General features: G+C 62.9%; 10 protein-coding genes across 16 annotated transcripts; 9 read left to right on the top strand and 1 right to left on the bottom strand.

The window, feature by feature from the left end:
- Positions 1 to 3,513: 3,513 nt before the first annotated feature.
- LOC104639762 (signal transducer and activator of transcription 5B) lies at positions 3,514 to 22,607 on the top strand. Of its 5 annotated transcripts, none has more exons than XM_075774908.1 (19): positions 3,514 to 3,656; positions 16,136 to 16,273; positions 16,424 to 16,580; positions 16,666 to 16,755; positions 16,963 to 17,137; positions 17,214 to 17,344; positions 17,420 to 17,571; positions 17,654 to 17,809; positions 17,914 to 18,093; positions 18,242 to 18,329; positions 18,505 to 18,627; positions 18,817 to 18,909; positions 19,045 to 19,251; positions 19,688 to 19,782; positions 19,852 to 19,982; positions 20,694 to 20,864; positions 21,070 to 21,121; positions 21,522 to 21,629; positions 21,700 to 22,607. In XM_075774908.1, the coding sequence occupies exons 2-19, from the start codon at positions 16,146 to 16,148 to the stop codon at positions 21,824 to 21,826; spliced, it is 2,364 nt and encodes a 787-aa protein (XP_075631023.1). In that variant the 5' UTR covers positions 3,514 to 3,656; positions 16,136 to 16,145; the 3' UTR covers positions 21,827 to 22,607. The 5 variants fall into 5 exon arrangements, with proteins under 5 accessions (XP_075631023.1, XP_075631026.1, XP_075631025.1 ...); XM_075774911.1 differs by having other exon boundaries at positions 20,694 to 20,849; XM_075774910.1 differs by lacking the exon at positions 3,514 to 3,656 and adding an exon at positions 3,973 to 3,992.
- A 602-nt stretch (positions 22,608 to 23,209) lies between these two features.
- GHDC (GH3 domain containing) lies at positions 23,210 to 26,992 on the top strand. Its single transcript, XM_075775139.1, has 8 exons — positions 23,210 to 23,524; positions 23,649 to 23,779; positions 23,884 to 24,460; positions 24,688 to 24,871; positions 24,967 to 25,038; positions 25,166 to 25,299; positions 25,461 to 25,549; positions 25,892 to 26,992. Exons 1-8 carry the CDS (start codon positions 23,302 to 23,304, stop codon positions 26,090 to 26,092), a joined length of 1,611 nt encoding a protein of 536 aa, XP_075631254.1. The 5' UTR covers positions 23,210 to 23,301; the 3' UTR covers positions 26,093 to 26,992.
- A 1,633-nt stretch (positions 26,993 to 28,625) lies between these two features.
- On the top strand, positions 28,626 to 42,419 carry LOC142605034 (inactive phospholipase C-like protein 2). The gene is made up of 6 exons (XM_075775067.1): positions 28,626 to 28,919; positions 35,163 to 37,652; positions 37,860 to 38,063; positions 38,620 to 38,695; positions 40,517 to 40,626; positions 40,830 to 42,419. The coding sequence occupies exons 1-6, from the start codon at positions 28,728 to 28,730 to the stop codon at positions 41,013 to 41,015; spliced, it is 3,258 nt and encodes a 1,085-aa protein (XP_075631182.1). The 5' UTR covers positions 28,626 to 28,727; the 3' UTR covers positions 41,016 to 42,419.
- Positions 42,336 to 43,625, top strand: HCRT (hypocretin neuropeptide precursor). Its single transcript, XM_075774869.1, has 2 exons — positions 42,336 to 42,411; positions 42,998 to 43,625. Exons 1-2 carry the CDS (start codon positions 42,336 to 42,338, stop codon positions 43,462 to 43,464), a joined length of 543 nt encoding a protein of 180 aa, XP_075630984.1. The 3' UTR covers positions 43,465 to 43,625.
- Positions 43,626 to 44,410: 785 nt separating this feature from the next.
- Positions 44,411 to 56,709, top strand: KCNH4 (potassium voltage-gated channel subfamily H member 4). The gene is made up of 16 exons (XM_075774934.1): positions 44,411 to 44,584; positions 47,797 to 48,030; positions 48,156 to 48,287; positions 48,490 to 48,617; positions 49,659 to 49,902; positions 50,107 to 50,264; positions 51,751 to 51,958; positions 52,177 to 52,371; positions 52,660 to 52,859; positions 53,265 to 53,514; positions 53,605 to 53,819; positions 54,871 to 54,918; positions 55,015 to 55,382; positions 55,528 to 55,634; positions 55,731 to 55,807; positions 55,910 to 56,709. Exons 1-16 carry the CDS (start codon positions 44,509 to 44,511, stop codon positions 56,363 to 56,365), a joined length of 3,096 nt encoding a protein of 1,031 aa, XP_075631049.1. The 5' UTR covers positions 44,411 to 44,508; the 3' UTR covers positions 56,366 to 56,709.
- A 577-nt stretch (positions 56,710 to 57,286) lies between these two features.
- On the top strand, positions 57,287 to 71,296 carry RAB5C (RAB5C, member RAS oncogene family). Of its 3 annotated transcripts, none has more exons than XM_075774949.1 (6): positions 57,287 to 57,391; positions 67,104 to 67,348; positions 68,403 to 68,554; positions 68,879 to 69,001; positions 69,738 to 69,831; positions 70,250 to 71,296. In XM_075774949.1, exons 2-6 carry the CDS (start codon positions 67,183 to 67,185, stop codon positions 70,363 to 70,365), a joined length of 651 nt encoding a protein of 216 aa, XP_075631064.1. In that variant the 5' UTR covers positions 57,287 to 57,391; positions 67,104 to 67,182; the 3' UTR covers positions 70,366 to 71,296. The 3 variants fall into 3 exon arrangements, with proteins under 3 accessions (XP_075631064.1, XP_075631066.1, XP_075631065.1); XM_075774951.1 differs by lacking the exon at positions 57,287 to 57,391 and adding an exon at positions 59,149 to 59,269; XM_075774950.1 differs by lacking the exon at positions 57,287 to 57,391 and adding an exon at positions 60,664 to 60,757.
- Positions 71,297 to 73,350: 2,054 nt separating this feature from the next.
- LOC104641626 (heat shock protein beta-11-like) lies at positions 73,351 to 74,187 on the bottom strand. Its single transcript, XM_075775168.1, has one exon. It carries the CDS (start codon positions 74,081 to 74,083, stop codon positions 73,499 to 73,501), a length of 585 nt encoding a protein of 194 aa, XP_075631283.1. The 5' UTR covers positions 74,084 to 74,187; the 3' UTR covers positions 73,351 to 73,498.
- Positions 74,188 to 74,769: 582 nt separating this feature from the next.
- On the top strand, positions 74,770 to 75,968 carry LOC142605080 (heat shock protein 30C-like). The gene has a single exon (XM_075775205.1). It carries the CDS (start codon positions 75,202 to 75,204, stop codon positions 75,808 to 75,810), a length of 609 nt encoding a protein of 202 aa, XP_075631320.1. The 5' UTR covers positions 74,770 to 75,201; the 3' UTR covers positions 75,811 to 75,968.
- Positions 75,969 to 76,927: 959 nt separating this feature from the next.
- KAT2A (lysine acetyltransferase 2A) lies at positions 76,928 to 84,272 on the top strand. Its single transcript, XM_075775007.1, has 18 exons — positions 76,928 to 77,212; positions 78,070 to 78,193; positions 78,285 to 78,430; positions 78,793 to 78,882; positions 79,030 to 79,211; positions 79,499 to 79,690; positions 79,856 to 79,962; positions 80,096 to 80,203; positions 80,294 to 80,430; positions 80,570 to 80,778; positions 80,855 to 80,981; positions 81,256 to 81,366; positions 81,445 to 81,588; positions 81,896 to 82,010; positions 82,120 to 82,156; positions 82,317 to 82,380; positions 82,583 to 82,667; positions 82,890 to 84,272. The coding sequence occupies exons 1-18, from the start codon at positions 76,952 to 76,954 to the stop codon at positions 83,081 to 83,083; spliced, it is 2,433 nt and encodes an 810-aa protein (XP_075631122.1). The 5' UTR covers positions 76,928 to 76,951; the 3' UTR covers positions 83,084 to 84,272.
- A 247-nt stretch (positions 84,273 to 84,519) lies between these two features.
- Positions 84,520 to 89,316, top strand: DHX58 (DExH-box helicase 58). Its single transcript, XM_075775008.1, has 12 exons — positions 84,520 to 84,862; positions 84,978 to 85,179; positions 85,309 to 85,499; positions 85,735 to 85,851; positions 86,137 to 86,263; positions 86,352 to 86,534; positions 86,616 to 86,872; positions 86,986 to 87,135; positions 87,382 to 87,543; positions 87,885 to 88,075; positions 88,329 to 88,422; positions 88,682 to 89,316. Exons 1-12 carry the CDS (start codon positions 84,689 to 84,691, stop codon positions 88,859 to 88,861), a joined length of 2,028 nt encoding a protein of 675 aa, XP_075631123.1. The 5' UTR covers positions 84,520 to 84,688; the 3' UTR covers positions 88,862 to 89,316.
- The last annotated feature ends 37,744 nt before the right edge of the window (positions 89,317 to 127,060 follow it).

Genomic DNA, 127,060 nt, shown 5'->3' on the forward strand with positions numbered 1-127,060 from the left:
ATCTTTCTGAAACAAAATTTTGATTTGATTCCATTTGCCCTCTCAGCACGGACCACTCTCCGCTTTCTCTCCCATCACTAATTTATTCCCCCCCTTTTTTTTTTCCCCCCCTGCCTACCAAAAAGGGGAGGGACAAGTCGGAGGGAAGTGGAGAGGGAACGGAGGATGGTTTGTCTATGTTTTCCAGCCCTCCCGAGCACATGTGGCCATCCGGGTCTTTGGCACGGGGAGGGCTGCATCCCTGGGACCCTCTGCAGCTGCCTGGACCCGCTGTGCCCAGCTGGAGGCTTGACAGCCACAGACATGGCGTGTGACCTTGATTTTCTCGGCAGGAGCAGCCAGTGCCTGGATGACTGCGCCGATGGGTTATGTGGGCCGGGGATTGTGAAAGCCGTTTGTCCGCGTGATGCAACTTGCTGGAGCGTAAGCATCCCCAGCCAAAGCAGGGAGGGCAGGGAGTGCAGTCCTTTCGCCGATTTCCCCATTCCTTTCCTTTGTCTTAGTGGAAAAAGTCTGCGTGGGAAATGCTGGCCCCACGCTGGGCACCCGTCCCCGTCTCACCAGGGTCCCAGCTCACCTCCTCGCGAGGTCTGGAGCTCCGCGGGAGCGCTGGGAACGGCAGCCAGGACTCTGCTGGAAGCGGCTCAGCAGTGATGTGTCAGCTCCGTGTGCGCAAGATGCCTCCTGAGCGTACAAGCACATGCAACAAAACGTTTGGTGGGAGCTGCTCGAGCTGGAGCCACTCGTCCCCCCCGGGCCGTCCCGTTCATCCCTGGCTGCTCTGGACACATAGTGAGTGCTGGCGGGGAGGAGGTGAGCCGAAAAGCACCGTTTTGTGGCTGGCATTTGCATGGGAGCAGGTGCTGGGGTGGTGCTTGCCCAGCCCACAGATATTTATCTCTGGGACACGTGGGGCCGGACTAGGCGGTGAGGAGCTGGAGCTGGAGAAGGGCTGTTTGGAGACGTCAGTCTGGGCAGCAGAGCCGCGAAGGCGGTGGCACCCCGGGCAGGCTGTGGCTTTGCCGGCTGGACAAGGGTCCCTGGGCATCCTGCCGTGTTCCTGCCATGGCCCCGGCTTTCAGGGCTCACAGCGCAGTCCCCTGGGCTCGCTTCCCTGCCAGCCAGCTCCCATGGCTGCACGCTCCCGAAGGAAAGAAGACGACTTACAAAAGCCATAGATTAAAAAAAATGGAGAGGTGAGAACTCGGGACCATGCTCTTACATAATTGCCGAGTGATTTGCAGTTGCCGGCGCATTAACTGTCCCGAGAACGATCCTGTCCCAGCACTGGCACTCGAGCAAGGAGAGCCAAGCCCGTCTCTCCCGGCTTCCCAGGGCTGGCACTGGGTCGTCACCAGCCCCGGGCAGGGTTCAGCCACGCTTCTCCCAGGCCAGAGCGGGACAGTGCCATGCGCCCGCTGAATTTCCCTCCAGAGTTTTTTGAGGCCACAGAAGATTAACTGGTAACGAAAGTGAAAGCCCAGGAGATCCCATGCGGCTGGCGAGAGCACTCAAGCAGAAACAAGCACACCCAGTATTGCTTCCTGCCCAGCCGCCTCTCCCTGCCGCTATACGGCAACCGCCCGCTGCCCGGGGTGCCCTGTCACCCGGGGTGCCCCATCGCCTTGGGGTGCCAGCGCTGCCTGGGAGGTGTCGGGTGTGGGTTGGCAGCTGTGCAAGAGCCTCTCGGGCTGGTGTTCTCAGGGCCGCTGCCACCTTTCCCTGTTTGGGGGACGCCAGAGGTCCAGGTAGTGCCTTGGTTCTCCTTACAGCTTGCAGGAGACGTGGCGGCTCGGGAGAGGGAGATGCATTGGTGCCCGTTACCCTGCCTTCGCTCCCAGTATCCTCACCCCGTTGTGCACAAGGCTGTGGCAGCGCTGGGGGCCCGGCTGCGGTGCAGACCCTGACCATGCACGTGGCCTCACGGCCTCAGCCCGGGGCCTGCAGCGGGAGAGGGCATCCGGATCCAAATGGGAGTTCTGAGCTCATTTCACACGGAGAGCCCGGTGCAGTCGCTGGCCAGAGTGAGCACGAGTGTGTGCGACCACCCGGTACCACAGTGGCGAGGGAACAGGACACCAGGGTCTGGGGGACCCCCATCAGGCGGATGTGGGGGGCCCGGGTCTGGCACAGCAGGCACAGCAGTTGATAAACCCCACGGACCCTGCGATGCCGGGCAGGCGCTCCCGTCCTGCAGTGGTCTCCGTCCTCGGCTGTGGCACCACCCGAATCCTGCCAGGGCCAGCAGCCGGTGCGGCACCCCAGCGTGGATGTACCTGCTCGAGCGGCTGCTGCGCCGTGTGGCACGTGCAGGGACCGAGGAAACCTGACGGGACTCTGTCATGGGGAGGTGGCTCATGGCTGCTACGCTCATCCCCGCTGGTCTCACCTTTTGGATAACTCCTGTCCCCAGAGGCTCCCTGGGCTGGTGGAGTCCCACTTTCCCTGACCTTGGATGGTGGCCTCCCCCTGCACCCCTGGGCTGGCCGGCACCGCCGGCCCTGCAGCGCGGGAGCTTTTCCCCGCGAGCCCAACCTGAGCCGCTGGAGCAGCCCCGGCCCCGCGCTCCTCGTGCCGGGTGTCCCCTGTGTGCCTGTCCCCTGTGTTCTGAGTTACCAGAAGGGAGGAAGCTTGCGGAGCCGGAGGGAGCCGGGGCGGTGGCGTTACTCATCCTGCACTCCACGGGGTGGGATTTCCTTTCTCTCCTGGTACTCACACGCGAACCCCGGCAGGGCCCACATGATTCCCGTGGGAAACCCATTCTCCCCAGACGTGGGAGCCCGCGCAGCCTCTGCTCCGAGAGGTTCAGGGCGAGCGGGAGGCAGCCGAGGCCTGCAGGCAGCACAGCACAAAGAAACCATTAAGAAATATTAATAGGTGCAGCGGGCAGCGCTCGCACCTTCGCTGCAGCCCAGCGGCTGTCCGGGTTGTGCCAAGAGGGGCCGGCCGGCAGCGGGGTGGGTGGGCGGCTGGGGTGGCCACGGGGGAAGAGCCCATCCCGTGGGCAGGGATGGTGGCGAGGAGGAAATGGTCAGAGGCTTGGGGAACCAGGGAGGACGTGGGAGAAAGGAGAGGTGCAGACGGGGGTCTGGGTGCCCATGGGGGCTCCCGGCCGTGCCTGGTGTCGGGGACTTGATCCCGGTGCCGGTGCCCGGTGCTGCAATGGGCTCCCCCAGTGCCCGTGACTGGTGTTGGAGTGGGATCCCCCAAGTGCGAGGATCCCGTGCCCGGTGCCCGGTGGCGGTGCAGGCTCCTGCCGCTGCCCGGTACCGGTTTGGGCGCCCCGGTGCCCAGCACCAACGCCTGTTGCTGCTTTGGACCTCCCCGCTCACCGGTGCCAAACTCCGCTGACAGTTTGTGCCCCGCCACAGCGGGTGCCGAAGCCTGCAAGTGCTTCGGGCTCTGCCCGTGCGCGGTGCCCGGTGCCGTTACCCCGGTGCCCGGTACCGGTGGCGCGGCGGGGGGCGGGCGGGGGGGGCGGTGCCGCGGGGGGGGGGGGGGGGCGGTGCCGCGCGGGCCGGGCCGGGCCGGGCGGCGGCGGCGGGGGGCGGTGCAGGCGGCGGCGGCGGCGGCGGCCGGAGGGGGCAGAGCGGCGGCGGAACCGAGCGCCGAGAGCCGCCGGAGCAGCGGAGCCGCAGCCGCCGCCGCGGCCGCAGGTAGGAGCGGGGCGGAGGCGGGGGACACACACGCACCCACACACACACACCCGCCATCGCCGCCGGGGTTGGGACCGGGCCGGGCCGGGCCGGGGCCGCTTTCGCTTTTGCGTGGCCGCACCGGGGGGGGGGGCGGCGGGGCTCGGGGGCACCTGCGGCGGGGGGACGGCCGGGGCTCGGGGCGCGTCTCCCCTCCCCTCCCGCCGCCCGTCGGTAAATATTTTGGGTGTTTCGTAACTCCCGTCCGGGCGCTGCTCGTCGGCGGGGCCGGGCGCGGGGCGCTGCGGTGGCGCCGGCCGGGCCCGCGGCCTCGCTGCGGGTAGAGGGGCCGCGCAGGTGCGGGCAGGGCCGGGCAGGGGCGCGGGCAGCGAGCGGGGCCGCTCCGGGCGCGGCGCACCCGGGGGTTCGGGCGGGCGGACGGACTTTGCGCGGCCGCTGCGCGGGCCGGGGCGGGCGGCGGGGCCGTCCCGGTGCCGCGGCGCATCCCGGGGCGGGGGCGCTCGTCGCCCGGCGGAGCGGGGCCGGTTCCCGCCGCCGTCGGCCCGGGACGGGCCCTGCCTGAGCGGTGGCCGCGGGGGGGAAGCGCAGAAACCGGCGCTGCGCGTCCCGGCGGGCGGGGGGGGGGGGGGGCAGCCCCGAGCCCCAGCCCCGAGCCCCAGCCCCGAGCCCCAGCCCCGGGGAGGCGGGGGGGGGGGGGTCGTCCGGGCAGGCGGGGGTCCCGCAGCAGCAGCAACACATCGGACCGGGGCAGAACGATGGGAACGGGGTCCGGCTCACCGGCGGTGGGACGCACGGCTCTGCGCTGCCAGGCAGAGTTGAAGGAAAAAGTTCCCCCGTGCGAAGCGGGAGCGGGGACACCCTGGGGGACTGCAGCGCCCGGTGGCCTTTCACCCAGCTCGTGTGCCGGCCGGGGCAGGCGGCCCGGTGACTGCGAGCCCAGGGGAGCAGCGGCCACCTGTCCGGCGGGATACGGGAGCTGTCAGGGCTCAGCGCCCAGCCGGCCGACAGCCGGGCTCACGCCAGGCCGGGCTCCCGGCAGCTCCTTGCCGTGACACCGAGCGACTCTGGGGCTCCAACGCCCAGCTCGCATCGGCACTGGGGTGCAGGCACTGGTGCTGCCGAGGACTCCCCAACTGTGCCTCCACCTGAACTGCTGACGGTAGTAACACCTCTGATGTCAGCTGCAGCGCGGTGCTGGGGCCTTCGACTCGTGTGAACTTGTGGTGAGGCTTGGCAGGAGCCCGCGTGCTCTGCCGCGCGCAGGGGAGCCCCGTGGCAGAGGATGGGGACGGGCAATGACGGCAAGTGGTTGGGGTGCATTGCCGAGGGGTGCAGGGCATGACGCTGCTGTGGCGGGACCGCGGTGCAGGGCTGCGCGGCTCACCTGTGGCAGGGACGTGGCGCACAAAGTCTCCGCAACACGGGTCGCAGGATGTTCCTGGCCCTGGGCTGGCTCACCCCAACATCTGCCTGCGGCCAGGCCTGCGTCCCGGCAGTACTCACGGCCACGGCAGGAGCGGCGTGAGCCACAGCAGCCAGCATCCACAGAGGCGGTTGGCACGTGCGCTGTGGGGTGGTCTGGAGACCAGGGCACCAGGGAACCAGCCCTGCGCTGCGGGAGCTTTACAGGAGTTTTTTCCCCCCTTCATCTCTGTGCCCCGACTTCGGGAGGAAGGCCCTGTGCCTGTCGTGGGGAGCGCAGCCCTGCGCTGGCACGGGAGGGCTGGCTGCTGTTACGGTGCTCTCTCAGTGGCAATTTCCAGCCGAGGTTTGCCGTCATGCTTCAACGTGTGTGCACCAGCACCACGATCCTGTGCAGGAGGGAGGTTTGCTTGGGGCCCGGCACCGAGTGTGGCTCTGCCCTGTTTGTGTGGCTCCGGTGACGGGGAGGCGTTGGGGGTGTCGGGGTCACCTGCCTGTGGATGGCTGCAGCGAGCACTGGTGCTCCCGAAGCTGTCGGGATCGCAGCCTGACCTTACGTGGCTCCCAGGTCCCCATGGTGCCGGACGTGCGGACGGAGACCGTCTCCCTGGGTTTTATAACCGTCCCTGGAGAGCGGGGATTGTCGCTGGGGAGCGCCGTGCCGTGCTGTGCCGTGCCGCACGTGCAGCCACATGGCGGGAGGAGCGCTGGTGCAGGTTGAGAGGTGCCAACAGCCCGCGCCCGAGGACGTGGGAGAGCCGGGCTGGGAAGGGGGTGTGACAGGTGGCTCTCACCCACTCTCTGTTTCATGGCACTTTGACAGCGTCCTCCCTTGAGGGGGGGTGTTTGCCCCCTGGCAGTTGTCACTACAGCCACCTCGGCAGCTTTGGTGCGCCCGCCTTGTCCCGAGGTTGATGCTTCGGGGCAGGACGAGGGATGCTGGTGCTGGGGACAGGGAGTTGCGGCCAGGGATGCTTGACGCAAAGTTGCACGGAGCCTCTGGAGGGACCTTCCCCTCTCGCTGCAGGGGAAGTGCTGACTCCAAAGCAGCTGTGAGGTCTCTGCCGTGGGGTTTCCCAGCCCTTTCTCAAGTGATAGCAAAACCCAGATACACTGCTTGCGAAAAATCCCTGCTCCTTGTACTCCTCCACAGCGTGGGTGGTGGGGTGGCGAGTGGTGACTGTGCTGTGCTGAGTACAGTAAAGCAACCCCGTCGACTGGGAAATGACTTGATGGTTTGCAAGGAATTACTGTAAGCTGGTCTGTGCTTGACAGGCTTCGCGGCAGCCCCGGGAGCCGGCGGGAGCCCAGACACGGCAGGGCAGCGTGTGGGTTGAGCAGGACCTCCCTTGTGTCGGCAGCCCCCCAGTGCCTGCGCTGGGGGCCGCGGTCCCGCTGCCCCGTGGGGCTGCAATGGCTGCCGGCTTCCCGCCGCGCGGCCGTGGGTGCTGCCCTCGGAGCAGCCTCCGCGTTACGGGGCCAAATGTACCACGGTGGTGCCTGCCACAGGGGAGCCCGGCGCAGGGCTGCGTGTGCTGGGGGACGGACGCAGGGGCTCGCCAGTCCCCGCCTCGCTGGGATGGATCAGGACTTGGCTCTGCGGCCGCGCAGGCGGCTCTGGTCTGGGAGGCTGTGCCGGCTGGGGCTCCAGCATGCTCTGGGAGAAGTAGCCTCGACAGCTGTAATGATTCTGTGGCATGCCTTTCCTTTCATGGGGTGTCTATTTTGCAACCCCCAAGTGTTTTGATCCCGGGAGGAAGGGGGCGGGGGTGTTTACCCTGGCACCGCGTGGCCGGTGCAGGGATCCAAGCGGCGCTGGGCATGCCTGAATTTTACATGCAGCAACAGTTCTAGCAACATCTGCTGGCTGATAAAAGGTAGGCTGCTGCGAACCGCTTCTCCCGCCGCGTTGGGAAACGTCGAGGGGGAGGCACACATGTGAACACGGCTTCCTGGCCGATAGGGCTGAGCCTACTTGCTGATAAAGCAGAATCCACTGATCTAGCTGCACCAGAGGGGCCAGGAGAGCTGGCTGCTCGCGGGCGGGCACGCTCTGTGCCCTGCGTTTTCCCCTAGTGCCAGCTCCTGCTTTCTGCCAAGCCGGGGAGCGATGTGCTGCTGGGCGGCTTCTCGCCGGGCTCGGGTGGCCGCGGCGGTATAGTCGAACCGTAACATGGTCACGACTCGCTCCCTGTTCAGACAGTCACTGGTGAGTTTTGCAATCTCCATTTTCGCTGCAACTTCGTGTCTTCCTGTTGTTGTGAGATGTAAATGCTGGTTTATAGCACAGCTCTGTCGGGGAGGGAATTGGGGAAAAGGCTGGTGCTGGGGTAGAGCTCGAAGAGCCTGCGCGGCATCGGCGCAGCCCTGGCCGCCGAGCGGCTGAGTGCTGGGTGCGTGCTCTGTCTGGCTTTTTGTCCCTGTCTCTCGATGGCTGTCTGCAAAGCTTTTAGCAGAGAAAGAGGCAGCTCTCACTGGCGGTGTATCTGAGCCCTTTGCGCTGGCTACAACAGCTGTAAAATGATCTCTGTCCTATTTGGTGGTGTTAACATGCGGCCCGGCCGCTTTCGGGCTGCAGCTCTGGGTGGCACAGCTGCCCTGGCCCGGCACGCTCCGTTTATAACCCCATTAGTCACCTGAGCCCTTTGGAAACGCTGAGGTGCGGCGCTACGCGGTGCGGCGCTACGCGGTGCAGCCCAGAGGCTGGGACTCCCCTCTGCCCCCCCCCCCCCCGCCACCGGCAGCTGCTGCTGCTCCTGGGGCTGCGGAGCGTGTCCCAGGGCGAGGAAAGCCAAACCCCAGCTCTCCCACCTGGACTCGTTTGCATGCATCGGGGATGACCGCTGGGTTTAACCCCTGGCCGGGTTTGACTGTGAGGTTTACCTATTCTGAAAGATTTCTGTTGCAGAAACTATCGATGTTTTGGCTTTTTGTTCCCATTCTGACTGGTCCCCCTTCTTGCCAGCATCCCTGGGTGTCTTTGTACCTCCTTCCGAAGGCAAGGCTTTACCCTCCATCCCCCCTGCTCTGCTGAGCTGGTGCGAGAGCATCTCCCCGTGCAGGGCAGCTGCTGGGGTGCAGACCCTGGCACCCGGAGGGGCAGAGCATGGTGGAGGTGCGGGGGCTGTTTGGGGGATCTCGACTCCTCTTGGTGCCTGACAGCACAGGGTTTGTGCCCTGCCTGCCCCTGCCCGGCGTGGCAGGAGGCTGTGATGCCCGGGAGCAGTTTTCCTGTTGACAGGACACATCACTGGGCTGTCAGCCCATACCGGCGGGAGCCCGGCGCTGTGCTGCAGCGTGCTGCCTGGGCCTGCCCTCGGGCAGGGGTGACAGGGTGCTGCTGGGCTGGGACGTCTGCGGTGGCTGGTGAGGCAGAGGGCTGGCGAGCGTTTTCCCAGGCACCGCGCGGGCTCCCCGCTGGCTGTTGTTGGCGGCATCCTCGTGCGCCTGCGTTCGATGTTCGCTCCTGAAGACGAGGGTGCGAGCGTCTGCCCGCCTGACGCATACGCTGTGCCGTCTCGCAGTGTGGTTGGTGCCTCTTCTCCGGGCAGGGTGGTTGGGCAGAGCAGCGGGTCCTTGTCCCACCCCAGGTGCCCGTGGCGTGCAGGCTGGGCTGCGGGACAGCCGTGCCGGCGTTGGGGCAGGCTTCTGCACCGGCTCCCCTGCCCCATGGAGAGCACGAGCTGCAGAGGGGTGGATGTGGCCGGAGCAGTGCAGCCGGTGCCTGTGCTGCCCACATCTCCCCCGGCCCACCTGGGTCCTGCTCTGCAAATCCAGCCTGGCCGGCGACTGGATTAGTGCGATTGTGTGCACTCGCTGGAGCGTGGCAGATAAAATGAAATTGTGTCTCCAGACCCCAATCGGGACTAATTCGACACTGAAATGAGCTTAATCCTCAGGTCCTTCCGACCAGCCCATCCCTCCTGGGCTGGTGCTGGTCTGAGCAGGGATTAGCAGAGAGCCTGGGGCTGTGCTGGAGGCGGCCTCGGTGCGGGGGGCTGGCGCAGGACCGTTGAGACCCCGGGGTGTCTGCAGGGTCCCTGGGAGGCGGCTGCTCGGCTTGGCTGGTTTGTTGGAAGGGGCATCACAAAGCTGAACCAGCTGGCGGGGGCGCAGGGGCTTCTCCCTTGTCCCAGATCTGCCTGGCCCGTTCCTAAGCCCAAAGCTGCCGCCCCTTGGGGCTTTGCTGGGATCCTGTCACCTCCCTGCCCTTCTCCAGGGCCATGTTTGGGGGGATGCCTCTTCCCTCCTGGGATGGAGAACGGGGATGGAGCCGGAGCCTCCCCGCTGTGCTGGAGCGGGCGCAGCACGTTAGTGCCTGGGGGCTGCACCTCCTGCGGGTGCTTCGCCCTCAGCATGGTGACACAGGGGGTTGGGCTGGGTCATTATTATTGTGGAGGAAAAATACCTTCATCAAGTGCCCTGGCACGTGGCGGCTGCACATCCCCTCCTGGGTGAGGGCGGGTGCCTGCCCAGAGCTGGGATGCTGTGGGTGGCCGGTGGCTCCATGCCCACCCCAGGATGCCCCCCCCTCCCCGAGTCCAGGGGAAGCCCCAGGACCCTGAGGCATCAGAGCTGGCAGCTCCATTCGGTCCCGGTTAATTCGTCTGCTTGGCCCCAGGGAGTCGGGAGTAATTAAAGCTCTGCCCAGGCCTCTCTAATCCTGTCAGTGGGTTTATGGCGGGGGTAGCACCGGTGCTGGCGGGGATTGGGCTCCCCGTGACGAATGTCCCACAGGATCCACGCTGGACTGGTGCCTGTGGGGGCACGCTGTGTGCCACTGTGCGGGTGGGCGTTCGGCTCTGCCGGTATGGCTGCGTGGTGTGTCATGCCCACCAGTGCCTGGCTCCTGCTCCGGCGCTGGTTGCCTGCGGCCAGCTGGGTGGGCGGGCTGCCAGCACCGCGCTGCCCTGCTCCGCTCAGCCCCCGGCCCCCCTGGTGCCCAGACAGACCCCCCCCGTTGTTCCCGAGCAGCCGCAGCCTCCAGCCCAGCCTGCGCGGGGTCCGACGAGCTCGGCCAGGGTGGTGGCAGTGTGGCCGTGGTCCCCCGCAACCCCGCTCTGCTGCGGGGACCTGGATCCTGCTGGTGCTGGTCCTGCTCTGTGCTCGGCATTTGGGGGAATCGTGCCGGCGCCGGGGCAACGCCTGTCTCTGGCCGCGGCTGCGCCAGGGCAGCTCTCAGTGCACTGGGGTGATTTTTCTCTCTAGGTCCCAGCCCTTGGATTTGAGGGATTTTGCTGGGATTTCGTTGGGTATTTTGGTGGTTTTGGTTTGACGCAGGTTTCTGAGCCTCTGTGGTTGGAAGGGAAAATCTGAAGAGGGGAGAAAAACCGTTCCCAAGGGTGGCAAACGCCAGCGGGCAGGTACAGCCCCAGGCCTGCGGTGTGAGCCGAGCTGCGGGCAGCCCCCCGGCTCTGAGCCCCCCCACCACTTGCGCAGCGGCGCCGGTCCCCGGCCGGGGCGTCTCCACCTGCCTGCGGGGCCGATTTCTCCCTGGGCAGCGTCAGGCTGCGCGTGGGGTTTCCTTGTTCCTGTAACGGTGCCAGTTCTCCATTTTTTGCCTCCCAAAGTTGCCGGGAAGCCCGGTTGGTCCCGGCGCTGCCAGTCCCAGTTCTGCCTGCAGGCTGCGGGGGCCGTTACCTCAGCCCTCGAGGGGGGGACACGTTGTGTTTCCAGAGCTGGCCGTGCCTCTTCCGTCAGCCCTGCGGCTCCCGACCCTGCTTGCCTGGCCCCGGCAGTTTCCAGCGTGGGCCGGGGGCTCTGGCGTGCCAGGGCGGTCGGCGGCCGCCGCCGGGGTGAAGTTGTCGGCTGTTGCCGCTCTTCTGCGGGAGACAAAACAAAACCCATCAAAGGACCGAGCTTCTAGAAGAAGCTTGCCTCCCGCGCCGGGCAGGCGCTGCCACCTCCCAGCCGAAAGTTGGAAACCACAGGCAAGCGTGAAACGGGCGAGCCGCCCTGTTCCCATCGCCGCGGCCCTCTGTGCCGGCTCCGCCGCATGCCCGGCGTCTGCCAGCCCCGGCCGGCAGCTCTGAGCGGGACCAGGGGGGCTGGGGGGGCTGCTCACCGGCACCCCAGCGTTCCCGGTGCGGGCTGTACCCCGGCGCTGTGTGCTGGGGGGGGGTGGGGGGTGAGCAGAGCGGGGGGGGGGTGCAGGTGAGTCAGTCCCGTCTCCCCCCACGCTGAACTCCTGCAGCGGTCCCTGGGGTCCCGTCCCCGGCTGCCCGCGGGGGCTCCGGGGGGGCTCAGCCCCACCGACGTGCTGGGGGCAGAGGCTGTGCCCAGCACCGGGGAGGAGTGCGGGGCTGAGCACGGAGGGGTTGCCGGCCCTGCTCCCTCGGCATGCACCGTGCAGGCAGCAGTGGCGGAGGAAGCTGCTGGCAGCCTGGGGCTGGCTGCCCTGCGCAGGCAGCTGACATTTTGGAAGGAAATAGCTGCTCTCTGCTCCTTCCTGTAGCACGCAGCCTGTGAAACGGCTGCCCCGGGAGCCCGGCTTTGCCGGCGGTGCCTGCCTGGAGCTGTGGCCAGGCTGCCCTGGGGCCAGGACGCCGGAGTGGTGCGTGGGGCAGAGTCGTGCACGACCCTGGGTGAGTGCGGCTGCGGAACGGGGCACCCCACGTTGCCGGGGCTGTGGTTCCTGTGCCCCGGAGGAGCCGGGAACCGCGCTGAGCCCTGGGGCTCTGCCGGACCCGCCAAGCCCGTGCCTGGGGGAGTCACCGGCCGGGATGACCCTGGGGCTGTAGGGCCCCTTGGGTGGATGCGGAGCCCTCTGTGCCCCCCAGTTGTGGGGCAGGACGTGGTGCGCAGCGGCGTTCGCTGCCTGCGGCAGGCAGGCCCACGTGCGAGGGTGAGGAGGGTGAGCTGGGGGAGCCCTGGGCAGGGTCCAGCTGAGTGGGGCTGTCGGCTGCCCAGGGGCTCCAGTGGGTCCCCTGGGGTGAGCTGGTGTGGGCAGGAGGGCGAGCCATTGTGGGCAGGAGGGGTGGGTGTCTGTGTCAGGGGAACCGGAGCCCTTCTGCGTGCCGAGCGGCTCCTTTCGGCTGCCAGCACCGCCATTCCCACGACCTGGTTGGGGGCCGGATCCTGCCCCGGAGGGAGCCTGCTTGGGGCTGCCCTTCTCGGGGGACGTAGGATTCCTTCCCACTGGGGCTGCCGCGGGGCAGGAGCGGCACTGGCTGGGGCAGGACCGGAGCCCCCCGGCAGCACCGGCTGTGAGGCATGCAGGGTCCGGCCCGGCGGCTGCGAGCGAGGCCGGCTCTGACCTGGAAGCGATCGAGGGCTCCCGGAGGTGCCGAGAAACCACGTGTCTGTCTGTTTACTGCGGCGGGAGGAGGCAGCCGTGGTGGGCGCAGGGCTGCCGCCTGTCAGAGCCCAGCACCAGGGGCAAAGCGCTGTACCCCTGCCCAGAGGAGACCCCCGGGCTGGGAGAGCGCTGGGCAAGGGGCAGTGCGGGAGCCACCGCGGTGGAGGGGCGCGTGGGTCTGGTGTGTGGGACCGGAGGGGTTAAGGCTAGAGCCCTTTGCCATGGCCCCCCCCCAGGGTTTTGCCTGACTCTTGGCCCCTGCCCGGCCCTGCAGGGCACGGAACTGGGCACAGGGCTGCCGTCGGCGGCTGTGCTAGCACCAGGGCAGGGGTGCCCTGCCCATGGGGATGTCCCCATGGTGGCTGCGTGCTGCAAGCATCCTGCGGCTGCATACAGTGAGCATCCTGTGAGCATCCTGCGGCAGTGCGTGTGCCAGCCCCTGGGCGGGCGCTGCCCATGTTTGGGTTTTGCTGTGCCCATGGCACGGGGGAAGGCACCGCCGCCGGCCTCGCCCCATGAGGCATTTCCCTCCTTTTGTCTGCCCGCAGACGTGCTCTGGCTCGCTTTGGCTTTCCTGTAGCTCGTGAGGATGGGCGGGAGGTGCCACTGCTCCTGCCACTCTGCTTCTGCCGCCAGGGCTGCCGCTGCAGCCGTGGCTCGTCCCCGGTGTGGTCACATCGGGTCCCCTGGCCATCCCTGGCCCCAGCGGTGCTGCCAGCCTCCTCCTGCCTGTCCTCTACCCTGCCGCTGCCTCTGGCTCTCTGGGCACCCCTTTTGGGTTTGTTTCACCCGTTTTTGCAGCCTGTTTGGTGGTACCTCCCCATCGCAGCGGGAAGCGGGGCTGTTGGATGCAGAAGTGATGACTGCCGGCATCTCCCTTCCCTCCGTGCTTGCCCTGCCCGTGCTGTCCCCACGGGCCTGGGGTCCCTCTCCATGGCACTTGTCCTACCTCCGGGAAGCTGCCGCGTGTGCTGCTTTGCAGGCGATAAGTCACCGGTGAGCGTGTTGCTGTGGCTTGTTGAGTTGCTGCTGGTTAACCGAGCTGTGGTAATGGGTGGGTTATAGCTCACTGCCAGCAAGCAAATGCAAAGTGTCTTAAACCACCGCAATTATCTGTCTCTCGCAGTTGTTTGAGTGTGCGCGTGGCCGGCGGCTGCAGCACGACTGACCCGTGGCAGTGTGTGACACTGCAGCAGCGCTGCCCGTCCCTGCCGGGGTACGGGACCTACGGTGAGCGCCATGGCTGGTGGGCTGCGGACGGCGCCGGGGGTGGGTAAACGCCAGCAGGCTGGAGCAGGCCCCGTCTGCCCGACCCTGGAGAGGTTTCCTGAGCCAGGCGGCTGCAGGGCTGGGGCGATGCACCGGTGGGGATAACGTGAGGAGGGATCCGGTCCCTGGGTGCAGGAACGAGACCGTCCCGAGGCTCCAAGGAGGTCCCTGCGAGCGCTCGCCGGCGGTGCTGCTGAGGAGCATGGTGCTGGGCATGGACCAAGCCGGGGCACTGGCTGCCGGGCACTGGCTGGGCACAGGAGCGCAGGGCTGCCTGGAAGGGGCACACAGCTCCAGCTGCACGGTGGGCCCGCGGTGCTGTACCTCTCGCTGAAGCAGAGCTGTTGCCCCAACCTTGCTGGGTCTCGTGGCTGGAAAACCTCGTTTGCTCATGGCAGGCAGCACTGGTGACTTGTACCAGGGCACTCGGGGGCCCTGCGGCCTTTGGGGAAGTTTGGTTTGTCAATCCATGGGTGAGACATGGGAGACAAAAATAAAGTGCTCGGAGAAACACCCACTGTTGCATTGGTGATGCCCATGGAGGTCATGCCCGAGCCTGGCACGAGTGGTTTTTTTGGGGATGTGCTTATCCACTGGGGTGGCACGGCCCCGGGGACAGCCCTGCCTTCAGTCAGGGCATGCGCCAGATGAGCCATAATGCCATCGACTGCTACACGGTCCCCTTGTAAAGGCTGACATGATGCTGGCTCACCTTCTGCTGGGCGCCCCAGCGGTGATGCTCCTGCTCTCAGGCCAGCGCCGGCCAAGCGTGGTGTCTGCTGGCTCACCGCAGCAGCAGCCTGAGACTTGTTGCTTAACAACATGCTGGAGTGGAATAGGAAGTGTTTTGTCACCGCGAGATGGGAAGAGATCACCATTTTCTCGATAGGCAGGGCAGCGTTTGTTTGCTCTGTATCCGTGCAGATGTCCCCGCCGCTCTGGGAACTTTGGCTGTTTGTGGCACGATGGTGCCGGCGCGGCCGTGGCTGCTCTCCTTGGCTCTGCCGGGGCAGCGGTTCTCACCGATGCCTCTTATCAAGCATCCGCAATTTCTAACTGCCAGCGTGCATCCTGCTGTCAGCCATCCTGCCTTCCCTTCCCCTCCTTGTCTGCATTTTTATGCCTCCCCAGTCCCCTCTTTGCCAACAGGATTTCCAACTCGGTGATTTCTGTGAATGTGGAAACGTTCCTCCCTTTTTATAGGGGAAAAATTCATTTTTAGCCAACTCTCGGTTATTGTTCCTCTTCCTGCGCAGGGGGTGGGTGCACAGGGCTCCGGGGGCTCCAGCCGTGGCTGCTCCGCCTGGACCTGCTGCCGTCGTCCCCTGCCGCGTGCTCCCCCGGTGTACGCCCCTGCCCGTGGGATGGCACTGCCTGCTTTTGGAGCCCCTCGGGCCACTGGGTATTTCTGAGGCTGAACAAAGCCTTTCGGGGAGGGAGGGAGGCACAGGCCCCGCTGGTGCGGTCCCCAGCTCCCTCTGCTTGTCACCGGCTGGTGCGGTAACCGGATCCGGTCCTGGCCACTTGGCCTTGGGACGCAGCCCGAGGCCTTGCACCCCCGCCAGCACCTCCACACGATACTAAATCCCAGGTGGTTTGGCGGTGTGTGTAAATGCTATTTATTGCCTCATTCTTGGCTCGCGTGCAAGCCCCCCAGGCCCTCCCTTGTTGCTCATCATCCTGTCACCCTCAAAGACTCGACCGCCAGGTTGTTTCTCCAGGCCCCGCCAAGCTGCACATACAACCGTGGCAGGGGATGCTCGGGCTTTTTATAGGCGCCATCCCTGCCCGTCCTTTCTCCCTGCCTGCCGCGGCTGCCCCGTGTGAGCCGGGGCACCGGAGCCGCGTGGCGGGTGGGAACTGGCAGTGCTCCTGCACGGAGCCAGAGCCGCCCCAAAACTCACTTTGGGAAGCTCCGTGCTCTGCACGGCATCTCCTCTGTGGTGTTGGCGCACGGGACGCGCGGCAGCCGTGGGACCGGGGACCCGCCGGGGGCTGCGGTGCCGCGTGGGCCCTCGGGGCCGGGGCCACTCCTGCCCGTCCGCCTGCCTGCGCTGCCAGGGTGCAGGCAGGAGCTGGGGTGAGCACAGGGGGGGCCTCCGCTCTGCGTCACCCTGGATTTCTCACCAGCCCTCCCCCCGGCCCCGTTTCCTCATTTCCGTGGCCGGCGATGGCTGTGATCCCGTGGCGCAGCAAGGGGAAATGATTACCATGTGGAGAGTCAGCGCGGAGGCGCATTCATGGCCTCAGACCCCTCCCAGGGCTCTTCTTAGAAAAGAGGGGTGACTCAGAGCCGGGGTCCCTTGTCCCTGCTTGACCGTTCCTTTGGCAGCCGGAGGTGCCTCCGGCAGCACCAGAGAACCCGGATGCTCCTGCGAAGGGCTTTGGGAACCTGGAGTCTCCCACGAAGGGCTTGCGGGGGCCAGACCCCCCACCCAGGGTGCAGCACCCGGCCTGGGTGCGGTGCCCTGATGAGCCGTGTCCCCGGCAGGTGGTGAGCCATGGCGGTGTGGATCCAGGCGCAGCAGCTCCAGGGCGAAGCCCTGCGGCAGATGCAGGCGCTCTACGGGCAGCACTTTCCCATCGAGGTGCGGCACTACCTGTCGCAGTGGATCGAGAGCCAGGCATGGTAGGTCAGCGGGGTCCCCGTCCCCTTGGGGGATGCTGGGCTTGGCAGCACCCGCCGTCGGGGTGCCGGTGGCTGCCCCCCCCCCCGCCGGGGAGCCCCCATGCAGGGCCGGGGCTGCCCTGATGCCGCTGCTCTGCTCTGCACACGTAGGGACTCCATCGACCTCGACAACCCCCAGGAGAACGTGAAGGCGACGCAGCTGCTGGAGGGGCTGATTCAGGAGCTGCAGAAGAAGGCAGACCACCAAGTGGGAGAAGATGGCTTCCTGCTGAAGATCAAGCTGGGGCATTATGCCACACAGCTACAGGCAAGTGGGGGTCCGTGGGCGGGGGCCGTGGGGCCGGGGGGGTGTCCCTGCCCCACGCCTGGCTCAGGCTGTGCTCTCCCTGCAGAACACGTACGACCGGTGCCCCATGGAGCTGGTGCGCTGCATCCGGCACATCCTCTACCACGAGCAGCGGCTGGTGCGGGAGGCAAACAACGTGAGTGGGGGACATGGGACGTCTGCAGCATGAGGAGGGCGAGTGAATGAGTCCCACAGGATGGGGGGATGCTTGGGGTCTCCAGGACTGGGATGATGGGAGCAGGCCCTGAGGCAGCGCCTGTTCCTGGTCCCCACTGTCCCCAGCGCCCAGGGGGATGGTGGGGGGTCCCCTTGCCATGCTGAGCACTCCCTGTGCCCCGTGCAGAGCCCCTCGCCGGCTGGCACCCTGGTGGACGCCATGTCGCAGAAGCACCTGCAGATCAACCAGACCTTCGAAGAGCTGCGGCTCATCACGCAGGACTCGGAGAACGAGCTGAAGAAGCTGCAGCAGACACAGGAGTACTTCATCATCCAGTACCAGGAGAACATGCGCCTCCAAGGTGAGTGGGGGGCCAGGGGAGCGCAGGGGCCGGGGCGCTGGTGGTGCCAGTTCTAACGTCACGCCCCGTCCCCCAGCCCAGTTCTCCCAGCTCTCCCAGCTGGGCCCCCAGGAGCGTCTGTCGCGGGAGACGACGCTGCAGCAGAAGAAGGCGTCGCTGGAGGCCTGGCTGCACCGGGAAGCCCAGACACTACAGCAGTACCGTGTGGTGAGTGCTGCCGTCCCGGCCCTGGGCCAGCTGTGCCACCGTCCCCGAGCCCCGTAACATCGTCCCGCCTTGCAGGACCTGGCTGAGAAGCACCAGAAGACGCTGCAGCTGCTGCGCAAGCAGCAAACGACCATCCTGGATGATGAGCTGATCCAGTGGAAGCGTCGGCAGCAGCTAGCGGGGAACGGGGGCCCCCCCGAGGGCACCCTGGATGTGCTGCAGACCTGGTGGGTGCCGGCACCGGTCATGCCCAGCGGGGCGGGATGGGGTGCTGAGCCTCGGCGTGGTGCTGAGCCCTGCTTCCCCCAGGTGTGAGAAGCTGGCAGAGATCATCTGGCAGAACCGGCAGCAGATCCGCCGGGCCGAGCACTTGTGCCAGCAGCTGCCGATCCCGGGCCCAGTGGAGGAGATGCTGTCAGAGCTGAACGGCACCATCACCGACATCATCTCCGCCCTGGTGACCAGGTAGAGGTGGGGGCCCAGCTCGGCTGAGGCACCCGGCAGGGTGGGGGGGGGCTGGGTTGGGGCTGCTCTGCCTGCCTGCCCCTGACCCTCATGTCCCCCCCCAGCACCTTCATCATCGAGAAGCAGCCCCCTCAGGTGCTGAAGACACAGACCAAGTTCGCAGCCACCGTGCGGCTCCTGGTGGGGGGGAAGCTGAACGTGCACATGAACCCCCCCCAGGTGAAGGCCACCATCATCAGCGAGCAGCAAGCCAAGGCCCTGCTGAAGAATGAGAGCACCCGCAAGTAATGCCCGGGGGGCTGAGGACATGCTGGGGGGGGGGGTGGGACGGGGCTGCATGGGGGTGCTGGGGCCACTGAGGAAGCAGGACCTGGCACGGGGGGTGCACCCCAGTCCTGCTGGTCCCCCTGACCCTGTGCCTTTCCATGGCAGCGAGAGCAGCGGGGAGATCCTCAACAACTGCTGCGTGATGGAGTATCACCAGGCCACGGGGACGCTCAGCGCCCACTTCCGCAACATGGTGAGTGCTGTCGGCTCCCCCCTCCCAACGCATGCTCCCACCTCCCGTCCCCTCGTGTCCCCCTGCGTTCACCTCTCCTGTGTCCCCATCTGTGTTGCATCCCCGCTGTGTTCACCCCGGTATCCCCCCTGTGTCCCCATCTGTCCCTCTGTGCTCACTCGTCATGTCCCTGCAGTCCCTGAAGCGGATCAAGCGCTCGGACCGCCGTGGGGCTGAGTCGGTGACGGAGGAGAAGTTTACCATCCTCTTCGAGTCGCAGTTCAGTGTTGGTGGCAATGAGCTGGTCTTCCAGGTGAAGGTAAAGCCACCAGCCACGTCCCCTCTGCAGGGCTCGGGCCAGCTGTGGGGCACAGATGTGGGGCAGGGCAGGGTGTGAGGTCACGGGGCACCCATGCAGACCGGGGTGGCCCGGGGGTGTCTGTGGGTGAAGGTGGGCAATGCTCCCTTGGTGCCCCACAGCCCATCCTGGTCTCCTTCCTCCTGGCAGACACTGTCCCTGCCCGTGGTGGTGATTGTGCACGGGAGCCAGGACAACAACGCCACGGCCACCGTGCTCTGGGACAACGCCTTCGCCGAGCCTGTGAGTGCCAGTGCCGTGGGGGGGTCAGGACAGGCCCCATCCACACTGGGGGGGGCTGTAGGAGTTGAATTCGGTCTGCAGACGGGGAGAGGCGGCAGGCAGAGCTCGGCACTGACCCTGCTCTGTGCCCCCCAGGGCCGCGTACCCTTTGCCGTGCCCGACAAGGTGCAGTGGCCGCAGCTCTGCGAGGCGCTCAACATGAAGTTCAAGGCAGAGGTGCAGAGCAGCCGTGGGCTGACCAAGGAGAACTTGGTGTTCCTGGCACAGAAGCTCTTCAACAGCACCAGCTCCCACCTGGAGGACTACAGCAGCACCACGGTGTCCTGGTCCCAGTTCAACCGGGTGAGTGGGCTGGGCTCTGTGCTGGGAGAGCCCCGGGGTCCTGCTGTGCTTTGGGACAGGGGCTTTGCTACGCCAGCAGTACCAGTGCTTGTGCCGGGGGACACGTCCCTCCCGTGGAGCCGATTTTTGCTGGAGTGGTGGAAAAAAAAGACGGCTGTCAGCTGCAGTGGGGTGGGAGGTGGTCACCTTCCTTGCGTGGAGGGACACGGGGTGCTGTAGGGCCCACAGACGGGGTCTGTGTCCTCGGGGAGGCATTGCTGGTGCTCCCCTGGGGCTGGGCTGCCTGGTCGAGCTGACCTGTGCCTGGTTTGGCAGCGCTGGCGGGTGTCCTGCAGTCCGGGTCCCCAAGTCTCTGCTGCTGCACCGAACGCTTGTGCTGCTTAACAGCAGCTAACAGGCTGGAGACAGGAGTGCTCATTTTCTGGGGATTTCACAGGAAAACCTGCCCGGGAGGAATTACACCTTCTGGCAGTGGTTTGACGGGGTTATGGAGGTGCTGAAGAAGCATCTGAAGCCGCACTGGAACGACGGGTAAGAGCCGCCCTGCCCCGTGCTGCCTGGCCCCGAGCTCCCCGGCCCTGACGGCTCCGCTCTGCCTAGGGCCATCCTGGGCTTCGTCAACAAGCAGCAGGCGCACGACCTGCTCATCAACAAGCCCGACGGGACCTTCCTCCTGCGGTTCAGCGACTCGGAGATTGGCGGCATCACCATCGCATGGAAGTTTGACTCCTGTGAGTGCCCATCGGGAGTTCCCGCACTCGCCATGGGTCCTGCTCCGGGACTGACTTGTCTTGTGCCCACGGGGCTGGTGCTGCTGCTCCGACGCCTCCTGTTTTGGCCGGGCAGGCAGGAGCCTTCCTCCGGAAAGGGGCGAGCACGGGAGCTTACGGGAATGCCTTGGCTGCCCTGTGGGGAGCGGCGCTGCCGTCGCTCGCTGCAGCCGTGGCCGCATCCAGCCCGAATGCTGGCATTGGTGGGGAGGAGGGACGGGGCCAAGCAGTCCGACCCGACCATGGGGACTTACTTGGGGCTGTATGAAACGCGGTGACTCCGTAGCGCTTCCTGGTGCGAGGGGTTTGCATGGGTTGCCTGACCTCGTGCAGCAAATCGGCTCATTATTGTTCTTTGTGAGAGCATCCTTTGGAGGGTCGCGTGGCCGAGCAGCACCACAAAGCCCCACGGAGCCCCCCGTGTTATCGGGGGGGGACGACCTGCACCCCACGTGTCCAAATGAGGCCAGACCTGCCTCAAGTTCACTGTGCCTCCTGGCTGATCCAGTCTTCTGGCAGCCTGCGTTTTGTCCTTAAGCGTTGCTGGGGGAGGGATGCAGCGTGGGAAATGCTGTCTGATGTTCAGCATGATCTTGCAGCCGATGTCCAGAGCGCGGCCAGGAGCTGCCACTGGCTCCGGGCGTCACCGTGGTCCTTGCTCTTGTTTTCCAGCTGAGAGGATGTTCTGGAACCTGATGCCTTTCACCACCAGAGACTTTTCCATCCGATCCCTTGCCGACCGCCTCGGGGACCTCAGTTACCTCATCTATGTGTTCCCCGACCGGCCCAAGGACGAGGTCTTCTCCAAGTACTACACGCCGGTTCTCTGTGAGTCCACGCCAGGTAGCGCTGCCCCTTCACCCCACACGTATCGCTCCTTCGTGCATCCCACTGGGGTGGAGCTGGGGCTGACGGCATCCCCCCGCCCTGGGGTCGCATCCAGCCCCGCAGGGGCTCTCAGCTGGCCGTACGTGAGCCCTCAGCCCCGCCGCAGGCTTGCGACATGCGCCAGCAGCTCGGGGCCTTAGTGCTGCCTTCTTTCCTCTAGCTAAAGCCGTGGATGGATACGTGAAGCCACAGATCAAGCAAGTGGTACCAGAGTAAGTGTGACCCTGAACACAGACCCTGCATTGTCCCATGGGATCATTCCCGGCGAGCTGGCTGGGGCGGCCGGCAGCACAGGGCACCTCTGCTCTCGGGCTCCGACACACCACTGGCCACGTCGGTGCTGGGGGCTGAGGAACGTGGGCCTGTGGCCGAGGCAGGGCCGCCTGTTCCCCAGGAAGGCGGACCCCCCCCCTCACCCTGCTGCCACCCAGGGGGCTGGGGAACCTGCAGGTTGTCGCTGTTTGTGGGTGTGGGGTTTGGGTCCCCTGCCCGCACCCCACCAGCCTTGGGAGATGCCGGTCGGAGGCAGTGGGAATTCCTGGAGCACAACTTCACCCTGGGGGAGCCCGTCCTGTCCCATGTCAGCACTCACGAGCCCCCCCACCCCCTCAGGTTTGCCAGCGCATCAGGTGATTCTGCCCCTGGAAGTGCCACCTACATGGACCAGGCTCCCTCGCCCGCCGTCTGCTCCCAGCCCCATTACAACATGTATGCCCAGAAGTAGGTATCACGTCCCCCGTCCCCATCCGGCCGCAGCTGGTTCCCCTCCCTCACCCCCTGCCTCCCGCAGTCCTGACGCTGTGCTGGACCCCGAGGGGGACTTTGACCTGGACGACACCATGGACGTGGCGAGGCACGTGGAGGAGCTGCTGCGGCGCCCCATGGACAGTCAGTGGATCCCCCACGCCCAGTCGTGACGGGCGAGTGCCCGGCCCCCCGGCCCCGGCACTGCGGGGTCTGTGCTGTGTTTGTGTCTCTGTGCCAGGGGGGGCAGCGGGTGGGCCCTGCCCCGGAGATTTGCTCTGTGCTGCCCCAAAACGCAGGCTGGCGTCCGGCTCTTTGGTGTTTATGCCCTTGTATAAACGGCAGCGGATTTGTCGCATGGTTTTCCTGTATGTTCCTTTTAAGAGGCCCAGCTTCGGCTTTCCGCTTCTGCAAGCACCGGCCCCGCAGCCACCCTGCTCCCCACCGAGGGGCTGCTCGGGGCGGGGGCCGGGGGTCTGGCCTCAGGTTCGCTTTCGCAGTCGTCACTAAGAATGTACGTGTCGCCTTCTTGTTCTACCCCGTGGCTCCGTTCCCAGGGGTGTGTGGGCACACCAGGCTCTGGCATGGGGCAGAGAGGGGGGGTCAGCTGGGGCTTCCCCCCCACACCCAGCCCGTGCTAGTGCTCTGCTCCACAGCGGCGGGGTCCCCTCCCGGACCTCGTCTCCTCCTCTGGCCCCCCCAAGGGTGCGGGAGCCCCTTTGGCTCCCGGCCTCGGCATCCCCCTCCGGAGCCAGTGCAGCATGAGGGAGGCAGGGCGCGAGGGCACCCAGCGAGGGCGGCTGGGCGCTGCGGGTGGTTTGGGAGGAGTGGAGCCCTCTGTCCCCCATCCCCTCTGCCTCTCCCCTCGCCGTGGCCGAGAAGCTCTGGGGTCCTGGCCATGTTATTTTTCTACCACAGAGTAAATAAAGCACGGACTATTTTTGTAACACAAAAGCTCTGGGTTTCACGTGTGTCTTGCGGAGGACTCAGGTCCCTGCCCTGGTAAGTTGGGGGGGGGCGGGGGGAGAGGAGCCTGTGGGGCAGGGGCTGAGGGGGATGCGGGTGGCCCCGTGCTCCCCCATCCCTGGCCAAGGCGCGGCAGGTGAGGGGGTGCCCCACGGCCAGGCCCAGGGTTGGGGTCTGTGTCCCCTCCCCGAGTGCAGAGGGGGGGACAGGGGGCCAAGCCTCCCCCCGCAGCCCCCCCCGGCACAGGCAGGAGTGGGGCAGCCTGGGGGGGGGGGCTGGTGCTGATACCGGGGGACCGGAGTCTGGGGACGTTTTCTGGGGGAAAAACTAGAGCAAAACAGACAAATTGCACTACTTTTTTTCAAAGAAGGAACTTTCTCTTGCCGCGGTGTGTAGAAGGGAGGGGTTTGCTCTTGGGTTTTCATTGCGATTTAATTCTCTGCGGGGCGGGGGGCCGCGGCCGCGTTGTTTTTTTTTTTGCAGAAAGTAGAAAATGAAAATAAAAATAAAGGCGGAGCTGACGGCGGGGGCGGTGCCGGTCGCGGTCATTGCTCGTCATTTCTGCCGGAGGCGGAACAGCCGGGGGGAGGCCGGGCCCGGGGCCGGTGCCCGAGGCGGGGGACAAGGGGGGGGGGTCCCGGTGTCCGGGTCTCTCCTCGGGGGCGGCGGTGCGAGCCCCGGGATGCTGCCCGCGGTGGCCGTGGCGGTGGCCGTGGCCGTGGCCGTGGTGGTGACCGTGGCCGTGGCGCTGCCCGCCGCCCCCGCGTTGCGGCACCGCCTGGTCCGGGCTGCGCTGCGCTGCGCCGCGGGCTGGTACCGGCGGCGGCTGGAGGTGCTGGGCAGCGAGGTGCGGCTCAGCCAGGAGCGGCGGCTGCGGCGGCTGCTGCCCCCCGGCACGGCCCGCGGTGAGAGGGGGCGGCGGAGCGACGGGTGGGGATGGGGGGGGTGTGTGGGGGGTGTGTGTGTGTGTGTGTGTGTGTGTGTCCCGGGGGTCGCACCCCCCCGCTCATCCCGTGCCTCTCTCGGCAGACTCGGAGGCTTTCCGGGAGCGACACCCCCTGGGGCAGAGCTGCCCCGATGGGGTGTCAGAGGGTCAGGTCACTTCGCTGCACCCCTGGGCTCTGCTCCGCAGCTGCTGGGGCACCGACCCCCCTCTGCAGGTACGGGGGCAATGGGGCAGAGAGGGGAGCGCAGGCACCCCACACGTGAGGGCCGCGCTGCCGCCCTGGTCTGCCCCGCCTGACCCCCACCTCTCCCCGCGCAGGGGTCCCTGCTCTACCTGGATGCCCTCTGCACCGCCTTCCCGCAGTCACTGGCCCCCCGGGGCACGGCTCTGCTTTCCTGGACGCCTGGCCACCCCTGCACCCCAGCGGGCTGGCCCCTGCCCACCCTATACTGCACCCCGGCTGAGGCGGGTGCCCTGCCTTCGCGCGCTGCTGCTCTGCAGGTGCAGCTGCTCTTCGCCCTGCGGGCACGTGCTCTGCGTGTGTTGGAGGTCGGGCTGGCTGCTGAGCTGCATGACGCACTGGCAGCCCTGCACACCGGCTGGCCTGCGCTGGCCCAGGACCTGGCGCTGGGCAGGCTGAGCCCCCAGCCCGGGCTGCCAGAGGATGCGCGGAGCCGACTGCAGGCACTGCTGGTCCCCGATGCCACCAGAGCGGCTGAGCTCCAGGCAGAGTGCGCCCATGGCTTCGAGGGCATCGTGCAGCGTCTGTGGCCGCAGCTGGAGGTGGTGGTGGTGGGAACGGCATATGGAACAGAGCAGCTGTACTGCGATGCCCTCCGCAAGGGCGACTGCAAGGGGCTGCCGTTCTACTGCCCATTCTACCGGACGGCGGGAGGTGAGTGTCCCCTGCATGGGGCTGTCACCAGGGCCTGCCCCGGGTGCTGCCTTATGACAACACAACCCTCCCCTGCCGACGTGGGTGCATCTCTGTGCCACATCCCTCCTTGGAGTGACCTGTCTGCTGTCCGAGAACAGCTCTGTCCCTTGGAGGGGGTTGAGGCTGTGTGGGCAGGGACGGGGGGAGTCTGGGGCTCATGCTGACATGCGCTGCCCTCTGCCCAGCCCTGCTCGGTGTGAACCTGTGGCCTGAGGAGCCAGCACCTCGATTCCTGTTGTGCCCTGACTGGGCTTTCTGCGAGTTCCTGCCCTGGCCAGCTGAGGAGGAGCCACGGACAGTGCTGCTGGGCGAGCTCTGGGAGGGACGCGAATACGGGCTGGTCCTCACAGCCCGGCCTGGAGAGTACAGGTGCCTCCTCCCGGCTGTGGTGGTCCCGGGGGGCTGCCCACCCCAGCCCCACACGCCCAGCACTGCCCACTCTCACGTTCCCCCTGCCCACGCAGGTGCCATGCCGGGGAAGTGCTGAGGGTGGCCGGCTTCCACAAGCAGTGTCCTGTGGTGGAGCCCATGCGCAGGTGAGGACACCCCTGTCCCTCACCTCGGGGGGCTGCGTGGGGGACCCTGTGCTGGGCGGGATCTGGGTGGGATGGTGTCGGCAGCACCCCCGGCACAGGACGCCCACCTTGGCCCCCCGCACCGCAGGGAGAGCCAGGCACTGAGCGTGCGGGGTGAGAGCATCTCCGAGGAACGGTTCTTCCGGAGCTTGTGCCGCACCGTGGGCATGTGGCCGGGTGCTCGCCTGGTCGACTATGTCTGTGTGGAGAGTGCCCTGCTGGGTGAGTCCCCCCCCCAGAGATGCCTGAATCCCCCCAAAAGTGCAGCTGATGGTGCCCAGGGCTCTGCCAGCCCTCCTGCGCCCTGCTCGGCCCTGGGCTGCCTGGGCCTGGCAGGGCTGGGGGCTGCGGGCAGCTTTAGCGTCATCACGGTGCTGCTGCAGGTGCCTCCTCGGGGGCCTGCGCCCCCCACTACGAGGTGTTCGTGGAGCTGCGGGGCCTGCGGGACTTGTCGGAGGGGCAGCGCTACAAGGTGAGGGAGACACGGGCTCTGCCCCGGGGCAGATCCTGCAGGCAGGCAGGCAGGCAGGTCTCCCTGCCTGCACCTTGCCAGGCGGGGAGGCGAGGCAGCGGGGTGGCCACAGCCACGCGGTGGCGGTGCTGGCCCGGCAGCCTCAGGGCCTCGGGGATGCTTCGCCGTGGGGGGGATGGCTGGGGGGATGGCTGGGGGGGTGGCTGGGGGGCACGGGCACAGCCTGGCCCTGCCCTGCCCTGCGGGGGCACCGGCGGGCCCCGGGCGCTGTGGGGGGTGATGGCTGCTCCACTGGGACAGCCAGTGTCGGACCAGCACGGACAGCCTGCCCTCTCTCTGCAGCTGGACCAGTGTCTGCAGGAGGATTTCCCCATCTATAAGTCCTTTCGCTTCAAGGGCAGCATCGGGCCCCTGCGCCTGCACCTGGTGGGGGCCGGGGCCTTTGCCCGGCTGCGGGAGGCATTGGGCTCCCCCGTCCCCATGCCCAGGGTCCTGCGGGAGGAGCGGCTGCTGCAGCTCATCCAGAACACTGTTATCTCCTAGGGCAGCCCAGGGGTCCTGCAGCCCTCCCGCCCCCAGGGTTCGCTTGGCGTGTGCCCTCAGAGGAGGGAGTGGACCCGAGTCCCTGGCAAGGGGGTGTGAGGGCGAAAGTGCCCAGCCCCGGAGGGTTTGGCTGAGTTGAGCGGATGGAGCCAGCGAGCTCAACCGTTCCCCTGCTCCATGGTGCTGGCAGATGCCGGGCACCGGTGGGCACCCCCCTTGGTGCTGCCCGCAGCAATGGAGCAGGACCTGCAGCACATGCCAGCCCTGGGCGCAGCCCCAGGCAGTCACCAGCAAACCTGGCCCTTTGCAGGGCTGTTCTGGGCGCAGGGTGGGACCGTGGGCGCTTGTGAGCATCGCGGGGCCACCGGCGGCCATGGCTTGCCCTGCTCTGCTCAGTGCCTTGGCAGTCCCCGCCGGCAGCCGCAGCGGTGTGGGTTCCCGTGCCTTTCCTGAGGGACTCCTCAGCCGTCACAGCCCGCAGCTGGTGCAGGGGAGACAGCAAAAACCTCCCCAGGAGCAGGAGGAGCAGTGGAGCCTCAGGCCTGTGCGGGAGCTGGGCTCATCCCTGCGCTGAGCTCTGAGGCCTTGAGCCATTTTGTCCCCTGGCAGGGACACTGGGGGCAGGGACACTGTGGACAGGGACACCGCAGGCAGGGCACGGGGTGGCCGGTGGTGACGGGTGCCAGCTGCTGTGGAGCAGCCCCTCTGCCAGGCTGCAGTGCATGTCTGCTGGTTTGGGAGGCAATAAGCTCCAGCAAGGGCTGCTTTTAACGTTTTAAAAAACAGAAGCAAAATAAAGGAGGATTATCTCTCAAAAATAAAGAAAGGGGAGCGCTCTGGGATTGATTTTTTTTTTGTACTATTATTTTTAATCCTCATTAAAGAGATTGCTTGATGACAGCCCTGACTCTGCTCTGGTGATTGAGAAGTTGCTGTTGTTTCCTCTGGGGTCCTGGGGAAGGGGCAGCCATGAATATTTAACCAGTTCAGCGGCTGGCTGGGGCTCTGGGAGCATCAGGCTGTTTGTGACTTTGAGGCACAAATGTACCAGGCGGGAGGGACTAGTCCTTTCCCCTCCTGCTTGTTAAGATTTATTTCAAGGGCTAGTGAGCCACGGTGCTTGGAGAACCTGCTGTGCGGGCAGCTGCTGCCGGGGTGGGGACAAGCCAGGCTGCTGGCGGAGGACAATGTCTTGAACAGGGTCCGCACAAAGCATCCCCTCGGCGCAGCCAAAACCTCCGCCAGGGTTAAAAAACAGGGCTAAGGCCCCTTCCCCCCATCCCTGCCTGTAAAAAAGCCTGGAGCAAAATTCCCACTTAGGAGGAGTAGGGGAGAAGTGGTGCCTGCACCTGGGGGGAGGCATGCCTGGGGTGGCTGTGAGCGTGGATTGCTGCCGGTGTAGCGGGGACACTGGTGCTGGGCCAGCCAGCATCAGGTGTGCCTGGCATCGGTGGGGTACGGGCTGGGGTTTAGTGGGGAGTGGGATGCGTGGTGGCTGGATAAAGGCCGGGGTGGTGAAGCCAGGCTCCGGGGGGTCCATGGGGGGGCTCACGGGCAGCCCTGCGCTGGCAGAGACCTGCACAACTGAATCCAGCCCTAAGACCCCAGAGGGGCTGCTGGTCCTGCTGCCTGTGCCACGCACGCCCTGCAGTCACCTGCACCCAGGGCAAGCACAGCCCTTCCCAGAGGCCCAGCAGTGACCCGGTCCCACAGCAAAACCCTCGAGCCCCCTGCCCGGGAGAGCTGTGCTGGCCCAGGGCTTCACGCGGCGGCAGCTGCTCAGCTCAGCGTGGCGGTGCCGGCTCTAGTTGCCCTCTGCCCCTGCCTGGGTGCTGACCCCGCTGGAGGCTGCAGGCTTGGCAAGGGGGTGCCCCGCTAGGTAGGGCTAGGCTGCAGGGTGCAGGCTCGGTTTGGGTGCCAGGCTGCAGGGTGCAAGGTAAATTTGGGTGCTAGGCTGCAGGGTGCAAGGTCGATTCGAGTGCCAGGCTGCAGGGTGCAGGGCTGTTTTGGGTGCCAGGCTGCAGGTACCAAGGTTGCAGGGCGTGGGCTGGGTTTGGGTGCCAGGGCGCAGGCTCGGTTTGGGTGCTGGGCTGCTGGGTGCAAGGTAAATTTGGGTGCCAGGCTGCAGGGTGCAAGGTCGATTAGAGTGCCAGGGTGCAGGGCTGTTTTGGGCGCCAGGCTGCAGGTACCAACGTTGCGGGGCGTGGGCTGGGTTTGGGTGCCAGGGCGCAGGGTGCAGGCTCGTTTCGGGTACGAGGCTGCAGGGCGTGGGCTGGGTGGGGGTGCCCGGCTGCAAGATGCGGGCTTGGCCGGGGTCCCACCGGGATGGGGCGGCCGCCGGGCCCGGGCGCTGCGGCGCTGGGCGGAGGCCGGGGGTGGGGGGGGGGTGTGGGGGCCCGGCGGCGGGAGGTGCCGGTACCCGGTGCCCGTCCCCGCTCCCCGCCGCTGCAGCCCGGGGCGGGGGGGCCGCGCCGTCCCCGTCCGCGTCCCCGCCCCCGGCCCGGCCCGTCCCCTCCTCCCGGCCGCGCCGCCTCCCGCCCGCTCCGCCACTGAGCCCGCAGCGGCGGCGGCGGCGGGCGCAGGCTCCGGGGGCGCCCGGGGCCCCGCGGCGGCCGCTGCCCTGAGGCCGCGGGGGATGGCGGAGGGGCCCCGGGGCGCCCCGCCGCCGGGCTCGCCCCGCCCCGCCGCGCCGCTGCCCAACGGGCCCCGCGGCGGTAGCGGCGGCGGCGGCGGCGGCAGCCCCGGCTCGGGCTCGGGCAGCAGCAGCCGCGAGGACTCGGCGGAGCGGAGCCCTGCGCCCGCCGCGCCCCGGGCCAGCATCATGAAGGTGAGAGCCCCGCACCGGCCCCGGTCCCTCCCGCCCTCCCGTCCTCCCGTCCCCGTCCCGGAGCGGGCTCCGGCGTCCCCCGGGACCGGCGCCGCCCGGCACCTGCGCAGGGCTCGGGGGGCCGAGCCGTGCCCCGCGTCCCCCGACCCCGGAGCCAACGGGCACCGGCACTACCGGCCCGCCGTGCCCGCCGCCCCCCCCCCCCCCCCCCCCCCCCCGCCCCGAGCTCCCGCCGTGCCCGGCCGGGCACTGCCCGCACCCGCGGGGCGGGTTTGTGGAGCCGCGGGGCAGCTGCAGCCCCGGATCGGTGCCCGGGGGTCACCCGCACGTCCGGCCGGGCGCCGGGGTTTGCTCCCTGCCCGCGGCACCGGGCTCACCGGGGCTGCCCTTGCCAGGGCCGGCACGGCATCCCCTCGCCCTGCCCGGTACCGCGGGTCCCCAAGGGCAAAGCCTGGCTCAGGCTTCGTGCGCTGCCGGGCCAGGCCTGTCCTCTTTGCGTGGCTGTGGATCGCCCCGTCCAGCCACCGCCATCCCCCCGCACGGCCACGCTGCCGCTGCTGCCGTGGGAGCCGCACCTCAGCATCGCCCTGTCCTGCTCAGGGCACCCATGGGTGCCGGTGAGGAGATTCCTGCTCCTAGCTCCTGAGCACCTTCTGCTTTCCCGTTGTTGCCTCCTGCGAAGGCGCTGAGCCTTGGGCCCGGCCTGGCCAGCTCCCGACACCTCCCCGGAGCCGTGCTGTGCCCGGGCGAGGGCACCGGCCAGGCCGTGGGCCAGAGAGGGGCTCTGGGGGTCTCCCACGTGGGTGGGCAGTGGGTAACACGCATGCTTTCCTAAATGAGACCCCCCTAATTGCGGTTATGCCGGCGATGCTCTCTGACACAATAGGTCGCATCCGCCCGGGAGCCGCCTCCCCACTCCTGGCAGTCTATTTTAAGCCGGGATTGCTCCGGTGCTATTAATACCCGGTGTGGGGGCTGTTCCCGTGGTGCCGGCCCAGCTCCGGTCCCTCTGCCCCCGGGACCCGGTTCCCTGGGCAGAGGTGTCAGCCCCTCCTCAGGGTGGCTGGAGGGACCCTGTGCCCCTGCCCGCGCCTGCTGCAAACTGTTGTGAGAGCGGCCGGGCTGTGCCCCACGCGGTGATGGTGAGGAGACCTCCCGGTGCTCCTGTGCAGCCAGAGGCCGGTGCCAGTGCACCGTCTGTGCCCAGTTTCCTTGGGGACCTCGCTGGGGACCTCGCTGGGGTCTCCTGCCCCCCCCGGGGCTGGACAGCACGTCTCCCCGCCCTCTGCCCGGGAACCAGCCGTGGGCGCCGTGGGCACCGTGGGCTGGAGGTGAACCCCTTGCTTCCCCCTGGGGCTGGGCACATCCCCCGTCACCGCCGTGCGTCACCGCGGGATTTGGCCTCACGTGAAGGTCGGGTGGCCCAGGGCCAGTACTGGTGGGGGAGGGCGCTGGCGCTGGAGCAGGTTGGACCTGGCTGATGTCCCCAGCCTGTGCTGGTCCATCATGCATCTCCGAGTCCATCCAGGGCCTGATCCTGCCCTGGTGCTGGAGGGTTGCAAGTCCCAAGTCTCACAGACGTGAGTTCCCCAGGCTGAGCCTGTCTGTGCCCCAGGACCCCGAGTGTGCTGAGCCCCTCCCTGGGCTGAGGCTGGTGGGCAGGGGACAGTGGGCAGACATGCTGCCTGTGGGACCGTGCAGGCACGAGCCACCCACGCTGTGCTCCTCCTGCCCTCGCCTGTTTGGAGGCAGCAGTCCCGCTGCTTCCCCAGCGCAGCTCTCCTGTCCCCGGGCAGGGATGGGGGACAGAGCACATCCTCCCCCAGCCCCTCTGCCGCCACCGGCCGAGACCCCTCTGTGCCTGGGCTCTCCCTGGCTGGAGGGGCAGCTCATACCGGCTCTGCACAGCGGCTGAGGAGAAGGTGGTGGTGGCAGGAAGGGTCCGTGGGGACCTCCAGCACCTCGGGTCCCCCACCGGCCCCAGCAGGACTTGGGGAGCAGCTGCTTGACCCCAAATCCCTGGGGAAGGCCAAGGCCGGTCCCGTGCTGTGGGGTGTGCAGCAGCTTCGCTGCTCCCACTGCACGGTGGTGGGTGGGAGCCAGGGGCTGCACCCGCAGCTCAGCCACGGTGCCGGCGCGGGGGCTGTGGGGCAGGGAGGGGGCCCAGTGCCATAAGCCCAGCTACAGCTTGGAGTGAGGGCACAAACGAGCTGCGGGCAGTGGGGCAGCAGGCTGGGCAGGGGCTGGCTGCTGAGAAAGTGCAGGCACACACAAGAAGAGGTGCAGGCACACGCAGGAAGAGCTGCAGGCTCTGTTGTTTTTTGGGATTTCCAGAAAAGGCTGGAGGAGTGAATCTGAAAGTGAGAATCAGCAGCTGTGCTGGGGCAGGGGGAGCCCGGGGCTGGCCGTGCTGGGTGGTGGCAGAGCTGGCCCCGGGCAGCGATGGGGAGGGTGGCATCCCCACGCCTTGGCTAGAGGACCTGCTGCCTGCTTTCTTCTCAGGCTGGAAGTGGAGCAGTCTGGAGGTCCAGTGAGCTGGGAGGATGCTGGAGTGGGACTGGGGGGTATACTGGATCTGTACCTCCCTGCTGCAGGAGGTGACCCTTGCCCAGCGCCCCCCTGTCCTGTCCCCTTTGTGGGTCCCCTCCCCATCCCGCGCCAGCCTCAGGAGCCGTGCGGTGCCTCTGCGTGGGGCTCCGGCTCCACGGCCCCTCACTGGGTAGCAGCAGCTGGTGCCGCGGGGAGTGGATGTGTCACTCGCTATCTTCTTGGCAGGGAACAAACGACGGTAGAAAAGCCCTGGCTGTGCCTGGCCTCCCACTGCCTCCGCTCCGGTGCTGCCGGCTGCTGCCTGCTGCCCTCATCCCTGCTCACGCTGCCCAGCCCGGCATGGGGGCAGTGGGAAGAACCGGGACCTGGGGAAACCGGCGGTGGATGAGTCACGTCACAGCCAGGCTGGGGAAGAGCCCCATTCCCTGAGCGAAACACGGCCCCACCGTGTGCTCCGTGGCTGGGAGAAGGGTCCTGCTGCCGGGGCGGCGGCAGTCCTGCTCCCTTGGCTGGGCAGCAGAGCCACGGTCAGGCTGAGACGCCTCAGCCCCAGAGGCTTTCGGTTCCTCTGTCTCCTGCTGTCACAAGCTGCTGCGTGACGGGGACCCCCCCAGCCAGGCCTCGGGGGATAACGGGAAGGGAGGGGCGGCTGACGGGCCCTTCCCCGTCCCCATGCTTGGGAGCGGGTTGCTTGGCCGGGTAATGACAGCGGTCACGTGGCAGCTGAGATTAGGGCTACCGCGCTTGCCAGGGCACGGTAGGTAATCGCAGGAGGTAATGGGCTGAAGAGGTGCTTAGCACACGCTGCAGAGCTGGGCAGGGCGCAGGCAGCTGGGTTCGGACGTGCCCGCCGTGCCCAGCCGGATGCCCGCGCTCGCCATTGACACAATGGTCAGCATCGGCATCACGGTTGGTGCGTCTTCCTTCCACAGAGCTGGGCCATGGGTGTGATGTGTGTGGCAGTGCTGGCAAGAGCCCTGCGTGCTTGCTGCCTGTTCGGTGGCACAGCGTGTGGGATGCCCAGCTCCTGCCGGATCCCTGCCCTGTGGCTGGGGATGTTCCGTGCTCCCGTGGCCATGGGTGCCACGTCCTCCTGCCTCCACTGCTGACCTACTTATGACCTGATGGAGCTCTGTGGCCCCGGCTGCCTGCGCTGCTCCTGCCTGTACCGCCTCTGCCCATGCCTCGTAGAGCACGTAGCAGGGCGTCCCCAGGGTTGAAGCCTGCCTGGAAAAGTGCCTGTGTGATGGGCTGCTGGGGAACAGCGGCTTTTCCCCACTGCTCCCCAGGCCGGGCTGTGAAGCCGGTGGGCGACTGCGGGCGGGAGGCCCCACACGGCTGGAGCCATTGGCTCACTGGGTGCAAACACTGGGAGCTCCTGGAGCGGGGTGGCAGTGGTGCCCGCTGAGGTTCACCTGTGCGGCCGGTGAGAGCAGAGCCCATCTGCCGCGGGGCACGCTTGGTCTGCGCCGTGCATCTGTACCCTACAGCACTGCAGCAGGCACCCCCTCCCCTTGCCCCATCCCCAGGGGACAGGGGGGTTGCAGGAAGGGTGTTTGATTTTTTGTACCCTGAGCTGGGGGTGGCACGGCCCAGCGGGGCTGGTGCTGGAGAGGTGGGCCTGGCAGCCTGCAGTGGGTGCAGCTGGAGGCAGGTCCCCAGGCACTGGGTGCACGCAGGCCCCCCGCCCGTGTTTCCTTTCCGGATGGATTTCCTGTTTTCGGCTGTGGGGCCCCGTGCGGAGCCGCCCGGGGTGGGGTGCGCCGGGGCGAGGAGAAGTGTGGGGGTCCTGCTTGGGGCAGGAGGGGGCTGCTCCCTGGTGCCAGCCATCACGGTGGGGGGGGGGGGGGGGGGCGGAGGGTGGGGGTGGCGAGGTCTGGGGCTCCCTATCAGTGGGGTGCTCAGATTGCTGCTTGCAGGAAGCGTCCCGGCAGCGAGTCCTTCTCCGCAGGGCTGGCTGATGGCAGGACCTGCCGCCGAGCTCCCCGCTGACCAGGGCTGGCCGGGGTCCTGCACCCTGGCACGGTGGCCCCTGGCGGGTGGCTCCCTGGTTCAGCCCTGGGGGCGATTGTCCCAGGTGGATGGTGGGGCTCTGGGGGATGCCATGCGTCACCACCCCACTGCCTGGGGAGGCTACAGAGGAGAGGGGGCAGCTGCTGCTGGCTGGGGGGCCTGGGAGCCAGCTGAGCAGGGGACCCCCCACCCCCCCCCCCCCCCGGGAGATGGCTGGCACGGAGACAGGGTCCTGGCGCTCAGCCGGCTCCCCGGAGCAATCTGGCAGTGAGAGGATGCAAACAGCTCCTGCATCCGAGCTGGGGGAAATGTGGGGCTGAGCGGGGTCGGCCTTTGCCAGCGGGCAGCGAGGCTGCAGAGAACGGTGCTGCCGCCCGCTGAGTGCCCCCTGCCCGGGATCCAGCCGGCTCTAGCGTAGCGCCAAGGGCTGGGGCTGGTTCCTCCTTTCCCAGGACGTTGTGTCCTGGGCACCCCCGGGGTGAACTGGCCGGCCGCCTGCCTGACCTGTCCCTGTTCCCCTGGGCCAGGGCTGCCTGGTGCCACGGGGGCAGATCCAGACCCTTCAGAGTGAGGCACGGGGACGTGCTGGCCCAGGCTACTGGCCCGCTCTGCGACAGCCCCGCACAGGAGGTGTGGAAGCTCTCGGGGTGCTGGAGGGGGTCACCCTCTCGTCCCCAACCCGGGCAGCTGGGCAGGACCTGCCTCTGCCAGAGACACCACTGGATTAGAGGTGACTCACCATAATCTTGAAGAAGTGGATTAAATCTCCTCCTGCTGCACTACTTAATGAAATCCATCCCATAATATGCTCCCAGCCCTGCTGTTCCCCCTCATCCCCCGCCCCCTCCAACCCCTTGGCAGCAGGGTCCCTCTTCCCTGCTGAGGAACAGGTCTGGCACAGGGGTACGGGCAGAGTGCGGGCACGGGGTGCAGGCAGCAGACAGCCCGTACCCCCTGTCACCCCGTACAGGCAGCAGCAACCGTGGGCTCTGCGGGACGGGGCCGTGGGCTGCGCTTGTCCCCAGCGTGTGGCACTTGCAGGTGGCAAGTCCTGCACCTCTCCCTGGCAGACAGAGTGGGGGGGTCTGTCTGGGGCTCTCTGGGAGCGGCTCTGCCCGTGCATCGCCTCGGGGTGCCCCAGGCATCCTCGCACCCTGCTGCCATGGTGCCTGGGATCGGTGCCTGGGGCGCAGGGGAAGGTGTGAGAGGCCGTGGCGTGTGCCCCTCTGCAGGGATGGGGCTGCTGTGGGCACAGGCTGGTCCTGCCAGGCGCCTGTTTTTCCTCCGGTGCCCCCAGACCGGGGAGATGGGGATCATGCTGGGCTGCCTGTGCATGGCCGTGCCTCCGAGGGTGAGTGAGCAGTGGGGAAGGATCCGGCTCAGGGCCGGGAGCAGGAAGGAAGGAAGGAAAGCGGAGTTAAAATAAGCCAGGCAGTGAGCTGTGGGGGAGGCCAGGGCTGGAGCCGGCTCCCGGTCTCTGGGGAGAGGGTCTGACTGGGGCGGACTGGACTTCGCATGGCACTGGGGCACCCTGGGGAACGCTGGGGCACCCTGGGGTGCTGCGCTGTGCATGGGGGCTGGGGTGGGGAGAGCGTGTGGCAGGAGGGTGCTGGGAGCTGGCGGGGTGCACGCTGCCTGCCCCGTCCCTGATGGCTCTGCCCCCTTCTCCCACCCTGGCAGGATGGCTCCCGGCAGCGGCCGCCGCAGAAAAAGAAGACGGTGTCCTTCAGCACCATGCCCAACGACCGCAAGATCAACAGCACGGCCGCCTGCATCTCCTTCATGCTGGAGGGCTGTGAGCTGAAGAAAGTGCGCTCCAACTCCCGTATGTACAGCCGCTTCTTCGTGCTGGACGCTGACATGCGCTCTGTGCGCTGGGAGCCCTCCAAGAAGGACTCGGAGAAGGCCAAGATTGAGATCAAGTCAGTCAAAGAGGTGCGTGTAGGCAAGAAGACGCCGGTCCTGCGCAGCAATGGCCTCTCCGACCAGTTCCCGGACGAGTGCGCCTTCTCCATCATCTACGGAGACAACTACGAGTCCTTGGACCTGGTGGCCAGCTCAGCTGATGTGGTGAGCGCCTGGGTGATGGGTCTCCGGTACCTGGTGTCCTATGGGAAGCATACCCCTGAGGCACCCGGGACCGGCCACCCCAGCCTCCGGACCTCCTGGATCTCCTCCGTCTTTGACCTTGCCGACCTGGAGAAGTCTGGCCGCATCCCCGTGTCCCGGGCCGTGCAGCTGATCAAAGCGCTCAACCCAGGCATGAAGACCTCCACCATCGAGCTTAAGTTCAAGGAGCTGCAGAAGGCCAGCGAGCGTCCCGGTGCGGAGGTGGCCTGTGACCTCTTCGTGGAGGCGTACTGCGAGCTCTGCACCCGCCCTGAGATCTTCTTCCTGCTCGTGCAGTTCTCCAGCAACAAGGAGTACCTGGGTCTGAAGGACCTGCTGATGTTCCTGGAGGTGGAACAGGGCATGGAGGGGGTGACGGAGGAGAAGTGCTTGGAGATCGTCGGCAAATACGAGCCCTCCAAGGAGGGCCGGGAAAAGGGCTACCTGGCCATTGACGGCTTTACGCGCTACCTGCTCTCCGCCGACTGCTCCATCTTCGACCCGCAGCACCGCAAAGTGTGCCAGGACATGGCGCAGCCCCTCTCCCACTACTACATCAGCTCCGCCCACAGCGCCTGCTTGCTGGAGGACAACTTCTGGGGCCGCTCGGACATCAGCGGCTACATCAGTGCCCTGGGCCTGGGCTGCCGCAGCATCGAGCTGGTGCTGTGGGATGGCCCCGAGGGCGAGCCCGTGGTCTACACCAGCCCTTCGGCGGCCTCCTGCGTGCCCTTCCGTGCCGTGGTGGGACTGATCGACCAGCACGCCTTCGCTGCCTCCGCCTACCCCCTCATCCTCTGCCTGGTGGTGCGCTGCTCGGCCCCCCAGCAGCGTCTTGCCGCCCAGTGCTTGCGCAAGACACTGGGAGAGAAGCTGTACCTGGAGCCCCCCAACCCCACGGCATCCTACTTGCCCTCCCCAGAGCAGCTCAAGGGCCGCATCCTCATCAAGGGCAAGAAGCTGCCGCCCGGCTGCGAGGACAGCGAGGGGGAGGTGTCGGACGAGGAGGAAGGGTGGGAGCTGGCGCGGCGGCTGGGCCAGGAGGACCAGGAGGTGCCAGAGGGAGGTGGCCCGCGGCGGGTGCGCCTGAGCCGGGAGCTCTCGGAGCTGGTGAGCCTCTGCCAGGCCGTCCCCTTCCAGGACTTCGAGAGCTCGCGGCGTGGGCAGCGCTACTGGGAGATGTGCTCCTTCAGCGAGGTGGAGGCGGGACGCTTTGCCAATGAGTGCCCAGCCGAGTTGGTGAGCTACAACAAGCGGTTCCTCTCCCGCGTCTACCCCAGCCCCATGCGCATCGACGCCAGCAACATGAACCCCCAGGACTTCTGGAAGTGTGGCTGCCAGATGGTGGCCATGAACTACCAGACACCAGGGCTCATGATGGACCTGAACGCGGGCTGGTTCCGGCAGAATGGGGCCTGCGGCTATGTCCTCCGCCCAGCCATCATGCGGGAGGAGGTCTCCTACTTCAGTGCAAACGCCAAGGACTCCTTGCCCGGGGTGCCTGCCCAGCTCCTGCACCTCAAGGTCATCAGTGGGCAGAACCTGCCCAAGCCCAAGGGCTCGGGGGCCAAGGGGGAGGTGGTGGAGCCCTACGTCTGCGCCGAGATCCACGGCATCCCCGCCGACTGCGCCGAGCACCGCACCAAGACGGCCCTGCAGAGCGGGGACAACCCTGTCTTCGACGAGAGCCTGGAGTTCCAGATCAACCTGCCGGAGTTGGCCGTCCTGCGCTTCGTCGTGCTGGACGACGACTACATCGGGGACGAGTTCATTGCCCAGTACACCATCCCCTTCGAGTGCCTGCAGCCTGGCTACCGCCACGTCCCCCTCCAGTCCCTGGCCGGGGAGCCCCTGCCCCACGCCACCCTCTTTGTGCACGTGGCCATCACCGACCGCCGCGGCGGGGGCAAGGGGCACCGCCGGGGGCTGGCGGGGCGCCGGGGCCGCCGGGTGCGGGAGTACACCTCCACCAAGACCACCGGCATCAAGGCCATTGATGAGGTCTTCCGGACAGCCACCCAGCCGCTGCGGGAGGCCACCGACCTGCGGGAGAACGTGCAGGTACAGACCCCGCGGAGGCACTGGGGGACCTGGCTTGTGCAGGGGGGATGGGGCTGAACCGTGAGCAGCGGGGAGCCCGGATGTCCCCGCTCTTCCTGGGGGATGCCTTGTCCGGAGTGGAGAGCTGGGATAAATGGGGCCGTTCCCTGCTGGGTGTTTCTTGGGGCTCTCCAGAGCTGAGCCCCTGATGCCAGTCTCTGCCCGCAGAACGCGCTGGTCTCCTTCAAGGAGCTGTGTGGGCTGACGCCCGCCGCCAACATGAAGCAGTGCATCCTGACAGTGGCCGCGTGGCTGCTGCACAGTGACAGCACACCCAGCGTCACCCTCAACCTGGCAGAGCAGTACCCCCCCATGGAGGCTCAGGGCCCCATCCCAGACCTGCTGCGCAAGGTCCTCACTGCCTACGAGACGGTAAGTGCCATCCCACTGGGGCTCGGCTCCTTGCGGGGATGCTCAGTGGAGCCGGTGGCACTGGGGCCACCACCCTGCCCAGGACGGGGGACCCCGAACTCGCTGCACCCATCCCAGTGCAGGGAAAAGCTGGTGGGGGGCTGGCAGGGGGCTGCCCAGGGAGGAGGCTCATCAAGGCGCAGGCATGCCCAGCTGGGTACGAGCCCAGGGACCCCACAGCCCCCGTCCCCCTCATCCCCCTGCCTGCGCTGCCTGCACCCTGTGCCGGGGCCGGCTGGCGGGGCGTCCTGCAGTCCTGCCTGCTGGGAGAAATCCCATTAATAGCCGCAGCCGGAGCCACTTCCTTCCTTTGTGTTGGAGGGGGACCTGGCCGCCGGCCAGGCGCTGGTCACACCGCACCTGGCTGTGCGCGGAGGGGTGAGGAGGGCCAGACCCCGGCCACCGCTCCGGGGTGAGGGGCAGTCCCTACCCGAGCCCCTTCTCCCCATCTGCTCTTCTGGGGGGAGCGCGTGGGGGCCAGGGGCTCCCCACCTCCTCACGCCGCCCCTCTCCGCAGATGATCCAGACCAGCCGGACGCTGATTGAGTCCGCCGACGCGGTGTACGGCAAGCTCATCCAGGCACAGCAGGCAGGTGGGTCCCGGGAGAGCAGGCTCAGCCCTGGGGCTGCTCCGTGCTGGGCACATCCCTGGGGGGACGGGCACGGGGGGGCCGTGCCTCTGCACTGGGCTGAGGGCACGTGTCCCCACAGGGCTCGGTTCAGGGGGTCTGGCACCAGGCTCCTGACCTGGGCATGGGCATGGCCAAGCATGCCGGCATTTTTGGCCACGCGCGTGCATGCCTGTAGGTGTGTGGCAGAGGACGAGGGGTGAGTGTCTGCACCTCGGGTAGGTGCGTGCCAGGGCCAGAGTTCAGCAGCAGAGCAGCCGGGTCAGCCAGCCATGGAAGAGTGATTTCTGGCTGGGGTGGCCCCGAGCCCGGCTCTGCGGTTTTCCCATGTCCCGGCAGCACGAGGTGGACGCGGGAGCTGCCTGGTGCCGGGTGCCGCCAGGGTGCTGGGGCGTGGGGCCACCCGCGCTTGGGGCAGGGTGCTGGGCGGATGGGCTGCGCAGAAGGGAGAGGAGCGGAGGAGGCTGATGAGGAAGCGGGGAAGAGTCATTAACTGCCAAACGCCAGAATATAATTAGCGCCAGAAATAACAGACTGGGGCTGACGGTGGAAGTGGCAACTGAATGTTACGACTTCCAAGACACATGGCTGAACCCACACAGGCAGGTGCTGCCGGCTGCCTGCCCCGGTCCTTCCCCCCAGTCCTGCGCCCACCCCGGCGGCTGCCCGGGACCCCCGGCCCCACTCCAGGCACCGGCGGCTGCATGGCCCCTCTGTGGGCCAGGGCCCGGCAGGGATAGCCCTGGCCACCCCTAGGTGCACGAGGGGCTGCCGGCCTGGGGGCTCGCGTGGGTTCCCTGTGGGGCTGGGGGAGGTGGCAGAAGCTGGAGGGGCTGGGGAGGAAGGAGGGGGCCCCGCTCCGCCACCCCCAGCCAGTCCCAGCCTTGTTGCCAGCAGCCCTGTTTGTTCCGTGCCGGCACGGCAGCCCGGAAATCTCCCCGAGCTCTTGGCTTTTGGCTCTGCCATCGCTGCCAGCCCCGGGGGGAGCTGCAGCGGGTGGGAGGCTGCAAGGCCAGGGTGCAGGGCATGGGTGGGCTCTGCACCCTCCAGCACCGCTTTGGCTGTGTGACCCACGCTGCTGCGTGCTGAGGGGGCAGGGGGGGCGTCGCGGGGCAGAGGGGTTCTGGGGGGTGCAGCCACCGCTGCTGCCTCCACCCAGCCCCTCAAGGCGGCGGCAGGCAGCAGTTTGGGGGGCTGCAACCCCCACCCCCATGCCCGGGGTGCTGGCTGTCCCCGCTTTCACCCCGGCTGTGCTGCCGACAAGCCCCTGCAACACTGGCCCGGCCCCTGCCCGGCTGGTGGGTGCTGCAGGGTCCAGGGAGGTGCTGGCTGCGGGTGGGGGTGCGGGGCTGGGGGTGTGCTGATTGACAGCACGTGGGCGAGCAGGCTTGCGTGGGAGCCCTCGTGTGGGCCTGGAGCCGGTGCTGCGTCAGGAGGGGTAAATATAGCACCCGCTCACGAGGATATCACGCGGTGCACGGCGCGGGGGCCCACGCTGCGGCGGGGGGGGGCTGGCAGCCCTGCTCTGAGCCCCCCTGGGTGGGCCGTGGTGTGCAAAGCATGGCTTGGGCCAAGTGTGGTGCCAGGGTGGCGGGGGCTCTGTCGGCCCGTCGTTCCTGGCACAGAGGAGGCTCGGGACTGCTGGGGCAGCGGGGAGCCCACCCAGCCTGCTCCCCCGTGCCGGGCGAAGGGCGTCCCCCCAGCTCTGTCCCTGTCCGTGGCGGGTGGTGGCTGTCCCCGTGCACACGGCCCCGCACCTGCTGAGCGACGCTGGGGTCTGCGCAGGCATGGACTTCCACAAGGAGCTGCACCGCATCGAGACAAAGGAGGGGCTGCGGGGCCGCAAGCTGCAGAAGGCGCTGGAGAGCTTCGCCTGGAACATCACTGTCCTGAAGGTGAGGGACGAGGGCTGTGTGGCCCCCTCCCCAACCCGCACCCGGGAGATGCTCCGTGACCGCTGGGGACGGCGTGGGCCAGTTCAGGGGTCCAGGCGGTGCCTGTGCCCAGCGAGCCCCCCGCAGCCCCTCGTGGGCCGGTGGCCAGCGGGGCAGCCCGTGCTCCGTCGGACCCCGGCCCCTGATGCCCCATCCCCACGCAGGGCCAGGCTGACCTCCTCAAACACGCCAAGGCGGAGGCTCTGGACAACCTGTGGCAGATCCACAACGCGGGGCAGTCCTGCGGCATTGGCAGGAACGGCTCGGCCTCGCCAGAACCCTCCAGGCTGCGCGCCCCGCTGGAGCCCATCCCCGAGACGGAAGGAGGTGGCGACACGGCATCCTGCTGACCCTGGCCTGGGGCTCGGGGGCCCGGACTGAGCACCCCCTGGCCCCAGAGCCAGGACCAGGGAGCCCCAGCCTGCCCACGGACGGGCAGCTGCCTGCCTGCAGGCTCAGTGCGCGTGGAGGGACGTGCGCGGGGCTGGGTGCCTGCGCTCTGTCATGCTGAGGGGCTGCGGTGGGGCCCAGCGGGGAGGGGTATCCCTGCTCCCATCAGCACCCCCGAGCTCCCGGGGCCTCATCCATGCCCTCCATCCGCTTCTGGAGTAAGCGCCCTGCTGCAGGGCTGGCGGGGATGCTGGCACCCTGGTACCTGTGTGCATGTACCCCCAGCCTGCTGTGCCCAACCCTCCTTGTAAAAGCAGCCTCGGGTCTGGGCTCCTGCCCCCATCCAGGGCCGCAGGTTTTACCTTCGCTGGCCTCGGGGAAAATCTGCCTGGCAGGAAGGGTCCTGGCTGGTCCCTGTCCCCTCTCTGCAGGGCAGCGGGTCCCTTCCCCTCCCTGGCATCCCCCACTGTGCAGAGAGGCCGGGAGGCTCTGGGGTGCAGCGGGCAGGGGGCTGGGGGGGCCACTCAGACCAGCCTGGGCAGCTGATGTGGCTTCTGGCATCAGGGAAACGGGGGGGCTCTCCTCCCAGGGTGAGGGGGCGCAGGCCATGGGTGAGAGGCGGTCTGGGGTTGGACCAGGGCCGTGGAGCGTTATAAAGAGTGTGAGACCCACCCTGGTGCCATGCTGCTCCCTCCGCACGCGTGGCGTGGGGCCAAGGCGGGATGGGGTCACCGAAGGGGACAGAGAGTGGCACTGGGGACAGGGACCCTGGTGGCACCATCCCTCCTCTGGCACCAGCTGAGCACAGGGTGACGGCTCCCCACGTCACGGAGCCGTTCAGCTGCCTGACGCCCCTTTGTTTGGGGAGGTAATTAGCCTAATGGGGCCTCCAGCACCGGACCTGCGTCGGGAGCAGTCCGGCACCTCCACAACGCGGAGACCTTCGGCCCCTTTGTGCCGGCCCGGCCGCGGGGCCCGCGGGCAATTACGTCCTCATTAGTGCCACGCACTCCGGCCACGTCCGGCCTGCCAGCACCCACACAATGAGGAGCTGCAAATGAGGGGAAAGGCCTGGCCGGTCTCCGAGCTACCGGCCACAGCGCGCCCGCGTCTCCCAGAGACCGGCCGCTCCCGCCTGGCCCCGACGGTATTTTTGGCAGCTCTATTGTGCCAGGCCCTATAAAGCAGCGGCTGCGGTGGGCAGCCCAGGGTGCTGTGCTCTCGGCTGCCCGGCAGGACATGCCCCAGCACCGCTCGGCCGCCTGAAGACCCCGGGAAGGATGGAGGTGCCCAACGCCAAGGTGGGGCTGGGTCGCTGCAGCCCGCAGGGCCAGGAGGGCAGCAATGGGGGAGGAGGTTGGGATGTGGGTTTGGGGGTGCAGGAGGGCCTGGATGGTTCCTTGGGAGGCGCCGAGTGCACGGCAACTCCCCAGGGCTCCCCGATGCCAGCCAGGAGCCGGTCGGGGGGCTCAGCCCCACATGGGCTCCTCAGAATGGAGCTGGGCATGTGGTGCCTGCGGCGTTGAGCGTGGGTGCTCCCACTGCTCATCCCGTGGCGCTCGGTGACAAGGGGAGGGTGTTGGCCATGGCTGCCCTGTGCCGGAGCATGGCAGGCGTGCCGGTGAGGGCACCTGCATCTGGCTGCTGGCCAGAGCGTGTGTGGGGGCAATGATCGCTGGGTCTTGGGGGGGTGCAGGGAGCAGCACTTCTGGCTCCCCTGGGGGTGCAGTACTGGCCGTGCCCCAGGGTGCTGAAGGGTGACACTCCGGGTGCACACCGGGTGTGGGGCTGTGCGCCCGCGGCAGCAGGGATGAGCAGGCAGCACTGCAGCAATCGGGGTGGATGGGAGACGAGACAGTTGTGTGGCATGGCAGCAGGATCGGGGGGGCAGCCCTGGGGCTCTGCAGCCCCCCCTCTCCGGCCCTGCCGGCTGCCCTGCACTAACGCTGCCTGTTGCTCCGGCAGCTCCAGCGAGCTGCCTGCCTCTTGCTCCTGCTCCTGCTCTGCTCCCTGACCGCTGCCCGGCAGAACCTGCCCGAGTGCTGCCAGCAGAAGACCTGTTCCTGCCGCATCTATGACCTCCTGCACGGCATGGGCAACCATGCCGCTGGCATCCTTACGCTGGGCAAGAGGAAAAGTGTCCTGCCGGCCTTCCAGAGTCGGCTCTACCGCCTGCTGCACAGCTCCGGCAACCATGCCGCTGGCATCCTCACCATGGGCAAGCGCGGGGAGCACCCTGGCACCACCTGCCATGACACGTCGGGTTGCCCCGCGGGTACGGACGCCCAGCCGATGCCAGCCCTGCGGGGCACTGATGCCAGCCCCGCTAGCCCCAGGGAGTGCCAGGGACACTCGGGGAAGGACCTGACCAAGAGCCAGGCCCAGGGAGCTGCAAAGAGCTTTTACTGAGAGGGGTGGGGGCAGTGGGAGCAGGGAGGGGATCCCTGGGGGGTCGGACCCTGGGGATGCGTGCCCGGAGCTCGGTGTAAATAGCACTTTTACATACCTCCTCCTGGCCCTGGCCAAGCCTGCTCAGGGCACCGCAGGCACCGCTGGCCTTTTACAATAAATGGTAGCCTGATGTTACCTGGCTCTGCCTTCTCTCTGGGGAGGGACCGGGGGGTCGCAGCTCCGCATGGGGCAGCCGGTGAGGGTGGTGCCTTTGTCTGTGATGCCTGGACATGTGCTCATCTGCGGTGCCTGCACTGGGGGCGTGCGTGGGCTCAGCTGGGTGAATGCAGGACCAGGGCTGGGGTGAACTGAGCCTTGACCAGGCTTCCCGGGAGTGGAGGGTGTTTGTGGAGCCCCCCTAAAGGGCTCAGAGCATCCCCCACCACAGCACCAGCGAGCCTCAGGTGATCCTCTTGTGGCCACACGTCCCTGACCCCACCCCGCTGCCCTCCCACTGTCCCGTCCCCACGCAGGGTCCTGGGCTGGGTCCTGTCACCCCTGGGTGCCTCTCAGGGGGTCCCGCAGGGCGCAGCGTTGCCCTGAGCCCCCGGGCTGGCTGTGCCCGGGGCAGAACCCCGAGAAGCGGGGCTGTGGTGGGGCTGGGGCTGGTGTCCCACAGCAGCCGGGTCCTGCCCCTCCCCAGCCTCCGTAGACCCCGGGAGGGCCGGTGCCTCCCGGTGCCGAGCAGGTCCCGGTGCGGCGGGTCCCGTTGCCGAGCAGGTCCCGGCGCCACCAGCCCGGTGCCCCCCCCGGGACAGAGCGACCTGCCCCCGGGCGGGTGCCGGTGCTCGCCGGTGCCCAGGCCCCTCCCGGTGCCGGCGGCGCGCAGGGCCCGGGGCGGGGCGGGGGCGGGGCGGGAGCCCCGGGCGGGCCGGGCCGGGCCGGGCCGAGCCGAGCCGGGATCAGCCCGCGGCGCCGGGGCCGCACCTGCGGAGGGGCCCGGGGCGGCGGCGGAGCCCAGCCCCGCGGCCGCAGCCCCGCGGCGGGCGGCCCGGCGGGACCATGCCGGTGATGAAGGGGCTGCTGGCGCCGCAGAACACCTTCCTGGACACCATCGCCACCCGCTTCGATGGCACACGTAGGGCCGGGGCCGGGGCCGGGGCTGGGGCCGGGCCGGCGGGGAGCGGGGAGGGTCCGCGCTGGGCACGGCGGCGCCCGGGCAGGGGGAGGCGCTGCCCCCCGGGAAGCGGCGGGGAGGGCCGGGGCTCGGTGGGACACGACCGTCCACGCGCTCTGCACGGTCCCGGCGACCCCCAGCCGTGTCCGGGCGCAGTGCTCCGGGACCCTCCGTGTCCGTGTCCGGGCTCGGTGTCCCGGGATCCCTCGTGTCCGTGTCCGGGCTCGGTGTCCCGGGACCCCCCGCGTCCCGGACAGCCCCCGGGGTGCGGCAGGGATACGCTCCCGCTGCCCGCTCCCCTCTCCCGCCGCCGGGGCCCGCGGTCGGTGCCGGCGCGGCCGCGCTCAGCACCAGGGACAGAGCCCGGGAGCGGCGGGAGGGGCCCAGCCCCGGCCGGGGAACAGGGGGGTCCCCGGGGAGGGGCCATGGCCGGGCTCAGCCCGCCCAGGCCCCCTCGGGAGCCCCCCAGGGCCCGGCTTTGCCCCGTCCCACGGCCAGAGCAGTGGCTGGTCCCGGGGGGGACGTGTGGGTTGTGCCTGACCCCCACGGTGCACGGGAGTGGGGGTGCTGGCCTGAAGAGCCCCCCCGGAGTCGGGGGGCAGCCGTGGGGTGCAGCCTGTGCCTGTCACCTGTGCACGCCCCGGTGCTGCACAGGGCCACTCCGAGCCCCCAGTTAGCAAAATGTCTGCTTGCTTGGGGCCCCATCCCTGGGACGGTACCGGTAGCGGTGTGTTTAGGCAGCAGTGGGGAGCAGGGCATGTGCTGTCCCAGTGCCACCCCTTTCAGGGCCACTTCCCATGGCTGGAGGTGCTGGCGTGTCCCCAGCAGCTGGGCTCCCCTCCGTGTCCACGTCTGTGTGCTGGGGCCAGAATGGATTAAAGCCCTGGCATGTTGGGGAGGGGACCGTGCCGAGGCACCACGTGCCAGCTCCCAGCCCTGCTGGCACCATGCAGCCACCTGGGGACGGGCTGTGTTCGGGGCTGACCCCAGGCCCCCCCAGAATCACCTGGAGTAGGGACCTCCTGGGCCAGCTGTGTGCAGGGCTGGATGTCTCTCACCTTGCTGAGAGGGACCAGCATGAAAATGGTACTGGGAGCCTGCAGCTACCTCCCATGGCACTGTTGGGGCACCAGGAGCACCCCTGGGGCATGCGTTGGCTGCGATGCCGGGCTGGCTCCTGGCCTGGTGTGATGTGGAGCATCCTGGCTGACACAGGGTGTAGTTTGCCCGTAGGAGCTCTCGTTTGGGATGTTCCCTTTGAGACTGTGATGCGTTACGAGGCAGCCAGCCCCCCCGAGCCCTCCCAGCTCAGACTGAGCTGCACCCAGAGGTGCCAGGGCACGTGCCTCATGCTAGTGATCCTATGCTGGGGCAGAGGCCAAGCATGGCACCAGGATCCACATGCCCCTGCCCCTCTGCTGAGCTGAGGGGAGTTCCCCCAGCTCTGCTGTGGCATTAGCAAAGTCCCTGGAGGCAGCAGGGATCGGTGTCCCCAGCTCTGCTGGCCCTGGGCTCCCCAGGGCTGGCTCTGGCTCTCCAAGGAGGAGGGTCCTGGTGGGAGATGCCTCAAATGACCCAACACAAAGCCCTGGGAATTTGCCCCAGGGAGAAGGGATTTGCCCCACAGCACCCTGGCAGCATCCTGCCTGCAGCTGTGCCAACCCGCCTTCCAGGCACTTTTAAACAGTGTCCGGCTTTGCGGGTTTGATGTGTCTCTTATCGGCTTTATCTGCCATGGAGAGGAGCTTTAGCTGCAGTGATACGCCGTGCGAGTTAACCCTCCCTCTCCCAGGCAGACGCTGCCCACTGGGCCCGAGGGTGCCAGTCCAGGCAAGCTGGCCACTGTGGCAGGGGGCCGCCGAGCCCCCCAGAGCTGCTTCACCCTTCTCAGCAGAGCTGCTCCCAAATGCAAGCCCTTTTTTTTCTTTTCTAATAACACATCCTGGACAACGCCGTAATCCTGGCTCCCCAGAGCCAAAATCTGGCCTTAGTCACAGCTTCAAGCTATTTTTGCTTCTCCAAACTAATCCTGGGTTGAGCTGTGCTGTGGTGGCCCCGCTACACCCCCATTGCACCAGGGCTGCCTGTGGCTGCCGTCCCCTCCTTCCCGCAACCTCCTCTGCCCTTGCCATGCCTGCGCTGCCCCGGCACGGCTCTGCTGTGGGTGCACAGGGGCTGTCAGCTGCTGCCGGCTCCTCTCCTTTGCTGTGAGAGGGAGCAGACCACGTCTCACCTGCTTTTTGGGGCCGTGGGGGTGCAGGGGTGCTGGGCTGCGGCCCCACGGACTGGAGATTCTCAGGGCTGGGGACACCCCGGTCTGCCCTCCCCGGATGCAAACACAGCCCATGCTGGCTGCGCACCTCACTTCCTTGGCACCCTTTTAGCACGAGGCCATCTGTCCCGCTGGTGCAGAGCCTGCAGCAGGAGCCGCTGCGGCCCTGCGGGTGGAATCGCTGCCCGGCCTGCGGCTGGGGAGGCTGGGGGGTGAAAGTGGCCACTCCGTGTCTGGGCAGGGCGTGGGGCTGGCAGGGGCTTTCCTCTGCCTGGTGCCATCTCCCCGCCGGAGCGGGGGTGATGCTGGGAAGGTTCCGCAGTGCTGTGACAAATTGAGGATGCTGCGTTTCCCCTTCACCTCTGGCTTGTGCCCGCTCGGCATGTGCCTCGACTCGCCCCGGGCCTGTGGCTGTTCTCCCACCCTCTCAGTGGGTGCCACCATGGTGCCGCGGTGCCACGCCTGGGGCTGTTGGTCCCAGCACCACAGCCCAGTGCCTCTGGGCTGGCAGCGTCCGGCCGGGTTTGCGGCTGCTCCTGCTAAGCTGCCTTGAGCCCCGGCGGGAGGTGGGAGCGGCAGATGGCGAGGGGGAGGCGTGAATCGCCTTGCTTGGGATCGTATCTCTGGCGATGGGAGCCTGGAGCTGGATCTCGGCTCCTTCCCCTTCCAGCATGTGGGGCTGGGCTGGACTTGGACTGTGCGGTCCTGCCTGGGACGGGGCCTCGGCGGCAGCGGGGCAGAGGATGAGCAAGCTGTGGGGGTGGCTGGAGGCAGCTGGAAGCTGGACAGAGACCCGGCTCCTCTTCCCAGAGGGATCCAAAGAGGGTCAGGAAGGCTGGGCTCCCCTTCCAGCCCCTCAGGGTGGCCCCGAGCCCTCAGGGTTGGCTGCATCTCCTTTCAGACAGCAACTTCATCCTGGCCAATGCGCAGGTCCGCTGCGGCTTCCCTATTGTCTACTGCTCCGACGGCTTCTGCGACCTCACCGGCTTCGCCCGCACCGAGGTCATGCAGAAGAACTGCAGCTGCCGCTTCCTCTACGGCGCCGAGACCAGCGAGCCCGTCCTGCAGCGCATCGAGAAGGTGCTGGATGGCAGGCAGGAGTACCAGACCGAGGTCTGCTTCTACAAGAAGGGTGGTGAGTGGCGCACGGGGCCGGGGGCCCTGCCCGCAACTCCCGCTGGCTCTTGGCCTCATGCTGGCCCCATGGTGAAGCCACCAAGGAGCGGGGGATTGCCTTCACCGCCCTTCTCCCTCCCACAGGAGCTGCGTTCTGGTGCTTGCTGGACATCATGCCCATCAAGAACGAGAAGGGAGAGGTGGTGCTCTTCCTCTTCTCGTTCAAGGACATCACAGAGAGCCGGGGCAGGAGCCACCTGGGTGACAAGAAGGACGGTGAGCTGTGGCTGTGGGATGGGGACGAGATTTGGGGAGCAGTGTGTGCAGTGGGCACATGGCAAAGGGGCTCCCAGTCCCTTGCTGGGTCCTGTCCGCCTTCGTGCACCCGTGCAAGGAGGGGTCGCTGAAGCAGCCCTGCTCTGTTGCACCCGCAGTGCCACAGTTCTCCCACTAACCCAGCGTGTCTTGTCCGCTGCAGAGAAGCAGAGGAGCAAGAAGTCTGGGAGCTCGCACCTGCGGGCGGCACGGAGGCAGGGCCGGACGGTGCTGCAACGGCTCAGCAGCCAGTTTGCCCGGAGGGACCGCGGCGAGATGAAAATCAACCGTGTAAGGACCTGGGGGAGCCCTCAGCTTCACCCGGTGCCTCCCGGGCTGGGGCTGTGGGCAGGCTGGCGGTGCTGCAGCTCTCCCAGGACCAGCCCCGCAGCAGAGCCCGGTCTCGCTGGGATGCTGTTCCCACACACGCGCCTCACTGGCCTCCCCAGGCTCCGAAATGCCCTCCATCCCCAGCAGCCGCACCACGGTCTGGGCTGCAAATGCGATTCATTGGCAGCAGGAGAGAGACCAGCGGATGCGCAGAGCTCGCCGTGAGGAGAGCAGATCTTCTGGCAGCTCTCACAGGGCTGTGTCGCTCCTCACACTTTAGCTGTCAGGAAAACCCAGCCGCTCGCTCGCGGCACGGCCGTGCCGGCCCCGGGGAGTGCCGTTACCAGGCTGCAGCAGCTGCAGACGCGCGAGCAGCGGGGCTTCCAGCAGCGGCAGGGGACTGGCATCGTCTCTGTGCCAGCCCGTTCACGTGGCTGCGGTGCCCCAGCGCAGGGTCCTCGGGCACCGCTGCAGCGACGGACACTGCCTGCAGACACCCCAGGGCGGGGGTCTGTCACCGGCCGAGAGTGGCCGGGGGGCCGAGAGCTGGCAAGCAGGCCAAGGGTTTCAGTGTGCCAGTCTTGAACCTGGGGGTTTGCAGGGGGGGTGGACCTGGCTCTCCCCTTGCCCAAGCTGGGCTCTCGCTGTCCCCCAGCAGCGGAATTGGCACCTCTGTCCCTGCAGAGGGTGGCTCTGCCCCAGCACGTGAATTGGCACCTGAGCTGGTTCTGGGCAGCAGCTGGCAGTGCCAGTGGATTACTGCTAATAGCATTAGCATAGCGTTAACGTATGTGCCGTCATCAGGCATTCTGCGCCCATCTCTGAGGGTGACCTCAGCGCAGCCCATGTGCCCCATTGGAAATGTGTGCCCATCACCCTGGCATCGGGGCTGTCAGCCAGGCTGGCGGGACTCAGGAGGAGCAGGGGCTGCGACGGCCTCCACCCCTCATGCGGGACGGCCTCTGCACCGTCCGTGTGCCACCCTGCCGTTTGCTCCCCCAGAACGTGTTTGAGAACAAGCCATCCATCCCCGAGTACAAAGTGGCCTCGGTGCAGAAGTCCCGCTTCATCCTGCTCCACTACAGCATCTTCAAGGCCCTCTGGGACTGGCTGATCCTGCTGGCCACCTTCTACGTGGCCGTCACCGTCCCCTACAATGTCTGCTTCACGGGTACGGAGGACAGCCTCTCGGCCGCCCGCAGCACCATCGTCAGTGACATTGCTGTGGAGATGCTCTTCATCCTGGGTAGGTCGGTGCCCGGGGCCGAGCATCCACGTGGGATGGGGGACATGGGTGGGTAGGGCAGGGATGCGGCCAGAGGAGCGGACCTGAGAGGTCACGGCAGCCAAGCACCCCAGGAGTGAGACTCAGGATGGCCGCAGACCCCGGTCCAGCTCCCCCCGGCCACGGCGGGGGCGGTGAGGGGTGGTCCTGCTCTCCCCACGGCAGACATCATCCTGAACTTCCGGACAACGTACGTGAGCCAGTCGGGCCAGGTGGTGTACGATCCCCGCTCCATCTGCATCCATTACATGGCCACCTGGTTCTTCGTGGATCTGATCGCTGCTCTGCCCTTCGATCTGCTCTACGTCTTCAACGTGACCGTGGTGAGTGTCGCTCACACCGCGGGCAGGGTCTACGGGGGGAGGCGGCCCCTTTCGCGGGGATCCGCTCCTCACACGCCTGTCTGGGAGTGGCGCGGGCAGCGAGGGGAAGCAGCGATGGCAGCTATAGTGGGAAGCCTCCCACGCGTCTTAATTTAACCAGAGGCTGCCACAAACGACAGTAACTGCCAAGGCACCGCTCCAGGAGCTGCAGGCAGGCGCCCGCCCTGCACCCAGCACCCAGCACCCAGCACCCAGCACCCAGCACCCAGCACGCCCGGGCTCTGCCCAGGCTGCGGAGCAACTCCACGTCCGCGTGTGCACACACACACACACACCCCCCCCATCGCAGCAAAGGGCACTTGCACGTCGCCCGCCCCGGCGGGGGGGTGACCACACGCGCAGGCACACAGGGCGCGCGCCGGTGACGGAGGCAGGTCCCACCCTGAGCCTCGCCGGGTTCTCGAGGGGCCGCGGGTGCGATGGACTGTGCGAGTGCGCTGCTGGCACCAGCCCCTTCCCGTCCTCTGCTAATTGGGGCAGGGAGGGGAGGACCGGGGCGAGTGCAGAGGCTGTAATTACACTTACTGGAGGCAGAGCAGCAAGTGGGGAGGACGAGGGCACTTGGAGCTGGAACCATCCCCTTGAGCCAAACCCGGTTCCGCTTGTGCCCCGGCGGTGCTGCCGGCGGGAAAACAACCGCGGCCGAGACAGGGGCGCGTTCCCGGGGCTGTGGCCACAGGGACCGTCGCTGCTGCTGCCTCCGCCGGGGCTGGGGGTGGCAGGATGGGCAGCCCTGGCAGAGACCCTGTGGGCAGCGGGGAGCGGAGCTGAATGGAGCTACCCAGGGAGCGGCTCTGTCCTGAAACACCTCGGTGGGGTCTGACCCAGCCTCTGCTCTGGCACAGCCCCTGCCCGGAGCCCCTGCCCAGCCCCCGGCCCTGGGCTCCTGCAAGGTGCAGCGCTGGCAGGAGGCAGAAGGATGCGACAGGAGCTTTGTGCGAGGTGGGAGGCCCTGGGGCGCTTGGCATCGCCGCATGCTCAAACCCACCTGCCTAAACCAGGGCGTCTCTGGCTCTCTTTGTCCAGGATCTCTGCCGGCAAGGCACAGCACCTTGCTGAGACTTTCCCTCGCAAATAGCTTAGATCAGCTTTCTGCCAGCACAGCTTCACCAAACGCAGCCTCTGATAGCAAAGCCACTGCTGCCTGCTCCCCCTCCTGCCAGTCACCTCCCTGCCCCTCTCCAGCACCCCAAATTTCCCTGGGTATTTCGGTGCCCCAACAAGATGTGACCCCGGCTACGGGCTGGGCGCTGGCAGAAGGCTGCTTGGGGACGAGCTCTTCCCAGCCATCCCTGGAGCCCACGACCCTCCTGGCAGCTCTGGAGAGTGGCGGAGGGTCCCTGCCCTGGGGGGAGGTGTGTGGGGGTGTCCCTTCCTGCCCCTGCCCACAGCTCCGCCGGGTTCACCCGCCTGCCCCGCTCCCCAGACCTCGCTGGTTCACCTGCTGAAGACGGTGCGGCTGCTGCGGCTGCTGCGGCTGCTGCAGAAGCTGGACCGCTACTCGCAGTACAGCGCCATGGTGCTCACCCTGCTCATGTCCATGTTCGCGCTGCTGGCCCACTGGATGGCATGCATCTGGTACGTCATCGGTCGCAAGGAGATGGAGAGCAACGACCCCCAGACCTGGGACATCGGTGAGCGGGGCTGGCCGTCTGCGGGGGCTGCGCGGGGTGGGGGCATGCTCAGGACGCCCGTTCCCCCCCCCGTGCCGCCGCGTGCCGCCGCGTGCTGCTGGCGGGAGGGAGTGGGCAGAGAGCGGTCCCGTGGGACAAAGCGAGGCCGGGACAGGGACGGGAGCTGTGCCGGGCACCGGGCCCCTCGGCGAGCGCTAACCCCTGGCTGTGCTTGGCAGGCTGGCTGCACGAGCTGGGCAAGAGGCTGGAGGCTCCCTACATCAACAACTCGGTGGGGGGCCCCTCCATCCGCAGCGCCTACATCGCCTCCCTCTACTTCACCCTCAGCAGCCTGACCAGCGTGGGCTTCGGCAACGTCTGCGCCAACACCGACGCCGAGAAGATCTTCTCCATCTGCACCATGCTCATCGGGGGTGAGGCGGGGAACGGGGCAGGGCTCGGGGGGCTTCATCTCCGGCTGCCAGAGCAGTGGGAACGGGAGGTACCTTGGCAGGACAGTGCACTGGGGGGAGGTGATGAGCACGTGTGCTTTGCGGGACAGCCCTGGGGCTGGGGTTAGGAGAGAAGCCCCCCATGCTGCACCCCTCAGCCCCACGTTGCTGGCGGGGGCAGAGTCCAGACCCTGCCTGGGCCCCCGTATGCCGCAGCCCTCCACCCAGCCGGCGCCTCGGTGGGCCTGACGCTGCCCTCCCGGCCCCCAGCGCTGATGCACGCCGTAGTCTTCGGCAACGTCACGGCCATCATCCAGCGTATGTACTCCCGCCGTTCACTCTACCACACCCGTATGAAGGACCTCAAGGACTTCATCCGCGTCCACCGCTTGCCCCAGCAGCTCAAGCAGAGGATGCTGGAGTACTTCCAGACCACTTGGTCGGTGAACAACGGCATCGATGCTAACGAGGTAGGAGGTGTTGGCCGGGCTGGACCAGCCCTCTCCATCCCCCCGTCCTTCACCCAGCGTGGGGGTGATGGGGCTGGCAGAGACAGCTCTGAGAGTGCAAGCGTGTGTGTGAGCGCGTGCAGATGCGCACATGTCCGTGCTCTGTGTCTGGAGGGACCTGAGCTGTGTGCCAGCTCTGGGGCGGATTCCTGCCAGCACGGGGAGCGGGACGGGCACGGGGAGCAGAGGCAGGCCATCACCGTGGCCAGAGCTGTCCTGCGTTTGCCAGACGGGACTGCTGGGCTCTGCTGAGGCAGCCGGGGCAGCTGAGCAGAGAGATGCTCTGCTCTGGCAGGGGATCTGTCCCCTGGGGCTGGCAGGCTGCGGGGAAGGCTGCTCCCTGCACCCCAGCCCCGCTCTCCCCAGCTGCTGCACGACTTCCCCGATGAGCTGCGTGCGGACGTGGCCATGCACCTCAACAAGGACATCCTGCAGCTGCCCGTCTTCGAGACGGCCAGCCGGGGCTGCCTGCGCTCCCTCTCGCTCCACATCAAGACGTCGTTCTGTGCCCCGGGGGAGTACCTGCTGCGCCAGGGCGATGCGCTGCAGGCCAACTACTTCGTCTGCTCGGGCTCTCTCGAAGTGCTGAAGGACAACGTGGTCCTGGCCATCCTGGGTGAGGGGTCTTCTCCAGCCCCTTGTGCTGCCTGGCCGGGCGAGGGGCCCGGGGTTCACACTGCTAGCCCACCCTGGTCCCCTCCTGCAGGCAAAGGGGATTTGATCGGGGCCGACCTGTGCAGCACGGACCAAGTGATCAAGACCAACGCGGACGTGAAGGCGCTGACCTACTGCGACCTGCAGTACATCGGGCTGCGGGGGCTCTGCGAGGTGCTGCAGCTCTACCCCGAGTACGCCAGCAAGTTCACGGCGGACATCCACCAGGACCTGACCTTCAACCTGCGGGAGGGCAGCGAGATGGAGGTGGGTGCGTGTCCTCCCCCACAGGCCCCTTCCCGTCCTCGCAGCCCCGGAGACCGGAGCGGGGCTGTGGCTCTGCACGGCCACGGAATGGGAGTTTGTCCGCTCCCTGCTCACGGTCCCCAGGCTCCAAGGCTGGGGCGGGGGGGCTGCGGCTGTGCCACCCTGGCCGTGCAGGTACGTCCCGTCCCAGCTCCTCGCAACCCGGGGAATTGGAAGCAAGAGCATTTGCAATGCAGGAAGCTGAGGTGGATGGAAGGCTTGGAAGTGGGGGTGGAGGGGACTAGGGGGGGCACCACGGGACAGGCAGCCGGGGACACAGCCCCCCCCCGTGCGCAGAAGGCAGTGCCGGGGGCTGCCAGGTTTAGTCACGCTGCCGACTCCGGCAGCCGGGGGGATGTTCTGCTGCAGAAATAGCTCTGCAGCGCTTTTCCTCCCCCGTTTCTGCTGCTGGCTCTGCGCTGGCACCGAGCGGCCGGGGGCTCCTCCAGAGCATCTCCCCCCCATCCCTGGGTACCCACTGCCCCCAGGCCCTGCAGAGGCGGTCACCCTCTTGATCCCAGGTAGCCCTACCAAAAACCCAATGCGTCCATCGCCCAGGAGAGGTGTAAATAAACCAAGGGTGGATTGACGCAAACAGAGCTTGCCAGGTCCTGCAGAAGCCCTGTGCACCCTCCCCTGGCCAGCGGCACGCTCCCGGCAAAGCTGATGCTCTGCTGGCTGAGCCAGGGCTGGGATTTGGGCGCAGCCTTGGCTCCGGCTCAGGACAGGCAGGCTGAGGTCGGGCAGCTCATCAGTGTCATGAGAGCAGCAGAGGAAGGAGAGCTGGCGAGGGGCTGCCGAGGCCAGCGCTGGGGCTGACAGGGACAGGGCTGATGCATGGGGCTGGGGGAGGTTTGGTTGTCCAGGGGGGCACCGAGAGGCCAGGAGGGCTGCGTGCCAAGGCAGGGAGTGGGTGGGCGCATGTCTGGCACCGTCTGCCTGCGGCCGGTCCCCGTGGAGCTGTGCGGGGGTCCCGCGTGCGCTGAGCTGGCACCGTCTGCTCTCCCCGCAGGGGCTCTGCCGCTACTCCCGGTCCCCGCGGCTGTCGCAGGCACGGCAGGTTTGTGCTGCGCCGGGGGCAGGCGGGGGGAGGACGAGGCAGGGGTGGCACCTGTGTGGAGACCAGCCCTGACCTCCTCCTCCTGCCCGCTCACAGCCTCGTCCGGAGAGCGGTGCTGCTCCGGAGAAGCCCCTTCCCTCCATCCTTGAGGATGAGGAGGAGCCCGACGAGGTCTTCCAGCACTCGCCTGCCACCATCACCCGCCGCAAGCTGCTGCTGCCCCAGCTGAGCAGCCCTGCGCGCCGCGGCTCCCTGAGCAGCCTCCTGGGTGATGAGCTGTGCCAGATCTCAGCCCTGCGGCGCAACTGCCGCTCCCCAGCCCGCTGCAACCGGGGCCGCAGCCCCTCTCCGCAGTGCCAGAGGGACGCCCGGCTCCTGGAGCGGGAGGGTGGTGCGAGCAGGAGGCCGGCCAAGCTCCTCATCCCCTCCCTGCACACCTACGGCCCCCCAGACCTCAGTCCCAGGTAAGGCTGGGGAACGCCGGTGGCTTGTCCCGCTGCTGCGGGTTTGTGCCTGCCGGGCTGTGTGGGACCCTGGGAGGCCACTAGGAATGGTGGCAGAGGGGTGAGGGGGTGATGACGGCCAGCCCTCACCCCCTCCCTGCCCTAGAGTTGTGGACGGGATTGAAGACAACGGGGGGACGTCAGAACCACAAACCTTCTCCTTCAACGTGGACTCCCCGCTGCAGACCGCGGCGAGGGACTCCCCCACGTCAGGTACCTCCGGCAGCCACTGGGCACAGCCGGGGGCGCAGGCCGCGGGGCTGGGGGGCTCGGGGAGCCCTCTGCCACCAGCCACGTCTTCCGTGGTAGGGACGGACACGGGTGGCCCAGCCCTGGCGATGGAAGCAGAGGAGATAACGCAGAACATCAGGAGGCTCAACCAGGAGGTGCAGTGCGGGCCGGGGCCACAGGTTCATCCCCGAAAGCACCGGGGGTGCTCAGCCGGGGGGGCGTCCGCCGGTGGTCACGGGCTCTCCCTCCCCTTCCAGATCAACCACCTCAACCAGGAGGTTTCCCACCTCAGCCGGGAGCTGCAGCGCATGATGGAACTGCTCCAGGGCCGCCTGGGCGCCCCGCAGCCCCCCGCCTGCCCCTACCGCCTGTCCCCCCAGCCCTCACCGCCCTCCACCCCGGTGCCCCCCTCGCCCCCACCCGCGCCCCCCAGCTCCCGCAGCTCCCCCTCCGCCAGCCCCCGGGCCAACCGCTGCCCCGTCCGCAGCCGCTCGGCCCACGCCACCGCCAGCCCCCCCACGCAGCCCTGGGTGGGAGCCGAGGGGCCGTGCCTGCCGCGGGGGGACACCCCCAGCCCTGACCCCCGCCAGCCCTCGGACTCGCAGCCCCTCTCGCTGCCGCGCCGCTCCGCCCGCTCCTTCCCCGGCTGCTCGGCCGGTGGGAGGCCCCGCGCCCACCCGCAGCCCCGCTCCGGCTCCAGCAGCTCCCACTGACCCCGCACCGGGGCACCGGGCTGGAGGCGGGGGGTGTGGGGGGGTGTGTGGGTGGGTGGGATGGGGGGGTTGGGGCCCTCGCCCTGGGGGACCCCCGCCCGCTCTGCCCTCCGCACTGCCAGGACACGCCAGCTCCGGCCGAGCCCCGGGCACCGGGACCGGGTCCGCCAGCCCCCCCAGCCCCCCCCCCCCCCCCCGGAGGCGGCCGCACCCCCCGCCCCGCTCCCGCAGGAGCACCCGAGGGTGCAGCGCTCGCCCCGGCCCGACACCAGCAGGGATTTTGATACCATTTTATACTCTTCGCCCACGGGGTCTTTTGTACAACCAGGCCAGGCCCGACAGCCCCTCCCGGGACACCCCCCCGTGCCCGGGGCCGTGGGACCGGGCTGGGCAGCGCTGCCCCCCGGGGACCCGCGGGGCCGGGAAGGGCTGGCGGCGGATTGTGTGCGCGGCGCCGCTTGGGAGGCTCGGCGGGGGTGTCCGGGGGGTGCCCGGGGGTGGTGGGGACACACGGACACCCCCCCCCACACACACACACGGCTGCTCCTGCCCGGTCCCGCGGCTGTCGGCTCTGCGGCGGCTGCAGTTCACGTCGGTACCCGCCGCCCAGCCCCGTGCCCCCCGCCCCAACGGGAAATAAAGGCTCTATTTTTCCAGCCCCGGCTCCGGGTGAGGCTCTGCCCGCGGCCCCCCCCCCCCCCCGCCCCCGCGCCCGGACCCCCGTTCCCGGACCCCGGCCGGGGACTCCCGGCTTCTTCCCCCGCCCCCGGACTACAACTCCCATCGCCCCCCGCGACGGACGCGCCCTGACGTCACGCCGCCCGGCTCACGTGAGGCGGTGCGTCCCAAGAGGGGGACGAAACCCCTGCGGGGCGGGGCGCAGCTGATTGGCAAATGCCGCTGCCTGTGGCCGGCGGGCTGGGAGCGGAAGGAGTGGGCGGATCCGGAAGTGGAACGGGTAAAGGCGGAAGTGAGGGCCGGGGCCTGTGAGACTCACCTGCGGCGGGGGGAGCGGCGCTCCGGGCGGTGAGTGGGGCCGGGGCTGGCGGGGCCCGCTCGTTCCGCTCCGTCGCGGCGGCGGGGCTGGCTGTGGCGCGGCCCGCGGGGGCCGTGGGCAGGCGGTGCCCCGCGTGGCTCGGTGCCGAGCCTTGCCCCGGGCGGTGCCTGGCCTGGGGGCTCGGCTCTGCCGGGCCCGTGCGCCTCAGACCCGGCTCCCCTGGAGCCCGGCCGGTGGGAAGCGGAGCGGGAGGTCGGGGGCGCCGCTCTGCCGGGCAGGGCGAGGCCGCCGCGTCCCGGTTGCGTGAGCTGGGGTCTGGGGCGACCGGGCGCCGCCGCCAACGGGGCGAGGGGCTCCGGCCTGCGAGGCTGTCCGAGCTCAACCTCCCCTCGGCGGGTTCTGGGCGAGCCGGTCCCGCTGGGTGTCCTGGCGAGGCGGGAGAGCGGCGCTGCCGTGGTGCCCCGGCCCTTGTGGAGTGCGGCGCTGGCCTCGTAGGGAGCTGTAACCCGGGAAGGGAGCTGTGCTCATCGGAAAGATCAACACGCCAAAGGTGATGGCCTCAGACTCGAGGGGAATGTCGTGTCTGCGTCGTGTGTTCTCAGGTTTGGCACTCCTTCCTGCTGGTTTTCTTCCCAAGTAGGAAAGGCTCGCTCAGCAGCGAGTCCAGGTGCCTGCTGTTGGTACGCTGGGTCTGCCTGGCTGCTGTTTCCCAACTCCTTTGTCTCTCTTGTAGTGATGACTGTGAAAGTTAAATGGAATTTGGGGAAGGTGTGGTACCCGTACGGATAGAAGTGATACAGTATTTTGTGGTAGCTAGTCAGCTGCTGAGGTGGGAACAGAAACTCTAGAAGCCTGAGAGTCTGGCCAGGTTCCTGAGTAGAGAACTACCTAAATGAAGGATGTGACTTTATCTGCTGAAAATAGGTTCTAGGGGAATGGAGACTATTCTGGATTGCTGCTGGGGACAAACACAGCCCCTGTGCCCCCCACCCAAGGGTGTTTGTGAAGCAGAATACATGGTGCTGCTGGCTCTTGAATGAGACACAAAGTCTGCAAGAAAGTTTTGTAGTTTGTCGGGAAGGAAACCCAGATGCGCTCAGATGCGAGGCCATCCTCGGATGTTCGGCGCAGCGGGAGAGACTGCCGCGTGTAAGCTGAGAGCATAGTTGGTATGTGATCCTGCGAAGGCTGTAGTGCAGCCGTAAGCGTGAGCAACAGGCTTGTAGCGCTAACTCCTGTGAAGGCCGCTCGAACTTGTATTCCTGGTAATGCTCAAGGTGCTGCTAGAACTTGTGGGAGCTGGGGGGGGCCCTGACAGTCGCAGTTGTTCTCTGCTAACTGTGACTCCTCACTGTAAACTGGTTTGCCAGTGAGACTAAACACAGTGTTGACCCGATCTCGGCTGACCTTTAGCTTGTTGCTTTTGTACGTGGCTGTCGGAGTTCTGACCTTGACTGTTTCCAAGCATGTAAGGAAATCGGAGGGAAGAGAGTGCGCTGTGGTACTATTTTAAGTCTTATGTGGAACAACTTGCATCTACTATTCTTAGCTTTTTGTGTGGTGGGTCAACACATATTTGAGCTGCCCTGCTTATAGCATGACATCAATTCTGCTCTGCACCAAGTTAGGACACCTGAGCTGACTCTGAAGCATGGTCGAGACCAAAAAAAGAAAGATACTTGTGATTCATATTGGCTTGACGTGCCACGTTGTCTGAGTGAACTTTCTTGGAATATCCTATTAATATTGACTACTGCCTTGACTCTAAAATTTTACCTTTTTTTCAGCTTAACTGGATAATAAGGTGAAAGAACTGTGACTGAAAAGGATGAATAATTCAGAATAGCGTGTGTAGGCAGCTACAGGACAATGCTGGTCTTAACACATTCTTGGAGTGAGGACAGCAGGTAAAGCACAAGTCTGTATAGACCTGTAAGGTTAAGAAAAGCAATGCTTCGTAACTGGGTCTCAGTGCTGAAATTATCTCGGACTTCTCTTGAGTCTCAACAGTACGCCCGAACAGTCTACTACTTTCATAGCAAAAAATCTACCTCTAGAGGCAATCTTTCCCTCTAAGATACTATAGGCTAATTTAGATGACATTTGTTTTAAGATAGTGCCAGGTGGTGCAGGTCCCTCGAGGCTGTTTAAGTAGGTGCTGATACCCCTTCAGGTGAGGGAGCAACAGAGGCAGGATGAAATGGGACTCCTGAAGAAGGATCTGAGTTACTAGAGAGCAGTAAGGGGAAGGCCACCTTGATGTGTGGATATGAATATAGTAGAAATAAAAATCTGTTTAGTTTTATGATGAACAGGGTTGGGTTTAGGTCCCTTCACTTTACTAGTGAAACCAATAATGGATTGGGCAGTGTCTGAAACAAAACTGGTAATGTATTCGTACTTTGTGTGCTTGGCCAAACTTAATTGTTGTGATAAGAACTGGAATTATCTCCATCACAGCAAAGCTGCTCTGCATCTGAAGAGGGACCAGGTCTAGAATTGCTCTAGTCCCTGCTACTCATCAGCTCCTGATCCTAACTTCTTAAACTGCCGCGTGTTTAGCGGATAGGTGGTAATGGCATCTCCCTGGAAAGGGAGGGGGAAAGAATGCCAAGTACTCTCAGACACAGGAAATGAAATGGGAATGCTTCTAATGAAGTGGGTGTAGCCCAAAGTATTTCGGTCAGCATACTTAAAAGCGGTAGAATGTAGAAATGGCAGTGTCAGCTGTTTTCTTCCCTTGGGGTATGAAGTTTGAAGTCCTCTTATGCAAGTTCTGTTAAGTTGTCAAAGTAACACTATGAAAACACTCCAAATGCTAGCCAGAAATAATGAACCTTCCTGGAAGTGACAGTATTGGAGAGGAAGAATATAAAGCTTCATCTGAATCCTAAAAGGAACTCTTTCCTCCCCTGCAGCATAGGAATGAGCTGCTGGAGCAGTTCTACATAAACAGATAAGAAAATGGCTGGGTTTTGTGTTTGCTTTCATTTGGTAGAGCTCCAAATAGGGAGCTGCTAGAGGCGAGAGATCTTTGTGCAGTCTGGAAAAGGTACTATGAAGGTCACTGACTCTTTTTGCAGTGAAGATGGCAATTTTCTGCTTTGCATTGTTAACGATCTTGCCTTCTTGTTCAGACTAGTAGGTGCCTTCTAAGGGCACACATTGCTGGACTCCTGGTCAGAATGAAGCTGAGCCTTTTGAAGGTGTGCTGAGTAGTGGGCAATATCAAGAACAGGAGGTAGAAGAACCTTGCCTGGAGAATTAAAAACTTGATGCTTTTGTTCAATTTGTAGTTGGTCCAGACTGCACTCATGAATTGTTCCTTCAACCTGGCTGTGCTTCATCTTCTGTGAAATAGGACTAAGTTCCTGCAGTGTCATGGATAACTAAAAGTAGGTAAGACCTCCAAGAGGGGGTTAACGTGGGAATATGGAGGCTTTGCTCACTACAAATAGTGAAACGCTTGTGTAAAATGCGGTGATGTGAAACTCTTCCACAAAAGTCTTATGCTGCGATTCCTGCCTTCTCGTGCCACTTCTCATTCCACTCTTTTTAAAGTAATCTTTGCAAGTGTATTGTCTCTATAGCTTAGCTGAGTAGAGCTTGACCAAAGCAGCGCTGGCTAGAGTGTGAGCCCTAGCATTATCCCTGTTGCTCTCCTGACACCCGAGGAGCAGGCAGAAGCACTACACCTCAGCCTGCCCTTGCTGTGTGTTTCTCTGTTCAGCTATGGTGATCTAATAGGACACTAACTGCAGTTTTAAAAGCAATTAGTCATGTTATTCTGCAGAATTAAAACCCCCACTGGATTAGGCATGAAACTTCCTTGTGCAGCCAGTGTGACCAACATGGTAATAACCGTTGTTGCTGATACGTAGTCAACTGTCTGTGAGTATTAAAAACCTGTAGCTCCAAGGTAGCGTCAGTAAGTGCAATGTCTCTCTACCTCCTGAGGCGTTTTCAAGAATTCCTGGTAACAGATAACCACTTAAGCCTAGGAAACCCTTCTGAGGGGATGTGTGTGGGGTTAAACTGGCTAGAAGAAGGCTTGAGGGAACTTGGTAACTGCCTTTGACTGAAGTACCGCACTTCTTGACTTAGTCATGTGGACTGTGATCTTTGCCTCATCTTCCAAAGAGTCAGATCAGCTTTGCAGGATGCATGGGTGTTCCTGGCTTCCTAGTTTACTAACAATTTTAGAGCTGACTTGCCTAGTTCAAGCAGATGACATCTAGCGAATGAGACTTAGTCTCAAGCTGAGCAGCAGCTTTCTGTATATGACAATGTTCTGAGTTGATCTGAACTTCAGACGATCCTGTCCAAGTGCAGCACTCGCCTGTTCAGAGCAGATCTTCAGTTTGGCCGCTTGCGCTCACCCTGAGCAGCTGCCTGTCAGTGGGGCCTCGTGCACGAGGCCCTGAAGTAACACAAACATGGCCTTCATCACGATGTCTTCTTGGGTTTGTCTTGCCTTACAGGCTTTGTTAATCTAGCTTTAGACATGACTGAAGGAAGATGGCTCCATTTCACTGTCCTTGGCGATGGTCCTTCACAAGACCAGGCTTATGGAGTGATGGAAAAGTCTCTTCTGTCGGCTTGGCCCTGGGTTGCCTAGCTGGGGGTAGCTGCATGTTGTACTGTCCTGCTAGCTCAGCTGCACATAGCATCTGTGCTGGATTGAGTGGTAACTGCAGGGTAGTGGCCTTGAAATCTCTGATAGAGTTGTTTTTGAAAAGCTGCTTTGAAAAACAGCCGGCTGCTGGGGCTGCTTTGGAGGCCACGGCTCTGCAGATGTCAGGAAACAGATGCGTGTATTAAAAGCATGAAAAGGAGCTGGTATTACAGATTCTACTATACTTGTTCAGGACTGTAGCTACCAACAAAAAGTAATTTGACTTTTTGCCGATGTAAATCCTATTAACCTCTAAATTAAACTGAGTGTGCCCAAGTCTATGGGAGACTTGGGCATGAGACTACAGAGAAGTTGTGACTTTAACTCATGATCGTGTAACAGCCATAAGAATACTTCTGAAACTGCTGCTTAGGCTGATTTAGGTCTATGGACCTACATTTTAAGGCTGTGACACGGCTCCTGACAATTGCAATGACTAGTTCCCCAATTTAGAGCTGTTACTGAAGCTCTGGATTATAGCCTTACTGATCAAGAGACTGTGTTCTTTGTTTGCGGAGGGAAGTGCATGTTGTCTGTAGAAAGATGAAGTATTAAAACTGAGACTTTATGGGGCTGAGGTCTGTTCTTCAAGTCTGTGTCCCGGTTCATCTCATCGGTAAGAGCTGGATCTGTTATTCCCTCCCCTGCAGGGTGGACCCTACAGCAGTGAGGCTTTTGAAGTTTGTACTTTCTAATCATATGAATGTGTTGGAAAATCAGGTTGGTGCTTCATGCTAAGCTAATCTGGGCTAGCGGAGCCTGTGTGGTGTTCTGGTGGGTCCCACGCTTGCTGCTGGTCCTGCTCGTGGAAGTTGCTGGTGAATCTGGGTCCTAAAGCTGACTTCCCAGTTCTGGGTGGGAGCAAGGCAGCACAAGCTTCCTGCTAGTGGTGGCTAGCTGCCCATTCAGTGTTAGGTGAAGCAAAACCGCTCAGTAACTTCAGAGGTTGCTTTGCCAAGAAATTCATGTAATGCTGTCAGCTATTTAACAAGATAAATACTTCACTGGGGCTTTTGTCTTGAGTATTTTGATTCTAAGCCAACGAATCTCCAGTGAAATGGTTTCTTGCATAGCTGAGAGCAGAAGCAGTCCTTGTGAGTAACTAGATTCTTCAGGATTGGGTTTCTAAATATTGTCAGCTTTCAGAGTAGTCCTTGCTACTGGGTGAACCCAGGGCAAAAATATCAGATTCTCTAACTTCTGACACCTTAAACTAGCAGCTTCCCTGTGGTAGGGAGCCTTGTAGAGCAATTCTCGTGCAGGGGTTAATGTGGGGATCTGATAGTAATTGCCTGGTGGAGATTGGGGTTCTCGTACTAGGCTGGTTTGTTTGAAAAGGGCTCTGGTGCTATTCTCAAGCATCTTAGCAGCTCTGCTAGGGGAACTGCCTTGCTCTTGGGTAGGCTGGGAATGCAGCAGTGCTGGCATGTGCTTTCTTGGTTTAGGGTGGTCCGATTCCTGAATTCAATATTCATGGAAGTGTACAAGCCCTACAGCAAATCCTAGGAAGCAGGTGAGGAGTTTAGAGGAGCATAAACTGTGGAAGTGATAGACCTAGAGTTCTTGGTGGTTGGAAAGCATCAGGCATTGAAACTTGGCTTTCATCTCAAAGCAAACAAGAGACTGTTCCAAGAGCTTACAACAAAAAAATGGGTACTTTCTGCCTGTGTGATGCAGAGCTCCTCCATGCGCTTCAGTAAGCAGGAGGCAGGTAGGGTAAGCAAACAAACCAGCGTGTACCTCTTTATGGATCTTGTGACATCACAAGCTGCTGAGTTTCACGAGTTGCAAGAAGCTGGTAGGAAAATTAACACTTGTTAATCTTGATTGCAAGAGTACCCTATCATACCTTTCCTTCTCATCGTCTTGACTTCTTGAATTAGTACAGCAAGGTGCAACTCCAGCCACTTTCATTTGCACAGTATTGCTGTAGTCATTTTGCTCTGACTGACCCATGGCTCAAGTGCCGGTGTTCTGGTGGGGAGGGATGCGTGCCCAATCTGCTCTGCTGGAAGAGGAGATGAACAGCCTCCCTGAGCATCAGAAATGGCTTCATTCAGCTTGGAGCACTCCCTGCTTCTCAAACCAGTATTCACTGATCGGTGTGGGCTGATCTAGCACAGATCCAGGCTGTACAGTTTAGCTGCCTGTTACTTCTGCAATCAGTGGAGTTGTGTTTCTGACAGGAATGTAGAAATCCGCGAAGATGTTGGCATTGGCAAAAAGTGCCAAAGTGATCCTCTGGCATTGGAGAGCGTCTACAGCTTTGGTAGTTGCTCGCTTCAATTATTTGGTGGTTTTGTGAACATCAGCAGAGATGCTGAGCTGGTCGCTCTGATCTTGTGTACGTGCTTAGCCCGAGACCCTTGGTGTGATGGCCGCAGTTAGGGTCACCTGAACAGTGTAAATTCCACCCAAACATCCTAAAGATCTGGCAGCTTCTCAGGTGGACGTGAAGTCATGTAATCTCGCAGCCAAACTTCAAACCATCTTTAGATGATGATCAGGTTCTCCATAATGAAAAGTGGTCACAGGCTCTGGCTGCTTGACTACTTGCTCTGATCAGTAGCTCTCCATGATGAGCTGGGCACACAGACATGCTTGCTTAATTCTGTTTGAGTTCACGTAGCACAACCAGATGGCAAAATGAATATAGATCTGTGAAATATAGGTCACACTAAGACTTGAGGATGTCAACAGGCTCATTTCCTTGTTTTGCTCTGGGAATCACCCCTATCATTTTTCAGGAGATCATAACTCAGTAGAGGCATGATTCACGTGGCATTTAATGTGCAGAATGTTAGTCTGAAACAGTAACAGAGCTTATGTATTGCTGATAGACTGCCCTGGTAAATGAATACAAGGTTAAACGAGCAAAAGCTGTTCCCTTGCAGACTCTGGTTAGAGCAGAAACTCTAAAAGGTGGAACCTTTGTCAGGCTGATAGAGATGTAGAGATGCTGATGCGCCTCTCAAACTGGGTAGTAACCAAGATGCTGTTTCCTCACTGTCCAGCAAAAAAAGTTGCTAACTTGCTTCCTGTCAAGCTTTCTTATCCTGTCGAAACAGCGTTTGTCCTTTCTCGGAAGAGGAGGTGGGGGTCCTGACAGTGTTACTAGCCTTTGCAAGGTCCCAGCTCTGAATTGCAATTTCTTCACTGACTTAATCTGAGATTGAACAGACCACTTGAAGCAATGGCTTCTTCACAGCTCAGGCTACTGAAACATCTTGCTGCACTGCAAAGTTACTCCTCATGGTTTCTTTCCTACCTGCAAGCTTCAGGGAACGGTACTGGCTTAACAACAGGTTTCTGACTTGCTTCCTGATCAGAACAATTTGAGGTTGATGTCTCTGTAGGTCAGAGTGTGCTCAAGTGTTGTTGTGTTTTGAAAGCTGAAGAGGTTCTCTGGCTGATGACACTAATGGGCTGGCCATCCGCATGAGCTTGCAGACTGAAATGGCTGTAGGTTTCCTGTCAAGCTATGGAATTGAATTGAAACTTGACATAATTAAAGCAGCCTCACAGCAGTCACAACTGAGCAGGCTTTGCTCTGGAAGGCAGGTATTTGAAACTCTTCTTTGGAGGCAGGACTAAGCCTTGTTCGCAGGACACACTGCTCCAGTTCAGACCCAGTTTAACTTGCTTTAAGCTTCCTTTGTGGGAATCTGGTATTTTCTGGGTGAATACTGGATGTACTCTGAGCACACCCAGAGTTTCATTGGGGGTACACTCAGAACAGGGAGAAATTGGCTTTTGGGGGATTTTTTTGTAGTTGTCTGTCAACAAGAAGTTTGGGTTATGAGAGTTGAAGGGAAAGTGGCGATACAGAGCAGATGCAATCAGTTGTAGCATTTCTCATTGACAGGAAGTGGGAGTTGTGATGAGAACAGGATATATGCCTAAATCTGTATAACTGTGCACTTTGAAAGTACTCCTGTTCTCTGCTGTGTGCAGTGGAGAAATGGGTTAGGAATGCACTGAGACTTGTGGTTATCTGTGGATGTAAAACAGCTTGTCTTGCTGCCCCTGCCATGGGTTTGTGCTTCTGCACAACTCTAGAGACTGGTTGCTGTTGAATTGAGTGCTGGGGAGATGGGATGGCCGTTGTGATCGTGGGTAATACTACCTGTTAGTGCTGTTCAGCATACCTGGATCTGAACAGTCTTCTCGTAAAGAATGTGGCCAGTAGCCTGATGATCTGGAATGATGTGGGATAAGAGCAATAAAGCAGCTGGAATGGGGTGTGGGAAGCATTACATGTTGCCTCTGCATTTGGATTGAGCTGTCGAGGCTCTCGTTTGGTGGTAAGTACCCGTTTGCAGCAGGGATGGGGAGCAGTTGCTTTCGGTCTCCGAATACACGGTCTGTGCCCAGAGAGTGGCTGCTTCCAAATGACTTGCCTCCCTGTGGCAGGCTGCTTGCGTAGTGATTGGAAGGCCTTCCTCAAGGCTACTCTGAGACACAGCGTGGCTCAGTGTGAGTGCCTCTAAATTGCTAGTCTGAATATAGAAACTCCCTTTGTCCAAATGCCTTGTGATCTGAAGGACTGACATACAGGACTGCTTCCTGTAACGGCTTACGTGGGGCACTTGAGCATCTCTGTGTTGCATTGAGTCTGAAGCTGCTGCCTTGTGAACTTGGGAGAGGAGGAAGGAGCTAAAGGTCAACCTCAGTTACCTCCATGAACCTACTAATTGTTGTTTTAACAGACGAAGCTCTAATAACACCAGTTGGTGTGCTGGCTGTTCTTTACTTGCCTCACCCTAGCAAGGTGTGTGTGACATCTATGCGTAGTGGAAGCATTGGAGGGCTCACTGGTGGGGAGGAGAGGTGCTGTTACCAATATCCCTTCTCCAAGGAGGCTCAGAAGACTTAAGCTCCTACTGAAGGAGCTGCTGACTGACAGAAACTGCCTGATAGTGCTGTGGTACATGCAGTTATAACTTTCCACTGTGGGAAGGAGTCACCACCTGCCTGTGCTGATGGTGGTTGCAGATCAAACCCACCTTATAGAACTGGTATGGCTGGTCCATGAGCCTGTCACTAACTCTGACCTCCTCTTCCAGTTGCAACCTGCCTCCAGGTGGATCCCAGTGCAGAACCTGCAGCATCCTTAACTCTTGGCACCCCTGCACTTAAGCTGCAATGGCAGGTCGAGGTGGAGCTGCTCGACCGAATGGACCAGCCGCTGCAAACAAAATCTGCCAGTTTAAACTTGTTCTCTTGGGAGAGTCGGCAGTGGGGAAGTCCAGCCTTGTTCTGCGCTTCGTGAAGGGGCAGTTCCACGAGTACCAGGAGAGCACAATTGGAGGTGAGTGCCCACTCTGAGTGCCTATGGCTAGAAGCTGCTGGCCTCATTCATGCAGTTTTGGAGTATCAGAAGTATTAATGGCTATTTCAGTCTGGTCTGGGGTTTTTGCTATAGGGTCAAGCAGCTAATGCTTTAACTCTTGGTTTACACCTTGTTTGTTGGTGTGAAGATCAGTGCAGCAGAGAATAATGCTATGGCAACCGTGCGCTCCGCCTCTAAGGCGTCTTTGCTTCCAGTGCTTGAATTTCTGCTTCTAATTAGAACGGAGGCTTTCAACTTGGTGTATAGCCCTTAATTATCTTTTCAGACCATGACCTGGGATTTTGGGGTTGTTTCTAGCCTGATACTGTTAACTACTTCCACAGCTCTTTCAGGTCTAGTAATTCTTTAGCTTGAAATCATTAGCACGGTGTCACCAATCAAAGGTTGGTTGGCGCCCAGGTCTCTGGGCAGTAATATTTGGAGGTGTGTACTGAGAAAAGGCTTGATTTGTCCCTATAGTTAACCATGCAGGGAGTAAGTATAGCTGTAAGTATAGCTTAATGCTCTGCTGCCGAGGTCTGTGCGGGCACTCTGCTGTTCTGCATCCATCTGTATCCAGGGCTGGTTGCCTTTATCCTAGTTGTAATGCGTGGTATTATACTCATTGGAACAAGAAAATAACCGGTTACTAAATTGGGGTGTGCAGTGTAACTGGGCTGACTTCAGTGCTTTGGCAGCGTTGTGCTCTCCAAAACTCATCCCAGCGATGCTGCAGCTGTACTGTGTGATCTGAGAGGAGGCTGGGAAGGGACCGGCAGCGCTGCTGCTCCAGTGCCCGTCTGCTGCCCAGGCTTTCAGGGCCACCTTCCTGTTGGCTGTGTGGTGGCTCTCGGGTTCCCGTGTGCAAGGAGCTTGGTGATACAGCAGAGCTGCAACTTCCACTACAAGCGGCACTGCGCTGGGCTCCGTCTGGGGCTTCTGCTCACTCCCACGCGAAAGCAGAACTGCTCCTGGCTCTTGCTGCAGGGTGTCTCCAGCTGGAGCTAAGGCAAATGTGCACCTTCTCTTTCAGCTGCATTCCTAACACAGACAGTCTGTCTGGATGACACAACGGTGAAGTTTGAAATATGGGATACAGCAGGACAAGAGCGGTATCACAGCCTGGCACCGATGTATTATCGAGGGGCCCAGGCAGCCATTGTTGTCTACGATATCACTAACACAGTGAGTACTGCATAGGGCTTTGGGGAGCTTTTGTTTGCTGGGAGGAGGAGGTGTCTGTGCTTGCAGCTGATGCTGCTCGCTTCCCTGGGAGAGTGTCTGGGTTCAGAGTCCCTGCAGATGCCTGCCTGTAGGTATGGAGTTGCTTGGAAATGCTAACGGCCTCTTCCTCAGCCTTCCAAGGCTGTCTAAGCTGATAAAGAATCCTGCTACAAAGTGCTGTAAAGGCAGAACACTTCTTACAGGAAAGACTTGTTCTAATCATATCTTCACTGTGGATTAATAAGCAGCTGCCCTTCCTGACTGCTGCCTCCTGTTTGCTTCCAGGACACATTTGTACGAGCCAAGAACTGGGTGAAAGAGCTGCAGAGGCAGGCTAGCCCCAATATTGTAATTGCACTAGCGGGAAACAAGGCAGACCTTGCTACCAAGAGAGCTGTGGACTTCCAGGTGAGTGGGAATGCAGATAGGTTGTTACCTGAACAAGTCAGGAAAGCAGCTTTTTGCTTAAGTGGGGGAGGTGGTGGCTGTGCGCAAAATGCCTCGAGGGCGAGTGGAAGTCAAGATTTATGCTGTTGAGGACCCCAGGATGCCACTCAAGGGAACTGTAGCCTGCCTTTCCCGTGCACCCCTTTCACAGCGCTTGTGGCTCTTGGTAACAATTATGATGAATATGGAGAATAAGGCCCATGGAGCACAAGCTCCTGTCCTCAGTCTCTCCTGGTGCCTTACTCATCTGGGGCTGTCTGCAGCAGTGTGTGAAACAGCGTCTTGTAGATAAAGACGTGTGAAGAATCATTCTCAGCTTGTTCTCTACTCTTCCAAGGAGAAGGTCTTATCTCAGACCTCTGTGCAGGATTGCTTGTGGTGCATTACAGTGTCTGTTTCCCAGCTAACCAAAGTACAAGGTGTTGTGCTGCTCGGGACATGCTGTTTATGCTTGGCTCACGTGGCTCACCACCAGTCTGTGCTGCTGTAGCCCAGCTCGGCTGCTGGGACACCAGCCATGTCAGCGGTGTGCGTCTCCCAGCTGTCCCAGCAGGGTCAGGGGACTGGGGGGAATGTCTGGCCTGGGATGCGACGGGGTTTTCTTGGCGTTAAGTTTGCCAGCAAGTGAAGCGTGTGAAGCCTGCTTGGGCCTCCCTTTGGCACAATGCCTTTACCACTCTAATGTGATTGTTTGTAGGATGCACAAACATATGCAGATGACAACAGCTTGCTGTTCATGGAGACGTCGGCAAAGACAGCGATGAATGTGAATGAAATCTTCATGGCAATAGGTAACAGCTTGTGTGCAGAAGGATGGCCGGAGTAGCTCTGATCGCCAGCAGCGCAGCCCGTTGGAAGCCCTGGCTGACACAGGAGCTCCCGTGGTCTGGAGGCTCTTACTGGAGGAGGGGACCAGCTTGTTAACTTTAGTGACCAGTCACTCCCCGAGTGTGCAGAGCCTTTGCCTTGCAAAGCCTGTTCCCTCTTTCCCTTTATCTGGGGTGGTGAGTAAGGAAGAAGCAGGATTGAAGGCAGCCAGAGCTAGGAGTGGGTTTCTTTGCTGTACTCATACTGCTAGCAGTGTCCAGTCCCAAACGCCTGAAGAGGTGAGGGCTTGGGCCAGAGCAGCACCGAGCCCGGCTTGTGGTCTGCAGTGGGGAGGAGGTTGGCCCCTGTAGAGGAGCCTACTAATGTCGTCTTTCTTTCTAGCCAAGAAACTGCCAAAAAATGAACCCCAGAACGCTCCTGGTGGCCCAGGTAGGAATCGGGTGGTTGACCTTCAGGAGAGCAGTCAGCCTAGCAGGAGCCAGTGCTGCAGCAATTGAGCAGCCATTCCCGCCTGACGGAGCCCTCGAATGACGTGACTGGAATCCACGCTAACAATCGCACTTACCGTAGAGCGGCTGCTGCCGGTGGCTGCTGTGATTTCTCCATCCCTTTCTGATCATAGGCTGGAGGGAGTTCTTCCACCTGCACCTTTCTGTACAAATACTAATTCAATTCTAAGTCTTAAGTCACTTTTTTAATATATGAACTTCTGCTCTTCCCTCTTCCTGGTGGTGGTGGATGCATGACCTGGTGTCTGCCCAGCCAGCTCCTCCCTTCCACGGGTGAGGGCCAGCAGCACCCAGGTCCCACAGTACTGTAGTTCACTGTTGGAAACAAAGGGATATTGAGACTAGACAACCTTGTTTAAAATTACCCGTATGTAAAAGCTAAGGCTAATACCAGTACAGTATGCCTAGAACAACCACTAAACTGTAGCATTATAGTGACAAACTCTGGCTTTTCAGCCTCTTATTGACCAAATCAATTATGAGTATTCTGGGGTGGGGCAGAGGGAAGCAAAACTGGTTTCTTCTGTATTTTGTATTGTATGTTTCTTCATGTAACCAATCAGTATCTTGTCAATATAGTACATACAACTAGCTGCCTGTTGTCTTTATTTGTGTTGGACTCTAGCATGCCAACTCTCTTTTTTTTCTATCTCCGGTTCTGTCGTAATGCACTAATCCTGTTGCAACTTTTGCAAAAAATCTTGTATAGAAAATTGTCCTTTTTTTGATGGTTGTGATGCCACTAATGTTGTTAACCCTACTCTAGTGTGAATACACATGGTTTACTGATGTACAGAGGTGGGGTGGGGGAAACCTCAGATAATTTGTCAGTGGAAACAATATGTGTTGCAAAAGCCTGTAATTCCACGCAGTATGAAGGGAGGTATTAAAATGGCTTCTGTTGCCAGACTCTAACTGATGTTGGCTGCTGCCTAGTGCCTAATGCAATGTCTTATGCATACTGGTATTTAAGAGGAACTGTCAACCTAGTCTTCATCACAAACTTCAGTTTTGTGTGATTAAAAAAAAAAATTTTTATAAACCTATCATAATCAACAATGTTCATGTTTCTTAATCAGCTCAAGCCGGAAGGGGAGTGGACCAGAACGGAACAGTTATGTCGGAGGCTGAGATGCGCCGTATTTCTGTAGGGAGAAACGGGGGCTGCTCGCCCTCTGCCCAAGTCAGGGCTGTGCCAGCTGCTCCTGAGGCAGGAACTCCTTATGATGAGGCTGCAGGTGGTTCAGAAAGCTTGTGGGGCACTGTGCAGTGGCGTGCAAGGAAGTTTGAGGGAAATGGTGGGAATGTTTCATTGCTTAAAACTTCTAGGGGAGCTACAACTCAAGTTGGGAAAGGGGGGGGGCAGTAGGCAGAGGAACTCAGCTTGACACCGAACAGGCTTAGGAATATTGTGCTGAAGTATTAATGAGCAAAATGCCTCTGTCCCTGGAGGATGGTGGCCTTGAAAGATGCTTCTCTCCTGTGTCACTGCTGTGTGAACTCAGAGATCCTTACACCTGTGGGGGAGACCCGGAGCCAACCTGGAGAACAGACCATCCTCTTGCAGCTCTGCTGCTGCCGTGTGTGTGCTGCTGGGCCAGCACCCTGTGTGCTTGGCAGAGCTTGAAGATTGTGATGTGCTGGTGCTTGAACCTGCTGCTTCTCCTCAGCTGCGTGGCGGGTGCTGAGGCTCTGAGAGGCACAGCTACTGTCAACTGTGGGACCAGCCCTGGGCTGGGCTTGCCTGTGGCTTGCAGCGTTGGGGCTCTGAAAGCCCTGCTGGGTGGCCGTGAATAAAGTTGTCTGTGTGAACAGCCTTGGCTCACGTGGGCTTCGTCCTCTAACTGAGGTCGTGGTGCTTTCTGCTCATGCTGGGTTTCTTTAAACCCCTGGGAGTGGGAAGGGTCTGGAGTGACTTGGTGACCAGGTCAGCTGCCTGGAGCAGAGACTGCCGGCAGTGTGTGGCCTCGGGTGGGCTTCGCTCACTGGGTGCTGCTGGTTTCCAGGCCCTGCTGCCAGAGGAGCTCAGGACAGCTGAGGTCTTGTTGCTTCTGGTGGAGTTTGGACTGATGCTGCACACTTCCCTGGGCAGCAAGAGAGGGACCTGTTGGAAAAGTTCTTCCCCATCCCAACTCTGAGCAATGTTATGAACGCAATGTGAGGTGCTGTTGCCATCTGCTGGTTTCTTGGACTTGGTTCCTGGTTGACAGGGCTTCATTTCTGGCTCCTTCCAGGACTCTGGGTCTCCATCTCTGTGAAGGAGCCTGTGATGCCTTAAGGGGTGTCTTGCTGCTGTCTGAGCATCTGCTGTTCAGCTGTAAGGGGCTGGGTATCGGGGCTGGGGCCCCGCTGCTGGCCGTGGAGGTGCGCAGCAGTGCTCCGCAGAGCCTCCTCGCTGCCAAGGGAAGGGCTGTCCGAGCTTGGAGCAGCTTTAGCACAAACAGGCGTGCCTGTCTGCATACCTGCTGCCTGCCCGGGCCTGAGCATGGGTGTTTATGGTGGTTACACACTGCCTGGAGATGGGCTTCACCCTCCCTGCTGCTGGGATCCCAGAGGGGTCTCTAGGAGCTGCTTGGGGGGGGGGAAAGTGTGGCTACAACAGGGGCACCCTACCCCCAGTCAGGTCCTCTTCCCAGTCAGTGGCATCGGCCAGGGGGGCAAGGGACTGTGGAGCTGATGCGGATGCTGGCAGCAGCATGAGGAGGGGGTGAAGGCAGCCTGCCTGCTCGCTGGGAGAGCTGCCTCTGCTCCGGTACAGGTGAGTGGGGCTGCCCTTCCCTGCTTCCCCCCCTCCATGAGCAGCACCGTGCTGTCAGATCCCTTCCCTCCCTCTGGGTCCGCTGTCAGCCCAGTTTTGTGCTGCCCTGAGGCACCAAGGGAGGCTCTTCCCTCTCTGTGCATCCAGCTCCTCTGGAAGACCTAAGACCAGGGCCCAGCCTCTCCATCAATCAACACCAGGAGAACACAAGCAGGTTGTATGCAAAAGTATTTTTATTGGATACAAAAACATTCCAGTATAGTGAAAAAAATGACATCATTGCTGATGGAGCTTGTCCGGGCTAAAACCCGAGACTTGCTGCTATCTCCTCCGGTCCTGCCGCGGGCCATCGGTTCCTTCCCATTACGCCTGGGCTTTGTTGGTGGCTCCATCCTCGGCGGCTGGTGCTGGCTGCGAGGCTGCGGGGCTGACCTGGATGGGCACGTTCCTCTCCGGGGCAGCGGACAGGGCCAGCCTGGGGGCCTCGATGCGGAGCTGCCCCTCCTTGGACAGGGAGCAGGTCAGCGCCTCGGCGTCCACCTCCTCGGGCACGTCCCACTCACGCTTCAGCACCTCGTACTTGTAGGAGAAGGAGCCCTTCTCGTCCGTGTTCTGCGTCTCCTTCTGCCCCACCAGAACCACCTTCCTGCCCACCACCTTCACCGACAGCTGCTCGGGAGAAAAGTTCTTCACGTCCTGGATGACGGAGAAGCCCTCCCCAGAGCCCTGGGTCAGGGCTGCGCTGGTGCTCGGGGCTCGCTCCATGGCGGTGGCTCCTTGGCTGTTCAGGAGCTGCTCGAAGCTGCTCATGAATTCCCGAGCTTTCTCCATTTCCTGCTGCAGCTCAGTGAAGATGGTCTCTGCGTGCGGCCAGAGGGTCCGCACCGTCCCCAGCCGGGTGGCCAGGGAGCTGGAAGCGAATGGTGCGAGGTGCATTCGGCAAAGCATCGCTGGTGCTGCTGGTGCTGCTGCTGCTGCTGCTGCTGCTGGTGCTGCTGGTTCTCTCTCTGTCCCCTCTCCAGCTGGCTGGGAACGCTCTGCCCTGCTGCTGCCGCCCGCGGCTTTTATTCCCCTTCCCGGGGAGGAGTGGCCTCATCCTGCACATCACGTCATCCTCGGGAGAAGAGCTCAGCTCTTTCCAGCCCGTTCCAGCTCATTCTTGTTACTCATCCGTGAGGAGAGGCACCTCTTACGTCGTGCCCAGCATACCTTCGCCCTTAGTCTGCAGCTCTGCTCTCCTGGCTTATAATTAGCAGCATCACCTCAGCCTCCGAACGGGATGCCTGAGCCGCCCCTGCCAAAAATCTGTGGCCTTTCTACTTCCCAGGCAGGGAGCGGGGCTGGGCTCCTCTCCTCCCTGCCTTCCCCCCCCTTGCCTGTGCTCCCCCCCATCTGCAGGCAGGGATGCCCCTCTGTTCCCCCCCCCCCCCATTTGCAGGACCCTCAGTTGCTGGGGGGGAACCCCCAAGTGAGACCAGAAACCAGCCCGTGGGCCCCTCCCGAGGTGGGGTGCACAGGACCGTTCTGGGGGACTGGGACAGGACAGCGGGCACTCCCCGGGGGGGGGAGGGAGGGCCTAGAAAGTGCGAGATGCCTCCGGCAGCGAGTGACGTAGGAACACGTTGCTTTAGGGGTGGGATCGTCCCCGTGCTGGCCAGAGTGACGCGCTCCTGGCACAGCGCAACCTGCACCCTGCCGAGCCCCCCGGCATGGGGGCTGCGGGAAGGGCTGCGCTCGCCCCCCCGGCCGGTGGTGACCGCAGCCGTTGCTGCATCACGGTGGCTCTGCAGAAACCCGAGCTTGTGGCGGTGACTGCAGCTCCCTATTTGCGGCGTGTGACTCGTCCCCAGAAGCAGGCGCTGCTATTTTGGCTGGCGGATAATCAGCCTCTCAAAAATAGGTGATGGCTCCAGGAGGGCGCGTGGGGAGAGAGCGTTCTGGAAGGGGCACACCCCTAGGCAGGGGAGGATAAAACCTGCCGCTCCCTGGCCCCAGCTCAGCACCGCTCCAGCCCTTGCACAGAGCAGAGCTGCCGCACGCGCTAGGAGCACGCACCGGGAGCAGAGATGCTTTGCCGCCTGCACTTCATGCCACCCGCGTCCAGCTCGCTGTTCCCGTGGCTGGGACCTGTCCGCACCCTCTGGCCGCATCCGGGCGCCCTCTTCGCCGAGCTGGAGCGAGAGCTGCGGCTTGAGATGGAGAGGGCTCGGGAGTTCATGAGCAGCTTCGAGCAGTTCCTGACCAGCGGGAGCAGCCCCAGCCGGATCGGCATTGCCGCGGAGCGAGCCCCGAGCACCAGCGCAGCCCTGACCCAGGGCTCTGGGGAGGGCTTCTCCGTCATCCAGGACGTGAAGGACTTTTCTCCCGAGCAGCTGTCGGTGAAGGTGGTGGGCAGGAAGGTGGTTCTGGTGGGGCAGAAGGAGACGCAGAGCACGGACGAGAAGGGCTCCTTCTCCTACAAGTACGAGGTGCTGAAGCGTGAGTGGGACGTGCCCGAGGAGGTGGACGCCGAGGCGCTGACCTGCTCCCTGTCCAAGGAGGGGCAGCTCCGCATCGAGGCCCCCAGGCTGGCCCTGCCGGCCGCCCCGGAGAGGAACGTGCCCATCCAGATGGGGCCGGCGGTGGCGCAGCCGACAGCCAGCACCGACGACGGAGCCGAGCGGGCCAAGGCGTGACGGGGAGCGGCGTGGGGCCGGGCTGAGCCCGGCTGCCGGGGGCAGCTGCTGGCCGCAGAGCAAGACCGTGCCGAGGACTGCACGACAGTCTGGCAGGGGGGGTTCTCTGCCCAAAACACGTAGCTTTTTTGATATGTAATAAATATTCCTGACTTTTATTTGGGCGGTTCCCGTGTTTGCTTTGCAGCGCTCCTCGCTGTGCCCACGCACAGGGCACGTCCCTGGCACCTCTCCCCAGCCCTGCCTTGGCAGAGGAGGCTGTTTGAGGGGCACGGTGCTGAGCATCCCCCGGGGTGGGGAGGGGGGAGACCTGAGCATCCCCCTGGGCAGCCTTTGGGCACCCGACCTCCATTTTCAGGACGGTGCTGGGACACTCCCGTGGGGTACCCATTCGGCTACGGGCCGTACCGAGCTATGCCAGCATCCCCCGTGCCGTGCCGTGCCGTGCCGTGCCCCCCCCTCCCCCCGACTCTCCATTGCCGGCAATTTCCAGGCGCTGCCCGTTCCGTCTTGGCCTGTCGCCAAGCCACGCCCCTCAGCGGCGAAATGGGCGGAGACTTCCATAAATAGGCAGGCGGCCGGGGGGGCGTGTCGCACTAGCGCGGGAGGCGGGCACGTGAGCGTGTTGGGGCGGGGCCATACTCCATATTAGGCGGAGGAGGCGGGGCTAGGCAGTGTGGCCCCGCCTCCTTGCTTAGAAGGGCGGGGTGCAGTGTGGTGGTGGGCGGTCCTCACACCATATTTGGCGGAGAAGGCGGGGCTTCGCTCCATATTTGGAGAAGGCTACGGGGAAACTGGAGCGCGCCGTGCAGCGCCGAACACCGCCGAACCCGGCGCGGTACCGGTTACCGGCGGGGGAGCTTTTCCCCCCCCCATCACCCGGGCTGTGATGGCTCCGAGCCGCCGGCACCTTCCTGGGAGGTGCTCTCGGGGTGGTTGGTCCCCGTCGGGCCTGGATCTCCATTCTCTCGGGTCGGTTCACGCCGCCCGCAGCCCCGGGCGGGAGCAAAGCTCCCGCCCGGGGCTGCGGGCGGCGTGAACCGACCCCGGTAACACCTCCCCCACCCGCTGCGATGGACTACCGATCCCGGCGTGCCCGGCGCGCAGGCGCAGTGAGCGCAGAGCGCACGCCGGGTCCGGCATGGCGGAGCCGGAGGCCGCACAACCGGGACGGCCCCCGCCGGGCCCGGGGTTAACAACGGGAAGTGGCGGGGCTGGGAGCGGGACGGCAGGAGGAGGAGGAGGAGGAGGAGGAGGAGGAGGAGGAGGAGGAACGGGATCTAGCGATCCGGCGAGACCCGGGTTGAGCCAGCAGCAGCGGGCGAGCCAGCGGAAGGCGCAAGTGCGGGGGTTCCCCCGTGGGAAGAAGTTGGAGAAGCTGGGGGTCTTCTCGGCCTGCAAGGTGGGTTGTACCGGTACCGGACAGAACCGGGCGGAGAAGCCTACCGGACCGTGCATGGGCGGGGAGAGCGGTGCAATGGACGTGCATAGGGAGAGGGTGCGGGAGGGGGGTTGGGGAGCTGAGCAAGGGGTGCAGGAGGGGGGGGATGCAAGGTCACGCGTGGGTGGGAGATGCAGGAGGAGGTGTGCAAGGAGGGGCGTGGGCGGGGGGGGGGTGCGGGAGGAGCGCGTAGGGGGTGCGGGAGGGGGATGCGAGGGAGTGCACGGGCAGGAGGTTGCGGGAAGGGGGTGCTGAGCCGTGCAGGGAGCGCGGAAGGGGGATGCAAGGACCTGCATGGACAGGGGGTGCAGAAAAGGGGGTGCTGAGCTGGGCAGAGGGATGCTGGAGGGGGGTGCTGAGCTGGGCAGAGGGATGCAGGAGAGGGTGCAAGGACGTGCGTGGGAAGGGGATGCAGGAGGGGGGTACCGGGCTGTGCGTGGGGTGCAGGAAGGAGGTGCTGGGCTGTGCGTGGCTGGGGTGTGCGGGAGGAGCGTGCTGGACCGTGCATGGGATGCCCGAGTGACTGGAGGGCCGTGCGTGGGCAGGGGGTGCAGGAGGAGAGTGCTGTGTTGTGTGGGGACAGCCCTGGGCAGGGCCTGCAGGGTCCTGGGGCTGCACACAGGAGAAGCCTGAGAGAGTGTTGGGGTGCTGGGTCATGCAGGGTGGGTGCTGAGGAAAGCTGGGGTGGGTAGATAGGGGTGGGTGGGACAGGTGGAGGACCTTTGCAGGGGCGGTTGTTTGGCCAGAGAAGGCGGCAGCCTTGGCACGAGGCAGTGCACGGGCCGCTGCGTGACGGCCTCTCCCGTCCCTCGTCCCAGGCCAACGACACCTGCAAGTGCAACGGCTGGAAGAACCCCAACCCTCCCACTGCCCCCCGCATGGATCTGCAGCAGCCAGTGACCAACCTGAGCGAGCCCTGCCGGAGCTGCAGCCATGCGCTGGGTAACCCCGCCGCAGGGCACCCGGGACCCCCCTGGGGAGAGGCAGCAGTGCGGACCCCCCCGGTCTCACTGCGGCTTTCTCTGTGCCACAGCGGACCACGTGTCCCACCTGGAGAACGTCTCGGAGGAGGAGATCAACCGGCTGCTGGGTATGGTGGTGGATGTGGAAAACCTCTTCATGTCGGTGCACAAGGAGGAGGACACGGACACCAAGCAGGTGTATTTCTACCTGTTCAAGGTGTGTCTGGGGCTGGGCACGTTGCACAGGGGTCCCTCAGCTTTGCCGGGGAGCTGGGGCTGCTGCCCCGCTGCCTGTCCTCTGCCTGTCCCCTGCCTGCTCTGCTGGGAGCTGTGGTCTGGGGCTGTGAGCCAGCCCACCCAGAGACCTGAAATGCCGACCCTGTCCTGGGAGCGACCGCGCTCCCGGCCTTGAATTCCCCCTGGGAGGGAGACCGCCAGGGAAGAAATGGGCGTACCCCGAAGTGGACCCTGACACCTTCCTGGCTGCGTAAATCGGTGCAGCCCCGCAGCAGCATTCTGCCGCTTCCACCGCTCGTGGCGTGCCTCGGTCCATGACCGTGTCCGACGGTGTCTTCACAGCTCCTGCGGAAGTGCATCCTGCAGATGAGCCAGCCTGTGGTCGAGGGGTCCCTGGGGAGCCCCCCCTTCGAGAAGCCAAACATAGAGCAGGTGAGGCCGCTGTCAGGCTCACGTGTTGCGCTGACGACTTGTCCTGTGTTTTGCTGCTCTTGCATGGTCCCCTCCCTCTTCGGGGGGCAGCACTGAAGGGTCTGGTGCAGCACCCGGTGCCCCTCCACCACCCCTTCCTCTCCCCAGGGAGTCCTGAACTTCGTCCAGTACAAGTTCAGCCACTTGCCACCCAAGGAGCGGCAGACCATGTACGAGCTCTCCAAGATGTTCCTGCTCTGCCTCAACTACTGGAAGCTGGAGACACCATCCCAGTTCCGGCAGCGCTCGCAGAACGACGATGTGGCCACCTACAAGGTCAACTACACGAGGTGAGGGCAGGAGGGGGTCTGAGCCAGCCAGCCTGGGGGTCTGCCCGCTCCTCCTACCCCCGCGTGGGGCTGACCCCTGGCTGCTGGGGTCTTTGCCTCTCCCCAGCTCTCCTAGGTGAGGAGAGCAGGCGTCCAGTGGGGAGACTGCTTCCAAATAACGTCAGCCATGACCCCCTGGGCGCCTGCTCTCCTCGGCCTGCTCCCAGCAGTGTTGTCCCAGGAGGGATGCGGATGCTCTGGGGTCGCTGGTCCCAGCCCCGTCACTGGAGCGTGTTCTTGTCTCCTAGGTGGCTGTGCTACTGCCACGTGCCGCAGAGCTGCGACAGCCTTCCTCGCTACGAGACCACCCACGTCTTCGGGCGCAGCCTCCTGAAGTCCATCTTCACAGTCACCCGCCGGCAGCTGCTGGAGAAGTTCCGCGTGGAGAAGGACAAGCTGGTGCCGGAGAAGCGGACGCTGATCCTCACCCACTTCCCCAAGTAGGTGCCCGACGTGGGGATGGCCGCTGCGCCGCTGGGGAGGCTCTCCTGTCTCGGGGCACTCACACACCGAGCGTGACCCCCTGCGCTCCCCGCGGCATGCGGAACCGAGGGGCTGTGTGTACCTGGCGCCTGCTCACCGGCCAACGTGCCGCTCCCTGCCAGGTTCCTGTCCATGCTGGAGGAGGAGATCTATGGCGAGAACTCTCCAATCTGGGAGGCCGATTTCACCGTGCCGGCTACGGAGGGTGCCCAGCTGGTGTCTCGCCCAGGTATCTCGGGAAGCAGCTCCTTCAGCTCAGGGGCTGTAGGATGAAGGGCTGAGGTGGCGGGTGGCGGTGGCTGGGCCGCTGCAGCGTGGCGAGCTGTTTTCTGGCAGTCACGGGCATCGTTGGTCTCTTCCAGCCGCGGTCAGCACCGTCGCTGTGCCCACCACTCCGCTCTTCAGCAAGAAGCTCAGCAACAGCAGCTCTGCCGCGAGCATGGACGCCAGCACCCCGGAGCCCCTGCCAGGTAGGGCTGGCGTGAGCCCGGCACCGGGTGAGCTGGGACCTTCCTTGGTCCCTCCCGGTGCTGGATGTGCCGCTCTGCTCCGCGCCCCAGGGGATAAGCGGAAGCTGCCCGAGAGCCTGACGCTGGAAGATGCCAAGCGGATCCGTGTCATGGGAGACATCCCCATGGAGCTGGTGAACGAGGTCATGCTGACCATCACGGACCCCGCTGCCATGCTGGGCCCCGAGGTATGGGGTCGGGGCGCTGAGGCGGCACCGGTGCTGCCAAAGCCCGCAGAGCTGCTTTCCTGGTGTGCCGGGGCCTGGCTGGGCTCCCCCCGCGGAGGGTGTGCTGGGGTCACTGAAACCGCCCCCCCCGCACCCCCAGACCAGCCTGCTGTCAGCAAACGCGGCACGGGACGAGACGGCCCGGCTGGAGGAGCGCCGCGGCATCATCGAGTTCCACGTCATCGGCAACTCGCTCTCGCAGAAATCCAACAAGAAGATCCTGATGTGGCTGGTGGGCTTGCAGAACGTCTTCTCGCACCAGCTGCCCCGCATGCCCAAGGAGTACATCACTCGCCTCGTCTTTGACCCGTGCGTGGCTCAGGGGGCGCGGGGGGGAGCCGGCACGGGTGGGCTCCTGTCTCACCCTTGGCCTCGTTGCCCACAGGAAACACAAGACCCTGGCACTGATCAAGGATGGCCGAGTGATCGGGGGGATCTGCTTCCGCATGTTCCCCACCCAGGGCTTCACGGAGATCGTCTTCTGCGCCGTCACGTCCAACGAGCAAGTGAAGGTGAGAGCGGGGAGGTGGGTGGTGGGCACGGCACAGCACGGGCGTGGGGAGGAGCAGGATGGTCCCACTGTAGCTGGAAGAACACGGGGGGTGTCCAAACCCCTGGGGTAGCCCAGACCTGCTCAGCGCTGGCCAGCCCGAGCAGCAGCGATGCTTTGGGGACGTCTGCCAGCTGCCTGTGTCCACGGGTGGGAGGGGACCGTGTGTCCCATCTGACTTGGGCTGCCTGGGGGGCAGGGGGGGGGGTGTCCCTGTCTCACGGCGGCTCCCCCAGGGCTACGGGACGCACCTGATGAACCACCTGAAGGAGTACCACATCAAGCACAACATCCTCTACTTCCTCACCTACGCGGATGAGTACGCCATCGGCTACTTCAAGAAGCAGGTGGGCTCCTTCCCCTGGGGCAGCTCCCCTCAGCCCCCCTGCCCAGCAGCCCCCTCCCACCCACCTTCTCCCTCTTAGGGCTTTTCCAAGGACATCAAGGTCCCCAAGAGCCGCTATCTGGGTTACATCAAGGACTACGAGGGGGCAACCCTGATGGAGTGTGAGCTGAACCCACGCATCCCCTACACCGAGCTCTCCCACATCATCAAGAAGCAGAAGGAGGTACATCCCGTGGGCGGGTGGGTGCTGCCAGGCTCTGCCTGCTCAGGCTCCTGCCACCAGCCTGCTGGAGGGAGGGGAGAGCGGTGGGGATGTGCCAGCCGTTGGGAACCGTCTCTGCCCTGGGAGCAGGTTCATGGGGCAGAGATGGGCCACTGTGGTGGTGTTTATGGTGGCTGGGGTTGGCTCCAGCCCTGGGCAGCCGGTGCTGGGAGCCCATGGGGGGGTACTCGGTCACGGTTTGGCTCCCTGGAGCATCCTGCAGTCCCTGCTCACCTCCCCACTTCCACCCCCCCCCTTCCTGCCGCAGATCATCAAGAAGCTGATTGAGAGGAAGCAGGCGCAGATCCGCAAGGTCTACCCTGGCCTGACCTGCTTCAAGGAGGGCGTGCGACAGATCCCCATCGAGAGCGTCCCCGGCATCCGTGAGTTCTGCCAGCTTCTGGCAGGGAAAGGCTGTCTGGCAGGAGGGCTCCGTCCTCCTTCGCCCGCGGGTGTGGAGCAGACATGGTGACGTTGATCCTTGTCTTCCAGGAGAAACGGGATGGAAGCCGCTGGGGAAGGAGAAGGGGTGAGTGCTGTGCCAAGGGGGCGGGTGTCCTGCAGCAGCTGGGCTGCGAGGACTCGGCTCCGGCTGTTCCTCGTTCCCAGTGCTGGGATGGGGAGGTGGGAGCACTGGATGGGGAGAGGCTGCCTGCCCTGGGCTGACAGCCGCTGGTTTTGTCCTGCAGAAAAGAGCTGAAGGATCCAGACCAGCTCTACAACACCCTGAAGAACCTCCTGGCCCAGATCAAGGTGCGGGCAGGAGGGGACCCTCCGCTCTGGGGTGCCCGTCCCCGTGACAGCCCTCGGAGCTGCCTCCCCTGGCACAGGCTGTCCTGGGGTCTGTCCTCGGGGGCAGATGGGGAGCAGGGCCCTTGTGTGCTGGGGCAGGCAGGGGCTGCCTGCACTCGCTGCCTGCACTTGCTGCTGTAACCTGTCCCCCTGCCCTCCCCAGACCCACCCCAGCGCGTGGCCCTTCATGGAGCCGGTGAAGAAGTCGGAGGCGCCGGACTACTATGAAATCATCCGCTTTCCCATCGGTAGGTGGTTGTCCCTGGGGCAGGGTGGTGGAGGGAGGGCTGCAGACCCCCCATTCAGGGGGTCCGTGCTGGGGAGGGGGTGTCATGGCTGGGGGTGACGGGGTGCTGGGAGTCCTGGGACAGTCCAGAAGAGACGGACGAATTGGGACCCTCGGTCGGTGTCCGGCTCTGTGGCTGGGGGGTGCAGAGGCCTGGGGGGACTTGACCCTTCCCCACCCCCAGACCTGAAGACCATGACCGAGCGCCTGAAGAACCGCTACTACGTCACCAAGAAGCTGTTCATTGCCGACCTGCAGCGCATCATCACCAACTGCCGTGAGTACAACCCGCCCGACAGCGACTACTGCAAGTGTGCCAACACCCTGGAGAAGTTCTTCTACTTCAAGCTCAAGGAGGGGGGGCTCATCGACAAGTAGGGGAGCCGGCCTGGACCCGCCTTGGCCACTGGCCCCCCCTGCCTCGGGAGGGACAGGGCTGCCCGTGGGACTTGGCCCCGCTCTGTGGGCAGGGGCCGCCGGAGGGTTTGTTGCTGCTGAGCAGCCCTGGGGAGCTGGGCCTTCCCTCGGGGGGGGGGGGGGGCAAGGGGAGCAGGGGGTGTCCGGTGCTTTTATCCCCGAGCTGCTGGTGGTGTGAGCAGTGGGGCTGGAGCCACCTCATCAGGCTCTGCCCAGGGCAGGGGCAGCACCGAGTTCCTGCCTCTCCCTGGGGGCCAGGACCCCCCCCCAGCACCAGCACTTCCCTCCTCTCCAGGGTCGTGCCTTCTGCCCCAGCTCTCCGTGACAGGGCAGGGGCACACAAGTGCTTTGGTTTTGTGCTTCCGTCCATGCACAGGCAGCCCCTGCCCCTCTTGTTGAATGTACGGCAGGGCTCAGCCCTGCCCGCCCCCGGCTGCAGGCAGAGATGCTGCTTGTGGTCCAGGGTCCTGCTGTGAGGGGGTGCACTGCCCCTGCACCCCCCAGCTCCTGCTGCCTCTATCAGCTCTTCCCTCCCTCTGGGGGCAGGTCCGCCCCCAGCCCTGCCACTGCCCTGGCCAGGAGCCCAAACACAGTCCGTACAGCCCTCCCTGCCCGTACTGCCCTCCCTGCCCGCTCCTGCTGCCAGCCAGGGCTGCCCCTTGCCTGGCACGGTGAGGGCTGGCAGCCCTGACTGCTGCTCCGGCGCCTGGGGCGGGGGGATGCGCTGGCCCCCACTCCCCCTGCTCTGTGCCAGCTGTGAGCCAGCCTCTGCCCAGGGGTGTGGGGTCGGCTCCTGCTCGCACCCCCCCCACGCCTTGCTGCCCCCTCCTTGCACCTCGCAGGCCGTGTTCCCCCCGCACCTCCTTGGGTGCTGGGGAGCGCCTGACCCCAGCGTTGACCTGTCCCCCACCCTCGCTTGGTCACCTGCTGCCTTACGCCCCGTGCTGTCATCGCTGTGTGGGTGCTGGTGATGCTCTGTGGCTCACTGGCCTTGCTGGGGTGGGACCAGCCCTTCTCCCCCACCCGTTCCACTTGACTGTTGTTTTGTTTGGGGGTTTTTTGTTGTTATTTTTTGTTTGGTTTTGGGTGTGTTGTTTTTTGGTTGTTTGTTTATTTTTTTTTTTAAAATAAATGTCCTTGTGCAGACCTACCTGCATCCTTGAGTCTGGCTTTGTAGAAGTGGGCAGCCTGGGATGCTGGGGGGGGGGGTGGTATTTGGAGGTGGGAGCGGCAGGATGCAGAGAGCCACGGGGCCGGTTGGGGTGCAGGTGGGGCTGTACCGGGGAGCTCCACCCGCTTTCGATTTCTGTTCGTGGCCGGGGTTCCCGGGGGGGGGTTCCCGGGCTGCTGCGGGCCGGGCAGGCGGGGGGCGGGGGCGGGCAGCGCGGCTCAACCCCCTTCGCTTTGTCCCAGCCCGGTTCGGCCCGGCCCGGCTCGGCTCAGCCCCTCCCGGCCCGGCCCCGCTGCCCGCCCGTTCCCGGCGGTGCGGCCGGCGGGGTTCCCCCTCGCTGGGGCTCCGGCAGGACGCGCCGCCCCGAGTTTCGTTTCCCGGCCGGCGGTAGCGGGATGGCGATGGAGCTGCGGGGGTACCAGCGGGAGGTGGTGGCCCCGGCCCTGCGCGGCAGCAACACCATCATCTGGCTGCCCACGGGTGCCGGCAAGACCCGCGCTGCCGTCTACGTCTGCCGGCAGCACCTGGAGAACCGGCGGGGCAGCAAGGTGGCCGTGCTGGTCAACAAGGTGCCCCTCGATTCCCGTCTCCTGCCCTGGGGATAACGGGGCACCAGCGCTCGCCGGCCGTGGGGTCCCGAGTGGTGGTCCCGGGCTGGAGCTGAGCGGGGTCTCATGGGCGCAGGTGCACCTGGTGGACCAGCACGCCAAGAAGGAGTTCCACGTGCTGCAGAAGGACTTCAGGGTGACGGCCATCAGCGGGGACAGCAGCCACAAGTCCTTCTTCGCCTACGTGGTGAAGCAGAGCGACGTTGTCATCTGCACGGCCCAGATCCTGCAGAATGCACTGGTCAGCGGGGAGGAGGACACGCACGTGGAGCTGACGGGTGGGTGCGGGACCCCCAGTGCTGCTCTCCCCACAGCTGGGCTGGGGTGGGACTGCCCCGGCTGAGCCTCCGCTGCTGCCCAGCGGCTCTCATGCAGCTGAGCCCACTCCCCTCCCTTGTCCGGGACAGATTTCTCACTGCTGGTGATAGACGAGTGCCACCACACGCACAAGGAAGCCGTCTACAACAAAATCATGCTGAATTACCTCCAGCGCAAGCTCAGCGGGCAGCAGGGCCTGCCACAGATCCTGGGCCTGACAGCATCCCCTGGCACTGGGGGGGCAACCTCCTTCATGGGGGCCATAGAGCACATCCTGCAGGTGGGTCCTGTGCCCCCTGTCCTGCACCGAGACAGAGTACAACGGCCCCTGGCACACCTTCTCCTGGGTTGTAGTGGGGTGTCCCTTGGGGTTGGGGGTTGATAATCTGGCGTGCAGGTGCTGGGCAGCCTGGGGGAGACGTCCCCAAACTCGCCGGGGTGCCAGAGAGCACCGTGCTTCGCATCCCCCTGGGCTGCCGGGGCTGAGTGCGGGAAGCGGGGTCTCGCCCTCTCAGATCTGTGCCAACCTGGACACCGAGAAAATCATGTCGGCGCAGGAGGAGCTGCAGCACCTGCAGAGCCACATCCCCCAGCCCGTGAAGCAGTATGACCTGTGCCAGGAGAGAGCACAGGTGAGGGGCAGCCGGTCAGAGCCACAGGGCTGCTCGCTGGGTGGAAGATGAGACCCCCCGAGCCCTGCTGAGTCAGGGGGGGGGCTGTGTCCCTCCATCCACTTAGCTCATGCCAGTGCGAAGAATCACTCGATCCAGAGCTTTGGTGCAAGGGAATCCCGCAACCGTTCGGGTCCTCTGTGCAAACAGCCCCTAACCCTGGCCAGGCGCTCCGGGCTGCACCTCTGAGGCTGCCCGGAGCAATGTCCCCGATTCCTCGGGTTCTGAGCCCCTCTCTGCTCCCAGGACCCCTTCGGTGAGCGGCTGAAGAAGGTGATGGAGCGGATCCAGCAGTACATGGAGATGCCCGACCTGCCACAGAACTTCGGCACGCAGATTTACGAGCAGCGCATCGTGGAGCTGGAGAAGAGAGGTGAGGAGGTGACAGTGCGGGTGTGGAGGGGCAGAGCCGGCAGCCACGGGGCCAGGCTGTGACCACGGTGTGCCCCATCCCTCACCAGCGGCAGAGACGTTTTGTCGCAAGACGCGGGTGTGCGCGCTGCACCTGCGCAAATACAACGACGCTTTGCTGATCAATGACACGGTGCGGATGATCGACGCCTTCCAGTGCCTCCAGCAGTTCTACGCCACTGAGAGGGACATGAAGGACCCCACCGAACGGTTCCTCACCACCACGTTTGAGGGTAATGGAGGGGCCTGGAGGGTTGGTGCCGGCTGCATTTGGGGGGCAGGGACCCCCCCTGACACCCCACTTACCTGCACAGAGAACAGGATGAGCCTGCAGGCGCTTGCTGGGGACCGGCGCTATGAGAACCCCAGGCTGGGCAAGCTGGAGGAGATCCTGCAGGAGCACTTCCAGCCCCAGGGCACTTCGCGCGGCATCATCTTCACCAAGACCCGGCAGAGCGCCCACAGCCTGCTCAGCTGGCTGCAGGACACAGCCGCGCTCCGCGGGAAGCACATCAGGCCTGCCGTCCTCACCGGCGCTGGCTACAGCAACCAAACCAGGCACATGACGCAGGTGAGCAGAGGGTGGGAAGGAGCTGGGCCTACCCCTCCCTGCACACTTTGCGGGTGCTGCCAGGGGCTCGGAGCCCCCCGCAGCTGCTGAAGCATCACCCCCTCTCCCCCCAGAACAAGCAGCAGGACGTGATCAAGCTGTTCCGCGAGGGAGTCCTCAACCTGCTCTTCTCCACCAGCGTGGCTGAGGAGGGTTTGGATATCCCCGAGTGCAACGTTGTGGTCCGCTACGGGTTAATGACCAACGAGATCGCCATGATGCAGGTACCTGCCCGGGCTCCCTCCGGCCGCTCTGTGGTGGGGGGAGCCTGCCGGGACACCCCAAAGCCACCCTCCTCACCCCGCTGGCAGCTCCCTGGGGATGAGCCCAGGCCCTGGCAGAGCATCTTCTTGGCGAGGCACAGCGCGGTGGGGAGGGTGGATCCATCCTTGTAGGGTGGCATGGGGAGGCGGGGGGGGGGGTCGGCCATGTCCCTCCTCTGCTGACCACAGGGTTTCGCCCTTCTGCAGGCCCAGGGCCGTGCCCGTGCCGAGAACAGCGTCTACTCCGTCCTCGCCAAAGCCAACAGCAAAGAGGTCTCCCGCGAGCTGCTCAACGAGGACCTTGTGAACCTCATGGAGAAGGCGATCAGAGCAGTGCAAGCCATGCCTGAGCAGGACTACCGCCACAAGGTGAGCGCAGGGTGCTGCCCCGAGCACCAGGAGGGCCAGGCAGCTCCTGCCTGCATCTACTGCTTGGGCACAGCCCTCTGTGCCCTGGTTTTGGCTGCCTGCTCTCCCCTTGGGGCAGCACCAGCTCCTGGGAGGGAGTAGCATCAGGTGCATTGGGGCAGTGCATGCCCACCCTGTCCTGCCCGTCCTGCCGTGTCCATCCTGCCGTGCAGCTCGTGCTCTCTGGCACGGTACATCTCTCCAAGGCCACGTGTCTTGCCATGCCTGCTGTCTGTTCCTGCCCGCTGCCCTGCGCTGACCCCTGTCCTCCCCGCTGTCCTGCCTCCCCCTGCCCTCTGCAGATCTTGGAGCTGCAGCGAGTTGCTGTTGTCAGCTCGCTAATGAAGGAGGCCAGGATCAGCGAGAGGCGGCGGCTGCACGACCCGGATGCTGTTTACTTGTACTGTGTCAACTGCAACGTGACGGTGTGCCACGGCAGCGACATCCGCACCGTGGAGGGCATGCACCACGTTAACATCAACCCCAACTTCAGGTAGGAGCTGGGCGCTGGCAGGGGTGAGCAGGCAGAGCCCGGCTGTCAGGCATCGCTTGTACGAGCTGCTGCACTCTCCACCCAGGATGGGCAGGGGGTGGCAGCAGCCTCCTGCCAGCTCTTTCTTGGGGACACCAGTCCAGGGAGGTCACAGGGGCTTTGTGGGATGTGTGACTATGGGAGCACATGTGCTGCCCTGTTTCTGTCCCCTGGACCATCATCCTTAGAGTGTCTTTCGGCCCCTTCCTTGCAGGTTGTATTACAGAGTTTCCGGGAAAATACAGTTCCAGCGGAGTTTCAAGGACTGGGAGCCCAGCTGCCGCATCGTGTGCAGTGGGTGCAGCCAGGTGAGTGCAGCACGTGGCACTGCCCCCGTGGCTGCAGCCCGGTCGGGGTGGGAGGGCTGTGCCTTGTGCCCCAGCTCCTGGCTAAGGAGTGGAGCTGTCAGCACGTGCCTACATGTGGGACATGGACATGGGTAGCTGTCTCCAAAGGGGGATGTACCCCGGGGAGCAAGGAGCTGCCTCCATCCCAGGAGTGTGTGGCCCTGCACCCCGAGGATGCTGCACCACGGGTTGTGTGACTGTCCCCTCCCTGCCCGCACAGGAGTGGGGAATGGAGATGATCTACCGGCAGGTGAAGCTGCCCATCCTCTGCATCAAAAACTTCATAGTGGAGACACCGGCTGAGAAGAGAAGATATAAGAAGTGGAGCACCGTGACATTCCCCATCAAGGAGTTTGACTACCTGGAGTACTGCTCCAGCATCCATGGCCAGTCCTTGTAGCGTGGACTCTGCTCAGAAGAGGACTATTCCCAGGCCACCTCCTGGGGCAGTGGGACCCTTTCCGTCGCCCTTGGCATGGGACCCTCCCTCCAGGCCCATGCAGACAAAGCCACAGCTCACTCTTCTTGTCCTTGCTGGACCGACCCACCCCCCCCCCCAGCACATCCCTTACGAAAGCCTGTGACTGCAGGAGGAGGCTTTGCTGCGCCTACGCAGAAAGGATGAGACATGGGGATAGGAAAGCACCCGAACCCTTCCCTGCCCCCTGGCAGCTGTTCCCCATGCCGCTGCCTTCCCCTCCTGCCCCCCGGTGCTGCCAGGCCCGGGGGGGGGCTGTCTCCGTGACCGTGCCAGGAGAACCAGCCATTTCACATGGGCCCAGGACACAGCCCAACGTTTCCCTGGCAGATCCGTTTTGTGAATTCGATGATCCTCCATTAAAAACGTGTGCGCGCGCTGGGAACGAGGGAAGTGTTGGCAGTTTCGCTCATCGCCAGAGCTCGCCGTGTGCAGGCAGGTTCGATGCGGGACGGCCCTTGCACCGGAGCTGGACCACCCCATCGGCTGCTGGAGAGCCAGATCCCACCGCACGCTGTTCTGGGTGTGCAGGGGTCCCCAGGGAGGCACCTGCGAGTGCCCGGAGTTGCATCGGTGGGGCTGCCCGAGTTCTACCCCTCCCTGCAGACACCGGCCTGAGCAACTCACCTCACCCACCCACCCAAGACCAAACCTTCCCACGGCCCAGAAGAAGCCTGAGCCCCTCCGGAGCTGCTCAGCCCTGCACGAATCTGGAGCTGTGGGTGGATTTAACCTGCTGGCAGAAATGAAAGGGCTGCTGAGGCTGAACCGCAGAGTCCAGCGCGGGCTGCTGGAGTCACCCTGCCTGGGTGCCCAGGCTTGGGGAAGGGGTTCTGTGCCCCGGCACCTCCGAGTGTCCCCGTGGGGCTCTGCGGGTTCAGCTGGGGCCGCCCCGGGGAAGCAGGGCTGGCCGGGCGCCTTGCTCCCGAGCCGGGGCGGGGGACGCTGAGGGACCCGCTGGGCTTGCGGCGGGACCCCGGGGAAGGGGGGGGGGGGGGGCTTCGGTGCCGGGGGCTCGGGGTCCCCGCGGCCGGGCCGGGATGCTGCGGCCCCGGATCCCGCGTTCCGCCCCCCTCCGCGGCGTGCTCTCCCGCCGACGGTCGCTAGAGGGAAGCCCCGGCCCGGCCCGGCCGTGGGATGAACGCGATGCCCGGGGAGCCGGGGGACGCCTGGGGCAGCGGGCCCGGCCCGGGGGATGCCGTCCGCCGGCGGGAGGATGCTCAGCCGGTGCCCGGCCGGTGGCGGGGAGGTTGCGGCGCTCGCACCCGCCGTTCCGTGCCAGACCCTTCCCCGCGGGATCCGGTCACGCGTGTCGGTACCGGCTCGGGGACCTCCCGCTCCGGTAAGCAACGCGGTTGCTCGGCGGGTTACGGGTCGCTCCGGGCATCACGCGTGGGCCGTGGCCGGGCGGGGAGGGACGCGGCAGCAGGGACAGGTCAGGCCCCCGGGGGGGTACGGGGGGAAGGCAGGAGCGCGGGGTCCTGCGGCCTGTCCGTGCTCCCAGCCCGGTCCTGCTGAGCACAAGAAGCTCCCACGAAGGGCGAGAGGCGGCTTTTCCACCGGGCGCTGACAGTGCAGGTGCAGGCAGGGGCACCTGGATGCCCAAAACCCAGCCCCTCTTGGGGCAGCCACCCCTGGGAGCACGGTAGCCCAAACTGCGCCCACCGGGGCTCCTTGCCGTGGGCCACTGCCGGCAGTTATCACCAGCGAGGATGTGTGCTCGGAGCAAGCGTGTCGCTCCTGCCTGACTTTGAAGGCAGCAGCTTCTGCTGTAACGAGGCATAGCCCAGTTTCAGGTGGAGTTAGCCCCAGGGGAAACATAAAACCAAACTCCTGTTCATCAGAAACTGGGTAATGAGGCCGTTTGAGTTATTTGTAGCTCTCGCTGGGCTGGGATGGCCTCTCCTACCTCTCCCCAGGCGGAGTCCCTCCTGCTGGGACCCCAGATCATTTTGCTAAGCTCAAATTGCCCTGATTTGTGCTCGGAGAATCCAGGCTGTGAGTTAACCTGATGGGTGCCTGCAGCACTGGGTGGTACCACCTCTCACCAGTCTAGATGGATCTGGTTGTCCACTTTGGTGCCCAAAACCAGAATTTCTGCAACATTGATCCAAACTTGCCCATTTTTGAGGGAGTCAACCTGACTCCATGGGACACAGGGCCAGGACGGCATCGCTCTGTGGGACCCTGTGGGTTTTGCAAGTGGGTCTGCATCCAGCCTGTTTGTTCCTCTCTGTGCTTTAACGCCAGCCCCATCTGGCTTATCCTTCCTGTGGACTCGGTCACCTTGGGCTTGGCGGCAGGGAGCAGCTGAGCTGCAGCTATCGGTGCTGCGACCTTGGCTGGCATCCTTCAGAGCCAGCATTCTTCAGAGCTGGCCTTGCGTGGCTGAGTCCCCAGGCTGCCTGTGGCTGGGCCAGCCCGCGTGACGGTGCGGGGACATGCATCCCTGAGACCCCGTTAATCTGCAAGGCTGTCGCAGGCAGCTTCCTCCAAGTGCACCGTCGCTGCATCCTTCAGCCCGGGGCAGAGGCAGTGGCTGCTCCCCTCTGATCAGCCATTCAGGTCACTCCCGCATCGATCAGGTCTGGAACGTGCTGATAAACCGGCTTTGGAGACACAGGGACTCAGGGAGGCTGAAAGTTCGTGTCTGATCAGGTCTGGGTGCTGTGGAGCTGCCCAAGCGTGTTCTCAGCCCCAGACCACTCCCGGCAGGCTGTCCCCGTGCTCCGGCACCACGTCTTCACCTTGCACCACTCATCCTCCCCCCATGGGCCAGACCCCCAGCTGGTGCGTCCCTCTGTTCCCCCCCGCCATCCTCACACAGCCCAGGGCCAGGTTCCCCCAAGGGGGCTGCGTCCTGCCCTGTGCCACCCGCTCCTGTCCCCCCCTGCAACACAAGGGTGCCGGTGTCTCCACGGAGAGCAACAGCTGTTTCCCGGGGCCCTTTGGGCAGTGCTGAGCAGGCTTGTTCTGTGATTAAACCAGCCTGAAGCCCCACTTCATCACTCCGATTGCCCTGTCAATAGCTGGGCATTTGAGAGGGCTTCCGGACCCGTTCTTGCGCACTGACACATCCCCTGTCAATAACCTCTGGATTTAAGCCTGTGGCTCCGAGCGTCTTTGCTTATCTCAGCTCCCTGAAGCACTTAACGTTCCGGCCATCATAACTCCCTGCCTGTAAGCAGAGACAGGCACCATTAGCCCCGCAGCAAACAGCTGCTGCAGCAGCAAGTTTTGCTGGCAAAAGTGCAGCGAAGGTGTTTTCCACCTGCTCTTTTGCAGGTGAGCTTCCCGCAGGTTGCCAGGCCAGGGCTTGGTGTGGGGACAGGCACAGCCCCAAACGCACCCCCATCCTCCTTCCCCAGCACCCCTCGTGCCTCTGGCAGCCGTGTGTGTGCTCACAGACCTCTCCAGAGCGAGGGCAATGCGACGATTTATTTTTATACGGCCCATTTCATTTATCATCAGTGCATCAGAAAGTGACAATTCACCTTTCAATGCACCAGCTGGAAAAAAAAAAACCAAAACAAAACCAAAAAACGGCTCCACTCTGCTTGGCAGTGCCTCAGATTGGCCCTTTCCCGAGGCTGGTGTTTAGCAGAGACTTAGAGCTCAATCTGTTTAGCTTATCGAAAAGTAGCCTGAGATGTGACTTGATTACAGTGTGCAAGTACCTTCCCAGGGAGAAAACTGCCAGATATTAAAGGGCTCTTTAACTTAGCCGAGAGAGGAATAATAAGAACTGAGGGCTTGAAGATAAAGTCAGACAAATTGAAACTCAAAATCAGGTGCGGGTCTGCAGCACGGAGGGCGCAGAGCGGCTGGAGCAGGATCCCTGGGTGCCTTTCTCAAAGCGATGCCCCGGCTGGACCGTGGGTGCCCGGGGGTCCTGACCCGGGGGCAGCTCTGTCCTGCGCCGCCGGCTCTGGCCCCACACGGATGTGGGCTTGGGCAGCAGGATGAGTCCGGTGGCATCATGGGCGAGGGGGATGGGGGACTGAATTTTGCTTCCCAGGCCCATCTGAAAATCTCACTGTCACACAGTGTCTCTCCTGGAGCCCGGGAGCATGTCAGCCCCCGAGGTGACCTTTCCCGGGACAGCTGGAGCCTCCCTTTCTGTACCAGGGGAAATTCCAGCCTGCTGAAAACCGCTCATCGTGGAGGAACTCGATCCTGAAAACCCAAAGCCCTCTTTCCACGCTGCTCCTACCTCCCCTCTCCTCCGCTGCTGGGAGTGCGTGGGAGCCCACAAAGCGACGGGGACGTCCTCGTCTTGCTCTGCTTTGCCGTCCCCGCAACCGAGGGCTGCACGTCTAATGATTCCCCACCGGGAGTTAATCTTGACTGTTAGCATGTCAGGTTGCTGGTGGATTAAACAAGGGGATTAGCATCAAGCAATTTCCCTCCTGCCCCGAGCGGGGAGGCAGGAAATATAATCACTGTGGTTTTATTCTGCTTAGGCTAAAAAAGCTCCCTGGCATGTGGCCGGGCGATGCCAGCCGTGCCGGTGGCACAGGGAGGCGCATGCCCAGGGTGCTACGGGGGCAATGCTGCCTCTGCTGCCCATGGGTCCCCTCTGCTGCCCATGGGTCCCCTCTGCTGCCCAAGGGTCCCCTCTGCTGCCCACGGGTCCCCGCTAACGCCATGATGGGGATGCCGAGACCAGAGGCTGCTCGTCGCGGGGGGCTCGGGGAGGTGTCTCTGCTGGGTGGCACTCGCTCGGGGTGCTGGGTGCAACCGCAGCTGGATCAGACCTACCCATTGCCCAGCGTCTCACGTGCGCAGGGGCTGATCTGCTGGGCTCGGGGCAGGGGCTGCAGCCATTCACCAGATGCCCCCGAGGAGGGCAAAAAAGCCGGGGCTGGAGAGGGAGGGGGGTCCCAGCCCCCAGGCAGCGACCGAGCCACCCCAGCACTTTCGTCCTTGCTGCTGCTGCTGCTGCTGGCCTGGGCTCAGCTGTGGATGGCAGAGGATGGAGCAGCCTTGCAGGTGCAAAAACAAATCTGTCTTCCCAACAGCTCCCAGGTTCCAGTGCCAGGGGATGGTGACGCAGCTCTGATCCGACGGCTGCGGTGCTGCAGACCTGCCAGCTTTCATCCCAAGCTTCCTCCCCACCTGCGATCACAGGATCCACTGTCAGCACCGAGGCACAGCACTGCCCTCTCAGACCCTATATAAAAAGTAAAATAAATCCTCTAATCCAGGGTATGTGTTTGATAAAAAGAACTCGTGCAGCTCTGGCTGGGGGCAGCCGGCCCCACGCTCGGCACAGAGACTCGACGTCTCTTCGGACCAAAGCGCCGCAGGGGAGCAGCCAGCCTCACATCCCCGTGTCCTCTTTAACCCAAATCTCCTCGGTCCCTGGAGGTTACTCGGCCGCTTTCATCCGAGAAGCGTTTCCAGGGCAGCCAAGTCCCTGGTCAGCCAAGGAGGATGGGATGGCTCGCTGAGACGAGGCAGCGGTGGGGCCATGGGCTGGCAGAGGGGCTGGTGCCCGGGGCGGGGGGCTTGGCAAGGGGCTGCCTGCAGAAGCGTGGCTCTGGGGAAGGTGGGGGGGGGCTGGCGTGGGGCTGTGAGGAGGGGGAGCGCAGTCGTTTGCTTCCTCATCAGATGGCAAAGCAACTCTGCGGAGATGTGTGCGTGTGTCCCCTGCAGCATCTGGGGTTCTGGGTCTGAGCCGGTGCGGGGGCTCCTCCTGCCTGGAGGGGAGATGGTGCTGGGAGTTATTCCTGCGGGGCATTTGCCGTGTGTCTCCTTCTCCTCCAGCAACGGGCTGCCTGCTTCTCCCCACCTCGAGAAGGGACCTGGTGAACTCAGGGGCAGCTCCTCTCCCTGCCGCTGCCTCCTCCGTGCCACAACCCTGGGGGCCAAAACACCTCGTCCCTTCACCAGAGGGAAGGCTCTCCTGCCTCTCCTGCCTGCCCTCCTTCTCCTGCCTCTCCTGCCTCTCCAGGCTCACTGCATTTAGGGAAACTCGTAGGAACCTCCTTGCCCTAAGACCAGTCGATCAGCTGAAACCAGTAGGCACCAATACATGAGCAGACACTGCCCCATGCACGAACACCTCCATTTTCTAGAAAGCTGGGCTAAAAATATTGTCCTGGGGCTGTGCAGAGAAAGACCGGGCAGCACCTCAACTACTGGAAGCCCGAGTGATTTACAGCCTGCAGCCCATGCACAATCCCAGCCCCGCTGTCCCTGGGGCTGCACAGGAGCGGGGACGATCCCGGCACGTGGCACCCGGGGCCAAGGCCAGGACTCATCTCTGTCGGGCAGAAGAGCAGGGAGGCTGCAGGTATCCCCCTTCTTCAGCGCTCCTGGGGGAGGGTTGCCTCTCTCTTGCCATTTTTTAGGTGACCTTCTGCATTTGAGCTGTGCCCTAGCAGGACACGGGGAAGGAAAGGTTGCAGCACGGTGGGGGTGAGACCCAGGGATGGTTTGGTGGGTGCCGGCACAGCCTGGGGCCCGCGGGGACCTGTGGCACGAGCTGCAATATCGGAAAATTCCCAAACAAAATTTCATGCGCTAAATCTCAAGGCTGCGATTCTGCTGAGACCCGGCTTTATAATTGGATCTGTCAGAAACCCGTCACACTTAATGTGCAGCTGCCAACACGCCGTACGGCTCCTCGCCACGCTCCGCAGCCGGCGCTGGCTCTGCCCCTCTCCCCAGCCCAGCTGCGGTGTCCGGCCGGGAAAGCCTTGTCCTGACATGTCCATCGCCCCAACCCACTGCAGAGCCGTCCCCAACCGCTGCTGCCCAGCGACGTTGGGTTCCCGGTGTTGGGAACGGCTGTGCTGGCAGTGCTGCTCATCCCACCCATCCCAGACGCTGCTCTCCTGTCCCACACCGGTGCTGCCGGCTGCAGTTGCGGGTTCCTGGTTGAAGAGGCAGGAGTTCCATCATGGAACTCCCGGTCCATCACGCTGCCCGGCTGCTTCTCCTGCAGCCGCGGTTATTTTGGCAGATGGTTTTTGTTCGTTTGTTTGTTTCCCTCCCATGGTTTCTCTGTTATTCCCCAAAACGGGGCACGGCGGGGCAGCAGCGGTGGGAGAGAGCGAGGAGCTGCTTCTCCTTCCCATCCCGTGCGGGACCACATGCCACTCTGCAATTTGAGCAAACTCTGCTGATGGTTTTTAAGTCCTTTTTGTGTTTTATGCAAGAGGGCAGCACTTGCCAGGCTTGCAGGAGAGACGGCACGGGTAACGTGGAGTCTCCCGCGCACCGGCCGTGCAGCTGGGCAGGTCTGGTTTGTACTTTCTGTCACTGAAGCCTGCGATGCTCAGCAACTTTAGGGAAAAAAAAAAAAAAATGCGTATTTTAACATGTTCCTGGAAGTTCTTCAATGTCATTTACCCTCCCCAGCGCAGTGCAGAGCCTCAGTTAGCGCCAGGCACTGGGGAAATCTGGTCGCCTGGGATTTTCCAGCTTGAGGAAAGTTCCAGCTTGCACCGAAACCTCCAGCCCCGGGAGCGGGACAGTGCGGGGCAGCCCCTGCTTTGGCTTGGTGACCACCCGAGTTTTGCCTCGAGGTGACTCGGTTTCCCTCTTTGCCGCTGGGGAAAGCGGTGGGCCGGTGCCGGTGCTGGGAAGGCTGCGGCGGTGTCCGCGAGGCGTGGGAGCCCAGCAGCCTGCGGCTGCCAAGGAGGAATGTCCCTGCGTGTTCTTCACCTGAGTAATCAAACCCTTTATCCAGTGTTTGATTAAAGGCCACAAAACATATTATCTTTGATTCTTTCTCTTTATTTTTGTTCCCTTCATTTGTCCCTTGGAGATGAGGGTTGCTCTGCTACTTATTAGTCACAAAGCCCTAACCTCGCGCTGCGTTCTTGCTATCTGAGAAATGAATTATTAATGGTGCATTAAACAGAGACTGGAAAGGGGCCCTGGGACACTGATAATCAGGAGCTAATTGAGGAAGAAATGAGATACCACTCCCATTGCAGAGCGAGGACTGTGCAGCGCTGTGATACCGAAGGTGACCCTGCTGCAACTCCTGGGCCGGCTGTGCCACAATCTGCCTGCCCAACGCTCGCTGATGGGTCATGCGTGCCCTGGCTGGGATGCTATTCCATGGCCGGGATGCTATTCCATGGCCGGGATGCTCTGCCCTGGCTGGGATGCTATTCCATGGCCGGGATGCTATTCCATGGCTGGGATGCTCTGCCCTGGCCGGGATGCTCTGCCCTGGCCAGGATGCTATTCCATACCTGGGATGCTATTCCATGGCCGGGATGCTCTGCCCTGGCCGGGGTGCTCTGTGTGGTCCCCATGTTGTGCTGTGACCTCCCTGTGTCCTGCCTGATACGGGAGACCGGAGCAGGCAGGGCACTGGCAGCGCCTGTGTCTGTGCAGGCAGGAGGGTTGCAGCAGCCGGTTTGCACGCGGCCGCTGCTGAAGGGAAGATGCAGCCGGGCACCGTCTCTCCCTGTGCTTCAGCTAATCCTGGGTGACCCGGCACGGCCGAATGGCCGTGGGGACGCAGGGGGCCCGGGAGCAGCGTCCGTGGCTGTGGCAGCGTTTGGCAGGAGGGACGAACGTGGCCGTTGGAGTCAGGGGATTAGCACAGATTTTTTTCCAGGCTGCCCATGAGCCTGCAGAGAGCTCAGCCCAGCACCGCGCTGATATGCCCATTGAGGCCCGGCAGAGCTCAGCTGCAGGGCGTGCGGGGAGGAGAGGATATTTCCCAGGAGACCCGAGGAGCCCCACGATGCTCAGCCCACGGCCCCTGCGGCACGGCAGGGATGGGAGATGAAATCCTGGGGCCTCGAGGCAGAGGCTGCCTGGGCAGAGCCATGCGGCGAGGCAGGAGGGCTCATACCCCGACGTGTTGTTTATTTATTTTCCAGTATTTTGCTCGGCATCAGCTGGGTGCCCACTCCCCTGCCTTGCTCTCAGGCTCTTGCAGGAAGCTGCCGGCACCTGGGGAGCAAACAGCAGCATCAGCAAGCAGGCAGGTGCGTTGATAAAACATGCCGGCAGCGTGGGCTGCCGTGGGGGCTGGCACACGGTGGGGGGGGGGCTCCAGGCTGGGAGCACCCGAGGCTCAGGCAAGGCAGCAAGAAGAAATCGGACAAATGCGGTCAGGCCCCTGGAAAGCTGCTGCATCCCGGATTTTTGATGGCATGAAGCAGCGCCGGGAGGCTGGCCGGGAGCGCCCGCCCGCAGGGACAAGGGTTCTTCCTCCGCTCACGGCCGGCTGCCGGCACAGGCTGCTCCCCGGGTCCCACCTCGGCAGCGGCTGCTCAGGACGCTGGATCCTGCCTGGACCTCGGCTGAACTTCTGCACAAGTGACTGGGGACTCAACAATTTCAATCACCTTTTCTTTACTCTCTTTTACTGTTTTTCTACACAGCTTTGAGCCACAGGACTGTCAAATTTCTCCTCTTCCACCCTGGCTGCATTAAAGATTAAAAAAGCATCTCCTTTTAAGTCCAAACCTGCGCAAGCCATAAAACTTTCTGCAGAGGCCGAGGAGAAGCTATGAAAAATGCTGACATGGATGATGTCCCCTTCTTGCTGCTGGGGGAACTGAAAAACTCTGAAATGGCCTCTCACTATCAGGAGCGAGGGCTTGGGGTGCAGGCAGCTGGGGGGTTGGTCCTGGGACGGGAGGGAAAGGGCATGATGGAAAATAGCATTTATTTTTCTGTTATAATCTGTCTCAGGAAAACGTATTGTCCATGTTGCTAAAGTGGTTGGGGTTAATACTAGAAGACTTTGAGCAAATCACTGCTATTCTCTGTGCCTCAGTTTACCTCCTGGGAAAGGGGCTCCTAGGAGCATCTCTGCAGTGCGGGCAGGGCAGCGGGCAGGGCAGCGGGCAGGGCAGCGGGCAGGGCAGCAGGCAGGGCAGCGGGCAGCGGGGCAGGCAGGGCAGCGGGCAGGGCAGCTGAGCCCCTGCACCCAGCTGGGGCCATTCAGCCTCCCCCACCCTGGGGCTGAGGCTTTAAAGGTGAGCGGGTGCTGTGGGTCTATGGGGCTGTCTGGGGGCAGGGGTGTGAGGGAGGCAAGTTGTGTTTGTGCGGCAGGGAAATGTTTCTGCTGCTGGGATGGAGCTCATCTTGGTGATGTTTCCTGGGGGCAGGAGAAGCGGCCCTGGCAGCAGCGAGGGGCTGGGGGAGCAGCTGTCCACCCAGCACAGACCCAGAGTTCTTCCCGTGGGCCGGCTCCTGCCCACCCACCTCCTGCAAAAGCCGCTGCGATCCACCAGCCAGAGACCTGCGGGGCTGCCGGCACTGCCAGCACGAAGCCCTCACCCGGGCTGGGACCACTGGGCTTACGGTGCCGGTTCCCTGCTGCCGTGACCCGAGGTATCGCCTGGGGCTGGTGCTGCTTCCCCCGGGGTACCGGTGTGTGTCCCTGCTCCGTGCTGTGAGGCCAAAGCTCACCCTGGCTCCAGCACCCCGTGCTTCAGTGGTCCTGCTGGGATGTGGCCACCGGCTCTCGGGGGCTGGAGAAAGATGGGGAGAAGCCGCTGCCGTCAGCCGCCCTGGCCACGCACAGGGGATGTCTCTGCTGCTCTGCACGGCACAGCCCCAATGTGTCCCGCTACCTCCCCTCTCCAAAAACTGGTGGTATTTTGGGTTTGAGACCCGGCTGTTCCGCTCCCCTCCCGGCACCAGTGGGCTGGGCTCAGCTCCGCTCCCCCCGCCGCTGAGCACCCGTGCCGGAGCTCCCTGCTTCAGCTCTGCTCCGACGTCACGCCGAAGCAGCCGCGGTTGATCCAGACTCCTCGCATAAATATTTATGCACTGATGCAGTGCTCTTCTAAATATAAAGCTTTATCTGGAATTTCATTTAAACATTAAGTGTAGATAATTTATTTATAATTAATGTAGACATCAAGTCCCATCTCTGGAATGCCTGTGAGCTTTCATTTATAATTGGGAGGTAAGTCAGAAGCTAGAGGCTGGGCCTCTTATCAGTTTCATTTTAATTTTCCTCCTACAGCAAATGAAGCTGGTGCAATTCATCTCTCATTAGGAGGAAGCACAAAACTCCCCTAAAATAACAGTTTTATAGGGAACATGTAATAAACCCATCTTTGTTCCTCTCATCGCCTTTGATAATGTTACTAGGGCTCATAGCTCCCTTCAAAGTGTTGCTCTCCCTTAAAAATAAGTCTATTAAAAATTAAAACCACTTTTCTATACAATAAAATTTACTCCCCGCAATTATGCAGAGGGACTAGTTATCTTCCTTTTGTAGATTTTAATTAAAAGTTACAACGGGAAGGAAAGAACAACTGCCATAAAATAATAGGAGTCTCCCCGCTAACGATGAGTTATTGGTGCTCTTTCACTCAGGCAGCCCTTGGGGAGCCCACGCCGAGGAAGCGATGCCCGGTGCTGGCACGGGGCCGTGAGGGTGACCGGTAACGGGGGGGGGGGTGGCTGGGGGGAGCGGGGCTGGGGCTGCGGGTGCTCTGTTATCCCTGCACCCAGTGAGGGGTTTCCTGCACCCACGGGCGCCCAAATGGGCGCTCAGCTGGGCAGAAGGCCCATCTCGCGCTGAAGCCCCATCAGCTCTGGCTCTGGCCCCTTTGTGTTCTCGCTTCCGCACCCCGGTTAGAAAACGGGACCCGTCGTGCCTGCAGCACCCATGGGTGCAGGGCGCTGCTGGCTTTTGCAGATCCTGGGGTGCAAACAGCCCAGCTCTGCCAGGGGCACGGCGGCACGGCTACCCCACGCGTGTTTAACCTCCAGAGGTAGGTGGGTCCCTGACCCCCCCCCCAGACACCGGGTTCCTCCCCGTGGCGCAGCCCCACCGGCGGCAGCCGGCATCCCCGAGCCCTTCCTTGCAAAGAGCGTTACGGCGGAGCTGCGCTGCGGAGGCTGCGTGACGTGCTCGTCTGGCCCGGATATTTTACAAAGCTAATAGAGGGACGATCAAAGGCAGCTCCGCACTCGCGCTAAAAATAGCGGGTGCCCGGGGTGGAGCGGGGGCTGCCGGCGGGAGCGCGCGGTGCCTCGGTAACCTGTAAACACCAAGCGTCGCCCACAACAGCCCTGTTGGGGCTCAATTGTCTCTGTTGCTTGTTCTTGAAGTCACGCAACAGCCCCTGCCCATCCCAGCTGCCGCAGGGTGCTGGGGATGGGTGCCGGACCGCTGGCTCCATCCTGCCGTGGGGCTGGAGCATCCCTGCCGTGGGGCTGGAGCATCCCTGCCGTGGGGCAGCCTCAGGAACGCTCTGCGGGACCAGGGTCCCTGTGCTGAGCGCAGCTGCGCCGCTGGGTCGGCCGGGGTCCCCGCAGGGACAGACCCCCGCACGCCCGGTGCAGGATCAGCAGAGCTGCGGAGCATCAGCCTGCTGCAAACGTGCAAAATTCATAAGCCAGCTCCCCAGGACCGAGGGACGGACTCCAGCTCCCCGGCATTTCTGTGATGGATTGTGCACTCTTCTTGTTGCCTGTTGGTTTCCCAGGGTTTTGCTAGCACGCGCTTCATCTCAAGTTTCGTAGGCACCTCTGGTGCCAAAGATTTTGATACGTCCCGAGATGGTTTTGAAGTTTTCATCCTCTCTTTGCTCCCAGCCAAACCACCCCAGTGTTGCAAGGGTGGCACCCACCACGTGCGCTGCGGCAGCTGTGACGATGCGGGTGTTCGGGTGGCCTCTCGCACTCGGGCTGGGTCACTGCCCTTGTCCTGCTGCCCCAGTGACGTGCTGGTGGAGCCCGAGCTCAGCGGCAGAAGTGCAGTGGCCACCCCGGAGGTGAGGAATCTGTCCGGCTTGGGGACAGACATGCAGACAGGTCACTGTCCCAGCACTCTTGCCCTGCCCCTAAAAGTGACAGGAAGGTGCTGCTGGACCACAGGTTGATCTTCAAACCGCACGCCCTGGGGGGCTGCTGGTGCTCACTGATGTGGTAACGACCTTACCTCGCAGAAGAGTGCTGAGATTTAATTAACGAGCTATTTGCAAAGTGCTGGAAAGGGCTGTAAAAATGCAAAAGCTTATGCCATTTTTACAACAACTCTCAGAGCGCAAACCTTGGCCCCTGAGGATGCCGCAGGCTCCTCTGGATCCAAATGCAGATGTTTGCCGGGGCGGTGCTCCCCCGTCTGTGCTGACTGCCGGGTCCGATCTCCGCATCTGGTCAGAGCCAGGTAATCTGCTAATTTAGCTAAGGGATGCAGAGCAGGAGTGAGAGCCGAGAGGCTGCTGTTGCTCGGGGCCGGTGCGGCTGCAGTCGCCCTGCCTTGGCTTCTCGCTCTCCTGGAGGCTGGTGATGCTGCTGTGCCGGCATCCCGGCATCCCACCGCCCGTGTCAGCAGCATGCCGTGGGAATTTAAGGCAAACAACCTGGAGCCCACCAAAGATGGGCCTTTGCACCCAGGCTATCAACTGGAGACCAATCCTGCCCCGTGCTGGGGGGCAGGCAGGGTCCCCGCACCCTCGGCACAAAGGCGAGGATGACTTCCCGTGGGCCGGTGCTGCCCATCGGTGTTATTTCTTCAACCAGTTATGGTTGTTGAGACGTTCTGCTGCCTGTCTCCCCATCTCCTGCCCCCTTCTCCTGGCTGTAAAGACGCTAACCCCCATTGATCTGGGTCTGAAACATTTATGAAATCTTTATGGACTTTTGAAAAGATTTTAATTCCCTGACAGTGCTGCTTTCACCAAAAAAAAAAAAAAGTTATGACTCAATGAGCAATTATAGGCTTAACAGCTGCTGAACGGCCGCGGCAGCTGCCGGAGCAGCTTGGCACAGCTCAGCGCGGCGGCCGAGGAGCCAGCGAGGCTTCCTGGAAAGCGATGCTGGGACTGAGCTGCCCCGTGTCGACTTTCCGGGGCTGTGGGACCCCGGCTCGGTTCCTGCAGCACGGCCCCTCCTCTGCCCACCCAACTCCCGTGGGTCTCGACACCCAGAACCCCGGGTGGGGTGCGGGTCCCCTGCCACGTGGGAGGCAGCGATGCTGGAGAAGGGGACGAACAGCTCTCAGCTGCACCCGGAGAGCCGGGCAGTGCCGCTGGGACCCTGGTGGGTGCTGCAGAAGGGGTCTTCACCCCCCTGGAGAAACCTTCAGGCCCTTGGTGGCAGCTTGCCCAGAGGAGGGTGGTGCTGGTGGGCTCTTCGCCGTGGCTGGGCTCTCTTGGGGACATTTTGGCAGCACCTGAGCTGCTGATTCACTTCTCCATGGGACGTAGCAGACCCTGCGCAGCCGTTTCGGGAGGGGATCTGTCGCTCATGAATCACGGACGCGTTGCTGTGCTGGCAGCGGCAGCTGGTGGTGGCACCGGCTTCGTGCCCCGGTGTTTGCAGACAGGATCTGCGTGGGGGTGCGCACAGGCGGGGGCAGCAGCCCCAGGGACGGCTCTTGGTGCTCAGGGCCGCTCCTCGCAGAGCTGGTTGGTGCAGGGAAGGGCTTTGCAATCATCAGCTTCGAATTGCTTTCGAAGACTCTCGCTTGCTGTCCCTCCCGGTCCATCACAGGTGCTTCCAGTGGTGCCTCGAAGCGGGTGCAGTTGAGGGTCTAGGCTGTGGGTTTGGGAGGTGGGGTCCTCCTCGTCTTCCCTTTTCCCGTCTACTGCTGATTTGGGACCTGACGCTGCGCAGGAGCCTGGGGCTCTCCAAGCAGGGCTCGTGGGCCCGTGGCTCCGTGTCTGGGTTTGGAAATGTCTCGATGGCATCGTGTCCAGGACAGCCTTTGGCTCCTCCGTCACCCCCACCCGGCTCACAGGCGAGGAACCACCGTGGTGTCCCCGGGCAGCGCCAACGCCTCCCTGCGCCGTGCGATGCTCGGAGCTGCCAGGGGCTGGTAACGCAGCTCCCTCTCTGCTGTGAGGACGTAGACCGTTGGGTTAATTGTAAAACTTCTTACGTACTGAAGGCAGAGCTGCTGAACTCTGCAAACGGGTGAGGTGAAACTTCAGCCCTGACAGGTGCCTGTTCCTTCCCAGGCTCGTTTCTTCTCTTTTGAACGCAAAAAGCTGCTGTAAAGAAATGAGCACGGGGGGAGTGGGAGAAACTTTGCGAGCAACTGCAGCGAGATGGAGGATTTGGATGTGCTGTTCCTTCTGCTAACCTGTCCCACAGCGTTTTGGTGTGGTGCAGCTGGAGACGACCTTCTCTTTGTTTAGAGATTTGTCTCCATTTTCAGAAATATCTGCAGCAAACGAAGAGGTTTTAGGGGCAACGAGTCTCCGTTGGCCTTGGCACAAACAATATCTCAGGGAGAAGCTGAACTAAACACAAAAAAAAGAGGTGTCTCCGGGAGGATTAGCCAGCATTGCTGAGATGCATATCACATTGATTGCCTTGCCCTGTCTTTGTGCCGTGTTTCTGGATGGGAAAACAAGTTTACTTGCAGCCTGTAAGAGTTTGTTTTGAGCCAGCCAAGGCTGGGTCTGTGTGGGAAGGAGACAGGAGCGAGACAGGGCTGGGCAGGGTTGTATGGGAACTAAAGAACAGATCGTGATATTAGCACTAATGAAAACATTTTCCTGAGGAATTTAATCAGTGAAGTGTGTTTGCGTAGCGGGGAGCCAGCGCTCGGCAGAGCTGGGCTCCTTCTCGGTGGGCGCAGAGCCGGGGGGTCCAGCTGAGGACGGTTTGCGTGAGCCGATCGGATCTGACCCGACCCTCTGGCTGGGAACGGCTCCCTCCTCCCTCCCACCAGTGTTCCCACTCATCTTTTTTTGACATAGCAAAGCGTCACCGCCTCGGTCCCTTCGTAGGGACTGGCTACAATGGGCATGAGAGTTTAGTTCAATCCAATAAATCCCTGCGTGCAGGTTTGCTAAATATACTGTGAAAACTTCAGGAGAGGGGAAAGATGGCAAGAGGAATGTTGCATTAGACTGTGAGTGATGTGAATGGCTGGGATTGGGAGGGGGAAGCCAGCAATTTTGGTGGAGGGGGAGCGACTCATCCGTGCTCCTGTGTCCTGGAACGCCGGGAGATGTGGGTTGGGTGAGAAGCCTCATCCCTGCGCTTCCCGGTTCCCGTGCCTGGAAGGGGGGAGTACGGCCCCCTTCCTCGTGGCGTGGTAGAGGCAGGACAAGGCTGTAAGGGTTAACGTGAATGAAAAAAGTCTGTGGAGGAGCTGCAGCCCTGTGTCTCCTCCTTGGAGAGGAAGGCTACACCGTACTCGTCAAGCTCCTGACAGCTAAGGTAATGCAAGGTTTGAGATCCATTAGAGTGCCTGTAATTATTTATAAGAAGGAAAAAAAACACCCTACATTGTGAAAATCAGATGGCACGGCAAATAAATGCACCAAGCTTTGGAGAAAGTGTTCTTAAAGCCCAAAGTAATTTGTAATGAGAGCCACGCCGAGGCTCAGTGGTGCCACGCTGCTGATCCTCGGGACCCGACCCTGGCTCCGGTGGAGCGACGAAAGGGGCTCTTGGTCTGGACAGGTATAACCCAGCGCTGCTGGGCCATCAAGGGAACCTCGACTTAGCTGCTGGAGAGGAGCTCAAAGCTCAGTCTCTCTACTCTTGGTTTCTACCTCCATGGTAGCTGGGGGACCCTCGAGCCCTCCTGCAGCCCTTTGCTCAGAGCAGCGCGTGGTCTGCCCTCACTCACTGCCTCCACCCCTCTGCCAGCGACTTCGCGGGGCTGATCGGACTTCTTCAGCTTGGCATCAATTCCACTTTTTAGTGGAGGCAAAGCAGCAGCGAGTGAGAGCTCCTGGAGACGAGAGCCCCTGAGTGCATCTCTTTTGGAGGAGAGTGCTCTTGGCCAGAGAGCCCGGGAGGGCAGAGCAATTCCCTCGCAGCCGGGCGGCAAAGCTTAATTAGCAGTTTTGAGAAGTGCTTTGAGATCCTCTACGAAATGTCCTGGAGGAGGGCAAAATGTGATTATATAATGTGTCTAGACAGTATATTCCTTGGGGCGGGGAGCAGGTCTTTTTTATATCTGCTCTTCTATGTCAACACTGTGTGGCCCCGCTTAAAGGTTCTGGGAGCTGCTAAAATATTAATAACAACGACAACGATAGGAAAACACATGCTTTTGCACTCAAAAAAATGTTGATCTTAGCACAAGCCAGCTGTATGTCAGCAAAGAAGCCTTTGCCTGGCGGGTGCCTTGTGCTCCAGCTATGATGACTTAAGAGCAAACAGCATCTCCCTGCAGGCCCCCTCCCCTCCCGTTTCATCCTCCTGGAGCAGCTGGGATCCTCCAGCTCTTTCGGAGGGGCTGGGCTGTCCAGGCAGGGTGCAAGGGGTTCTCCTGCCACGCTGCCATGTCTGTACAGGAACCGCAGCCGGTCAGACCGGGGGCTCCGTCACCAGTGGGGCCACATCCCTGGTCCCCCCCCGAGAGCTCCTGCACAGCCGGGCTGTCTGCTGCCGCTCGGGGCTGTGGGACTGGGGACCCTCATCCTGGCGGGACTCAGACCTGACCCCTCTGTGCGCTGAGGCGCTGTTGGGACCAGCCATCCCTGTGCCCTGAAATCGGGGTGCCCTCCCCACAGCCCTGCCGGGTCACCCTCCTCACGATGCCCGGCCATGCCCCTTACTGACCCCCCCCCCCCCCCGCCCCCGATCCCCTGGGAAGGGCCTGAGGAGCCACCGCACTCCCCCGGGGGTGCCCAGGCGGCTGTGGCAGCCCAGCCGGGCAGGGGAGCCCCGGGGCCACCGCCCCCCCCCCCCCCCAGGACCGCGCTCTGCAGCCCTGTCCCGGCCCGGGGCACCCCGGACCGAGGGGGGCGCGTTCCTCCCCCCCCCCCCCCTCCCGCGGGATGCAGCACCGGGATGCGCCGCCGCGGTTCCCCCCTCCCAGCCGGTACAAGGCGCCGGGGCGGGCGGGGTGGGGGGGGGGGGACCGCGGCGGCGCGCGCGCTGCCTTCATCCTCCCCCCCCCCATTCCTCCTCCTCCTCCTCCTCCTCCTCCTCCTCCTCCGGGAGCGCGCTCGCCCAGCCGGGAGCGAGCAGCCGGCGGGAGGATGCTGCAAACGGCGGCGGAGCCGGGCGGCTGGGCAGGTAGGGCGGGCGGGGGCGGCCCGGGCTCCCTCGGCACCGCCGGTCCTCGGTGCCCACTCGGTCCGCGGCAGCTGGGCTGCGGGCCCGGGAGAGTTGCGGCGAAGCAAAGTTGCCGGGGGGGGGGGGGGATGATGCGCTTGGGGGGCACCGCGGAGCCGGGAGAAGGGCTGGATGTCCGTCGGGGGGGGGGGGCGGGATGCTTCGGTCCCCGCTCTCCATCCCGGCTCTCGGCTGCGGCGCCTGGAAACGGGAAACCCGGCTGCGCAGCGCCGTGCACCGGGGCGAGGGGGGCGGCGGAGCCCCCGGTGCCCCTGGCCTCCCCCTCGAGAGGTGTCAGGTCAGGGGGGAAACTTCTTCGGAGGAACTTTGCCGAAGCCCCGGTTGCAGCCCCTTCTCCCTGCGTGGGGCTGCCTTTCCCACAGCGAGCGGGACCCGCGTGGGTGCGCGGTGGGTGGTGGTGTCCCCCCGCTTGTCTCTGCCAAGGTGTCCGTGCTTTTGGGGTGCGTGGTGTACAATCCCCATGGGTGCGTGGTGGGCTTGGGTCTGCCGGCAGCGCCTGGGCCCGGGCGGCATTCGCCAAGGTGCCTGCACGCAGCCGGGGTGTGCGGCACGACCTGGGTGGGTGGGTGCTGGGTTTGCATCTGTGGGTGGGTGGGTGGGGGGGGCCGTGACCATAGGCCCCACCTGGGCCCCGCTGTGCTGGTCAGGGTGTCGGGGTGCGCAGCCCACCCTGTGTGTCCCACGGCTCGGCTGCAGGCGCCGGCGGCTGCTCACATCCCTGCTTTGATCGAGGCACGGAGAGGTTTGTGTTGGAAATGGAGCCGAGGCTTTCTGGCTGTCTCCACAAGGGGTACTCGGCTTTTAAAGAAAAGGACTTTTACTGAAGCCTTATAAAAGCGCTTTCTGTTAGCGATTTGGGCAGCGAGCGCTGTGTCTTGGGGCGGCTGCAGCCCAGGGCAGAGCATGGTCCTCCTGACCGCGCGCAGGCTGCAGAGTAACCCACCGACCAGGAGTGAACTTGGATACAGAAGCGGCATCCTCACCCTGATGATCACCTGCTTTCTCCTTAGCTTTTATCAATAACCCATTGTTAATAGCAAAGTATATCGCTGAAGCTTTTGATGAGCTGTGCGTTGGGTTGGGTAGGGCTGGAGCTCTCCTCTGCCCGAGATCAAACCCCGCGGATCCCGGAGAGCAGGGACGTGCGGGTGGCTGCCCTTGACAGCGCAGCGGCAGGGCTGTTAGCGCCGATCACGCTCGATGTGCGTGTGGGGAAAACAAGTTCTTGCACAGAATCTGAACTCCCAGCTCTCCTCAGCAGCACGTGTGGCTGCTTTTTAAGTTTCAGAGCAAAACTCCAAAGTGTATCTTAAATACAGGAGATGATTCTGCATCAAGGTGAGGGGTCCAGGGCCCAGCTTTGGACTCCTGGAGGCTTAAGGGGCTTCTAGGTTAATTATCCGGCGCGAAGGGGATCAGCATCACCTCTGTTGCCACTTTGAGCTGCCTGCTCCTGCGAGGGCTGGACGTGTCTGTGGGTCCCGTGTAAGCTGGCAGCACCCCCTGCCCCGAGTGGAGCAAGGCAGCAATTTTCAGTGAAAACATGAGGCAGGAGCTGGCCTTGTGCCACTCAGCGCTGTGCAAAAATTGTCTTCATCTCCACACTTATCTGGGGGTGTCTGAACGGGGAGCTGAGACGTTTCGTGTAAGCTGCTGCGTCTGCATGTGGGGCACGGTGCCTGAAAATAGCATCAACGGGCAGTGCCGCTGTGTGTGACAGTCCGCAAATGAATGAGGCTCTGTCCCCGGCTGCCAGCCTGGCCAGGAGTTTCTGCAGCCAGTGCAAGTCAAATCATTGACTTTTTTTTTTTTAAGTGGCTGCAGGTGTTTTCCAATGGCGCATCCAGCCCAGTGTCGGCTTCTCTGAGTGATGTTTGTCACTTGGCTGAAACGGCTCCATGGGGATGGGAGGAACCGCGCTGGTCCCTCCGTAGCTGCCAGCATGACTCTGCTGATGAGAAACTCTCCTGCCATACGTAGAGTTCAGAGTCGGGCTGGTGGTTACGCGTGCTGCGGGGCTTCTTGCTTGTTCTGTAATCTGCCACATGCCTTAAAAAAAAAAAACAAACCAAAAACCAAACAAAACCCCCCTCATATAATCCTGAGCACAGAGCTCTGTATGTAAATGTATAGAGCTTTGCTGTGTGTTAGCAGGGTGGTGACATCACACCGAGCTGTGACTTCCCACTGTGCGTCTTGTGCACGAGCATCCCTGAGCTCTTGTACTGCGTTCTGTTTGGCACGGTCTCTGGAGCGGGCTGCTCTCGCTGCTGGCTGCTCAAGTGATGTTCTGCCTTGACAAAACAGCCAGCCTCCAGTACCGATAAATCAAGAGGTTGGTTTAATAATCCCAAGAATAAGAAATATTTGTTGGGGCTGGTAGTTCGCTGGCCTCGGGACCTCGTCGCCATCGCTGGACCGTGCAGGATGTGTCCCAGCCGTGGGCTGGGGGCCCGGCCGCTCGGCAAAACCTGACGGTGAACCCCGTGCAAGGAGACGCTGTCCCGTTCGAGCGCGCGCTGCCGGCTGGATCGGGGCTGCCTTTCCATCCCTCCTCTCCTGCCTGGCTTCCCCCGTCTCCTGCAGCACGAAGAGGCGAGACACCCAACTCAGATGTGCTGAGTCTATTTTTGCTGGCAGGCAAAGGTATAAATACCGCAGAACCTGAGGAGCAAATCTGAACCGGCTGCACAGCAGCATCGCACCCAAAACTGCGGGGTTTCCCCTCCCATTTGCAGTGCTCCCCACCGGTTTGCGTTTCGAGACTGGGTTGCTCTCTGTGCCGTTTATTTGTGGCTGGTGTTGGCTGCCCGGTGTTAATCAAGTTGCTTCACATTGTCGAATTTCCAGGATTGGAAGCAAACGTGTCCTGGAAGCACGAGGCGATCTCCAAAGTGTGCTAGACTTAAACGTCATAGGAACAGAGTCCGTCTCGGAGCTCCGCATCCCATCAAACTACTTTTCTTGTTTCTCAGCTCGATTGGGGCTGGCGTTTGAATTTTCTGAACCTAGAGCCCACAGTTCTGCAGCCCCTTAATCATTCCTAGGGAAAATAAAAATGCAAAAATGTGCACCCGGAGCGGAGTAATGAAGCCCATGAGGGTCTATTTGTCAATTTAGAAACAATATTGTGATGTACAAAGGCTGTTTCTTAGTCTGATGTTCTGAGACTGCCTCCAAAATAGTGCCATAATTTATGTGTCAGGAAGCCCCTGTCAAGAATTATATCTGTGCTCTCAAGGAAATCCAGTCTGCGGCTGCATGGTAACAAGTGCTCATTTTTTATTAGAACCACAACAATTTACTTGCAAGACATAAAAGGGAACCTGCGTATTTAAGGAGCCTTGAGCCATTCTGCAGGCGAGCTGCGGGCACGGGACGTACCCCGGGAGGGTCCTGGGATCCCGTGGGAACTTGCCGGCGGTCTCCTGGGATGCCACGGATGCGGGGTCCTGTCTTTTGGAGACATTACCACGTTCTTCCGTGGCCAAACTGCTGTTGTGGCGGTGGGGCCGGCCGGGCTCTTGCCCCACGGTGCGGGCAGGGGAGGGGGGCTGAGCACCCCGGGGCTGCGGGCAGCGGGGGGGGCTTTGTGCTGTGGGGCAGAGGGGGGGCTCCCCCAAGCAACCGTGGCTTCGCAAGGTCTGAAGGCAGGGAAGGCTCCCCCCGCTGTCAGAAGGCCATTTACCGTTGGAATTTTTTTTTTTTAAAACCCACCTTTTTTTTTTTTTCCCCCTGCAATGTAAACAGCCTTTTCCCCAGAATGAATACCCGGCCGAGCGCCAGGGAGAGGGGCTGCCGGCGGCCGGGGCTCTCGTGGGGTCCCGGATAGGTGCTGCCCACACATGTGGGCTCCCGTGCCATGAGGACAGGGGTGATGGTGGTGGAGCAGCTTGGGGACCCCCGGCTCCTGCAGGGCTGAGAAAATTGCGGGGTTTAACGTTCTTGGGGCTGCAGAGCCCAAACGGGGCGAGTCTGGGCTGAGCCCCGGCACGGACAGGGGGTGGGGGCAGCCCGGCTCCCAGCCCTCCACGCGGAACAGATCTGTGCTGCTTTGAAATGGGAACGTTCCCGAGTCGTGATTTTCCCTGGCCTAATTATGGAAATTTTTTAATTAGTTGATAAGAAAGATCACTCGGAAACTGCAAGGGAAACATTTTGAGGTTAAGTCCTAATCCGTGGCCGTATCTGCCTGAAGATGGGAGCTGCTCCGGCCGCGCAAACCTCTGCAAAGGCTGCGGCAGGCGGGGTGCCAGGGTGCTGGGTGCGAGGTGCTGGGCTCCTTCGCCCAACAGGTTTGATCCGGGAGGAATTAAACCAGTCTGGGCTTTGCCCGGTTTGGCTCTGAGGCCGGGCTGTCATTCTGTACTCCACGGGCCCTGGGCTTGGCTGCAGAGGTGGTTTTCCCCACGGAGGTGAGATTCCCGTGGGATGGGGGCTGCTGGGCTCCGCTCTGCGTGGCCGTGGGGAGCCGGAGGGTCCTTTGCCAAAGTCCTTCGTGGTTCCCGCTGCCAGCCCGTGCCCGTCTTGTTCCAGGCACTGTCTGCTCCATCCGAACAGATCCCACGCACCGGGCTGGTTTTCCTGGTGGTCCGGAGCGAGCCCGCGTGGTGCCGGCTGTGGTCCGTGTGTGTCGGCGTGGCACGCGTGCCCCACCAGCCCCCCAGACCCGCTCGGTGCAGGCTGCTTCTCCGGCTCCCAGCCCAACACGGCGCATCCCTGGGGACGTGGGAGTCGCCCAGTATCAGCGGGTCGAGGAGCCCCGGAGAGCTGGGAAGGACGGGAGACCGTGACTGTGGGGGTTATCACTTTGCCGTAGCTCAGCCCGGGCTGGCAGAGCGAGCTCTGCCGACTCTGTGTAAGTTCTGTGTAAGCGCAGAGCTGCACCCAGCGCTTTATTTCCAGTTTGGGTATTTCTGGCTCTGACGTCTGGTCGCTGGCTCTTGCTCGGCATCACCGGGGGATGAAGGAGCTGTTGAAGGTGGGTTTTGCCGGCGTAAGATCAGAGGCTGCTTCTCACCTTCCTTTCACCTCCCAGTTCTTTGAGACCTCTGCTGCCTTTGAACTGGGAAAAGTACCGCAGCCCGCTGCGGCGGGGAGCAGCAGGTCACCTCTTTCTAACGCTGCACGGCAAAGGGCCAACAGCTTTTTGGGGTTCTTGTTTTTTTTTTTTTTCTTTGTCTCTTGGACCTGGAGAGAGGTGGCACTGGCGACCTGGGCCTTGCAGGTGCCGCGGTGTGGCTGCCCTGGCCGTCCGGCTGCTCCCCGGACCCCGCCGAGCCCAGGACCGGTGTGGCAGAGGTGCCAATGGCCACCAGAATGGTTCCTGGAAACCAGACCTCGGGGCGAGACCCCGGCCTCCTGGCCAGCTGCTTTCGGTAGAGGGATGGAGCGGGACAGGTCCTGGCCTCATCCTGCCAGGGGATTCATCCTGGCTGCAGGCAGGCGAGGTACAGCACCCACAGGGATTTCTTCTCCTCCGGGCAGCAGGACAGGACCCTGCCCCGGTGCCGCAGCCTTTCGGGGTGTGGGGGGGCTGGTTTCCCAGGGTTTCTGTGTGCCTGGCCGGGAGCCCGCGGGCTGGCAGGGCTCGCAGGTGGCATGGAGGGAACATTCCTGCTGGCGAGCGGAGCAGGAGCCTCCCGTCAGCAGCCAGGTCCGTCCCCGCAGAGGAGGGATGCGTGCGGGGGAGCTGATCCCTCTTCCCTGCCGGCAGCCGGGCACCCCACCGCCATCCCGCCCTGCCCCACCGCCATCGCGCCGGCCGGCATTGCATGGCCTCCCCTTCCCAAGGGGACACGGCAGCAGGCCCGCCACCGAAGGGCACGAGGGACCTGGCTCTGCCCTGCGCATCCCCGAGGGACAACGACATCGAACAGCCCCCGTGCTCGCAGGGGCCGCTTCAGCGCCTGGGGACAGGGTCGGAGCTCTGTATGCAGACGTTTCTCGGTGCCCCCCACCCCGCAAGCAGCGTCCTGCGTGTTTTTGTGGATGTGGGTAATTTCCGGCACTTGACTGTTGTGCCGAGCTTTGGCATTTGGTTCCCCGCACGACTCTGCCTCAGTAATCCTTGGTGACCCCGGGCAGTAATTTGTGGGTACGGATCTTCAGCGAGAATTCCCGTCATGTTAGCGGAGAAATAATCGCAGGCTTTGTGCCGCTCCCTCCTCCAGCACCAACGCCATCCGCTGCACTCTCCTCGTTTAATCTGCAAGTCACAAAGATATAAAAAAGAAGAATGGCGGCTGAGCATTAATATTTTTAAAACCAAGAACCCTGCTCTGGGACAGATAGAGGCGTCAGGGCAGGCCTGGAGGACACGATGTCCCAGCCCTGCAAGCCCCTGCCTAAAGCTGTGCCGCCGGCAGGGCTGGCCCCAGCGCGGCTCATCACCGAAGCAGATCTCACCACGCGGTTGCAGCCGGTGAAGACCTCGTCCCCAGCAGGATCTAACCCACCTCTGGAGGGGAATCGGTTCTCCAGGACCTTTCCGGCTCTCCGTCCTCGTGCCAAGCCTGGCGGAGGAGATGCTAATGGGGGCCGGGATGGTCCCAAGTGGGGGGATGTGCATCTTGCGTCACATTCCTGGAGAGCGAAGCGGAGCAGCCGGGAGCCTCAAACGCGCCCCTGCGCTCCCACCCTGTGCCTCTGCACCCGCGGCCTTCGGGGGGGTCGGTTATTTAATGGGAGGAGAAACACCCGCAGCCCAGGTGGGGCTGGGCTCCTCCAGGCTGTATCTATTTATTTGCTTATTTTTAAGCATCCCTTTTCCCGTTCCCGTTTGTCATCTGCTCCCCTCGCCCTGCCCTCGTCCTGCCAGGGAACACGTGCTGCAGGGGACGCGCACGCAGCCGCTGTTTATCTTGGTCAGGATCGCCGCTGCTTTGCATTCATTTGAAGTGCTGGAGCACCTCAGCACAGAGCCCGACTGTGCGCCGGGCTTGGAGTTTCTTCTGAGGAGCCCTGAAATGTTTTTAGGAAAAATAAAAAAAAAAAATAAAAATCCCAAACAAGGGAAGCTTGTTAGTGAGGAGACGGGGGAGCGGCACGGAGCAGGGTCCTGGCAGGATTGGGGGGCGAGACCCCCCCCCACCCAGGGCAGAGCCCTCCCACCCATCGCCGGGTGTGCTTCATCGCACGCAAGGGCAGAGTCTATAAATATCCCGACTCCAAATTTTCAAGAAGTATTAGGAACTCTCCAGGCTTATTTCTGAGCGCTGTTACGAAAGGGCTTTAGAGGATTAAAGCGCACCCAGATTAATCCGTGCTCCGGGAGGTGCAGGGTGCGGGAAGGGCAGCTCTGACGCCCCGGGGCTGCGGTGTGGAGGGTTCACCGGGGCTCCTGGGGTCACGGCTCCCTGTGCCATGGTGGCATGGGGGGGCCAGCACCCCAGACCCAGCCAGCATCCCTAGGGTTGCAGATTTTTCACAGCTCAATGTCAAATTTCTGTCCTCTCTGGTTTCCAGAAGGAGGTAATTAGCAAACAGGCATAATAGCAATTTAATAAGTGTGTCAAATTAGTGAGCCAGTTGTGGCGTAGGGCACGCTGTGCCTTCAGAGGAGCCTTCCGTGGGGCAGGGATGTGGCCTTTCAGATGGGAACACAGCAACCCCCTTTGTCCAAGCTGGGGGTCAGGCGTGAGCTCACCCCCGGGTGGGAGCTGCTGCGGAGCTCGGGGAAGAGACCTGGGACGGGCACCCCCGGCGTTTCAATCCACGCCGGTATCTCACCTCCCCGGCCAGACGCGGAGGGGAGATTATTTGTGCTGCTCCGTTACAGCTGGAAGGCACGCGGCGTTGCGGGGCTGGGAGCTCGCGCGGCAGGATGAGTGCCGACTTAGGCAGCGGCTGAGTCAAAGGGATTTACAGGAACCCGGCAGCCACCTGCACCTCCGGCTGCTCGCGTGACGCCAGTGCTGCTGCGGTGCCCGAGCTGCTCGGCGCGGGCAGGGGGCTCCGGGAAGTACCGAGGTGGGCTCTGGCAGCAGGAAATCCGGCTCCAGCGCCTGCCTGGGTTTGGCCTCTGCTTAGCAGTGCGAAAGCTTTTCATTTCGTCCTTGGGAACATTTCCCCTCCGAAGGACTTGGGCAAACCCTCTCCTTGCCAAGGCAGGCAGTGGCACACGCTGGTGAGATGCTGGCAGGCGGCAGAATCCCCCCGAGTGCCCTGGGCGGGGGGCGATTCCCCACCGCCCGCCCACACCCAGCCCACGAAGGAGCTTTTTCTTCTGGTGCTGGTTGCGAGGAGCTTGACTCCTCTGCAACCCCGGCCGGAGATAACGCTGGCTGTGAAGTGACGGAGATAACAGCAGGCAGGGGAGGATGGAGGCAGCTGCCTGCGCCGAGCTCTGGGGCGTCAGGGCCGGCGTGAAGTCACAGTGCTGAGCAGGGTCCCTTGCTCCGTGTGTCACCTCCGTGGGGAAGGCGATGGGGAGAGGTGCTGGCTCCTGGCAAAGCGCCAGCTGCATCGCTCATAAAGAGCCGGCCCGTTTGAACACTAATTAGCATGCGGTGCACGAAGCTCGTTTTGGTTGCGGATGGAGCGAAGGGACGGCCGGTCCCGGGGGGGGGATGCTCGTGCGGACGGCAGGACGTGGCGGTGGGAAGGTGGTTGCCGGTCCCCGGGCGCTGCAGAGGGTCGTGTGTGGGGCCGAGGCAGGCAGGGCGGTGGGCTCTGCCCCCAGCACAGGGATGCCTTGTGCAGGCAGGGCAGGCAGGGTCACAAAGACACCTCTGTGGAGAATTTGGCCTCTCCCTGCCTGGCCCAGCCCCTGGCCGTGCTTCTGTGGGGTGTAAATCAGTAATGGAGAGCAGGAAACCCCCACAGAGCCCAGACCCTGGCAGCGTGGGGGTGTCATCCTTTCCTCGGCACCACCGAGCCCCATCCTGCTGTGGGACCGTGCACGGGCACGCCGGCACCCACGGCTGCGGTCCGGAGCCCTCTGCCCATTGCCAAGGTGCGTGCCAAAATTTCTGCCTTTCTTCACCTACTGACAAAGCGTTGGAAAAAAGGAGGATTTTTTAAAACATAAAACAAATAAAATTAGGTCTTCTGGTAAGGGATTCAATTGATGCCCTCAGCTGTATTTATAGAAGGTTCAAAAGTAAATCTGTTCCCAGACTGAATAAATATTTTGCTCAGGCAGGCGAGATCTTCAGTTCATCTGTCTTGGAAAGACTTGAGTGAGAGGAGAATTGATTTTCTTCAGCTTGAACAAGGCAAGCAACTCTCAAACCCAGATAGATAGTGAAGTCCCATTATCAGCTAAAATGGGGAAGCAGCTGGGAAATCATTAAAGAGAAAGTGAAAACGAAGCCGCTTTAGGGAAGCAGCAATTCCCAATCCCCCCCCCACGATGGCTGGGGCTGTCACCCCCCGGGAGCTGCTTTGGGGCCGTGTCGGTCCAGCCCCATGGGAGCCTTCGGCGATGCTGAGTGACCATCTGCCATCAACACCAGCAGCATCCCAGGGGAGACGGGAGCAGCTGGCACCGGTCGCACTGGTCGCACTGGTCGCACTGGTGCAGGGACCGCCCGCTAACAGCCTTGTGCTGGGGAGGTGGCAACAGGGTGGCTGAGCGGGGATGGAGGGGGATCGGTGCAGGTGGAGGTGCAGTGGTGGTGCCAAGGACGTGGACCTCAGCCTCTGCTCCTGCACCGATCACCTGGAAACGCTGGCAGCCAGGTTAGCACCGCCGGGCACGGAGCCGCACGGAGCCGCCCCGGCTCTCGCCACGTTGGGTTCAGCACTCGGATGGCTGATGTGCTCCGGCTGCCCCGTCTGTAAAGAGGAGAAGAAATTCATGACACGTCCCTGTCACCATCCCCAGCCCGCCGGGACGCGGCCGTTCACGCGGTCCTTGGGCTGCCCGTGCGGTCTGGGCAGGGCCGGTGCCCCCGCGCTGCTGCTGCTGCAGATGGCACGGGCAGAGGTTATCTCCGGCAGCGTTCGCCGCGGCGCTGGCTTGTTTCACAGCAGAATTCCAGCTCAAAGAGCTTGTTAATTCAAGCTGGCTCCTGGTGTTTTCAGACATCAGTTACCGTTAAGACAAGAGCTTAGTGCTTTGCTCTTGACAAAAGCTGCTGCCGGGTCAGCTCCAGCGCGGCGTGAACTGCGCAGCGAGCGCTGCCGGGGCTGCCCGCGCCTCCCGGCTAACCGGGGCTGTAGCACTCCCCTTTCCTTTTCTCAGGTCGCAAAGGAAAAAACAAAAAAGGGAGAATTAAGAAAGGGCCAGAGCCCTTGGCAATGCTGTCTGATTTCTTCTCCCTGTTTTCCTGAGGAGAACCGCGTCGAGCGGACCCTTGTCTGCAAAAGCTGCTCAGCCCCAGGTGGGCAGCTCGGCCCCGGGATGCCCCGGGGGGGGTGGTGGGAGCGGTGGCGGTGCCAGGCGAGGGTTTGCCGTGCGAGCTCTGTCCGCCCCGTGCTAAAAAAAGCCACGAGATGAGCAAAATTATCCGCTGAGTCACTAATCATTCACCCGCTGCTTTAGTCACCAGCTTTCCCACGCTGGGGGGACGTTTGCTGCTGAGGGGGCATAAACTGAATTGTAATCGCGTTAAATAGATGTGGCTGAAAGAAATAAAGAGCTGCTGCTGCACACGCAGCTTCTGACACCAGATGGATCCCTGGGCTCTGTGGCCACCGGAGGTGCTCGATTAATGACGAAACCGTTGATTAATAGTGCCCGGGTGCTGCGACACCGAGGTGCGCTCCCCGCGGAGGTGGTGGCAGCGGAGCAGCTGCTGCCCGTGTCCCGTGACGGCACAGGTCACTGCGTCCCGGTCCGTGCCCTCCCGGCCCCTCTCCACGGGCATCGCAGCTCCTGCTGAGGGACACGAGATGCTTTTCCATGGGGTGCTGGTGGGGCGGGAGCACCCCCTGCTCGGGTAGGGGTGCTGACGGTTGGAACTGCGGTTGCGTGACCACGGTGGAGGCATGTCCGAGATCCCGGGACTTGGGAAAACAAAGCTGCCTCCTGCCCCCATCGCCTGAGCCAGAGGCTCTTGTCCTTCAAGCAGAAAATCCTGCTGGGATTTGCCACGCTTCTTCCTCAAGTGTGTGACCTGGAAACACTGAGAAAGGACTGAGTCTGGGATGCAAACCTGCCTGCGAATGCGTATGGCCGGCAGCCAGGGCTGCGGGCTCCCCCCCGTAACACAGCTTACTCCTCTGGCCGGGGGAAGCGCCGGTCCCCTCCTGCTTGCCCTCTTCCCTGGGTGCCCTCTGCTATTTGCCCCAAAGTATCTCAGACGAGGAAAGAGAGATTATTGCTCAGGTGTCAACACATTTGCAGCTGCAAACGCAGGGGGATGGATGCCGGCAGGGCTGCCGCCCCGCGCTGCTGGGGGGGGGCCGGGTGGGTGTCACGGTGGTGGAGCCTCCAGAGAGAAATAGCTCCCTGCACAGCCCCATTTCCAGGGAGCCTGCGGGGTCGGGGAGCGGGAGGTAGCAGAGCACGGTGCCGGTACGTGGAGCCCGCGGGGAGCTTGGTGTCGGCTGCTCCGTCCGTCCCTGGAAGAGGCTCACTGTCGCGGGGGAAAAGTGATTGCTGCAGGGGAGAAAGGAGCTGGGAGCTGCGGGGTAGCCCCAAGTCTGGAAATCACGTCTGTGGGCACGAGCAGGGCCCTCTCTGGGTTTGGTGCACAACAGGGTGGGACTGGGCTGTGGATGGGCCCTTAATCTGCTGGTGCTGAGCCGCCTGGGCTAGAGGGGACCGGCTGGCACAGGGGGTGTCCTGTCCTGGAGCCCAGCCTCACCACGAGAGATGCCCTGGGGCAGGCACAGGATGCCCCTGGCCGGGCACCGTGTGACATCTCTGATGCTCATCCGGCTCTCTCGGCGCTGGACCTGGCTGTCCCCATCGCTGCTGTCCTCTGATCTCTCCCAAACCAGCTTTTTCCCCATCCTGGCTGGGTGCCGGCATGGTGGGGCTGCACCTCGGCTCTCAGTGTCCCTGGCTGCCGGTGCCTCCCTCTGCACCCAACACGAAGATCTCTTTTTAGGCGAGTAACCCCGCCTTGCCGGAGCCAAGTGAATGTGAAAGGGTCTGTCTTAGAGCAGGAAAGAGCCATAAAGAGCCTATTTATGTAGCTGGCTCCTTGCAATGTTTTCAGACACAGCCCTCGCATGTTTTCATAACAGCAACGCCTCCACCTCTCATCAGCTGCCAGCAGCGAGGAGCCTTTCGCCGCTGTCCTCCGCTCGCGTCCCCGCGCTCCTGGGGCCCTGGGTGGCTGCGGTCGGTGCCGGGGCAGCGTCAGGCTCGGTGGGGCGGGCACGGGGTGCGGGTGCTGCGGGGTTTGCTGCCCGGCGTAGGGCTGGCGTGCTGCACGCCTGCCGCTCGGCGATGCTTCAGCCGCCCTCCCCGGTTAGCGAGCGTCTGCAGCCAGCGTGGGGGCATGTGTGCTGGGGCCGAAAGGAGGAGCTCCTCTCCCGCCCGCCTGCACATCCCTGTTTGGAGCACGTGCTGCCCATCCGGCTCCCATCCGGGGAGCGGGGAGCTCTGGCGATGGGCTGGCTGCTGGGGTTCCCGTTGGGATGCCGGCCCCAGCACACACCCCCGAGGCAGCCTGCAGGACCGTGCCTTGGCTGCGTCCCCCGATCCCGTCTGTGAGGGTGGCACCGTGCCCACTGATGGACACGCTCGCACCCTTGGCGCGGACGGGCCGCGCTGTCTGGCAGCCGTGCATCCCCACGAGTCGGACTTGCCAGCACCTCTGCCTGGGCCACCTCGCCACCATGTTTCCCGTCACCTGGAATTTGCTGGCGGGCAGCGCCGAGCACAGGGGCTGCGTCTCATGCCCGGCTTGCTCACGCGGGCGGCTTCGCCCTGGGATTGTCCCTGCAGAAGAACCGGCCTCTCCTCCCACCACGGCTCCCGCGCTGCTCATCGGCCGTGTACAGGGGTTGACATGAGCTGCCCCATCTGTGCCCAGCCCTGCCAGTCCCCCCTGTCGGGCACCACGCGATGACAGCAAGGCAGCCCTGCGGTGACAGCGCTGCAGATCGCAGTGTCACGCGTGCCCGGCAGCGTGGGAGGCAGGCGAGCAGCAGAGGAGGGAGATCTTTCCCGTTCAGCGCCGATGCGCGGGAGGGAGACAGGCAGCAGGTGCCTTGGCTTGCGGAGGGCTGAGCGAGGCTCCTGCAGGCACCCCAGCACCCTGTGGGGACCCCCAGAACCGCCCCAGCTCTCTCCCAGTCACGGGGCAGTGGTGGGCTCCTTGCCCCCTTCGGCGCGGTGCTGCAGAGCGGGTGCAGGGCTGCGGCCCCGGGGCTGGAGTGGGAAAGGACATGGGCAAAATTTCACGAAGCTCTGAGTCCCGGTCCCACCACGGGTCCCTCCTCCTGCGCCAGCCGAGCCCGAGATGGGACCTGGGCGTTGCGCTGTTACAAACCCGCCTGGAGCCTCCCCCTCCCCGCGCAGCGAGCTGTCTGCCGCACGTACCGCGCGCGGCTCTGCGTGCCCGGGGTCGGCTGCTCGCGGCCTGCGTCCACGTGTTTTCCGTGGCAGGGAGACAAGTAACTTTTCATGAGTCCATTTATGAATTCCTTTCAAACAGGAAAGCTGACCCGCTAGAGCTCATTAAATAACGTTAACGGTGCTGCCCAAATAAATATTAGAGCTGCCACCTGCGCTGCCAGCCAACACTTGCTGCCTTCTGGCCTTCTCAGAGCAAAGGTTTCTCGGTTTAATTGGACACACGTGCTTCTCTCCTGACACCGGCGACCTCTGCGACAGCAAAGGACACTCCACACTGCAGCAACTGGGTTCCTGCAACTTTATCCTGGCGCTGCAAAGGCAGGAGAGTGAGTCCAGCCGGCTCGTGGGAGCCACGGGCTGCCGAGCTTGGAGATAACCAAAGAAACCAAAACAGCGTGTGGGGAGGAGGTGACTGATTCAGGCCACACTTATCGCTGAACTGATTAAACCCAAGCTCTAAAACTCTTTTCCTTTTCCTTCTGTCCTCTAGCCAACGAGTAATGTATAACTTCATTAGTCCGCATCCAGGAGACACTGAGAGACATGGACAATTAATTATCATCTGTCCCGTTTCATTTCCCTGCCTGTCAGTGATGGCTTCCCAGTGGTTCACAGACAAGTCAGCGTTCCAAGACGTGAGCTGAGGCTGAAGACCAGTGGTCCTGCAGTGCGGCTCCTGCCTCGTGTAGCTCCGTGACGGGACCCTTGCACCCCCATTGCTCTTGGGGAACCCCTCAAAGGTGTCTCCTGGTCGTCGCTGCTGCCAGGCTCGGGGGGCTCAGGTGTGTCATGCTGCCCCCAGGCTGTGGGACCTCCCTGAGCAGGCTCGAGCCTTTAGGGGCTTGATGACTGGAAGGACCCAAAGTGCTCCCACATACCAACGTGCACCCCGTCTTTCCCAGCAGCCCGGGAATGGCTCCGCATTTCTCCCCAGCCGCCCCGAGGCAGAGCCCTTCCGACACCTGAGAGATTTTGTCACGGTCTGGAGGGTTTAATAATTCTGCCAGACCCACACAAACCCGCTGATTACCCGGCTGAGGCAAATACCCTGCTCGCCGGTGCCTTTGCCATGGGGCCGGGCCAGCGCCGCAGCGGCATTTGGGTGCTCCGAGCAAGCAAGAGGTGTTGGGGTGCCCCGGCGGTGCAGGGTACATTGGGGTGGGACGACTCACCCCAAATACCTGCTGCGGTGGAACCTCCCGAGAGCGGCCGCTGCCAGCAGGGACCCGGGGTGCCCGTGGTCCGGCGCCGGGCGGCGCAGCATCGTGTGGTGGGGGGCTGTGACCCCCCCTCGGGGTGGCCAGCCCATGCACCCCAGGGCTTCGGAGCATCCAGCACAAGCTGCAAAACCCAGTGGAGAACTGGTAGCGAATAGTTAATAAAAATGAGTAAAACCAATTAAAAGGATAATGACTGAGCTCCCCCCTCCTGCGAGGCGGCTCAGATAAGGGGGGGGTGGTGATGGGAATGGCCGGGCTGTCTCAGACTGGTCCCTCAGCCACGGTGGGCTGAACAGAGTTCTGGGAGGGGTGTTGGTAAACACCTCAAAATGTCTGTGAACAAATAAAAGGTTGCAAAAATAACCTGCAGATGGAGGGATTGCCGTGGCTAATGCGAAGGCGGCAAGCGCTGGCTGCTGGTCCCTCTCTACCCCGAGACCGGGGTGGATGCAGGGGCGAGGGCTGGTTTCGGACCCTGGGTTCTGCCTCCTCTCCTCCCCACGCCTCCGGTGCCATCGCGCTTTGCCTTCCTCAGACCCGTCCTTCCCGCTGGCGCTGCCGGCTCGGCCGTGTCCCCCTCCACGCTGCCCTGACCGGGCGCCACAGGCCCGTGCGGGGGCTGATGTTCCCGCAGCCCCGAGGACGGCAGCAGCGGGTCCTGCGGGGTCCTGCCCGCACAGCGCTCGCCTCCGATCCTGGTTACTAATTGCTCTGCAGAAAGCACATCTCACAAGTTTCTTTCATAAGAAATGGGAAGCACAAGCTTTGATTTAGCTCTCCTTTTCCTTTCTTCCTTTCTTTTCTTTTTTTTTTCCTTCCTACCCCGACTCCAGAAACCCTTTTGATCATGCCGGGTTCAGACTCTGTAACAAGCATCTCTGTTTGTATTGTGGGGTTGTCAGCGTGATAACATGACAACACGTCTCCTCGTCGTCTCACACACAATGAATTATTTCTTCCACTCTTCCTTTGTACCATCTCCGGGATAAATTACTGCTTCCAGTATTAGCAGATGGGCTTGTCAACCAGTGAAGCATCCTTAAACTCTTAGATTATATGCTGCCCAGCACGGAGCACCGGCCACTGTGGTTCAACCAAGGCTGCAGTAAAGTGTTTGTGTGGGGAATTGTCAGGCTGGCTTGAAAGCAAATTGCTTTGCCAATTTATTTTCTTTCCTGTGTATGAACATATTTTTCTTAAAGGGATGCTGTCACATTAAATATGGAACTGCCAACTGCAGGCATTAAAAAATCATGGGTCGTCCCATTTTCCTTCCTCCCACTCTAAATTCTAAGAAAACAATAAATTCGGGGTTCTTTTTACTTGTCATCTGCCTTTCAGCTAGAAACGCTTCTTCAAGCTCTTCCCAGCAGTCGGGAGGTTTGGGAACTTCAGCGCCACGACAAGCGCTACAGATCTGGGGCAGATCGTGCCGGGGCGGATCAGCGGAGGGGCAGCTCCTTCTGCTGCGCTTTCAGTGAATCAGGTTTCTTCTCTCCTGGTCAGAGGGCAGACCTGAGAGCAGTCCCGGTGAGAAAGCACACGGGGAACCTTTCATTTCCCACCGAACCATGTGCTAGTAAGCAAATTTTCCCCAAATTCGTCCTTGAATGCATGTTCACCATCATCAAGCCCGATCCTGCTGCCTGGCCTCTGATGTCTCGCATCTGCTGTGACTGATGCAGAAAATCCTCCTGCAGCCTTTATCTTTCCAAGCGCTATTTTAGGGAAGTTAATGAAAGTAGTTTTGTTATATTTTGACAAACTTTCATTTTTGGAGTGTGTTTTTATGCAGCGAGCGTATTCCTTCCCTGGGGAAGGAAACCAGGCATTTGTCAGAACTGAACCACGCCGTGGTAATTCCCGTAACACCTATTGGAGAGAGGGGTTTGAAAGCTGGGTTTTGGCCGGGGGTCCGTGCTTTTTCCTTCTCCCTGCTGCAGTGAATCCGCCGTCAGCACCTGCGGGAGGTGGTTACAGCCAGCCCAGGGGCAGCCCCAGCTGGGCTCAGTTTGGGAGGGCTATAAGAGGGGGGGAGCACCCCCCTGGGGGTGGGATTTGGGATGGGGATTGAATCCTAGTCCTGCATCCCTGAACCCCAGCATCTCTGAGCAGGGATCACTTCACCCTCTGCCAGCCTGGTCCCCTGCAATGCTCCGGTAGGTCCTGATGTGCTGGTTTGGGGGGGGGGGGGGGGTCTGGCCCAGGAAGAAATTGCTTTGGCTTTGGTGGTGTTTGGTGTGGCTCCCTCTTGAGTTTAAGCTCCTCGTGGTGTGATCCTGAGGTGTGAGGAGAGCCTCTGTTGAGACAGCGGGATTTCAGTCCTGGTGGTTAAAATACATGTAACATATGGGCATGGAAGGTCTGGAAATCAGAAGTAATGAAAGCTCTCTTGCCAGGCTTAACTTTTTAATGAAAATAGCTTTCAAAGCTATGCTTTAATGGCAGGCTTGAGGGTCAGCAGGGCTTAGCTTATTTACTGTCCCCCTGAACTGCTGAGCTCCACTGCGTGGGCTCCAGAGCCTCCTCCAGGAGATCGGGTGTTTGATAACTGTTATTTTAATAAAGCACTGGGCTTGTTTTGATGGACTGATCTAAAGCACTACATGGATTTAAACAGATCCTGTTGCAAATATCTTTATTTGATACCTCTGCAATGACAGGATTTCAAATGTCACTTGCTTAGCACTATGAAATATTTAATTTAGGTTGTAATACAGTAGCCTGCAAGAGCTCCAACTTAAATTGGAGGTCTCCTGCCTTAGCCAGCAGCTATCCACAAACATGCTTAAAAGCCAGTTTCTGCCTCAAAAAAACTCCTGACCCAGATGGGGGGGGAGGGAAGACCCTGCCCGCCTTTGCTGGGGGTCTGTGCTGGGACCCCGGTTTGTCGCTGTAAGTAGTCGTGGTGGGTGTCCCCCACCCCTGCCCTCCCGGGGGGGACACACACGCGGGTGGGGGAACGGGTGGCAATGGCAGAGCTGCCTCGGGCACGGTGCGTGGGCTGGGCAGGCTGAGCCGGAGCCTGGGGCGCGCTGGGCTGCGGCCGCATCCTGCCCGGCCGGGCTGGCGGGGATGCCGGTCCTGGGGAAGGGTCTTTTCTCACCCGGGAACAAAAGGTCGGAGCGGTGCTCGCCTGGCGAGGCCTCCGAGCTTTGCTTTCTCTCCTTACGTGGCTCAAGCGCAAACCCAGCTGTAAGGAAATTTAATTTGGCTCTGCAGAGGGAGCAGCGCTGGCCGGTGCTCTCTGAATTGGGACTTTTGAGGTTTAATGCGATAATCTCATTCTGAGTCCTGCACGTGTGGTAAATCATCTTCTCCAGGAACTTGCTTCTGGCAGCTTCAGCGAGGGGCTGCCAGGGCTCAGACCCCCTCCTGGGGCATAACGTGTTTCTCTGCATTTTATTTTCCAAGAAAAAATAGTTGCAGCAAGTTTGGTGAGGAGACTGGTGAGGGTCAGGATGAGGGCAGGGGTTACCTCCAGCAGCACGGGAGGGACGGTGCATTCGGGGAACTCCAACACCAGCAAAGCCACGTGCGGCATCACCTCGCTGATTCTGGGTCCGTGCGAGTTGCCACGAGGGTCGGGGCTCCGTTGGGGTGACGGGAGCCAGCCCTGTGCCCAGAGGAGACGTGGCCATCGCACATGCGGTGTCTGGATTTGATTTCAGGGGGATTTGAAAAAAAAAAAAAAAACAAACCATAAACCAAAACAAAAAACCCCACCCTGTTTGTAGTGACTAGGAAGAGCCAGTGAGGAGCAGCTCGGCGGTGGCTGCGTCGGGTTGCACTCCTCGGGTCTATTTTAAGAGGTGAGCGGCGCGGAGGTGGGGGAGCCAGATCCCTTTGGCTGGGCAGCGCTCCTCCAGCAGCCGCCCCGTGATTAACGGGGCGCAGGGTGACATCCCCGTTTTCTCCCCAAAGCTCGGCTAAGCCGCCTGCCTTATTCCTCTCCCGCTGCGTCACTTCAGATCCCCACCTTGCCTGCTCCTGCCCTGGATGATGCCGGTGGGCAGCCAGCTCAGCCCTGGTGCTCTCCCTGCCCGCATCCTCCGGGAGCTTTGCGCCCTCCTTGAATTCCGGCATCGTACGAGGGCTTGGCGGGGCGGTGCGGGGGAGAGGGCTCGGTGCCGGGCGGCTGCGCTAAGGGCAGACGCAGCCGCAGGTTTGTAGTAGGTGACTCTGCCCTAATCTTTGTGCTGATCACAAGAAACCTGAAGGATTTTGTGATCTTGCAAGCCCCGTGCCAGGCGTTGCTCAGCTGGCAGCACGTGGAGCGGCCGGGAGGAACAGCAGCCGGTCGGGATGATGAATCGCTGGCGCCTCAATCTTTCCTCTCCCGCTGCTCCCTTACGCTGCGCTAACATTTGCGGCTGAACCCCTGGGAACAAAATGTCAGACTCCCTGCCCGTGTTTGCTTTGCTTTTTTTTTTTTTTTTTTCCTTCCCTGGTGCGAGAGCGGGTGGTTCGCTGCCGGGGGGGTGCCGAGAGCCCACCCAGCCCACCCTCACCCACCTCGGGGGAGGAACGGGACCCAGCCGTGGCACGTGCCCAGGGCAGCACGCTTGCCAGAAACAGCACCACCTCATTTATCATTCTAAAGAGACGCAGCCTGCGCGCCCTGCCTGCTCCGCCGCCACCGCCACGTTTTCTCTCTCGTTACCCCACACTCTGCCTGTTTGGGCCCTGCTGAAGCTGATTAATCAACTCATTACCAAGGCAGCATTAGAAGCTGAGGGATTGCAGGACCCTGGGATGGGAACTGAGGCACTTCCCAGGTTTTGGTTCCTTGGGCAGATGGACAGGTTCTCTACACCGCTGAAGAAAAACAGCGTTGTTCCCTCCACGGTGTCTCCTTCAGTTCGGGTTTTAGCTGTCCTCGCTGTTTGGGAGATCTGCTGATTCAGGGACAGCGAGCCCTGCGGCGTTAACGATCTCTGATGTGCAAACGAGAGGACGGGCACGGCAGCACCGGTGTGCCCGTGCCATGCCCTCTGCGTGCCTGGGGTGCTGCAGGATGTCCTGCTGCCCTTCAGCGTGTGGGAGAGGGGCTGAGGGGGACCCCAAGGGCCATCTGAGGGTAAGAGCCAGCCTGAATGTTTGGGGGTCTCGGACCGTCCTTAGACCTCAGGTTTGAGCCCCTGTGTGCCCCGGTCCCCGTGCCAGGAGCCACCGTGCAGCCCTGAGCTCTTCGGGAGCTCACGCTAATCCTGGCTCTGACAACGGATGCTTTATGCACTGATCCTAAAACGTGCCTTGCTCTGGCGTTAGTGGGGCGTGTGTTGGGGCTGGGGGGGGGCAGAGGGGGCTGGTTTGATGCCGTGTTATGAAATGCTGAAAGTGATGCAGGCATGGCCAGGGGTTTCTGAAATCTGAGGTCTGCCTCCGCCTGCTCAGCTGGGTCCGGGACATCAGAGCATCTCT

Source organism: Balearica regulorum, chromosome 24 (assembly GCF_011004875.1).
Source record: "Balearica regulorum gibbericeps isolate bBalReg1 chromosome 24, bBalReg1.pri, whole genome shotgun sequence".
NCBI lineage: Eukaryota > Metazoa > Chordata > Aves > Gruiformes > Gruidae > Balearica > Balearica regulorum.

What these genes read in the sequence shown, in the direction of transcription:
- LOC104639762 (XM_075774908.1), top strand. Translation starts at nt 16,146, where the DNA reads ATGGCGGTGTGGATCCAGGCGCAGCAGCTCCAGGGCGAAGCCCTGCGG. An exon ending in TGGTGCGGGAGGCAAACAAC is followed by an intron (nt 16,756 to 16,962) that starts GTGAGTGGGGGA and finishes TGCCCCGTGCAG; the next exon opens with AGCCCCTCGCCGGCTGGCAC. An exon ending in CTGGATGTGCTGCAGACCTG is followed by an intron (nt 17,572 to 17,653) that starts GTGGGTGCCGGC and finishes TGCTTCCCCCAG; the next exon opens with GTGTGAGAAGCTGGCAGAGA.
- GHDC (XM_075775139.1), top strand. Translation starts at nt 23,302, where the DNA reads ATGCTGCCCGCGGTGGCCGTGGCGGTGGCCGTGGCCGTGGCCGTGGTG. An exon ending in ATTCTACCGGACGGCGGGAG is followed by an intron (nt 24,461 to 24,687) that starts GTGAGTGTCCCC and finishes CCCTCTGCCCAG; the next exon opens with CCCTGCTCGGTGTGAACCTG. An exon ending in GCCCGGCCTGGAGAGTACAG is followed by an intron (nt 24,872 to 24,966) that starts GTGCCTCCTCCC and finishes CTGCCCACGCAG; the next exon opens with GTGCCATGCCGGGGAAGTGC.
- LOC142605034 (XM_075775067.1), top strand. Translation starts at nt 28,728, where the DNA reads ATGGCGGAGGGGCCCCGGGGCGCCCCGCCGCCGGGCTCGCCCCGCCCC. An exon ending in CATCCAGGCACAGCAGGCAG is followed by an intron (nt 38,696 to 40,516) that starts GTGGGTCCCGGG and finishes GGGTCTGCGCAG; the next exon opens with GCATGGACTTCCACAAGGAG. An exon ending in GGAACATCACTGTCCTGAAG is followed by an intron (nt 40,627 to 40,829) that starts GTGAGGGACGAG and finishes ATCCCCACGCAG; the next exon opens with GGCCAGGCTGACCTCCTCAA.
- HCRT (XM_075774869.1), top strand. Translation starts at nt 42,336, where the DNA reads ATGGAGGTGCCCAACGCCAAGGTGGGGCTGGGTCGCTGCAGCCCGCAG. An exon ending in GGGCAGCAATGGGGGAGGAG is followed by an intron (nt 42,412 to 42,997) that starts GTTGGGATGTGG and finishes CTGCCCTGCACT; the next exon opens with AACGCTGCCTGTTGCTCCGG.
- KCNH4 (XM_075774934.1), top strand. Translation starts at nt 44,509, where the DNA reads ATGCCGGTGATGAAGGGGCTGCTGGCGCCGCAGAACACCTTCCTGGAC. An exon ending in CTGCACCATGCTCATCGGGG is followed by an intron (nt 52,372 to 52,659) that starts GTGAGGCGGGGA and finishes CCCGGCCCCCAG; the next exon opens with CGCTGATGCACGCCGTAGTC. An exon ending in GGCTGTCGCAGGCACGGCAG is followed by an intron (nt 54,919 to 55,014) that starts GTTTGTGCTGCG and finishes GCCCGCTCACAG; the next exon opens with CCTCGTCCGGAGAGCGGTGC.
- RAB5C (XM_075774949.1), top strand. Translation starts at nt 67,183, where the DNA reads ATGGCAGGTCGAGGTGGAGCTGCTCGACCGAATGGACCAGCCGCTGCA. An exon ending in CCAGGAGAGCACAATTGGAG is followed by an intron (nt 67,349 to 68,402) that starts GTGAGTGCCCAC and finishes CTTCTCTTTCAG; the next exon opens with CTGCATTCCTAACACAGACA. An exon ending in TCTACGATATCACTAACACA is followed by an intron (nt 68,555 to 68,878) that starts GTGAGTACTGCA and finishes GTTTGCTTCCAG; the next exon opens with GACACATTTGTACGAGCCAA.
- LOC104641626 (XM_075775168.1), bottom strand. Translation starts at nt 74,083, where the DNA reads ATGCTTTGCCGAATGCACCTCGCACCATTCGCTTCCAGCTCCCTGGCC.
- LOC142605080 (XM_075775205.1), top strand. Translation starts at nt 75,202, where the DNA reads ATGCTTTGCCGCCTGCACTTCATGCCACCCGCGTCCAGCTCGCTGTTC.
- KAT2A (XM_075775007.1), top strand. Translation starts at nt 76,952, where the DNA reads ATGGCGGAGCCGGAGGCCGCACAACCGGGACGGCCCCCGCCGGGCCCG. An exon ending in CCAGCTGGTGTCTCGCCCAG is followed by an intron (nt 79,963 to 80,095) that starts GTATCTCGGGAA and finishes GGTCTCTTCCAG; the next exon opens with CCGCGGTCAGCACCGTCGCT. An exon ending in CGAGAGCGTCCCCGGCATCC is followed by an intron (nt 82,011 to 82,119) that starts GTGAGTTCTGCC and finishes CTTGTCTTCCAG; the next exon opens with GAGAAACGGGATGGAAGCCG.
- DHX58 (XM_075775008.1), top strand. Translation starts at nt 84,689, where the DNA reads ATGGCGATGGAGCTGCGGGGGTACCAGCGGGAGGTGGTGGCCCCGGCC. An exon ending in CCTCACCACCACGTTTGAGG is followed by an intron (nt 86,535 to 86,615) that starts GTAATGGAGGGG and finishes TTACCTGCACAG; the next exon opens with AGAACAGGATGAGCCTGCAG. An exon ending in TGTGCAGTGGGTGCAGCCAG is followed by an intron (nt 88,423 to 88,681) that starts GTGAGTGCAGCA and finishes CTGCCCGCACAG; the next exon opens with GAGTGGGGAATGGAGATGAT.